Here is a 130,175-nt window from a genome sequence, read left to right on the forward strand (position 1 = left end):
GGACTTCTCTGCGTCTGACAGGCAGGTTGCGGCCCTCTGCCCTGGCCCTCTGGTCGTAGGCTGAGAGTAGTAATGTCACTGGAGACACGGGTAGGTGAAACAGTCTCTGGGAGGCACAGTGGGAAAGTGTCAACACTGATGTCGACAGCGGGGTCGATGGGATCACTCAACTGCACGATGGTAATTAGCAGGAGGCTTCTGGAGATGGTATGCCAGGTGAGAATGGTAACAGGAATAGTTACTCGACTGCAGAGTGGAATGGCAGGAGTCTTCTGGAGATGACAAACCAGGTAGTAACTGTAGATACTGCGAGAGGTACACGGGGAGACCGGATAACCAGGAGCCTTTGGAAACAGCTGAACACAGGAGGTACTGAGGTCAGATGAACACATATTCAAGGCGATGACTGAGAGTTAGAGGCCGGAATATATCCCCCTCCCTGAGTACTGATTGGCTAGCTGCAGCAGCACCAATCAGTACAGGGAAAGAGTGAACATACCTGAGAGGTATGCAGGTGTGTGGGTCAGAGGTTACCCTGGCTAAGCAGCGGGATTGGACCCTCTGGTCAGCTGAGCGCATGTGTCATGGCGGCGCCCATGACGCGCGGAGTCCAGCGTGCCGGCATGTCGATTACACGGGTCAGCACCAGCCAAACATGGGACATCTCGCCAGACACTGACAGCGACCAGAGGCCTTACTCTCAACGCTGACCACCGGGAAGGTAATGGACGTGGTCTCAGACGGGGCTGAGACCCACGGTTTGTGACAAGTGTCAACTTATTTATTCATCACTGAAAGTCCGTCGAGTGCCTTTTTTCCTATCTACATGTTAGTAGATGTCCTCCACTGTCTAGTGCACCATGGCTATCATCAACTACAGCATTCAGAGTGCAACTAAGCTGATCATCCACTCATTGGTCATCTCACGGCTTGACTACTGTAATGCTCTTCTCACCGGCCTTGCTCAATCCCAACTAGCTCCTCTCCAATCTGTCCTCAATGCTGCAGCCAGGCTTATCTTCCTCTCCCGCCGCTCTAATTCTGCTACTCCCCTTCAACAAAATCTGCACTGGCTTCCATTCCCCTACAGAATCCTCTTCAAACACCTCACACTCACATACAGGGCCATCTCTAATTCCATTGCTCCATATATCTCTAACCTCATCTCCATTCATTCACCCTCCCGCCCTCTACGGTCAGCTGACGACTGTCGTCTCTCCTCCACCCTGATCACTGCCTCCCATGCTAGAGTACAGGACTTTGCCCGTGCTGCACCCCTTCAGTGGAACGCACTCCCTCGCTCCATTAGACTCTCCCCGACCTTGCAAAGCTTCAAACGGGCACTGAAAACTCAACTATTCATCAAAGCGTACCCTTCCACTGCATAAACCAGCTGGTTCTCCGACCCCTTGCCTGTTTCCTGTTTACATCCTGCTATCTAACCACCACCCCCTCGCTTGCACCTCTTGTAATCTGTCTGTCTCCCCTTCCTACTAGATTGTAAGCTCCTCCGAGTAGGGCCCTCTTCCCTCCTGTTGTCAAAGCCCACTTCTCTTCACATTTCACTCACAGCTCTCCTTTACTCCAACACTCAGTGACCATCTTCGTCTGCATACTCCTCTCCATCATTGGCCTCAAGCCTCTAGTTGTATGTTGATTGAGTCCTCACTACTTATATCCAAGCTGTAATGTGTATTGATCTGTGGCGCTCTTTATTTTTACTGTATTTTTGTTATTTATTCAATGTTATGCCAAGTTTTGTTTCCCTGTATTGTTCCTTTGTACGGCGCTGCGAAACACTTGTGGCGCCTTATAAATAAAATTATAATAATAATAATAATAATTCTGAGTGCCGATCTCTGGACATTTTATATATATATATATATATATATACTGCCAACGAACCAGCACTCTCCACGAGTAGTACACAAGCTGCGTGCCTATGTCAAAAATCAAATAGACAGGAGGTTTCCCAGCTCCCACCGGACACCGGAAAACAGACACGTCACTGCAGCAATATCTTCAAACGGTGAAGTTTTATTAGCAGGGGCGCTACTAATAAAACTTCACCATTTGAAGATATTGCTGCAGTGACGTGTCAAAAAAAAAAAAAAGATGTAAGGCGCCACTTGTGTCCTGAACTGATGACTGCCCCTTTTATGGGTTGAAATGTAAAAAGTGGCAGTAACATGCAGGTATTCCCTTATTTATCAGGGTGTCAGCTATCCTCTAAGAATTAACACCTTGGTGAGTGGTGTATAATAAAATATTTAGAACAAGGGATAGAGGTTCAGCGACTAAGTATACCTGTGCAAGAAACAGTGCTTTTCTATAAAAAATATTAATTAAAAATGTGCAAATTAGCAATATACAGAAACTTTTGAAAGTACAAACAGTGAAAGTTTTTTACATAGAAAAAAATTGGGAAGGGTAAGAGATAAGACTTAAAAAAATGCTATATAAGGGAAATTGCCATATAAGAAAAACTATTTTATTTTTTAAAATGTTTTCCTTAAAAAAGTGAAAACATAACTTAGCTAGTGGAGGAGTCAGCAGACAGCACCCAACGCGTTTCGTCCTTTAGACTTCATCAAGGGAAGTCTAAAGGACGAAACACGTTGGATACTGCCTGCTGACTCCTCCACTAGCTAAGTTACGTTTTTACCTTTTTAAGGAAAATATAAAAAAAAGCACTGTTTCTTGCACAGGTATACTTAGCCCTTGTTATTTTTATATATATATATATTAGAGATGTGCGGGCTCGGATTTCCCAGATCCGAGCCCACACGAGCGTCACTAATCTGAGCCCGGATCTGATCGGCGTTCAGAGCTTCCCGCCTGACTAGGATCTGGGCGCGCGGGCAAAATGTAATCACCCGGCGCTGGATTCTCGCAAGATCCGGACCGCTATATAAAGAGAGAGCATCCGGCGCCATTTTTCACTCGTGATTTGAGCTGATAGTGGTCTGGTCGCCGCCTGTGGTCAGAAGGTTCCTCCCCTTTATAGAAACATAGAATTTGATGGCAGATAAGTGCCACTTCGCCCATCTAGTCTGCCCCTGTGTGGAATACAGTATTTATATTTAACAGTACAGATGGTCTATAGCAGTGGTCGCCAACCCGTCGCTCGCGAGCTACCAGTAGCTCGCCTGAGCAAAACGGGTGACTCGTTTACTAGTGCCCGCGTGCAGCTTCCAGAAATAGCCATGCAGAGATCCAGCAGCCCATGCCCCCCCTCCGCTGCCGCCAGTGCTGCTCCACCATTCAGTCCGTCATACCGCATCATGATCTGTCCTATGTCGGGTAGCGCTGGCGCCGGGCCGGGGGTCCCTGCGGCGTATGTTAAGTCAGTGGCGGGGTCCCTGCAGCGGATGGGAACTAGTAACTTCCCATCCGCTGCAGGGACCCCGCCACTGACTTAACATACGCCGCAGGGACCCCTGGCCCGCCAGCGCTACCCGACATATGACAGATCATGATGCGGTATGACGGACTGAATGGTGGAGCTGCACTGGCGGCAGCGGAGGGAGGGCATGGGCTGCTGGATCTCTGCATGGCTATTTCTGGAAGCTCCCTCCGAGGAGAAATACGCATGAATAGAGAGCAGGGCGTGGGTTTGGCTGGTGGTAAGTGGTGTCCTCTGTAAAGTCTAATCACAGATCTCATTCTGTGTCGGCATCGCACAGAACCCTGCAGCGTCCATTGTTCTATTAATATGTAATGTGAGATTGGTGCCAGCTTCCCCCCGTGGGTTAGCTTTCACAATAAACCTTTATGATGCCAGCCATGCACAAGCAGTGGTGTACATCTTACACCTGTATTAGGGTATGGTGCCACTGCCTACTGGAGAAGTGAACTTAAGTTGGAGAGAGAACTTCTAAACTTTCATCCCATATGACTAAAATCGAGACCATAAAATTTATACATTATTAATGATAATATTAGTGGACATTTCAGTAAAATATCTTATGTATAAAGTGACATATTTTTTATTTTCTTTATATTTTTTTTACATTTGTCATAGATGGTGTTCTCGTTGGTTTACATCCGTAAGTGCAGCAGTGGGCAGGGGGTCCCTGCGGCGTATGTGAGATCAGCGGCAGGGTCCCTGCGGTGGATGGGAACTGCTAGTTCTCATCCGCCGCAGGGACCCCGACGCTGACTTCACATACGCAACAAAGGACCCCCTGCCCACCAGCGCTACTGTCTGGATCCCCTCATCCCTTCCCTGCACAGGTAGGGGGCGGGGGAAATGATGCCCCTGTCTGAGGGGGGTGGGGTCCCTGGCGCCCACAGACCTTAATCCAGCCCTACAGAGGCGTGTGGGGGAAGATGCAGGCAGTGACCCCTTGGCAATGAGCAAGAACCCCTGGCAATGGACTTAATGCCCCCCTTGGCAATGAGCAATAACACCAGTGTGTCGGGCATTGCGGTGTGGCATAATGCATTCCTCCCAACACAAACAATTTTTGTGTGACATCCCATTTTTGGGGGGACTGTCCTGCGGGGATTAGACACTGTGCAATGGTCTAATCAGGCTGGCAGTGGAGCTGGGGGCAGTTCACACAGCACTGGCCTTGCCCTCACAGCGACAAAACGGTGCCCAAAAAATTTCGGCCTGCGGCTCACGCATATATATTCCTATATCCACTGCCAAAGTTGGAAGGTATGCATTAGGTGTAAGGGGCATTGCAATGTGTGGCATAATGTGTCAGGCTTTACAATGTGCAGCATATTGCGCATGGGCATTACGGTGTGCGACATAGTATCAGGGGAATTGGTAAAATGTTAGTAGCTCTCCGGGAGGTTTTTTTTTTGTCTTTTTCTGTCGCGAGTAGCTCTCGCTCAAATAAGGTTGGAGACCACTGGTCTATAGTATAGGCTGTTCCAAACAATTAAATAACATAAGTGGTCAGGAAAAGGTTAAACATCAGAATAAATACACAATCATAATAGAACAAGTACTGCGCTTTCTAAGCTCACAACCGCCCACTTCATGGTAAGGCTCCTGTCTCTTCCTCCTGGCAGCTACTCTCTAGTCCATTGGGATGTTTGAGGTCTCAGATCCACACATACAGTAAATGTGGCAGCTCTATTGACCATATTATATACCAGTGCTATTGTTTTCATAATTTAAGGCACTTGTTTTTATAATTCCGGGCAACCAGAAACCCACCTGCATTTGCCTATGATTATGAAGACAAATCTTAAAGGGAGACCAATGTACCTGCCTAAAATTCAACCTGTGGTCAGATAACAATGGATAAAAAGTCCCCTATAACCAGTGTTTCCACTCCTCAGACCCCATAATATGACCGGAATGCGGGCAGTCACAATACTTATGCCAGCCTCCTGTCTACGACCAGAAGACTGGCGCCAGAATTCTGACATTAATAAGGATGCAGTTTCTTGAATTGGGATGTGGTTAGCAGAAGATAGAATCCACATTGCTAGCAAACTGAACAAAAGTATGCGGGGAGCAATAGAATTAGACCAGGGAAGAGTGGGGGGGATGGGAGGGCCAAAAGCCATTACAGCACAAATTCTCTGTTGGGGAAATGTTTATTACAGCAACTCAGTTGAATCAAGCACTCAAAGCTGCAAGGTCATCACTACAGTATTCCTTTCTACTAGATGTAACAGTGATGGTGGCCTGTGTGTGGGGATGGTGTCAGCACCAGTGAGGACTCTGAGGAAACATCATTTTCAGCACCAAGGACAACAGCAGTCACCGGAAGTCCGCCATCTTGCTACTCTGCCAGCATGAAGCCACCGGAAGTTGGTTTCCCACTTGACACCTCCCGCGCCAGCCCTCACTCAGCCTTCTGAGTTCTACCCGGCCAATCACAGTCTTCCGCTCACTCCCAGCTCATCCGGGCTCATGGCTGGCGTGCTGACGTCACAGAGTTTATAACTAGGCGTGTCAGGGCCCGTGAGCGGCGACAGTCTGTCACTTCGTACCTGCAGAGAAGATGGCGGTGCGAGTGATGCGCGGAGCGGACACCGGGAACCCCGCAGCGCCGGCCGCCAGGGAGCACGTCCAGGCCGTCAGCAGAGATTACCTGTCGCAGCCCAGGCTCAGTAAGTGTCACCGGGCGGGGTGTGTATGATGATGCGGGCAAAGCCAGGTGTTCCCCCTAGCAGAGCTGTAGAGAGAAGGGGAATAGGGAGGCAGAGCTGGAGGAGGACTAGGAGGGCCCGGCTGTAACCTGCTCCAAGCACTGAAGGGAGGATGCATCACCCAGCATCTGTCTATCTGACTGTCTATCTGACTGTCTATCTGACTGTCTATCTGACTGTCTATCTGACTGTCTGGTAAGTCTATATACGTGTTTGTATATGTATTTGTGTGTATGTATATGTATATACATACACACTATGCATACAATATCTGGCCCTGATTATAGGCCTTATAGGTGAATGCATAACGCACTGTTGCTGAAGGGGGGGCACGTAACAGGCCCAGCGGGTGCCGGACGGGGTCCCGACAATCATTTACCCGACGTAGGGATCCCGACTGTTAAAACACAGACAGATGGGTTCCCGACGGCCACCGGCTATTCTCCCTCATGGGGTTCCACGACCCTCATAGAGCTACTCTCACCACCGTGCCCGCAAGGGGCTTTGTTGCGCTCGCCATGCTGTCTGAGTCCGGCCAGTCGGGATTCCGACGTCTGGCTAATGACGGTCGGGATCCCGACTGTCAGAACCCTATACCACACCACAAATAATGCACAGCATAACACACTCAGATTACCCTGCACTATTTCATCTTTGAAGAGGGTACAGAATGCACACCTATAGCTATACATGCAGAGCGCACACCAGACAGATAGGACATACAGCATTTGCCGACATAAGATCTTACCTGCAGCACCTTAAATAAATTGGGGGCAGCGGGTGTGGTATAGGGTTCCGACGTCAGGATCCCAACTGGCCGGACTCAGACAGCATGGCGTGCGCGTGTATAGATGGGGGGTATATGTGTGTATTTTGTACCCTCTTCAGAGATGAAATAGTGCAGGGTAATCTGAGTGTATTATGCTGTGCATTATTTGTACCTGCACCTGTTGTCCTTTCCATAATCCGGCTGAATATTTGTTTGACAAACCAGGATTCCCCAGTCTCTTGCCTGGCAGATGTACATTACAGTGTTTAGTATTACAACACACAGTATCACCTTTATGTTTATACTGTGTTTAAGTCATGTGTTTTAAGTGCCACCGTTTTATTACTGTGAGTAGTATACACAGAGTGGAGCAGGCTTTATAGCTGGAAACAAGGATACATAATTTATTTGTCTGTAACTGTATATTAGTTGAAACATTCATTGTGTAGCTGGGAACGTCCTTTGCTATACTGTATACAATATAGCATGCAACAGTGTATAGGTAGGTATGTATACTAGGTACAACATGTAGTCTGTAATAGTGTATAGCAAGAAAGTCCTCCCTAGTTATATTATGTAGTAGTGGTAAATTGGGAATGTATGAAGTACAGTAACACTGGAATTCATTCAGGAGTCTTCTTAAGATCATGTGATCAGCTGTGTCACATGTCTTCCTCCTCATGTGACCTGCAGGCTCACCCTTCTGTCTCAATTTCAATGGACAGCTTATTGTGAAATTCTTTATTCTGCGACTGGTTACATTTACAGTGCTATCTGACCTGTCTATTTTTGCTTTTATAATTGTTATATAAATATTTGTGCTCCTAATGTTCGCGATGCAGTAATAGTTCTTTGGCTTTGATTAAAAGCTGCATATGCACTTCCTCCTTTTGATCTGCAATATTTACGTGACCCAGACAACAAATGTTCTGTTTTCCATTTTATCCAGTGAACGCAGAATGAACCTTTGTGTCCTTCTGTATTGCAAGATATAAAATCAGCATAATTTAGACTTACTGTAGTATTTTTTTTTGTATAATGTATTAAAATTAGTTCAGAAAAGGTATTGCTTTAATACAGTGCAGCAAATACAGGTATATATTGAATCATGGGCTAAGGTACCGGTGCAATATGAAATCTGTACAATGTGATTGACCCATCTAGTTTTCGCTATTAGGTTAGTACAGTGTTAATCATATGCATCATGCCAGGTTGACTGGAAAGTGTACCATAGTGAGTGATCATCCTGCGCTGCCGAAAGCCCCATTTTAGTGCAGTTCACATGCCATGAATTCCCCTTCTGGCCATTTCCACAATCGCTGAACACTGCCCAAGTGTATCAGTGTTATCCCAATATCTGCCTTGTGCCACACTTTTTATGTACTTATGGTGTTGCAGAACTCTGTGGCACTATACAAATCCTCTTCCTTTACTACATTGTACGCCAAGTGTGCCATGCCGACCAGACGTTCTGTAGCAACACATTTTAGCTTATTTAGGGAAGAACTGATCACATCTTCCCAGGGGTACGTTATAACGCACCGACAGTCAGGATTCTGATGGTCGTTTCTACGACACCAGAATCCTGACTGTCAGGAACCCGACAGGGGAGCGAGCACATTTAAGATCCTTGTGGTGCTGAGTTGCTCTAGCAACCTATTCTGTTTTCCCTCTATGGGAGTCGTGGACCCCCATGATTGAAAATTTCCTGTGCAAATCGGTATTCCGACAGCAGGGATTCCGATGTCTGAGAAACAACCATCGGAATCCCAACTGTCTGTGAGTCATCCAGCACTTGTTCCCAGACTGTGCAGGGGCATGTTAGTACTCGGAGGGAAACTATGTAGAAGTTTAGCTTTGGCTGAAGTGGATGAGTTAGTGGAAGGTTGGGTTAATGATTAGGAAGAAAGTAGGATGGCAGGGGGGTTTATTTTGATACAGGGTAGTGATGAATGTAAATATGGTGAAAATTCTGATTATAGTAAAACGGTGATTACCGAGAGAAGGTTCTAATGATTTAGCATGTGCTGATAACGAGGATTGTATAGAGCGGTGGTTTCTAACCTCGGCCCTCAAGTACCCCCAACAGTTCAGGTTTTGAGGTCACCCGGCAGGTGCACTCATTATTCACGGACACATTTTAACAGATCCACAGTTGAAGCGAGTTATTTCACCTGTGAATCTATGTGGAGACTTGGAAAACATGAACGTTTGGGGGAACTTGAGGACCGAGGTTGGAAACCACTGGAATAGAGCAAGGTGATGAATAAGGGATGGGGTGAGGCAGTTTGGATAAGATACTGAGGTATGGGGTTAATAGGTTTTATTAATGTGACTATTTGTTGATATGAAAGATGTTTGGCTGGACACATCTGTACTGAATATTGAGGTATTGCCAACTGGTGGCATTCCTGCCATTGTGAAACTATGCATCCCAGAATTACCTAATGGCAAATCTGTGATTTGTAGGGCCACAACAGCGCTTACTGTAGGTGCAGGGCATTGATCCTCAAGGAGGGCATATTTACATTTTTGAAGGGCAAAATTTTCAATATGATGTATCTAGAGTGAGCACTAGCCACAGGTTAGCCAGACCTTGTTTTTATGCTTGTTCTGTACACATTGACCTTCATTCCTAGTGTTCCCTCTAAGCTTCTTTTGCAGGGTGCTGCACCCTGCCTGTTTTTTTAAATCTCAAAATGCACCCTGCCCTTTGTGTGTGGCACTGTGCCCTTACGCTGCCCCCCACGTGCTGACATGCTGCTGAGATCTTCCGTTGTGTGCCATCATGTATAATGGGTATTACGGTATGTGGTAAAATGTGTAATGGTCATTACGACAGAATATCATGGACATAGCAGAGTATGACCATGTTTAATGGGCGTAATCCTAGTGCAGTGTGCAATTTTTTTTTTATGTTTTTAGTTTTTTTCCTAATGTAAATTTCTAATTTAAAATATGCTCTCCCAATTAAAAAAAAGTGTACTGCCCTAAAAAAATCTTAGCGTGAACACGAATTCCCACAGTGGTCGCGCTGCTCGTTGTATCCTTCCTCAGCAACCAAGCACTTCATATATTTAAGATGCAGGTTATGTCTCCTTAATACCAAACAGTTCATGCTGCCTGATGCTAAGCCACAGACTGGGTTGTTCTTGCTTAGTGCCCAACAGCAATGAGGTTGTTGGTCTGCGGGGCAGGGTGCTTGCTTCTGCTCATACTTCATATGAGCAGAATAACACATCCCCCCTCCACAGAAATACCAGTGCCATCCCCTCCCCATGGCTTTTACAGGAAGCAAAAAAAATCCCACAGTTAAGGTGCACATACACTTATACGATATGGACCCTCATCAAGCTGATTGAGTGAAAAGTCCCACATCGTATGTGTTTTACTTTCAGAACCGGTCCCTTGGCTGCCACAAGGATTTAATGGATCCTGTGGCAGTCAGTGGAATTGGATACGATACACTGTATGTGCTCCTTTTGCTTACAACGTATTGTATGCGATCATGCATAGTGGCTCCCTGGTGGGCAGTCAGCGGGTACCGCGTAAAAAGTATGCATTTGATACCATGTAGTAGTATATGGGAATCATACATAGCTATACATCATATTGAAATTTACTATTGAAACACTTTGCACATATAGTAAAAATGACCATAAACTTGTGCCACTTCTCCAAGGGGAAACGTCACATTTGATTCCTGGGAATCTCCTGGGTGGCAGGACCACATACGGTACACTTTATGCAGTCATTTTGCATATTATAAACCATACACAATCCTACCTGTAGCCTGTGCGATCCTCAGGCTCTGATGCGCACGGGACTGCATATCGCACCTGATGCCAATCACATGCACTTTGGGCGCCTTGCATCGCAACTGCAGGAAAAGTGACCAAAGCACATGTGTATCGCCCTAGTATATGAGCACAATAAGCTCTCAGTAAACCTTACCTGCATCACTAAGATAGTAATATCAGTCTCATTGGAGTCACAGGTACCCTTGATGCATCAATCTACTCATCTGCCCATTTTAAAACTGGTGTCCTACTTCACCATCCATGTGGACTAGCAAGGCGTGTCACCTTGCACGAAGCATGGCGAGCGAAGTGGTACAGTTATTGGGGGTCCATGTGTTACTAGAATAAAATTAACACCTCCAAAAAACTTTTAAAAGTCAACCTTTTTATGTGTTGACTATTTGCTTGTTTTGACCTTTTTTCCATGTCGACCTTGTGCAAGTTTAGCTAGACACAGTAAACCATTTCTTCTGTCACCACAATGATCCAATGCGCATGTCTGCTGTGACATTGTCCACTTTGCCATCAGAGGCTTTGTATTGTACATGGATGACCTGCTGTGATAGAGGAAGATTGGTATCTGTGCAGTGCATGTTTGAGGTGGTTACTGGTCACTGTCCCATGACTGGTTTCCTGGAAAATTGAGGATTTCATCTGTGAGTGACACAATGACTATAGAAGAGGAAATGAAATCTCTGCTGGGGAGGAGGGAAGTTGCATCTAGAAGCACACACACATGTCATACTCTGCTGGCTGCTTTCAGGACATAACTATTTTCCAAGTGTCAGACAATTAGGCTACACAAGTTGTGCTGTAACAGCAGCGGGGAACTAATTATGCGATGTGACCGCAGCCGCAACACACAGTATTGTTTAGGAGACTGCGTCACCTGTGGCTGATTCGGAGGCTGACCCCTTATCTTGTCACACTCCCCATTATGGTGTATATGCGACAGACACAAAGCATATATTGGAAAGCAGGTCCAGGTGACTGTTCAGCTATTGTGCAACTAAAAGTTCTTACAGATGCACTCAGTGTTAACAACGGCTAACTTATTTTAATTAACTTTTTTTTTTTTACAAATCACATTTTAACAATCTTTTTTTCTCTTAGCTTGTTACACAGATTTTGATGTCTAGACAAAATAGGAGAGCGCGCAATACAGAATAGGAGAGCGCGCAATACAGAATAGGAGAGCGCGCAATACAGAATAGGAGAGCGCGCAATACAGAATAGGAGAGCGCGCAATACAGAATAGGAGAGCGCGCAATACAGAATAGGAGAGCGCGCAATACAGAATAGCACCCTGTTATGCAGCATCCGAACCAGATACGTGGCCCCACGGCATCTGAATCGTGTTGCTGTGTCTTTCTACTATCTCGGAACAAGGGCCATGCTACTCAATGCAGCATGTCCCCTGCCGCCCATCCCTCTGTCAGCCGATGCCAGTTCCGGTGGCCGCTGAATCGGCCTGTGTGTCCACATCATTAGTTTAGTAATGTATTGGCAGATGCTATGCCAATGTTACTGGCTGAATAACTGATACGGATTGGTTAAATAACATGTTACAATGTTAGCCTAGCTGTTAGGTGGGTGTGACCTGGGGGAGAACGCGGGATTGGTAAGGGTGCCACAGACTGAAACCAATGCAGCCTGGTAATATAGGACCTCACAGCCTGGAACTGTTGACAATCTGTGGTCAAATAATCCCCAACATATAATACTAGCGTGGTTTCATGTAACATTATTTATTGGGAATGATATCAAATGTGGAATTTATATCCATTAGCTGTCCCATAGCAGATGCTTTTTTGGTCACCAATGACTGCACTTTTAGCCAGGGTAGCATGTGTGCTGTTGAATACATTTGGTGAAGAGACAGAAGTACACATTGTTAGACAGGTTTTTATGTAAAGCCTAGGTTTGGATAAAGAGTGTTCCCAATAGTGGTGTGACATTAAAGGGTCAGATGATAGACGTCCCAGCACAGTAGCAGCAGGGAGTGAGGGAACAGTGCACAGGTCACATGTATGAGAGATAGTTGGCACACATCATACCTGACCCTCCGTATCTGCTTCACCTACAGCAACCCCAACTTCTCTAAGAATATTAACGGTTTCTCTGTTTTAAAAGACGCCTCATAGAATTATCCTTATTATGGCACCACGGTGGTTCCTCAGCACCATACAAAGTACATAAACCAATGGGCAAAACAAGGAAGTAGTCACTTACAGTAGAAGGGCATGGTATATAAACATTGCTGCATCTGCAGTAATTACACTGAACTAAGCATCGGTAGCAGAAACCAAGGGTGGGATGCCATTAGAGTATGGAGTTGCGTGAAAATCTCATGAGGGGAGAGGGCCCTGCTCGTGAGAGCTTACATTGAAAGTATGTGACTTTAGGGTATATTCAGTTAATTTCGAAACTGCCGTCTTGCCGAAAAGACTGCAGTTTTCAACATTAATAGGTCGGAATGGGTTACGACCTATTCGGTGTTAGAAAACCAGGTGGATTGACGGAAAAGCTGCTAACCCACCTGCTTTTGACTGAAAGCTTTTGGCCATATTTCCAGCAATCTCAATCCGACATTGAAAGATGGCAGGGAGGATGGCACCGGGTGAGTAGCAGCAGTTTACACTGCGCTGTCCTCCTTTAGCCGCCTCCTGTACTCACCTGGCCGGATGAGAGCAGCTCGTCTGGCCCCGTCCTGGTTCCCCCTGCCTCCGCACTCACCCGGTCCCTTTATTCGGCAGAGTGAGCATCAATCAGCGGCCAAGTCAGACATCCGGATTTGGCCGCTGCATTGAATAATGGACGAGGGATCCATTCCGTCGAAAGAATTTCAGATTGGATCCAGCATCCATTGTATATCGGTACACTGCTGATGAAATGCACTGGCTGCGCAGCTTCCTTTATTAAATTATGTTAACATGCTTTAAAAATTAAAAACAAAGTAGGATAGAAATCATTGTGGCTCCTGATCATTACAGTGTACACACGGTGCGATTTCGCCAGGCGATCGTCTAGAAGTTTATGCAAAATCGCACAGTGTACACACTGTTGGCGATAGTGATGTGCGGCCCCTTGGCATCAATATCGCCCAGCGATATACTGTAGACGATGCAGGCAAGGCAATATTGACTAGCCACCCGTCTGTGTGTATTTGGCCTATGCACACACGTAGCGAGTGAATGCATAGCAAGTAATCCTGAATAAGTCCATTGTTACAGTGGCAGCAGATCATATGTATATAATGATTAGCTGGGAAATTATCTGCCTCCAAAGAAGCAGCAATTATTTCTGGGCATACTCTTCTCGGGATGTCTCCATAGCTGAATATCAGCATTGAAGTCTCTAGTCTGATGCAGGACAATGTAAGTGTTCATTCTAGGTTGTTGCAGCGGTGACCTGCTGTAACAGCAGCGCCAGTCTGTCCCCACTGGCGCTGTCCAATGCGCTTGGAGGAAGCGTGCTGGGCATGCCCTTAACAGATGTCAGTGGGCATCTTAGTGACGTCGTCAGACGCAGGCTGCCGCATACAAAGTGCCCACTTTCGCCCTGCGTCCTGTCCTGATCCTGGTGGCATCACTAAATATTATGTATACACCTGGGTTGCCCAAACTTTGTTCACATGGCACCCTTACAGCCTAGGAAATCCACGATAGAGCACAGGTGGGGTAATCCAAATGAATCCTGGACTGTTAAACTGGGTACAAACTGGATATGAATCAGAATGACATCGAGCATATCACGCTGTGTGTATGCACAATGTGCGGCTGTCCACGGTTGTTGGACATTCCTTCTGCACAGCCTACCGGGGGATAATGCTAGCAACCTAGGTCTGTGCAAATGAAGGACGGTGCAATACATTGCTACATCCTTTATACGTTGTTCTAATGTGTACGCAGGATCTGATATCAGATGAGGACAAATCTCGGTACTTCTTTACTTTCACGGCGCCACTAGATTAGGACAGATAGGATATCGCGGTCATCGCGGGTATTGAATGCACTAAAAAATCGGGTGCGACGCGATGCCCGCGATGCCCGCGATTTCCCATAGGGACCAATGTTAAATTTCTCAATGGACACGATTTTCTGTTCAATGCCTCAATTGACACGATTTTTCCATAGGAAACAATGTTAAATGGCCCACAGAGGCCAAATAGGCACCCTCAAGTTGTTAACGCCACCCCACGATCAACGTCAACCCGAAGCGTGGCGAGCGCAGCGAGCCCGCGAGGGGCGGCGGTACGCGTCCTCCGACCTTTTCATGCCCTACTATCCACTAGGGCGTGGAGTGAGAATAGAATAGTGTGGCGAGCGCAGCGAGCCACCGAGCCCCGCGAGGGGACGCGGATACCTGTGAAGCCCGCGAAGGGACGCGTTTACCTGTGAAGGTATCCGCGTCCCCTCGCGGGGCTCGCTGCGCTCGCCACGCTTCGGGCTCGCTGCGCTCGCCACACTATTCTATTCTCACTCCACGCCCTAGTGGATAGTAGGGCATGAAAAGGTCGGAGGACGCGTACCGCCGCCCCTCGCGGGCTCGCTGCGCTCGCCACACTATTCTATTCTCACTCCACGCCCTAGTGGATAGTAGGGCATGAAAAGGTCGGAGGACGCGTACCGCCGCCCCTCGCGGGCTCGCTGCGCTCGCCACGCTTCGGGTTGACGTTGATCGTGGGGTGGCGTTAACAATTGTGGGGGCCATTTCACACTTGAGGGTGCCTATTTGGCCTCTGTGGGCCATTTAACATTGTTTCCTATGGAAAAATCGTGTCAATTGAGGCATTGAACAGAAAATCGTGTCCATTGAGAAATTTAACATTGGTCCCTATGGGAAATCGCGGGCATCGCGTCGCACCCGATTTTTTAGTGCATTCAATGCCCGCGATGACCGCGATTTCTAGTGGCGCCGTGAAAGTCAAGAAGTACCCAAATCTCTCTATGTACTCGAAACTTTGGAAACAATTGCTGTATTGAAGTATACACCATGATTACCAATAGGTATATATTACTGCCTTTTTTCATTCAAATTGTTGGCAACTTCTACCCTATTTGTTCTTTAGTCATTGTGACGTGAATAAAGTTGAATAAGGGGAATGTGTCTGCATTCTCTCCAGCACTGTTTATATGTGTTTATGATTTTTACTTTAAACGTGTGTTTGTGGGCGATACACTTAGACTTTGCCTGCATGTGTTAAAGAACTAAGCTGGCGATGGGGGTGCACGGAAGCTTGCATTACCAACAATGTGGGGTGTACACACAGAGCAATTTGTGCTTCATTTCTAAGCAATCTAGACAGATCGCTTAGAAAATAGGCAAAAATCGCCCTGTACATCCTATTAATCTTTAGAGCAGCCTGTTAATACATTGAAAATCTAAAACAAGGTGTATGGGAGCCTTGATACTATATAAAAAATCAAGAGAATCGTGAGTTTTACATTGTAACAGTGCCCCATTATATAAAATGTAGATTGGGGTTTAATATGTGTGCACATGTTATTTAAGATTTATAAATAATATGGTAGAACAATACTGCAAGATTGATCCTATTTAATATAAATGAACATGTTTGATTAAACTCTATGTAACTAAACCATGATATGTTTGGATGGATCACCACATTGGTGATTTCCCATTAGGCACACGCCTAGGGGCAGCTCTTGTTTGCAGGTGGCACATGGCTGCTTGTTTCAGTACTGTCAGTCTGCAATTTGCCAGTACGTGTACAGGGGTAAATAGCCACAACTGGAGTGCTGCATTTTGCCTACTCCCACATTATACAAATTATAGCTATGTAACCTTATATATGTATGTACCTTAATAACTCCTCTCTTCTACAGCCATAGAGCCAACCTCCTTAGATTGTTAGGTTTCTGTTATAAAAGTTGTCTGTACATTTTGTTGATACTTTTGGGATATATTTCTCTACAATGCAAATTGTTCGCTTCAGTAGGATTTCCCAATATAATAAAGCTGGCAGAAGCGGTAGTTTTCTGTTTTGTTCCCACGGGTTAGGGGTGTGGTATAGCACCACGATAATCGGTATCCCGATTTGGAATCCCAACTGCCAGAACTCCAAGAGAAGGGAAAGCACATCAAAGTCCAACCAAGCTGCTACACAGGTTCTGATCTCCCTCTGGGGGTCGGATACTTACTGTCGGGCATTTAACAGTTGGGATTCTGATGTCTGTATACGGACTGTCGGGAGATCATCCGGAACCCCAGGCTTTGTGCTTTCTGAAAGTACCTGGGAACCCTCATTATTATCACATTGGCTTCTGTATGTGCAAATCTGATTCACCAGATGGCCACAAACGTGTATGTATGTGTCTGTATGTAATTGCGCTCTGTGATTCTCACATTTGTCCTGAATGCCAAGAACCTACCTGGCTCTGGCCAAATTGGCAGCAGCTGGTCTCAAAGAATATTCCCAACCACTTAGGCAGCTTGAGGTCTGTTTTCTAGAGATAGATGAAGACCGTAGCTCTAATATTACATTCCATGACCTTGTGCTCTTTTTGCCGTCCATGCTGATCTGCTGGCCTTTGTTTTACAGCGTATCGGACAGTGTCCGGAGTCAATGGGCCTCTTGTCATCTTGGACAATGTCAAGGTAATTCATAGATAATAATGCAAGTATTTTTCATAAAACTGCAGAGTGATGTTGGGCCGGTCAGTCTGGAGATTTTCATACACTGCATTCGTATATCAAACCATATGAGGCCTGGGTTTGACTAATGCATGTTTGGTATGAGGACAGAAAGTTACATTGCAGAACATAACCTGTGAACAACAAAAAGAAAGGAGGTTTTGCTGCGATTAATTAATGGTATTACATTTTACAGTATTCAATGCTCCCGATTCACCGTATTTTTTTTCAATTGTTCACTGTTCGCCGAAAACGAACAGTGAATGCCGGCCGGTTCTCTGTTTCATGCTTGCTGCAATTCGCTGGTGTATTTCAATGGGGTTTTCACTGGGATTCGTCGAGAGTGTATTCAATGCTAGGATGGAGAACTGCTTTCTCCATGATTTTCGCCATGATTCACCGTTTTATATTCGACATCTTTTTAAGGTGAACTGGAATGTGATCTTTTTAAAATAAAGGTGTTTTTTTTTGTGTGTCAAAAAATCAGTCATTTTATTCTGTGAAGGGACATGCTAATTGGATTTATGTGCTTGCAGCACATGAATATATATATTTAATTTTTAAAATATATATATTTTTTTTTTATGCATGACGTCAGCATGAGGAGCCGCTCATTAAATATTCACTGCACACTGGTCCCGCTCATTACACATGCGCGAGCGGGACCAGGGCAGTGGCTCCCTCTGTGTCCCATGCCAGCTCTCCTGGGGGGCAGCTTCTGCTGCCTGTGTCCCCAGGAGCCTTCCTTCTCCTCCATAGTGTCCGGCGCAGGCAGAGAGGCTCCCATCTCCCTGCCTTATTGAATACCTGCCATTTTGGGAAGTTTTTGTTTTACAATCTAATAGGTTTAGATAAGCATGCTTTTTTAAAAAGATTTAAACATGACATACAAATAGCATAAAAATAACAATAACATAGGTAAAAAAAGATAATGATTAAAAATGGTGCATAATTGTTTGGTATAGTCACCCTTGACCTCTGATCTTTTAATGTCCAATGGATATCAGTCCTGGTATTGAAAGTCTTTCAAAAGAACGAAGTATAGAATGGTGTATTGCCAAGGTTTTGCTGGTGAGGTAGCTTGCCTCCGGTAAGATGGTACAGCAGTTCGCTGTATGGTGGCAGCAGGCTGGATATACCCATCTTCCTTAACCAGTAGACAGAGGTTGGCTGGATGGTATCCACGATACTATTTCGTCTGCATACATTTTCCCAGGTTGATACGAAAAGTTATTTGTTTTGCAGATTATTGGATCAGAGTCCCTGTGTGGATATATGGGGGTCTGCACCAGTTCACCGACACGTTTTGCTGTATAGCAGACAGCTTTTTCAAGGTGTGTATTCAGGGTTCACTGAATGGGTTTATATACTTTTTTTTTACCTTTTATATACCTAATTACTAAAGGTATATAAACCCATACAGTGAATCCTGAATACACACCTTGAAAATGCTGTTATACAGCGGAACACGTCGGTGAACTGGTGCAGACCGCCATATATACTATGGGATCCTGATCCAATCATCTGCAAAACAAATAACTTTTCATATCAACCTGGTAAAATTTATGCAGACGAAATACAGCAATACCCGCTTTACTCAAGTATAATGGATACCATCCAGCCAGCCTCTGTCTACTGGTTAAGGAAGATGGGTATATCCAGCCTGCTGCCACCATACAGCGAACTACCATCTTACCGGAGGCAAGCTACCTCACCAGCAAAACCTTGGCAATACACCTTTCTATACTTCGTTCTTTTGAAAGACTTTCTTCAATACCAGGACTGATATCCTTCGGACATTAAAAGATCAGAGGTCAAAGGTGACTATACCAAACAATTATGCACCATTTTTAATCATGATCGGTTACCGAAGTTATTATTTTTATGCTATTTGTATGTCATGTTTTAATCTTTTTTAAAAAAGCATGCTTATCTAAACCTATTAGATTATAAAATAATCAAAACTTCCCAAAATGCATTACCATTAATTAAGCGCAGCAAAACCCCTTTCTTTTGTTTGTATATTGTTTAAGGGAGTGACTTCCCTGAAATATTGCTGCTGCTACAGTGTAAATCAGCTGCACTCTATATCAGCGCCCCTTACTCTGATATCTTTATATCATACCTCCGCTACCATAACCTGTGAACCTTTGAAGTGGGGGGACAGAGCCACCTTGATCAAATAGATTTCATTTGTTAATATATTAGCACACAAGTGTCGACCTATTGAGCTGTCGAACTAATGGTGTCGATGTAATGGCTGTCGATGTAAGTGCTGTCTAATATCCGTCCCAGACCCGACCACCCCCTCCCGCGATTCGCTGGACCTCCGCGACCACCCTCTCCCGCGAAACGCGGGACCCCCGCGACCCTCCCGCAAATAGCGGGACCCCAGCGACCCCTCCCTCCCGCGAGCCCCCTCCCGCGATTCGCAGGACCCCTGCATCCTGCCCTCCCGCCATTCGCGGGACCCCTGCGACCCCCCCTCCCGGCATTAAAAGGGCCCCCCGCGACCCCCCCTCCCGCGATTCATGGCACCCCCCCTACTGTGATTTGCGACCCCCCTCCCGCAATTCGCGACGCCCCCTCCCGCGATTCACGGAACCCCCCGTAGCGCCCCCCTCCCGCGATTTGCGGGCCCCCTCGGCACTTCTCGCGATTTGCGACCGCCCCCTAATTCACACATTCGGGGACCCCACCTCCCGCGATTCATGCCCCCCTCACGCAATTCACGGCACCCCCCACACCCCCCTTCCTGCGATTCGCAACCCCTCACGACCCCCCCTCCCGCGATTCACGAAACCCCCCGTAGCGCCCCCCTCCCGCGATTTGCGGGCCCCCTCGGCACCTCTCGCGATTTGCGACCGCCCCGTAATTCACACATTCGGGGACCCCCCCTCCCGCGATTCATGCCCCCCTCACGCAATTCACGGCACCCCCCATACCCCCCTTCCTGCGATTCGGAACCCCCCACGACCCCCCCTCCCGCGATTCATGCCCCCTCCCGCGATTCACGGACCCCCGCACCACCCCCCTGCGCCCACCCTCCCTTGATTCACGCCCCCCTCATGCAATTCACGGCAACCCCCCACACCCCCCCCTCCTGCGATTCGCATCCCCCCACGACCCCCGCCTCCTGCGATTCATGACCCCTCCCGTGATTCACGGACCCCCGCACCACCCCCCCTTGACTCACGGCACCCCACGCGCCCCTCCCGCAATTCACGGACCTCCGCAACCCCCCCTCCCGCAATTCACTAACCCCGACAACCCCCCTCCCGCAATTTGCGGACCCCCCTTCCCACGATTCAAGCCCCCCCGCGCCCCCGCCCACGATTTGCGGACCCCCGCCCCCTCCCGCTAACCGCGGATCCCCACACACCACCCCCCCTCCCGCAATTTGCAGACCCCCCAGACCCCCTTCCGGCAATTCCACCCCCCAGCGGACCACCGCGGCCCCCGCTCCCGCATTTCACGTACCCCCGTGACAATGGGGGATCCTGTGCCATCACAAGCAGGTACCGCTCCTAGGTGGGAAATCCGGCCCTGGCTGCCGCACTGCAGGTTTCCCCACTGCCCTCTGCACCAGCGCCACAAATTTTATCAATGTCTTGCCCACATACCACTATTATACAGCCTCCTGCTCTCATGCACGCTCACTCCCTCTCAGTGGGAGGAGACGCTCACCCACTGCCGGGAGCTGCATACTGTCCCCCACCCTCCTCCAGTTCTAGGGATGCCCATCGATCATCAATGATTTTCAAATAATCGATGGTTTATGGCCGATGTTGAATACTTTTGCCATCAATGTGGGAGGACACTGCCCTGCCTCCTGTTCTCCTGCCCCATAACTTCCGCCAGTGGAGACCCGCTCACCCTGTGTTGCCCACATTCCCCTATCATGCTTTACCGCCCAGCCTCCTGCTCTCATGCACCCTAACTCCCACCCAGTCGGAGGAGACACTGACTCCTGTATTTCTGTGCTGCCACGCTGGACCCTCACCCACTGGCAGAAGCTGCACAGTGTCCACCACCCTCTTTAGTCCCCCGTATGCCCACACACCCCTATCACTACCCAGCTTCCTGCTCTCCTGAACCGTAACTTCCACCACTGGGTAATCGCTGACGCTGTGTTTCCCACATACCCCTATCATGCCTCATATCCCAGCCTCCTGCTCTCATGCACCCTAACTCCCACCCAGTAGGAGGAGACACTGACTCAGGGCCACCGTCCGGTACTCCTGTGCTGCCACGCTGGACCCTCACCCACTGCCAGAAGCTGCAATACAGGGCATCTTTCATACAATTCTAACCATATTTCTCACAATACAAATGTTCACAAATTAAGGGGCGTAGCCCCTTACGCCGGTGTGAAGAGCGCCCGTAGGGCGCGATGAATCACCTAGTCTTAAATATCCTTCAAGGCGGTCATTCCAGTACGCTGGCGATCTTCCTCTCCTCCAACGATCAAAGAGTGGTTCCAAAGAATAGATATGGATATGGAGGATATAGCGCAGTGATGGCTATCCTTGACACTCCAGCTGTTAAACTACACATCCCAGCATGCCCTGCATCAGTTTTAGCATGGCCAAATAGTAAAACTGTAGCAGGGCATGCTGGGATGTGTAGTTCAACCACAGCTGGAGTGCCAAGGTTAGCCATCACTGATATAGTGTCTTTCGCTGCAGATAACTGTGGCTCCTTTAGAGACACTTGGGCAGCATGGTTAACCTTTAAGGAATCCTTGGCATTTGGGGCGATACTGGAGTCTACCTCTCCCCACCATCTTAGTGACACTTCGCTCTAGATACTATATTCATATCTTTTGGTATATACTGTATACACCCAAGGGAAAATATACACGCATTCTCTTATCGTTATATGATTGGATTGTTTTTGATATATATTGCGTCTGACTCTCTACTCCCTAGCCTTTAACCTTCCTCACTATTTCCCCTCCTATCTTTCCATTTCTCTATACCTTTTTTTTTTTTTTTTATCTTTTCCTTTCCCCCTTCTTTCTTTTTTGGTACGATTTATGTTGGATGATATGACATTGTTGATGGTATTATCCTGCTGTACTGCAATTCTGTTCATTATGTCCAAAAACATTTTTTCAATAAACATATTTTGCTCTAAATATCCTCCCTTCAGGTCAGTCACTGGATTATAAAATGTGCTTATATGATTGTCAGCCTTCTGTAGAGCCACATCTATCCCCTTACGTAACATCATTCCCTGGTTTTTCCATTCTCTCATATCTTTCCCATTCAATTGTTTTCTCTGAGCTGTTTCTGTGCTTAGTTCCCCAGGTATTCTGAGATTGTGTACCTGACTCTGCCGGATGGTACAAAGAGGAGCGGGCAAGTGCTAGAGGTCAGCGGGTCAAAGGCCGTTGTACAGGTAACACCATTCTCCTTCATACTGTAGGTGTACCGTGTCTTTGTTAAAGCATTTACAGCGGTGTAATACTCATATTACTTTGAAGGCATGTTACGAGCCTCATTACCAGCAGTGTGGAGTATAGATGCTCCCATGTGTCTCACTAAAGCATTACTCACTTGCAGTGATTGCTGCACTTGTAGTTCCGCAGCAGGGGTCTGCTTATCGCTCGTCCTATGTTGTTCTAGGCTTGAAGAGTACTTGTAGTGGTCTGACTTGTTTCCTTTCCCCCATCTGTGACTCATGGTGTCTACTCCTGTAGGTATTTGAGGGAACATCTGGAATTGATGCCAAAAAAACCTCCTGTGAATTTTCTGGGGATATCCTAAGGACCCCAGTATCTGAAGACATGCTGGGTATGTGCACACTTTGCATTTAGCTAGGTTAAAACTACACTGGAACCTAAACTACATTATTAGTATACATAGAATATGTGCTCAAATTGTACCCGGGATGTTCTAAGTCTGATCTCCATTCTCTCAGGTCGTGTGTTCAACGGCTCAGGGAAGCCCATTGACCGAGGGCCTCATGTGCTGGCTGAGGATTATCTGGACATCATGGGTAAGTAAGAACCTCAACATTTGGCTTTATCCCTGATCCTCTCCGACGATGTCTTTGTGTAATAGTCAGTTTACACATTGCTATGTCTGTTATATTGAGTATTGCATTGTAGAGCCCGGTCATTGTGCATCAGTTTGTTGGTAGGTTTATGTTTTGTACATGGAGGGAATTACTTTTATGCCCTGACTTCATATACTATTCCCACCTGCAGGACAGCCCATTAATCCACAGTGTAGGATCTATCCCGAAGAGATGATCCAGACAGGAATTTCTGCTATCGATGGAATGAACAGTATTGCTCGTGGACAGAAAATCCCCATCTTCTCTGCTGCGGGTCTCCCCCATAATGAGGTGAGTGGAGAGCTCTTCTCCTGCACAGTGGCTACAGTTTTCACCAGGGGTGGCCAAACCGGTCCTCGAGACCTAGTAGTAGTTTGTTTATTTATAAGGCGCCACAAAGTGTCAGCAGCGCCGTACATAGCAAACAAAAAAACAAATTACAAGGTAACGTACAGGGTGTGTTGATAAAATACAGCATAAATAGGGGTATAGCTGGTAGAACTAAAATCAGCATCAGTTCTGAAGTAGGTGTGGAAATTGTCGAGGAGACTGAAGATGAAGTAGAGGAAGGGAAGAACAGGACAGGAGCACAGGTGAGGTAAAGAGGTAGGGTGTGTACGTGAGGAAGGAGGGCCCTACTCATAAGAGTTAACAGACTAAAAGGAGGTGGGTGGATGAATGAAAAACAATAGGATAAGTAGGAACGGATGGCAACAGATGGAGGGGTAGGGTAGGCGGGATAGGAGGAGCGAAAGCAGTTAGGAGGACCTACCAACAGTCCCAGTTTTCAAATCACCGAGCTGGTGCACAGGTGTGGTCATTACTAACGGTCACATTTTCAAACCTGCTGCATCATTCCTACTATAGATCCACAGGTTGTCTGGCATACATGAATTGTTGGTAGATGTTGAGGACCGGTTTGGCCACCCCTGCTCTGCACCTTCTCCCTGGGCTCTCTGCCCCCAGACTACACTACTTTGTGTTTGCACTTTTATCACTAACTAAAATCCTGTTTGTTCCACTGACACCATTGGTTTTCACCTTAGGCTCTATATTCCCCTTCCACTCCTAGCTTTACTAGGGGAATGCGCCATAGGGTCCACATTGAAGGTTGACATACATTAGGTCAACCGCTAAGGTCGAAGGGGCTTAGGTAGACACAAGCATTACGTCGACAATGAAAAGGTCTACATTAGTGTTTCTTATTTTTAGTGTCCCGGATTTTGACACAAGTCTAGGTAACACCGTATCACTGTTCTGCCTCCCCTGCTTGGCACACTGTTATATTCTCCCTCCATCCCTATTCGTGGTTAATAGGGTATGAAAAAATCACCGGTTTTGGACAAAAAAAGTGAAAAACTTATGTCGACATGATTGTGTCGACCTTATCAAGGTCTACCTATTTCATGTGTCGACCTAGCGACCGTATCCCCTTTATTAGCTATGTTGATCTCTATAGTGTATTCACTGTTCTGTCTTGCCAGGTCTTGTATAAATGTCAATGATCATCCTACAAGTACAGTAAATACGTTTATTTGAATGAACTGCTTACAGCAAAGGACCACACAATATAAACGCTCCCTTGTGTGTAGTGGCAACATATAACATTGACCGTATACTATTATGTAAACACTTCTGGAGCTGAGCAGACTTCAGCTGATTTACAATCCAGCGGCTTGGCCTTACCTTTTTAGATTAATTAGATAACAGTGATGTAGCTCATTAGGTGCCAAACACCTGCTTTTAAGTAGGCATTTATACAGCGGTATATAATTGTAAGGGTAATCACTGTAAGTGTTCTCATTTTCATAACTGGCTGTCTGTCCTATCAGATTGCAGCACAGATCTGTCGCCAGGCAGGCCTGGTAAAAAAATCAAAAGACGTTATGGACTACAGTGATCAGAACTTTGCCATTGTGTTCGCTGCCATGGGGGTGAGTATCTGCTTAGAGCAAATAAAGTCTGTGTCCCTCACTACGTTCTTCTATTTTCTATGTACGTCTCTCTTATTCTTCCAAGGTAAACATGGAGACAGCTCGGTTCTTCAAGTCAGATTTCGAAGAGAACGGGTCAATGGACAATGTGTGTCTCTTCCTGAACTTGGCAAACGACCCCACGTAAGTGCGGAACCTTAATTCTGTTAAGTTGGTCTAGGTCAGGCATGTTCAAACTGTGGCCCTCCAGCTGTTGTGAAACTACACATCCCAGCATGCCTTGCCATAGTTTTAGCATTCCCTAGTAGCAAAACTGTTGCAAGGAATGATGGGACTTGTGATTTCAACACTGCTGGATGACTTTTTTTAACATTCTGGATTTAGATTGAGGCTTTTAGTGCATTTTTGGGAAGTGTCAAATCTTGGTGATACGGTTACAGCTGATTGGTGTGTTCTGTGCCGATATTTCCGAACACTCACCTATTCCATGGTGCAGTTACCGACAGCATTGAAGGCTGTCAAATCCGACATTTTTTTAAAGTCTGGTCTATTTAGTCGGAAACTGATTGAATACACGGCAGATTTCTCACCATCTGCAGCCGTTTACGACGATTTATGGACTTTCCAACACTTGACAGTTGATACATTGAATACCGACTCTGTGTACTGGTGGAAACAGTCAGAAATGTCTGGAATTCTGACTGTCGGGACATCCAGACAGTTGGGATACAGGATTGAATACCCTCCTTGATTGCTCCCCAATGTTTGATACATCTCCCCCCCCCCACATTATCTTGTACAGGTAGTGTGCTAATGTGATATGGTTTCTACTTCACCTGTGCTGCTCACTGCTGGTTGATCTATTGTCGCTCACAGAATTGAACGCATCATTACACCACGCCTTGCTCTTACAACCGCTGAGTTCCTGGCCTACCAGTGTGAGAAGCACGTGTTGGTCATCCTCACTGACATGAGTTCCTATGCTGAAGCTCTGAGAGAGGTAACAGCCTTTATAACGTTAATTAAAGAAAGTGCTTATAGGTCATTAATGTAAAGAATAGTGACACAAAGTTGATTTAATAATGTAAAACATTTTGCTACACAAGAATTTTATATATTTCCTAAAAGCAAAATCTGTTGCTCTGTATAACCTGATGATATGCAAATTACAGATGTTACTTCAGTGCTGATTGCTGTGGGACACTGCTCTGGCTCACTTCTCCTCACTTATTACTGCTTCATACATCTACCCCTGAGTTAGCGCATTTCTCTGCTCTTACCCCTGGTTTTGAGTCTCTAGTTGTATCACTCTGGTACTTTCCATTGTAGAAGAGACCGGTGCAATCCAAAATTCATGTCTTCCCCCAAGGGCTGATGGGATGAATGTGATTCCATAACAATATACATTAAGTTTAGCCAACTATCTTCTCGGTGATGGACAGTTCATAGCAGGATCCATTGGTTTTCCTGTGTTCAAATTGTGCTCCTGACTCAGACCTCAGGATGACACTTGTGCTTCTCGCGAGTGGTTCATGGACCAGCTCTGGTACAAGGAACCTATGTAATGTCCTTTATGCCCCCAGGTCTCGGCTGCCAGAGAGGAGGTACCTGGCCGGAGAGGTTTCCCAGGTTACATGTACACTGATCTGGCCACAATTTATGAGCGAGCTGGACGTGTAGAGGGAAGGAACGGCTCAATCACACAGATCCCTATCCTCACCATGCCCAATGACGGTGAGTATGTGTTACCAGAGCATAGCCTCCCATGGGGTGAGAGACTATGGAGGGTGATACAGGCGAATATTATGCTTTGGAGATGTAATTACTAAATGCTTGTGTCTTCCAGACATCACCCATCCCATCCCTGATCTAACAGGGTACATCACAGAGGGACAGATCTATGTAGACAGACAGCTACATAACAGACAGGTGAGTGATGAAGAAGACTCTGTCCAAGAGGACTATGTTCCACTGATGGTCAGTAACGTGCCTGTCCTCCTCAGATCTATCCCCCCATTAATGTGCTGCCCTCACTCTCCCGTCTGATGAAATCCGCCATTGGTGAAGGCATGACCAGGAAGGATCATTCAGATGTGTCCAACCAGCTGGTGAGTCCTCTGTTAGTGTTTAGTATTTCTATGTAGTGTTATGGTGGCCATACACGCGCAGATTTATCTGCAGATCTGGCTGGTTGGAACAAAAACATGGTTATGGATGAGAGCAAATGACAGTTGACCATTTGCTTGGAAATGCTGGGAAACTGACAAACTGTCACTCATCCATAACTATGTTTTTGTTCCAACCAGCCATATCTGAAGATAAATCTTACTAGTGTATGGACACCTTTACTCTCCAGATAATTAACCAGTTTGTTACTTTGTGTTATGAAGTCCCATCATCCGTTATGTAAACTCTTGGCTCTACAACCGATATAATCATTGGCGATGCATGGTAGCGCACTTTGTTAACTATATTGAGCGTACACCCAAGACGAGTCAGTCAACGGGCCCTTCTGAGCGATAGTTTTTATAAACCCATCTCGTGTGTATGGGGCTTTATTCTGAAGGGTTCATGCGAAATGTTTCCAAGAGTGACCCCTGGTGCCCACAAATTTTTGAAACGTTCACTGCAACAAAAAATGGTGGTGTCACAATGTAAAATAGTCTATTCTTTTTCTCTTTTTGAAGAAACAAAATTGTTTAAAGCGAAATCCCTTTAGCGTACACGCCAGGTTTTTTTATGCGTAGCCCGTCCCTGGCAGGCCTGATGGCCCAGTGAGTAAACCAGTCAGAGCCAACTCCATGTTGATCTATTTAAAGCCAAGTCTTATTCTGTGACCTTTCTGATCATAAAATAGTCATGTGTAAGCTCTGTATATAAACTGATACACACTAACTTTGTTCAATGAGCACATGTGTGGCACAATCTCTCGACAAGGCCAGAACTCGTGGTATAAGAAAAAAAAAACCAGGAAAGTTAAGTATTGATGTATGCTAAATTATATTCCCATTGAGGCAGTGGTTCCTAAACAGTGCGCCTTGGCACCCTGGGGTGCCTAGAATACTTGCCGTGGTGCCCTGGGCTGGTGGTCCAGAACCAATTTAAAATATTTATGGAGAATTAAATAGGCCAAACCAGTGTTTGAGGCCTCCAATAATAACATATGTGGGCCTATTAAAAGATAAATACCGCTACGCCTGGCAAACTAAGTCGATCAAATACTTGGGGGTACATGTGACCAGGGACTTCAACATATATACGACTGTAATTTCACACCATTATTAAACTCTTTTGAGAAATTAATTCTAGAATGGTCCATCCATGAGATATCTTGGCTGGGAAGGATTGCTGCCTCTAAGATCTTATTACCTAAGCTCATGTATCTTTTTAGGGCTATCCCTAGACTCCCTCCCAAATCTCTTATAAGTAAATTTAACACATTGTTTTCTAAGTATATTTGGAAGGGCTCTAGGCCCTGAATATCTAGGGGGGTCCTCTCGTTACCTAAGGACTTGGGTGGTGCTGCCTACCGGGATATCGAGAGGCATCATATGGCATGCTTACTCAGCCAGACCAGAGATTGGTTTGAGCCTCACTCCCCTAAGCCTTGGGTGGTGATGGAACGCTCCTTTTCCTCGAAAATTCCCCTTACTGATCTGCTCTGGGTCCCTTCACATGCCTCCCCAACATGGTCTAGTCCTGGTACAGCCATCAGAGCTACCCTATCGGTCTGGTATAGAACTATATCGGATGACGCTTCTGTTTCCCTGCCAGGCCCCGACCTATCGCTAAAGTCTATAGCCGGATTCATACCCAACTTGCAGTTGGACTCTTGGATTGAGGCGGGAATTTCTTCCCTAAGACAGCTGTTCCCCGATGGCACCCTATTACAATTCTCTACTCTACAGGCGCAGTATGGGTTACCCAAACAGGACTTTTATAAATTCCTTCAAGTACAACATTGGTTCTCTAATTGTAAAAAAGACTCAACGGTCCCATCCTTCCCCAAATATCTATTCTCTAACCTAGCTTCTCAGACGCATAGAGGGGGGATATCAAAATGGTATCACTATTTAATAACTAAACTGAAAAAAGGTAAACTGCCGGCACAGTTAAAATGGGAGGCAGATCTCTCCATCACCTTCACTGAAGAGGAATGGGACTCCATTGCCCAATCTGGTTTCAAAATGTCCAAATGTTTACACCATTCTGAGATGTTTTATAAACTGTGCCACAGGGCATACTTCACCCCTCAGCGGCTTCATGGGATCTGGCCGAGCGTCTCCAAGCTCTGCTGGAGAGGTTGTGGAAGTGTTGGTTCAATCTACCACATATTCTGGGAATGTGTGCTGATTCGTCCGCTGTGGTCTGAAGTATTCTCTCTCATTAGTGTCGTCCTGAGAATACGCGTCCCTCCGGACCCGATAGTGGCGTTACTACATCGGAACATATTACTTTCTTTGGGGGATCTATACTTACTCAGGCATATCCTAATTTCCACTAAGGCAGCCATAGGCCAACATTGGAAATCTCCAGTTATACCTTCAATCGCACATATAGCCAATACTACCCATAAACATTTCCTGTTTGAGACAGCTAACGTAAAATACTCGTCTTCAGCCTCGTCGACCCATATCAAATGGCTCAAATGGAGCGAATACAGAGAAACACGGGGCCTACCTCTCTCCCGCAATGAACCCTTAGACTTAGCAGCCCTTTCCTCACCTCCGCATTCCTCGGCTGAATAGTTCCATAGTGAACGCATGAATCCCTTCTGAGATCTATACTGTTCTTATTACAGTGCAGCGCACACTGGGGCCCTACCCCCCATCCCTACCCTCCCCCTCCCTCTTCCTTATTTCCTTCTTCTCATCCCTTCAATAAATATTAGTCTTGCTTACTTAAATTGAGACTTAACTAATTCTCTCATAGATTACTTTGTTAGTGAAAATTGTCCCTTGCTAGGACTACTGTACATGTACAATTAGTTAATTTGCAAAAAATGTTCTTCTTTATTTTGTATTTGTGCAAGACTTAATAAAAAATGTATTATTTAAAAAAAAAAAAACATATGTGGGCAAACAGAAGTGAATCCTGTCCCACACCACATAACCGACCCTAAGGATGACATATAAGCACAATTTACTTATTTTTTATTCTCTAAGTTTCTCAATAAAAAAAAAAACTTTTGGCCTAGCAGTGCTGCAAAGACCGTTCTGATACTTAAGGGCACCTTGATTCAAAAAAGTTCTCTTTCAGTTAATATTTGAGGGCAGCCAATGTTGTCCTACTCTGTGGAGATCTATAGATAAACCTAGTGTATGTATGTGTATAGACATTACTAGTTCTACACTTTGTGTGTATCTACAGATTCCACAAAATAATGTTTTGGTCCCAGCAAGAGACATTACCTAGCAGGCCTAGGTTGATGCCCCCATTGGGAATGACATGTTGGTTACATCACTGGGTTTTGGGTGTAAGAGAGGAGTGTGCTCTTGTTGCTTATAAATCTTCAGTTCTACCTACGGTGGTCACATGACAACTCAATGACACCGTTCCCCATTGTTTCCTATAATGTTCTGTGTCCCGGAGGGGTTATTGGTCATGGTCTGTTTCCCCAGTACGCTTGTTATGCCATCGGGAAGGATGTCCAAGCCATGAAAGCTGTGGTAGGAGAAGAAGCCCTGACCTCTGATGATCTTCTATACTTGGAATTCCTGCAGAAGTTTGAGAAGAATTTTATTGCCCAAGGTGAGCGTAGTCTTAAGTTATGATTATTGTTCATTTATATGGTGCTACAAGGGTTCCGCAGCACCCAACACAGTACAAAAATGAGCCAAAAGGGATTTGACAGTGGAATGCCATGTAGGGAAAAGTTCATGGCATGAAAACATTGTTGCATCACAGTGGACAGTGAATAATTCTGAAACTGAACTGAGGGTTAGATGCCATTATAGAGAGAGTAAGGAGTAGAACATAGTCTAATAGGGACAAGCACATGAGGGGAGAGGGCCCTGCTCATGAGAGCTTACATTCTAAAGGGGAGGAACTCAGGCTGCGAGGCACAGGGCTCATATAGAAAAATATCCCAACTGCAATTTGCTATAAATAAACCAGTTTTAAAATAATATTTATATAATATGTTCCCATACTTTCCAAGGATACAGTCTGATATTGTGCTTCAGTTCACCATTTGCCCACCAGATGGCAAGGTTTTATTGGAGTTTAGAAGGTTGTTTTATTTCAGCACGGAATGGTCATTATGTAAGCTCAGTCTTTGGGGTAAATGCACTGGTAATTATGGCATTTTCTCCAGTTCTTTTTCCCCATATACTAATTAGTCCTTTTAGATCTGTAGTATTACACAGACATGCTTAGGGGAAACAGTTAAACAGGTTTTGCCCCTTCATGACCTGACCAACTAGTTTTGAACGTACTGTTTTTATTTTGCATGGCCAGGCTATATCCTTGGATTAATTATACAATCTTAATTGCCTGAATTTGTTAAATAATTTGCATAAATTAAAAAAATATTTGTCCACAATATTTCCCAATCTGTCAAATATAACGGTTTCAAAGCACAGATAGATCCTTAGGTTAACAGCCCAAAGGCCCATACCCTAAGGCAGCCATGTCCAAACTGTGGCCCTCCAGCTGTTGTGAAACTACAAGTCCCATCATACCCTGCCACAGTTTTGCTATTAGGGAATGCTAATACTATGGCAAGGCATGCTGGGATGTGTAGTTTCACAACAGCTGGAGGGCCACAGTTTGGACATGGCTGCCCTAAGGTATGGGCCTCTTAAGGTAAGTGATTTTGCGCTTAAAGCCACTAATTTTTTCGGTTTGAGCGGCTTTCAGTTCAAAAGCCACCCAGTGCGTCTGCCCCGCCGGAGAGCTATGATGCACGCTCCCGCATCCTCGCCAGCTGCCGCCGCATATCTGCAGGTGTTACCAGCTGAGTGGACCGCGTAAGAATTTCACCCAGTGATTTTTCAGCATCATTGCCGTAAGAGTATGTGAGGACAGGACCAGCAGTGTGCCTAGGATGCCTCTTATAGTATTCTTGGTGCTGCTGGCATCTGTGTGACATCTGTTCTTTTGGATATTTATCAATCATACAAGGTGAATGTGTCCGAAAAAGAATGGGTGATGCGACTGGTATCTGGAGCCACAGGATTGATGAGTTTATTCTATTTTTCTGGAGAAGAGATAAAGCACCATCCAATGAACTGAGGGGTAGATGTATGAAGCGGTGATAAGGGAGGAGAAGTGATTCAAGTGCCTGGTACTTTATCACCTGCCAATCACCTCCTGACTGTCCCTTTTTAAACTCAGCCTGTATCTTAACAGTCAGTTGATTGGCCTGTGATAAAGTACCCGGCACTTTATCTCTTCTCCTCCATTATCTCTGCTTCATACATCTACCCTTGTGTTTGAAAATTACAGTTGGGCGTTGATTGGCTGATGCAGTATCTCCTTCCATTTTATCCCTTCTCCCGGCTCTGCTCTTTTGTATTTGGTTTCCTTCGTTGCTTCTCAGCCATATATAAATATCATAGGAAGATTTATAACACTATGCGCTGCTCGGTGGATGTTAGCCACTGAGTGGCAGTTGCTGACCAAAATGACACTGGACACACTTGTTTGAAGATACAACTTGGAAAGAAAGATATATTTAAAAGAAACCAGCATAAAAACAGGGCTAAAAAAGGGCTGTGTTACCGGCGAATCAGACGCTCGGTAACACAGGTGTCAATCACCGCCGGGCGTCAGGGGGCATGAGGGGGTCATCGGTGACGACGACACCTGCCCCCAAGGCTGTGATTGGCTCGTCGGACCGACGAGCCAATCACAGCCAAGGCGCGCCATTTAAACTAACGGTGACTGGTCTGGAATTGCGTGCAGAGCGGTCACCTGCCACTCTGTCCTGCTATACATACCTGAACTTGCCTTATACTTACCTGATCACCGCTGGTAGCGTGCTGCCAGCAGCTGGATGCTTCCTGGATCTTGTGACTTCCTGTGTGCTGCTGCTGCAGTGTCAGATAGTCAGAGAGATAGTCAGAGAGAGTGCTATATTTTGTGTCTGCTGCACCCCCTTTTGTGCTGATCACTATATCTGAGCTGATCAGCAACTTTTTGGGGGTGCAGAGTTTTTTTTTTTATATATATACACCTGTCAGTTGGGATGCGGTCATTTGGTCTACTGCATTATGGTCGACAGTCATTAGGTCGAATCCATTAGGTCGACATGCTAAAAGGTCGACATGACTCTAGGTCGACATGATTCTAGTTCGAAAGGTCATTAGTTCGACAGGTCATTAGTTCGACAAGGTCATTAGTTCGACATTGTCTATGTCGACATTCACAAGGTCGACATGGAGTTTTTCACTGTTTTTTGAGCCAACATGTGCCGACAGGCGGTATTTCATGCCCTACCATCCACTAGGGCGTGGTGGGAGAATAAAATAGTGTGCCGAGCGTAGTGAGGCACCGTGCCCGACGCATTGCGAGCGCAGCGAGCGATGCGAGGGGATGCAGTGCACTTTAAACTGTGTCCATGTCGACTGTGTTGACATTCAGGTAAAAAAACAGTGAAAAACCCCATGTCGACCTTGTGAATGTCGACATAGACAATGTCGAACTAATGACCTTGTCGAACTAATGACCTGTCGAACTAATGACCTTTCGACCTAGAATCATGTCGACCTTTTCCCATGTCGACCTAGAGTCATGTCGACCTTTTAGCATGTCGACCTAATGGATTCGACCTAATGACTTTCGACCATAATGCAATAGACCAAATGATCCCAACCCTGTCAGTTGCACCAAAGGTTGTGCTGCCTGTGCAACTGACTGCTGCCCCCCCTGCTGCCCCCCCTTTTGTGCTGATTAGTTTAAATTAATTAATCAGCAACTTTTGGGGGGTCCAGGTTTTTTTTTATATATATACCCTGTCAGGTTGCACACAGTTGTGTGCCTGCTGCCCCTCACTGCTAATCAGTGTTGCATCACTGATCTGCAGTTTTTTTTTTTTTTGGAGAGTGCAGTGGGGTTTTGTTTTTACACCCACGTGGGTGTCCTGTGGCCGCTGAGCGCTGATCAGTGACGTACAATCACTGAACAGCATTTTTGGCACAGGGATATAATTTTTTTTCTGCAGTTTTTTTTAATTGTTTTTTTTTTTTGGAGAGTGCTGTGGTATATTTTTTTAAATTGTTTTTACACCCACGTTGCTTTTGTGGGTGTCCTGTGGCTGCTGATCAGTGACGTACATCACTGAACAACATTTTTGGCACAGGGTTGATATAATTTTTTTTCTGCAGTTTTTTTAAATTGTTTTTTTTTTTTGTTTTTACACCCACGTTGCTTTTGTGGGTGTCCTGTTGCCTTTGAGCGCTGTTCAGTGACGGTCGTTACTGACCAACATCTGTGCTCAATTTTTGGCGCAGGACCTTTTTTTTTTTTTTTTTTTAACCCCTTCAATTTTTTTTATTGGGATCAAATTCCTGTATAAAGTATTTTTTTTTTCTGCACTACATTCCACCCGTGTTGAAATAAAGTTTGTACCCCCCCTACACTATACACGTGTTGAAACATTACACTTACAGAAACACAAAAATAAAAATGGCATCCCAAATGTCATCCCAGTCCTCCAGAAGAATGTATTCAGCGGAGGAGGCATATGCCATGCTTTGAAGGATTCGTCTTAAGCTCCTCTTCCTCCTCTGGTGATGAGGGACCCCCTCAAAGACGCCCCCGTAGAGCAGCTGAGACCCCCCCCCAAATGATTGATCCCGTATGGACCCCACCACCAGACAATTTTGAGCCCCAGGTTCCTGAGTTTTTGGCCATCCCAGGAATCCAATTTGATAGTACAGGTCTCAGAGAAATTGACTTTTTAAAAAAAAATTTCTCTGATGATTTTATAAATTTAATGGTGGACCAAAGTAATTTATATGCCCAGCAGTTTATTGCTCAAAACCCCACGTCATCATTTGCTAGGTGGACCCCTGTAGATGCAGTAGAGATGATGACGTTTTGGGGTCTGGTGTTACATATGGGCATAGTAAAAAAGCCAGAAATTAGGCAATATTGGAGTACAGATGTTCTGTACAGCACCCCATTTTACCGTATGGCCATGACTTGGACTCGTTTTGAAGCAATCCTTAAATTTATACATTACACCGATAATGCACAGTGCCCACCCAGAGATGATCCCACCTTTGACCGGCTATTCAAAGTCAGGCCGGTCATTGATCATTTCAGTGCCAAATTTGCAGAGATGTACATCCCTGAAAAATTTATTTGTATCGACGAGTCCCTTATACATTTTAAAGGAAGGGTTAAATTCCGCCAGTACCTTCCCAGTAAGAGGGCAAGGTATGGCATAAAAATGTATAAACTGTGTGAAAGCACCTCAGGGTACACCCACAGGTTTAGGGTTTATGAAGGGAAGGATTCAAGAATTGAACCGCCAGAATGCCCCCCCTCCCTCGTAGGTGTTAGTGGAAAAATTGTCTGGGATTTAGTGCACCCCTTCCTGGATAAAGGTTATCACCTCTATGTTTTGTAGTTTGCAAAATGGGGTCACTTGTGGGGGGGGGTTCCACTGTATTGGTGCTTCGGGGGTCTTGCTAATGCGACATAGCACCCACCAACATTCCACCAGAATCTGAGCTGCAAAATCCAAATATCACTCCTTCCCTTCTGAGTCCTGCCATGCACCCAAATGGTATTTTTTGGTCACATATGAGGCATTGCCGTACTCGGGAGAAATTGGGGCACAGATTTTGGGGTGCTTTGTCTCCTTCATTCCTTGTGAAAATGAAAAATTTTGAGCCAGAACTGTATTTTTGTGTAAAAAATTTAATTTTTCATTTTCACTGCCCAGTTGTATCAAAATTGGTGAAACCCCTGGGGGTTTGAAATGTACACTATACCCCTAGATGAATTCCCTGAGGGGTGTAGTTTGCAAAATGGGGTCACTTGTGGGGGGGTTCCTAACTTTTAGCATCTTATGGTGCCTAGAAACCTACATGGTGCCTAAAAAATAATCTCATAAAAAGGAGGCTCCAAAATCAAGTAGGTGCTCCTTCTATTATGAAGCCTGTGGTTTGGTCAACGTGCACACTAGGGCCACATATAGGATATTTATGAAAACAAAACAATTGGGGGAATCAATTTTTAGTCACATTTCTCTAGTAAAATCTACTGTGTTCCTTAGAAAAATGTATTAAAATTGCAAATCTGCAAAAAAAATTAAATTTTGAAATTTCACCTACACTTTGTTTTAATTCCTGTGAAACACCTAAAGGGTTAACAAACTTCCAAAATGCTGTTTTGAATACTGTGAGGGGTGCAGTTTTTGAAATGGCATCATTTATGGGGGTGTCTCACATACAAGTCCCTCAAAGTCACATCAGAACTGAACTGGTCCCTAAAAAAATCAGTGTTTGAAATTTTCTTGAAAATTTGAGAATTTGCTATTCATATTTTAAGCCTCCTAGTGTCCAAAAAAATTAAAAGGAGGTTGAAATAATGATGGAAACATAAAGTAGACATATGGTCTATGTTATGCCCCTTTCCCACTGCAGCCTTAAAACGGTATTTTGCCGATTTTTGAGGGCAAAATACTGTTTAAGGCTGCAGTGGGAAAGCGCCAGAGTTGAAATACCGTTTAAAGTTAAACGGTATTTCAACCCGTTTTCAGAGCAGGGTTTTGCACGGTAATCTACCGTTTAAGATGCAATGGGAATGCATCTTTAAACGGTAGAGATGATTGCTGATTTTTTTCAGCAATCATCTCCGTGTGTGTACGCTGCCGGGCTGAAAGATTAACCACTTTCAGCCCGGCGGTACGCCCCGCTGCCCCCCCCCTCCCCCTCGCCCCCGTCCTGTTATACCCCTTTTACACGGGTCCCGTGTAAATGGCGGTGTACATGGTCCCGCTGCGGGTGCAGGCACCCGCAGCGGGTCCACAGCGTGCAGCGCTGGGCAAGATGTGTCCAGGTGCTGCGGGAGGAGGGGGGTCCCTGCTGCTGCTGAGGGGAGAGGGGGTACCTGTCAGCCTGACACAGCGCTGCCGCTGCTGTATCTCCCCCCCCCCCCGGCGGCCGCTGCCGCTGCTGTATCTCCCCCCCGGCGGCCGGTCCTTGCGGCGGATGTACAGTCAGTATCGGCGCAGTACTTATTTCCCTTGCGCCAGAGGGACCGCCGACACTGACTGTACATACGCCGCAAGGACCGGCCGCCGGGGGGGAGATACAGCAGCGGCAGCGCCGTGTCAGGCTGACAGGTACCCCCTCTCCCCTCAGCAGCAGCAGGGACCTCCCTCCTCCCGCAGCACATGGGGACAGCTTCCCCCCTCTACCCCCACAGCACCTGGGGACAGCTTCCCCCCTCTACCCCCTCCAAGCTGCCTGTCTATCCTTGTTGATAGATAGATATATATATCTATATATATATATATATATATATATATATATATATATATATATATATATATATATATATAGATATAGATCTATATATATAGATATAGATCTATATATATAGATCTATATATATAGATCTATATATATAGATCTATATATATATATATAGACATAGATCTATAGATCTATAGATATATATATATATATATATATCAACAAGGAAAGACAGGCCTGACCCATTGTCACAGGCACTAAACGTTTTGAAGAGCTAAAACGTTTTACCTGCAATGGGAATGGTACTTAAATGGCATTTGAAACTGTAATCTGCTGCAGTGGGAATGCTAAATACCATTTAAGATTACCTGTAAACTAAAACGGGTCTGCAGTGGGAAAGCAGCATTAGTTATTAACTATTTTGAGTGGTATGATTATTTGTCTCACAAGCAGAAAATTTAACATTTTAAAAATGGCTAAATTTTCCATTTTTTTACAACATTTTGGTATTTTTCACAAAAAAACACAGACTGTATCGACCAAAATTTACCACTAACTTGAAGTACAATGTGTCACGAGAAAACAATCTCAAAATCACTGGGATAAGTAAAAGCAAAAAAAAGTTATACCAACTTAAGTGATACATGTCAGATTTGAAAAAAATGGCTCTGTCAGGAAGGGGTTAAATAGCAAACAGCATGTCCAGTGTATAAACAATTATAATTTCTTATCTGGAAAATTTACAATCTCATACCTGTTAGTATTTTATAATAATTTGCAGGAAATGTGAAAAACATATCAAATTAGTACATTTACAGACCCAAATTTAATTAGTGACAATTAGGGAAGGACATTATAGTAAGGACTAATATAGTAATTATATTAATTAATTAATCAATTAGGGAATGTATAAATATCATATGGTACAGTATACATTGCTGCTGAACCTTCCAAAGCACTGATGATTCCTTCATTGGCTGCTCTATAGTCAGTGACATGTTAGAGAGAGAGCACGAAACACCTGGCTGCTATGTACTAATAAATGAGCAGGAGGAATGGTAAAGCATTATGTGTAGTTAAGGTGGCAGGCGGCGGCATGCACAAGCAAAACGATTGGTTTAATGGACCTATATTGCGCAGTGATGTTACAGAGAATGTTTTAGTTAATCACTTTGTCTGATCGATAAGAACATTCTTATAAGTGTATCACACACACACGCGCGTCCATTTAGTCAGCAGTAATCTACCAGTATGCTGTGCTAACCTCAGTGTGATGTGCTAGGTCAGACAAGCTCACAGATCAGGGAGGCAGACATGTGGGGCTATTGTATGTCCTCAGATGGACATCCTTCACTATCTGGCTGTCTGATGGGCAGTCCTGGGTTTGGCAAATGCCAGGAGAACCTTTCCTTCCCCAATGCATACTGCCACATGTTTGGTGGAGGTGGAATACTTGTCTGGTGCTTTTTATTAGTTTTGTCTGGGCCCTTCGTTCCAGTGAATGGAGATGTTAACACTAAAGCAGGCCTGGCCAACCATTTGGCTCTCCAGCTGTTGTGAAACTACAAGTCCCAGATCATCCTACCACTGGTCAGATGGGTGCTGACTGTATAGATGTCCTTGTCACCTTACGGAGTACTCACTGTATATATGTGTCCTAAGTCTCCTGGTCACCATACTGAGTGCAGAGTGTAGGTCCCTGAGTCTCCTGGTCACCTTACTGAGTGCAGAGTGTAGGTCCCTGAGTCTCCTGGTCACCTTACTGAGTACAGAGTGTAGGTCCCTGAGTCTCCTGGTCACCTTACTGAGTGCAGAGTGTAGGTCCCTGAGTCTCCTGGTCACCTTACTGAGTGCAGAGTGTAGGTCCCTGAGTCTCCTGGTCACCTTACTGAGTGCTGAGTGTAGGTCCCTGAGTCTCCTGGTCACCGTGCTGAGTGTAGGTCCCGGAGTCTCCTGGTCACCTTACTGAGTGCTGGCTTTATAAGGCTGATATGTCTGTTACTCTCCACCCTCCTTTCTTTATAAAGCAAAACAAATGTAATGTAAATGTCCTCTGCACTGGAGATGCTGGGGAACGTTCCTAAGTTTTCATTATTATTTTTTTTTTAATTTCTAATTTGTATCATATATGTACTGTGGTGCTCCCCTACTCTCTCCACTTACCACATTGATTGGGCTCTTTCATACCCTAAAGCGATATAATACAGCTCACGTGGAGTCCAGGTTGTAGTGCAGATTAGCGCAGGGCACACACAGCACTTATACTGTAATTATTTATTTACACTTGTTTATGAATCCCCCCTGAAGGGAGAACCATGGTTTGGGTCTGCGAGTGTAGAGGGAAATACTTAATCATTGGACTGTACTCCGATACATAACCCACCGCACTAAGCCCAGTGGTCAGAAAAGCTGTCAGTCACAGGATGATATATACGTTTTACTATTTGTGTCTTCCCGCTCCTTTTAGTGCTATAGCTGCTTCTAGATGCCTCTAAATTGAGCTGCTCCAAATTGGTTTGTAATAATGTCGGAACATGTCATGGAAATTGTGCCTAAAACCAGCAGCATCTTGATTGTGTGCGTTTCTATTGCACATTACGTGCTACATATGGCCTGTATATTTCAGTTTCGGTAGTGAAGGCGTTAATCAGAGTTTAGTAGAGGGGTAGCTCCGGGTGGTCCTGATCCGTCACCCATTATCACTGCAGCTCCTACTGTTCAGCCCTCCTTTAAATAGCTTGCACAGGACTGTCATGTGGGGGAGGTGTGTGTGTGTGGGTGGCAGTCAGTTGCCTTAGCAACCACTGCCTCGTTAAGGGATAATAGCAGCTTTGGTACACATGGATGGGAGCAACAAGGGCACCAAGGGGGGTCTGACGTGGCCTGGTATTAACCCCTTACAGTCTAAGAGCATAGTATTGATGGCTGGTTTTCAGTCAGAGCATGTGGTTTTTACCTGCTACCACATGGTGGCAGTATATAGCAGCATGACCCAGTTATGCAACTATTTAGTATGTTAGAGGCAGACCTAGAAACATAGAATTTGACGGCAGATAAGAACCATTTGACCCATCTAATCTGCCCCTTTTTTTTACCCTTCAGGTAATCTCCACTGTTTTAAATCCTTATTTCTTTGTAAGGATATTCATATGCCTATCCCAAGCATTTTTAAATTGTTCTACTGTCTTAGCCTCTACCACCTCTGATGGGAGGCTATTCCACTTATCCACTACCCTTTCTGTGAAGTAATTTTTTCTAACATTTCCCCTGAACCTCCCTCCCTCCAGTTTCAGTGCATGTCCTCGTGTTCTATTACTACTTTTCCTTTGAAGAAAATTTCCCTCCTGTACTATGTTAAAACCCTTCATATATTTGTATATATTTGAATATTTCTATCATGTCCCACCTTTCCCTTCTCTGCTTCAAACTATACATGTTAAGATCTTTTAGTCTTTCCTGGTAAGTTTTGTGATGTAGGCCATGCACCATTTTAGTTGCCCTTCTTTGTACACTCTCTAATGTATTTATATCCTTCTGAAGATATGGTCTCCAGAACTGGACACAGTATTCCAGATGAGGCCGTACCAATGACCTATACAGTGGCATTATTACGTCTTTTTTTTTCTGCTACTAATTCCTCTCCCTATGCAACCAAGCATCTGACTAGCCTTCTTCATTGCTTTGCTACATTGCTTTCCTGCCTTTAAGTCATTTGAAATAGTGACATGATTCATATGATCTTTTAAACTGGACATGGGGACACTGATTCACATAATTACCGTAAGTGGGGCTGTAACGATCACTTGCCAGGTAAGGCAGCCATGTGGATAGTTATTTATGTGATTATTCTTTCCTATGCCCCCCGGTAAATTTCTGACACCAGTCTCATTTCCTTAAGGTCCATATGATAACCGGACAGTGTACGAGACGCTGGACATCGGCTGGCAGCTGCTTCGAATCTTCCCCAAGGAGATGCTGAAAAGAATCCCGGCAAGCACCATTGCAGAGTTCTACCCCCGAGATTCCTCAGCCAAGCACTGAGATCCTCCCTTACCCCCCCCTCTGTCATTCTGCAGCCACCCCGTTCCCCTCAGATTATGGGCCCCGGTGATGCAGCACAGCAGAAACTGTTTAATATGTGTAAAGTGGCATTTAACATGAAAATCTATTTTAAAGTGAAATATTTTCCAGGTTAAACATTCGCCCTTCTGTAACTGGGTTTCTGGTTGGATGGAGATGATTATTGGTTCCCCTACACCAGGCTGTTCAATATTGACCATGTGATAACACAGCACTGTGTGTAACCCTTGGTGCAGGTCTGGAATATCGAAAATATATATATTTAACTTTAAGATGTTAGAGTATTTTAAAGGAAAGCCACCCCGGTCATTACCGGAGTCAGACCGAAAGTGGTGACAGACTAGTCCTCTCCCAGGCACGCTTGTGGCATGTATTTATTGTGCAGTCATGTGCACATGGCTTACTGTGTCCGCCTCATGCGGGTTACATGTCTTTACTTAGATGTTACTTCTGACTGGAAGTAAAGATATAAAAGCAGTTCTTATGTTTAGTCTAGGTGTAGGCAACAAACGTGGTTTGGAAATATAAATTAAAGTAAGTTCTGCCAGATGTAGACTATACTGGGTCTTGCAGTGCCACAACCGCTGGATGGGACATCGGTGCACACAGTACATATGTGTTGGTCTATGCATATACTAGTCTGTCCTGGACCTTTAGGTGTAAGACTGAACTTTGGTTCTTCCTGCCTTGTATGGTATTGTTTTCTGCTATCATCTGTCTTTTTCTTCCACCCACCCACATTAATTTATGTTCCATTTCTAAATCCAGCGCTCTCGCCCGCAAATCTCCAGGCTGCAGTTCTCTTACTGTGGGGTTTATTTGGTGTTTGTGAACGTGGTACAATAGTTTGTTCCGTAGTCCATTCCATCTGTCAACGGTGTATACATTTATTGAAGATCTAAATAAATATGTAATGTTACATGGTGTACTTCGCATTGGTGTTTATGTACAATGCAGATAGTGGAGACTTGGCAGCCCTGTGCAGAGTGTACCTGAGGGAAGCCTGAGACTCAGATGAGCCACGGACAAAACGGAAAACTCATTAAGGCTTATATACGTTGACTTCACTGTGTATAAGTGCAGGTTTTCCGCATGTGAGTGGTATGTCTGCATTATGTATAAGTGCAGGTTTTCCGCATGTGAGTGGTATGTCTGCATTGTGTATAAGTGCAGGTTTTCCGCATGTGATGGTATGCCAAAGCTGACAGGTTACTACTGGCAACGTCTCTACTCATCACTGCTTGATACATCAACCCCCATATTTTGTGGCTTTCATTAACACTGCTCAGGTGAGTAAATCTACCAACTGCTCCCACAGGTGCAAATCATCAACACATGACCTGTTGGGGTACTTGTGGGTCGGCACTGCGATCCCATGCTCTCGTGTATGTGTAGAAATCAGCCTGTTCTAATTGCTAAGCACCTAAATGAGGTGACAGTTTAATTAGTAGCAGTTTTTTTTTTTTTTTTTATTTCCTCTTGAAGTTAACAAGCATTTAAATCTTTTAAGAGACTAATTAAGGAAAATGGTCGGAGTGAGACAAATTATCCTGTGGTGAGATGTCAGCAGTTAGCAAGTCGCTGAGCGCAGGAACACCGTACGGCAGATTATGTAATGAAGGAGCGACTCTCAGCAGGGTGAGGCATCAGACTGAGAATCTTCATCTAAGTGCTAATAATAGGTGGGAACTGATGAAAAGTGGTTTGGTGTTTATTGAAAACATGTATCAGTTTATCTGGTCTTTAATGGAAAAAGCTCTAGCACTGGAACACTGTTATACCCCTTTTACACCACCGCAAAAACCCAGGTCAGAGACAGTGTAAAGGGTCACGCAATGTCCCTTTACACGGGAATTCTACCCAGGTACTGACCTGGGTTGAACACGGGCAGGACCTTCGTAGAGGGCAGTGTAAATGGGTATGCCGGGTCATCTGACCCAGCTCCCGTTTACATCAATGGGGGGAGGGGGGTGATCCCAACCTGCGGACCCCAGCGTCTGCAGGTTGAATGAGGGGCACACACAGCCTCCGCTGCTGTCTGCTGTACTCTGCAGACAGCAGTGGAGGAGGTGGTGAATGGATGCCTGTGTGCAGCATCCATTCACCTCCCGGATGAGGGCTAGGGGGGCTGGGGGCAGCCCAGCAGCTTACCTTGGTGCTGGGTTGCCCCCAGCGTGGCGATCGGTGGTCTCATCAGGGGTGATTGCGGTCCCGGCACTTGGAGATGTCACCGCAGTGTAAATGGTGACAATCCCGGATCCGACCTGGCTTGGATCCGTGTTCAAAACGCTGTGTCGAATCCTGTTTTTTTTTTGGTGTAAAAGGAGTATGAGAAGATACCAACACGGGGAATACATATAGATGAACGTCTGTGTAGATTCCGGCTGTCAGAATACTGACACCGGCATCCGAAGGAGGGAAGAATAATAGTGAATACCTGCCTAACCCTTCTTTCCCGCAGGCTAAAGCTGGCCATACACTTATGCGATTTTGCCCGATGTCACCTGATTCCGACGCATTGGGGGGAAAGTGAAAAATCCCATTTGTGTTTTTGATCCAATCCGATGTGTGGTCCCACGTTCATTGGATCAGAGCCCCCAGATTGCAAGTGCTGCACTAGAGATGTATCAGATGCGGCAGGATCCGGCAGCCCTTGCTGGTGTTTTATAGGGTGCACTGTATGCGATCCTGCCGCCCGGGAAGCTACTGGGTGGTTCAAAGGGGATCAGCTGTGACTTCTCCACTCAGATATTTTGCAGCAGAGGGGGGTGGGGGGTGCTTAACCCTCTTCATGGCCTAAAAGTACGCTCTCCCCACTGCAGCATAACCCTAACTTAGCTACACTGCAGCCTAAACCTAACCTTTCTGTCCTGCATCTATATGTAACCCCCATCCTTAGTGCCTAACGCTCTCTGCAGCCTAAACCTAACCTTCCCTTTCAGCCTAACCCTAAGTCCCCCCGATTGTGCCTAACCCTCCCTCTTTGCAGCCTAAGCCTAACCTTTCCTCTCAGCCTAACCCTATGTCCCCCGATAGTGCCTAACCCTCCCTTCATACTTACAATCCGGATGCCGGCGTTGGCATCCTCATCAAGTCTGGATTTTGGTGCTGGTCTTTGGCCACAAGTCAGGATGCCGGTGTCTGTATGCTGACTGCTGGCATCCCATCCAACACGATTGTCACAGCATTCCCGAAGCGAAAACCATGACTGTGGAACTGTTCAGGATAAAAGTCAATATATTTGAAGAGAACTATATACTCTTTAAAAAAAAAAGAAAAAGCACAGTTCGTCCCAAATATGGTTGGCTGCTCAGTTGTTTTATATGTAATGAGGTGGTTGAGAATTATCTAGAAAAGAAACACAAAATCCCCCAGCATGCTGCTGTAACCCAGTGCTCTCCTCTAATTCTAAATGTTGGCATAGAACATGCGCAGGTCTTGAAGCAGAATTTGCTGCTGTTGTGGTTTTGTAGCAAAATAATATAGGATCCACTCTTCAGCGTTAGTTTTTGACTCTTCACGCCTCTATCGGAACATCCATGTATGTTGGGCTGCTGGTCATTGCTGGGGAGGCTTCCAAAGCAAAGTGTAGCTGATAAAAGCATTCCAAAGCTTGGAAGATTGGACAGCATGGCAGCATCCATAGGGTGCTTTTGTGGAATATGCTGCCAGAGGTGGATTTAGACCTCATTTGTCACTAGGCAAGAGCACAGATAGATAGACCATGCAGCATCTTTATAGGACTCCAACATACCAAACTGGGTGTAGCCACACTAAATGCTTAGTCACATCCGTATAGTATGGTGGCTCTGGCAATCTGAACGGCACTGATTGTGAGCTACACTTCCTAGGTCTACCAGAATTGGGTTAGGTATTTTATACACATATACTGTTTTATATTGTCAGGTAGAAGGCAGGTTCAACTAGTGTACTTGATGGCTGCCAGCTGTGTCCTGAGTGAGTTTTTTTTTTTTCCTGGACACTTCAGAACCCAGATGACTGCAGTCATAATAGAACAATGAATTTGTATTGTCCCAGCAAATTGTACAAGAGAATATCCAGGCAGCCATCCAAACACTTGAAGTTTAATATGTGGGTCGCGCTTGCACCATGAAAATGATCTTAAATAATCAGGAAGGTCTTCAATAAAATGGTTCAGGCAAAATATCATAATCTATAATACCTAAGCCACATCTCTGAGATTAATTGTAAGAGAATGGTTGATGGAATCCAGCAGGTAGAAGCAGGTCCGCAAGGAAGCCAGTGCCCTGTATTATTCAGCACATCCAGGACGTGTCTGGAAGAACTCATTAATGCTTAAGAAACCGACACCAATTACTAGGTCTAAAAGTTTACATTTCCTTTTTTCCCCCCTCATTATGCACAGACATGAAAAGGTTTTAGTTGATTTTATTCTCTTTTATCTAGATATCCTTTTGCAGGTCTTCATTAAGGGCCTAATTCAGTTGCCTAAGGATCTGAGGCACAGTACAAAGCAGCAATGTTTGGTACTTTGCGCATACAGCCACAGTCATCGTTGCTGTGGGACTCTTGTGCGATTGGCCTGAACCTGACACCATGCATGTGTGCGTCTAATTCACTCCTGTTGCTCATAGAAATGCATTAAGCGGTCATTTTGCAGTGTGGTGATTCCGCGTTACAGGTGTGAATTTAAAGCGAAAAATGGGCACAAGAGGCCAGATTGCTGCAACGATGAGCGCGGCTACTTCTGTATATCGGACCTGTACTGCACGTATAATGTATGGGTCCGATAGTGTATGGGTCTTACAGTGTTGGATGCACTACGGCTGCAGACAATAGATTGATGGTAGGGGGCAGCGATAGGCTCTGTGTTGGAGGAGGCCAGTCCAAAAGACTTGAGATTTTCTGGCCTGATCAGAGCTGCAGTGGCCGGCTATGGGGTCACAGCTGATCTGATGCATCTGCCAGCAGAGAGTGAAACTACATCTCTTTCTCACACATGCACAAACACAGAAGGTAGCAGACTAGCTTTCGAAGCTTTTGCTTCAAGCGGGCTTACTAGTTACTAATATATGCAGGAGGTGTCTACTTATACTGGTTGATGGCATCTACCATCCTCCTTATGTACGCATCTGGGGATTCTGATGACCGTGGCATGGCATTAGGGTGACCAACTCATCCCTTTAATCCGGGACACATTAATTACACAGGTTCTGTGGCTGGCTTTCACCTGGTTTTAAACTGCCACACCTCAAGACTCCATTTCACCTGGTTTTAAACTGCCACAGAACCTGTGTAATTAATATGTCCCGGATTAAAGAGATGAGTTGGTCACCCTACATGACATGTTCCCACTCCTCTCCGAGGGTAAAACCAAACTAGACCAAGTTTCTCTTTCTTATTTAATGCTGTAAATCTTGGCCCTTTAGAACGAGACATTAACCTTGAACAAGAAAGGCTGGGGAGCCAACAACACTTGGACTGACTCTTGCGCCACATCATGGCACAAAACTACTGTCTTGATTCGAAGATAGGCGGTAGTGCTGCACAGCTGCCATCCCATATGCAGTGGCTATGCGAAAATATGCTAATGACACATCTGCCAGGAATTGTACCCAGAGGTAACCGGGAGTCCTATCACATCTGCTGCTTGTGTCCAAAAAATCTCTGATCCTATTACATTTCACCCACTGGATTTGTTTTCGCTGAATGGCCTCGTACATTCGCACTACGATACGTACACACCCGCAGTCAAGCAATAATCATCCTCCATGCAAAATCGTAGCCATGCAATCAGGTCTGAAAAATCCTCAGTGTCTGGGATACCAGTTGAAGGCTGTGCCACTCCCAATATGGCTGCAACATGTGTATGTTTCAGTTGCCATTGTATGATTGCCATCACTTGTTTTAAACAGGGTAATTAGTAAGAAGTGTTTCTACACAGGTGATGGTAATCCTAAATCAAGAGTTAAGTCCAGAAGCCGAGCATTGTGTCCCTCCTGGAGAAGGTCATGTTGGGAAGTGTGCCATTCCACTGTTACCTCCCACAAGCGCCTGATTGTCAATCAATTGCAAATAAATCCTGACTGCAGCATTGTAAGGCCATCGCGGCAGATGCACAGTAGCAAATAATTCTCCACTGCATCCCACATGGACATTGGTGCCATGGATGCATCTGGGCCCTGTGCTCCCACTTTGCTGATTAGTAGAAAAGCAAGCTCAGCAGAGGCAGCAGGCTAAAGACCTGGAGGGAATATAACAAGATTCCAGTATTCTGTGTCAAATACCAGAGGGCACTGAACTATCTTATCCTGATTACCAGGGAGAACAATAACCCCAGAGGACAACTGAGTCTCGGTTCCTCCTAATGAGAGACCGCGGTTAGCTGACTGAGAGCGGGAACCCTTTAGAGATCTGGTGGATGCGTAATGCACAGGTACCAGGAAAGCATATTGCTGGGAAAGGTGTATTTGCATAAAAGTGTGTTCAATTAGCCCCCACTCTAACCACCCTCTCCTAATAATCAGCTCCGTGAGAATTTCTCTCAAGAACAATTATAGCTCATTAGCATGTTCATCTGTTGTGTGTGGGCTGAGAAAAGCAGAGCACACGGTGTATAGTGAGCAGAGCACTTTACTATGCATGCTGGCACACACGCTGTACATGTCTACGCATGCCTGCAGCTGTGCGCTCCCACTCTACATGTGTACGCACACAGACAGCTCAGGATATGGGCACTGTGCTTGGGAGAAGAGAACTGCCCACTGGGCACTGTGTACAAGTATGGATTGGGTACCCACATGTACCGGTTTATATAGGGTTACCACCTCATCCCTTTAACTCTGGACACATATTAATTACACAGGTTCTGTGGCTGGTTGATTTCAAGACTACATATCACCTGGTCAGCCACAGAACTTGTGTAATTAATATGTGTCCAGAATTCAGAAGGGATGAGGCGGTAACCCTAGTTTTATATAATCTGCTTTTCATTCTGTATTTGCAGAGCGCAATGGCTGGAAGCTGTGCTTACATAACGGCTGCGAAACACGTTCTCCTTTCTGTACACATTTGCCAATAATAAAATCCATTGAGGTGACTGAAGTACAAAGGAAACAACTGTTTGAACATGTGTTAAATGCGTGTTCAGGGGCCACTTCAGTACTCAGTAAAGTCTCCGTACCCCTCCTCGTTTATAATGAAGCTGACATAATGGCAAATTGCATCATTGTACATTTCTTCTTTACATGGCTAAACTGTGGTTTCCGCCTATTATCTCTTATTAATAAGGTACGACAAGGGACTAGTATGATCATAGAAGCATGTTAGAACACCTAAAGTCCCCATACTCCGAGAGGAGAAGTCACCTGCAATCCCCCTGGTGCCGCCTAGTACATTCACGGATGGCAGGATGCAATGCAATATATCGTATGCTGTCCTTTTTGCAAACGATATATCGTATGCAATCCCAGCTAAGCCTGCCCAGCTCGGATCCGATGCAACTCGCAGGCAGTGTTTTGCGGGGCGTCACTGAAAAAATGATTTAGGGGGGGGGGGGTTGTTTCCAGGGACCTGGATTGATCCCAAAATGAAGAGGACAGTAATGTGATGGGGGCGGGGCGGAGTGGCCAGTTATTGGCCTAGGGGCATCCTGAATTTTAAATTGCAGTGTGAACGGAATGTGCACGGAACTGTGCACTACATGCACTTTTGGATGCTATTCATGAGATTGCTCACCACAATCACATGAAAAGAGCCCAAATCGCATGTGAATAGCCTAGTCCAGGGGTAGCCGACTCCGGTCCTCGAGAACTACCAACAGTTCACATTTTCCAGACAACCTAGCTGCTGCACAGGTGCGCTCATTACTCACAGGTAAATTTTAAAAGATCCACAGGTGGAGCTAATTACTTCACTTGTGATTCTGTGAGGAGATCTGGAAAACATTAACTGTTGGTAGCTCTCGAGGACTGGAGTTGGCTACCCCAGGCCTGGTCTATGGGCCACTTTCTCAAATAAAAGGTACTGGCAGTCACCTAACATTAGAAGGTGATACACGATTTACACTGTAGTAGCTGATTTTGTCAGCAGTCGCATTGAACCTGAACAATCCTGAACAATCCAATCAAAGCGAATGCAATCCCAATATAAACAGCCAAACAACGTGTCCCTACTTGGCGACCTGACCACCATAGTCGTAGCAAGAAATTAAATGCATGTAATGTCTTTATGTAATATATGTAATGTCGCCCCCCCCCCCCCCCCCACCCCCTTTTCATCCCTGCTTGATGCTGCACTGTGTAATCCACAAAAAATTCCTAGTGTGCGCAAGCATACATGGTCAATAAAGTTGATTCTATTCTATTCTATTTGTCTCATCTGTCCTAGGATGTTCTTCCAGAACTGTAAAGGCTTTTTTAGATGTTGTTTGGCAAACTCTAATCCAGTGTTTTTGGGGCTCACCAATGGTTTACATCTTGTGGTGAACCCTCTACATTCACTTTTGTGAAGTCTTCTCTTGATTGTTGACTTTGACACATAAACACCTACCTCCGGGAGAGTGTTATTGATCTGGCCAACTGTTGTGAAAGGGTTTTTCTTCACCAGGGAAGTAATTCTGTCATCCACCACAGTTATTTTCCGTGGTCTTCCGGGTCTTTTGGTGTTGCTGAACTCTGTGGTGTTTTCTTTCTTTATAAGAATGTTCCAAACAGTTGATTTGGCCACACCTTATGTTTTTGCTATCTCTCTCTTATAGGTTTGATTTGATTTTTTAGCCTAATGATGGCTTGCTTCACTTTGGATCTCATATTGAGAGTCGACAGCAACAGATTCCAAATGCAAATGTAACACCTGGAACTAACTCGAGACCTTTTACCTGCTTAATTGATGATGAAATAATGAGGGAATAGCCCACACCTGTCCATGAAATAGCTTTGAATCAATTGAGAATTTAGGGAAATTAATGATTGAAACAGGGGGAGATGCAGCGGGTAAGAGGTGGGGTCTGATTACAGTAGGGCAGATGATTTGGCTAGGGAGAGATGTAGCAGGTAAGAGGTGGGGTCTGATTACAGTATGTCAGATGATTTGGACAGGGAGAGATGTAGCAGGTAGGGGGTGGGGACTGATTACAGTAGGACAGATGATTTGGATCGGGAGAGATGTAGCAGGTAGGGGGTGGGGACTGATTACAGTAGGGCGGATGATTTGGATAGGGAGAGATGTAGCAGGTAAGAGGTGGGGTCTGATTACAGTAGGTCAGATGATTTGGACAGGGAGAGATGTAGCAGGTAGGGGGTGGGGACTGATTACAGTAGGGCAGATGATTTGGACAGGGAGAGATGTAGCAGGTAGGGGGTGGGGACTGATTACAGTAGGGCAGATGATTTGGATAGGGAGAGATGTAGGGGGTGGGGACTGATTACAGTAGGGCAGATGATTTGGATAGGGAGAGATGTAGGGGGTGGGGACTGATTACAGTAGGGCAGATGATTTGGATAGGGAGAGATGTAGCAGGTAGGGGTGGGGACTGATTACAGTAGGGCAGATGATTTGGACAGGGAGAGAGGTAGCAGGTGGTGGTGGGGACTGATTACAGTAGGGAAGATGATTTGGATAGGGAGAGATGTAGCGGGTGGGGGGTGGGGACTGATTACAGTAGGGCAGATGATTTGGATAGGGAGAGATGTATCAGGTGGGTGGTGGGGACTGATTACAGTAGGGCAGATGATTTGGATAGGGAGAGATGTAGCAGGTAGGGGGTGGGGACTGATTACAGTAGAGCAGATGATTTGGACAGGGAGAGATGTAGCAGGTAGGGGGTGGGAACTGATTACAGTAGGGCAGATGATTTGGACAGGGAGAGATGTAGCGGGTAGGGGGTGGGGTCCGATTACAGTAGCGATATATCACTCCGCAAGCGTATCGCCTAGTGTCCCATTTTCATCAGCGATACTCACTGATGAAAATGAGACACTCTGCCGGGGGAAGCTGCTGCTCCAGCAATCACTTCAGGACTGGTCACTCAGCGACCATATCCCCGGCGATACATGCTGAAATCTCCCCGCATGAACGGGGCTTTAGGCAAAGCCAGTGCTCGCGTCTGTCAATCAGAAGCACAACTGTCACCACCACATAACTGACAAAACTGGTGTACCTGCCATAGGTGCCTGGGGTCCTACAGTATGCTGAAGGAGCTCAATCTTCCCTGTGTAAGTTACATATGTACATTTATCACCATTATTTGGTATATAGGGGTCCTTACAAACTTTTGCTTTAGGACATATACACATCTAGTTATGCCCCTAACAATGACAGAAATGTACTTGATTTTATATTTTTTCCAAATTTATCAATAAACTTTTATCCTAGTAGTGCCATGAAAATATGCTGATACTCGAGGGTGCGGTGATTCAAGAAAGTTTGGGAATGCTGGAGGGAGTGGTCTGATTGCTGGAGGCAGTGCTCTGATTGCTGCAGGGAGGGAGTGGTCTGATTGCTGATGGGAGTGGTCTGATTGTTGGTGTGGGGTGGTCTGATTGCTGGTGGGAGTGGTCTGATTGCTGTGGGAGTGGTCTGATTGTTGGTGGGAGTGGTCTGATTGCTGGTGGGGGTGGTCTGATTGCTGGTGGGAGTGTTCTGATTGCTGTGGGAGTGGTCTGATTGCAGGAGGGAGTGCTCTGATTGCTGGAGGGAGAGCTTGATTGGTGGCACTCCGCACTCACTCCTGTAGTCAGTAGAGCATTAACAAGCATACAGTTTTAGATCCTAAAACAAGCAGACTAAAAAATAGCTTTTTCCCAAGAGCAGTTGTGGTATAGAATTCTTGTATCTAATATAGCAGGTATTATTAACGTATAGTGGGTGGGAGATAAGTTTTATAAATTGCTGTATATTATATTGTATCTGGCTGATGTTAAAACTGTATTTTGTTGCTATGTTATACATGGTAATAACAATAAAGTGTATCGTATCGTATAGCAACCAATGGGAGGCCAGGCAGAGCAGGCGCATGATGTGTCAGGATTCTTCCACTTCCACACCTCATACAGGTACAACCCTGACATTTTATACAAACCCAACTTATACTTATACTAGGTACAATGGTCCTTTAATTGACATTTATTAAGACAGGAGAAGGTACTCACTGTTCTACATAGCAATGACAATCCAAATTCATAGCAGGTGTATCTGTCTAAAATAACATTTTGCATGATATAATTGAAAATACATAATAGCTCTATATGTGTATATAATACACTGGGACATAATCTGGGAGATTTCTTTATTTAAATAATATAAACATCAAATCTCAAATTGTGTTACCCAGTTAGCAGCTTCCAGGCTGCACCAGACACAAAGAGTTATGGCTTCCCGACCCAAAATATTAAGAAGAGGGTTTGGCGTAACATTTCCACCACCCCACATTCACAAAGGCGTAAATATCACAATAGTCACTGAAGTCCCTCACAGTGCATCCCCTGTAGCTATGAGACACGTTCTGCATGTCCGCCCTGATGCCCAATGCCATTGTCAGCTTGTCTAACCAACTATAAAGTGCTACCTGCTAACTCCGCCCACCAGGATCTGACATCAGAAGAGCAATGTTCCCTTAGCGCCGCCTTTCACCAGATCCAAATTGCTCACCAGTCCCAACCTCTGTGAAAAACCAGCACAGTATTATTCCATTAGCACCACTTTCTTCCATAGGTGGCTCTTCTCTGATCTGACTCTTCCTTCTTCTACCAAAGTCCCGTAGAGGTCTGTTCTGTTGGACCCTGTTGATCACCTACCCTGAAATTTCACTAGGATATCGTTACTCCTACTAATGCACCAAACAACACACAGACTGTGTTCGGCACAAGTTCCACAACACATGGATCAGTTGTGGTGTTGTGGTGTGATATGCACAAAATGATCAGGGAACAAAGAGAACCACATAGGGTGTGTTAAGAAGGGCTCTTTGTACACACACACACACACACACACACACACACACAATATACTGTGTGTGTACTCACATGGCAATATACAACCACTTTGTACAAAGCACACAGCAGACACACATGGTACACACAATGCACTCTCTTGCAGACTCTGCTCTGTGGCCCATACTGTATAATCTTACATGGGGGAGATGTATCAAACCTTCGAGAGAGATAAATTGGAGTAACCAATTGGCGTTTAACTATCATTTTATAGACTCTGCTGGATGAATGACAGAAGCTGGTTGGTTGCTACGGACAGCGCGTCCGTTTGATCTCTTTCGAAGGTTAGATACATCTTCCTCTTGACCTCCATACTGTTTCTTCGATTCACCATTACCCTCTAATAATATAGTTCCATGCTCCATTCATTCTGCCTTACGTACAACAAGACATTCACCCAGACTCATATTTGCCCCTTCATACTCCCTTTCCTACCCCAGTCAAATCTCAGTAGCTAATATATCCTGGAAGGAGAGCTCCATATCAGGCAGAGTCATGATGGGTCCGTCGTCCAGGTCTTCTCCACTCAATGCTCGCAGCCTCTGCTCAAGGGATTGACATCGCTGACACATATGAAGGTAGTTTTGCTGCAGCTGGCGCTGGTAACGGATGACCTTCTCCTTCTCGTCTCGCCATGTTTTCCTCTCCCTCTGGAACACATCTGTCATCTGCTCATTGTTCTGGCGTTCTGCCTCGAGCTCCGTGCGGAGGGTTTCCAGTTCAGCCTCTGATAGTACAGTGTCTTCCCGGTCTCCCCTCTCCGACTCTGCTACACGTAGTCTTTCCTCTGCTTCTCTAGCCCTCTGCTCTTGGGCCTCGGCTCGGCCTTTAGTCTCTCGCAGTTGGGCTTTCAAACTGAGAATCTCACTGGCACGAAGGGAAGACTCCTCCTGGGTTTCCCGTAACTGCTGTCGTAGAGATGCAATCTCACCTGATTTCTGGCATACCTACAGGAAACGGTAAAGAATATAAAATTAGGCCTCCTCTTCTGTTATTCTAATTTTTAAGGGCGCTGATTACGGACAAAGGACTCAGTTACTTGAAGTAGTAACTTGGAGAGAAAATGGTCGCTCAGTGGTCAGCTTACTGCTTCACTACACTTGGGTTCCAGACCCACCATGGCCAAATTTGTGAGACATTTTTATGTTCTCCCCAGTATGTTTGTTCTGGAAATCCAAAAATATACAGATATTTTTTATTACATTCTAATATTAATGAACCTTTGTGTTTATGTGTTAGGGAATATGGGCCCCTGATACGAATGACTGAATATGTGTGCATTATATAAATTACACCCAGGGAGAATCCTAGCGAGGGTATCTAGGTAGAGGTGTGGAATTGTGTTTCCATGATCGCACCATTTATGGTTCTGTACAGCGGGACCAGGCCACAATGACACAATTAAATGTACATCAAATAAGTGGGCGGGACCTGAAAGTCTGTTCTCAGTCCTCCTAATATTCCAGGAAATAGACGTGTATGAATGACACTATCCACTAACTGTAATAATTAAGTTAATTCAGAACTCAGAGCTAATAAAAAAGGAAGGAGTAACTCTAAAGTAGTGGTATTTTCAACTCTCATGGAACATTTACATATTTCACTGTACATTCCTTAAACATTTTCTACACACACAGGTACACTACCTATTTGCTTAAAAGCATAGAAAAAGTAAAGTATAGGGGAGAGATGTACTAAGACTTGAAGAGAGATTATGTTGATAGAAATCCCAACCAATCAGCTCCTATCTGCCATTTTATAGGCTGTGTTTGAAAATGCCAGGTGCTGGTTGGCTGGTACTTCATCTGCCTCCACTTTATATCTCTCCAAGTCTTAGTACGTCATCTGTCCCTATGTGTGCACCTGGAAGTGTGTAGAGCGACCATCCAAGCACAGAGCTGCTGAGACATTGCATGGTCTTTGGTACTGAGGGAGCATGGCCACAGGAGTGTGTAGAATGTAAAATGTGTGTTCTTAATTATTGCCTAAATTTCTTTTATATGGACTCCCCACCCAAAAACGATGCTGCCTCTTTATACTTTACCCATTGTATCTTCACTTTTGCATTGCAATGTATTCCTTTCTTTCCTTAGTGCTCTGGGTTCCAACACCCCCTATATTCTCACCTCCCACTGTGTCTCTTCAAGTGATGGGCTAATGGCAATCTTCTTCTCCTTTTCATACCCTCGTACCTTGCTCTCCATGGATTCCCTCTCCTGTGCCACCTGAATCTGTAGCATGTGCTGGCCCCTCTGTCCTCTTTGTGAACTCTGCCTGGACCTGGATATACCTCTGTGACCTTCATCTGTGCTTTCCATCGGCTCTGCTCTTGCCAAGTCTTCACAAGACGGAGGAGACCGTAGGCCTGGCTTAGTGGGGACACTTATTATTTTATTAGCATTGCCACCATCTGACAAGGACATAGCCCTAAGACTCAGCATGTTGCTTCTGGAACTCTGGGTGATGTTATGGGCACTGCCTCCAAAACGCCCTGTTGGCATTAATAAAGCATCCAGTTGGCATGCAGTGCCCAACTTGCTGGGATGAGTGGGAAGGCTGGACATGGAGTTTCTTCCAGATTCCGACATGCCACCGATGCAGTGGCCTGCCCTGCTCTCTGCCTCCCGTGCACGGTCTGGCCGGTAGTAAAGAGAGAGTTGTGGACCGCTTTCCGCAGCTGGGTAACACGTGACCGCCGAGTTTCTGCGCATTCCAGGCTTCAGGGGGGTTGGGCGCAAAGCATTCATTTCCTGAATGGGGGAAGGTAAAAATGACACATCTTTATATGTTCATGTCTTCTACAAGCACCTGGGGATTAGTCTCATTGGGGAAGATGTATTAAGCCAGGAGAAGAGATAAAATATAAGGTTATAGCACACCAGCCAATAAGCACCTAACTGTCAAGTTACAGTCTAGGTTTGAACAAATGACAGTTAGGAGATGATTGACTTGTGTGTTATCACCTTTGATTTTTTTTGTCTTCTCCAGGCTTAATACATCTGTCCCATTGTCACTGAGGGGTTGTAAGTGCAATTCAATCATTACCATATGACCCTACTTCTTTTGATCAAATCATTATAGAAGAATGCAAAAACTAGCCAAATATATTGGTGTTGGACAAAACTGATACAAATAATGGGCCCGAAAAATAAATAAAACAAAAATAAAAAATAATTCTGACAGAAATCATCTCTTAAAAAACTAACTACTGTAGGGCCAGATGTATCAAGCTTCACAAAGTGATAAAGTGGAGAGTGATAAACAACCAGCCAATCAGCTCCTACCTGACATTTTTCAAACCCAGCCTGTAACATGGCAGGTAGGAGATGATTGGCTGGCTGTTTATCACTCTACATTTTATCACTTTTTGAAGCTTGATACATCTGGCCCTTTGTCTGGGTTCCTTTGTGCATACAGGTAATTTTCATACCACACTTTGCAATAACTATATAATATTACAGCATATGGACACCTTAACAGAAACATTACTGACCAGCCACAGTCACTTTAACTAGAGTTATAGGCCCCGGATAATCTCATCTATGTGAATAAAACATACAGATTATATACCGTGCCAATTTTATGTTAGCTACTGCTCATTGCAAATGTTGGGAGGTGGTCCTTTAGTAGATTTATACCTGTTCTAGAGAACCCCCCCAAAAAATCAAAAGGGTTTATTCGATTAACAGGACAGTGCCTGTCCTTAATGTGCCATTCTGTACCAGCGCAACACCACAGCGTGATAATCATATTCAACAACTTCGGGGTATTCTCCTCTGCATTCCCTAAAATAAATCTCTTTATATATATACTTTACCACTCTTTCAAGATTTGAATAAATCAGGCATGTCAAAATTATGGCCCTCCAGCTGAAACTACAGTTCCCATCATGCATTGCTACAGTTTTGCTATCAGGGAATGCTAAAACTATGGCAAGGCATGCTGGGATGTGTAGTTTCACAACAGCTGGAGGACCACAGTTTGGACATGCCTGGAAATTATATGCTGATTATTACCAATATCTCTACTGAAAGTTCCCTTACACTAGTCTGATTTTGGGGATGATTTCACCAAGAAACTGGCCCAAATCAGATTTGTTTGACAACTCCCTCGGGTCCGATGCGCGGCCCCGTGCGCATCGGACCTGAGCTGGAGGCCTATCTGACCTCAGACACCGCCCCGGCTCCCAGGCAGCTCATGGGGTCAGATGATGCAATTGCATATTCTATAGTTTGATATTTCTGTCCTGTGCATTTACTTGCAGATACAACAGTTAAAACAGTCGCAATAACTTAATCTTACCAGCTCTAGCCGGTTGGGAAAGTGAATCAAGCTGGGTTTGTTGCAGGGCTTGTTTGGTGGAACAGCATACTCCTGGACGGGTTGACTTTCTGGCTCAGGGTTGGTCACTCCTCCATGGTACTCCTGCCTTGGTCGCTCATGTGATTTCTGGCTTACTTTGATGTAGAAGAAGTCTTCGCTACGGCCCATCTTAGATCCCCCTCCCATGTTGTGTCCTGATTCCTGGGAGAAGCCGAATCGGAGAATCCCATCTGAGCAACGACTCAGCTTCTTGAGGTGCGGTGGTTTTCGGCTACGGTGCTGAGATCCTCTTCCATGCTTGCTGCTGAAGCCATGCCCAGAGAGGAGGCTGCCCACACTCCCCATTGTGCCCCCCAGTATGGATAGAGAAGGGGGCCTGGTAAGCAAGGAGCCAAAAAGAAAAAAGAGGGAGTAAAGGTCATATCCAGGGGTCAACCATCCCCTGGTAAAATGATCCTGAGAAAGAGAGAAGAAGTTAGAGTTAAGAAATTGTTTTATGCACAATTCAATACCACATATGCAATGTACTGTGTGTATGTATATATATATATATATTTATTTAAAATAGAAGAAGCAAAGGGCGCCTCGTACCAAAATATAGAGCACTGTGGGCTGGGTACTACAACAAGGTTTAAAACACAATACCAGGCAATCTCCTCCACAAGTCTGGGGCACCGGCTGAGATCGCAAACTCCCACCGCTGCACCTGGACTCGTGGAGGAGATTGCCCGGTATTGTGTTTTAAAATTGTGGTACCCAGCCCAAAGTGCTCTATATTTTGGTACGAGCATTTTATGTTGTGTACGTGGATCATCCTTGTGTGTGCCAAATAAATGTTTTTTATCTGCACTATGAGGCGCCCTTTACTTCTATTTTAAACAGACTTCTTTCCATTCCCTTGGAATTTTGGGATATACGTGCAAAGGAGCAGCAGTCCCAGATTGGACATTTAGTGACTTTGTTTTCCACACCCTGAGCAGGTGTTGGTGAGCTGTACTATATATTCATAGAAACATAGAATTTGACAGCAGATAAGAACCACTTGGCCCATCTAGTCTGCCCCTTTTTTAAACATGTTACCTCAAACCGTATTTGATCCTTATGTTTTGGGATAGGCATATCAATATGCCTATCCCAAGCATGTTTAAATTGTACTACTGTATTTGCCTCTGCCACATCTGATGGGAGGCTATTCCACTTATCTACTACTCTTTCTGTGAAGTAATTCTTCCTCAAATTTCCCCTGAATCTTCCTCCCTCTAGTGTAAGTGCATGTCCCCGTGTTCTGCTGCTCCTCTTCCTGTGAAGAATGTCTCCCACCTGTACCTTGTAAAAACCCTTGATATATTTTAAAGTTTCTATCATGTCCCCCCTTTCCCTTCTCTGCTCTAAAGTATACATATTAAGATCTTTTAGTCTTTCCTGGTACGTTTTGTGATGTAGGCCATGCACCATTTTAGTTGCTCTTCTTTGTACAGTCTCTAATGTATTTATATCCTTCTGGAGATATGGCCTCCAGAACTGAACACAATACTCTTGGTGAGGTCGTACCAATGACCTATACAGTGGCATTATTACTTCTTTCTTTCTACTGCTGATACCTCTCCCTATGCAACCAAGCATCTGACTTGCCTTCTTCATTGCTTTGTTACATTGCCTATCTGCCTTTAAGTCCCCTGAAATAGTGACACCTAGATCCCTCTCTTCCTCAGTAGTTTCCATTATATTGCCATTTATACTATATTTAGTCTTTGGATTTTTGCAACACAAGTGCATGATTTTGCATTTTTTTGGCATTAAATTGTAGTTGCAATGCTCTTGACCATTCCTCTAATCTACCTAGATCATCAATCATTTGTTTTCCATACCTGGTGTGTCTTCCCTGTTGCATACCTTTGTGTCATCTGCAAAAAGGCACATTTTACCCTCAATTCCATTTGCAATATCACCAATAAAGATAAAAAAAAGCACCGGTACAAGTACAGATCCCAGGGGTACCCCACTTGTAACCTTTCCCTTCTTTGACTGTACTGCAACTCTCTGTTTTCTGTCCTGCAACCACGATCTTATCCATTCAACTATCTTAGAATCCATTCTTCAAGTTTGTTTAACAGTCTGTGATGTGGGACAGTGTCAAAAGCCTTACTAAAGTCTAGATAAGCTACATCTACAGCTGCACCTTGATCTATTACTTTAGTCACCCAGTCAAAAAAGTCAATAAGATTTTATTCAGTTTTTGTTTGTGCTTAAAAACCACCTGTCTGCTATCCATATTTATTCATTTATTATAAGTTTCTTATAAAGTGCATACATATTCCGCAGCACTTTACAGAGAATATTTGAACATTCGCATTATATATATATATATATATGATCACCTCTTCACCTCTATGAGATGAATACTTACATTATAACTCCCAGGGGTGTTTGTAAGAGATGAGAGGGGTGAGTTTTGGTCAGTGTGGGGCCCCCTCTCTGGTAGCGGGTAGACACTTTAGTCTCCTGTGCATACGCAGATCTCTGGGAACATAGCGTTTGCGCCTTGTTCCCAGTGAAATGTCTATTGCGCATGAGCAAATTACTGGGAAAATCACTTTGGTGGCCATTTTCCCAGTGATTTATGTTTTCAGCATTATCCTCCGCCATGAGACTCTGGAGCAGTAAGTATAATAATATAGCTCTGAGGTGTGGGCCCCCTGGACCCAGGAACCCATGTGCACCACACCTTGCACCAATTATAGATATGCATATGAATACACCCGGTTCTACAAAGTGTGTAGTAACAGAATGAGTTCTCTGCTTCAGTACTTCTGATTCTGACCTAAGTAAAAACAGTGATCTGTAAGAACAGAGGGCGAAATGCACTAACATCCGCTGCCTCTTACCGCCGGCTACTGCAATGATACTAATCACATATGCTCTAACATATGCGATTAGTATCGCAAAGGGCAGCTCTTGAGATAGAAGCTGCACTTTGGGATGCAGCCAGCAGGGGATGAGCAGGTCCCCACCGGCTCTCCCCCCTCTTGCTGTCTCCGGGTGCTGCTACAGGGCTCTGCCTCCTCCTCCCTGCACCCGGAAGGTGCTAGGGAGGAGGAGGTCACTGGTCTGGGCAGCACAGCAGGAGGCTGCCTGGACACAGGTGAGGGGGGAGCGGCGGGAGTCTGTGCAGGGTGGCGGGGATGCGGTATGAAGCCCATAGGCTTTTATGGGAAACCCGGCGCGCAGGTTTTCCTGCATACCAAAATGCGGTAAAAACAAAGATAATGGGGGTTTTACCGCATTTTTGCTTTAGTGCATCCCACCTAGAGCCAGATTTCGACCTCATGGGGCCCTAGGCAAGACACCAGTTTGGGGACCCTCTCCCTCAAACAATCCGTAGCACTATATTTTTATTTCTGATTGCGAGTGACATCACTAGAGTACCTTGGAGCATGTGCAGGATACAATAAATGGCAAGTTGCATGAACATCAGCATTACCTACAAATATGTATAAGTAAGCTCTAGGGCTTTTGGAAGTAAACTGATGGTCCACATACAGAGGATGAAACCATTTCTTATCCTACCAAAGAACATCGCTTAACAACAGTGTCACTGTTCCCTAGTAAGTCAATAGGCTGCATTCTCAGGATTATTGTACTAGGAGTGTGCTCTCCTAGGGATCCAAGCAGCAAGATCCCTAGTAGAGCACACATCCCCACACCTGAGGGATTTATTCCAAAAATTTATGGTGATTAACCCCAGAAGCCTACGGTTTATGAAAATTAATCTGTGGATCTAATTAACCTGTGGATCTAGTATGGTTGCATTTACCATTGAATATGCTTCCAATTAAATCCTAGGAGAAATTCCACCGCATTTCTATAGATGTTCTTCTAAAGAAAATTATAACTTCATTTTATATTCTTTTATAAATAAGGTTCTATTTTTTGGTCAAAAATTTATTGGGTCTTCACGGATATTTCTATCTGTCCACAATCAAATTTGAACTGACTCTGAAGGGCATTAAATGTTGTATTCTAAATAAAAGATCACAAACCCCTGATGAAGCTTCTTATCGAGAAGAAACGCGTTGGATACTGATCACGGTTTCAAAATAAAATTTTCTTCAAAAGAACTACTTCTAAAGTGTTTTTGATTTTATTATTGATTTTATTATTGTTTTACTGTGTAAATTATATGAACATTACAAGAAAAGGGCGCTGAAGACACTATTGTTTGATATATTGAAGGTGTTTACAGTCCCAGCTAGTAGGGGATTGAGTGTCAACAGCGACCGATATAGATTTTGAATATAATAGCGCAATTTTAGAGATTTTGTGTTGGATATATATATATATATATGTTTGGTGTGCAGGGCAGCACTCTCGGACCTTCAGTAGCTAGAGGTATCAAATAATACGCCTCACAGCCAGGTAGTGATACAACGTTTCGATGTTTAATCATCTTCAGGTACAACCTGACCTGTAGATGGTCACCAATATTTATACAAGTTGCAATCACCTCGTGCTGTGACACTCGGAAAAGTGGTGACGTCATTAGTGGCAGACAGTGCTGCCAGTTAGGACATCAGAATGTAAACAAACATTTACATTCTGACGTCCTAACTGGCAGCACTGTCTGCCACTAATAACGTCACAACTTTTTCGAGTGTCTTAGCATGAGGTGATTGCAACTTGTATAAATATTGGTGACCATCTACAGGTCAGGTTGTACCTGAAGACAAGTGGTAACAGTAATAGTGTATATAGTTGCCAATTATCAAATATTAATATGGATATAGATATAAACAATTAGAGAGCGCCACACAATTGGAACTACCAGTATTTTATTATATTATTATAAAATGTATATTTCACTCTTAAAAAATTACACACAATAAAATACTTTACAGTCAAAGACATCATACAATCAACATTTAATTAATAAATGCACAATTAAGAACCTCGTTAGGTATCTCCTACTAGCATTCAATGAATCCAGCTTCCAAGTAACACAAGCTTAGGGCAAATGTCTCTTAGTGGTAATTCATTGGGGTAGAAGCATCCCATATATGTTTGAGGAGTTTGCCAGAAGTAAATGATTATTGCAAGTTAATGAAAAATAATAATTTACTCATCCAATGTAGAAAGATATATATATAGTCAATTGATGAGATAGAAGCTTATACTTAATTGTTGAAGACCTTGGTTACTACCTTAACGGGTTGCCTTCGTGAAAATAGCAATGTATTCAACAGACCTCCGTTTGGGATCCACACGCAATGAAAGTAAACTGTGATTATGGGGCTCTAGCTCCCTGGCCTGAAGTTGACGTTCCTTATTGGGGCACTTTGAGTGATTAAGCCAGGAGCGAGCCGTCCTCTGTCAGTGGAAGTGCAGTGTGGATAAAGGTGGATGGCTCTAGCTGCCCCCGGTCAAACCGTCGCCTCGTTGGCGGAGAGACCGCTGCTGGATGGTATGGGGAGCGAGCCGTCCACAGGTGAATGAAGATGTAGATACGTAATACGCACTGCACTTTTTCAGCGCCTGCGCCGATTAAGAGTGGGGCTGTATGCAAGTCCGACCACTAAGCAGGCGGTATAAAAGCTTTAGCAGCACCGGAGGGTCCAACCCGGTAGTCCAAGGAAAAGGTTAGCTGGTACAATTTAAGTGCTAGATGGGGGTAGTGAAATATACATTTTATAATAATATAATAAAATATTGGTAGTTCCAATTGTGTGGCGCTCTCTAATTGTGTATATCTATATGTGGCACCCCACTCCAGGTGCCCCTGTGCCCCTTAATGGAACTAGGAATGGTAGCAAGAGCTGCCCAGCAAAACCCCTTCCCTGTGATCAGGGCTGCAAGGGGTTAAACTAACCTGGCCAGCACTAGGACCCCGCTGGCTGCTCTGATCTATGTCCTGCAGAGAGAAGCCTGCCCTGGATGCAGGAAGGAGAGGTGAGAGGTGAGCCAGGCAGCATGACAGGAAGAGAGAAGAAAGCCCTGTGAAGGAGAGCTGCAGCGACCCCAGTGTCAGAGAGAAAAGGAGTGTGCTGCCTAAAGACAGAGGGAACAAGTGCAGCAGTGTGATAACAGGAGTGTGCTGCAGGAGGAGAAAGCACTGAGGCATGTTTGAAAGAAAGCTGAAGAAGGCTGCTGTCCCAACTTAGTGTGAGGAGAAGGAAGAGAGAGAGAGGGAGCACACTGCAGCACCCAGCAGAGGGGCCAGACAGCATGCAGCAGTATAGCCAGCAACACCCAAGGTACTGATTCAGTCCCCCTGTGACCGCCTCTGCACCCTTGTAAGGGGATATCAGGAAATAGAGACACCTCATAGACTCCCACTACAAAAGCTAGTATCTTACTGAGCCCTACAGACAGGACAAGGTCTGCCTAACCCCCGTAAAAGGATATAGAAGCAGGGCAGAAAAGTGCCTGCTAGATTCATCCTGCCCAGGGCAGCTCTATATTGAGGCTACCCATGCAGCCTGTTTTACAGTTACAAACAGGAGGTTACCCCTGAGCCGGGGACCTGCTTATATGTTTGAGGACCTGTCGACGAGTGATTATTGTTCAGAGACAGTGACTGGTTAACCGTTACCACGTATATTGAGTTACCATTAATGTGCATGTATGTTAGCCAGAGAGTCTTATAGTCTTTTCATAGCGTCAGCTGTAACTGTTAAAGTTGATAACAGGATAGAATATTGAAGTGATAATTGTGTTATCTTATGCTTTACTGTGACTACCTGTTTATTGAGTATGTATTATGTCACTTGCAGCCTATTGAAATATTGCAGCAGCCAGTCCGTGTGTTAGTAAATAAATCACTGTCGCAGCTAACAGTAGTAGTATTCCTTTTGTGGGTTCTCCATGGGTTGTGCCACCCCCTGCCACAGGTTCTCGAAGAAGAAGCCGTGAAGATTCCTGAAGCCATCAACTCCAGAGTCAGGTACGCCTTCGCACCACACCGTAACAGGGGCATTGTCACACTTGGCGTCATACCGAACAGGATCGAACATGGAAGTGCATAAAGGCAACCCCACCGCATATGACAAGTCCATCAGTGAAATGTCTGTCGCACTGGATGGAATCATCAAGATGATCGCGGAGATGAGGAAAACCCTAGCTAACCAGAGAATAGAACAGAAGGAAGATGAACATAGAAGATGGCGACGCAAATGTGGCAGAAGGCGCAGACAACAGTGGGATCCCACATGGAGGTCAGAACGACTACCCTCCTACCAAGTCAATGTATGCCCACAGACCGCGAGAAGACACGTAAGAGGAGGTCCACCGGCAGTGTTTCAGAACACGACGAGAGCATCCGGTGTGATACAGTCGAGGGATAGACCGCGAACCGGCCCAAGAAGAATGTCAGGTCATGTCCTGTGGTTCAACGTACCACTCGGGTATGGCTTCATACAACGCACAGATACCTGGTGAAGCGTGTATGTGCATTACACCGCCATTCAGCATGCCAACCCCGAAAACAACTTCCGGAGCCTGAGAAATGACGAAGCCATAGAGTTTGAACTGGCGAACTGGAGGAGAATCACCAAGGCCGCCAACGTGACCGGTCCGAATGGAATCCAGGTGCACAGCAACAGACACACTCCAGAGCAACATTGGCGCTACCTGCACCATAAAGAGCCTCCACAGTACCATCAGCAAGGCTACCAGCACAACAGGAATGGAGAGCAAGCGAGGGAAGTAAATGGTAAGAGTGACCGATTTAACGCCAACCCTCCTCAACCGGAACAGATACCCCACCCACCAGAACCTGATGTCACGAGGCAACGTGAACCGCTGAGAGAAAGCGAGAAACCGTTTGTGCGGAGTGAGGCAGTCCACCAGAACTGGCAAGAAGTGACCAGGCCTCAACTTCCCCCTAAGCCGACGCAGGAGTATGTACCCAGGATGGATAATGCCGACTACCGGGTGGCAAACCTAAGGTCGACAAATGCCAGGGTGATCGACCTGCAGAGAAGCCCTGAGATTGTGGTCCACATGGCTGCGACACAGACAGTGGAGCCATCAGAAGAAGAACGAGCAGAACCAGCTATGCCACCACCTGAACCCAAGGACGAGATAGAAATGCCGAAGAGAGATGAGAAGGCCGAGACCTGTTCCATCAATGGAAAGCCTGTAATGAACAGCGAATATACAACCATATCAGGAGAGGAATTCGCCTTCAGGATCCAGCAGGCGATACTGAGATCTAAGAAGCAAGACCGAGAGGCGAGATGTTCTTAGAGCCGAACGCACACCGTGAGAGAGGGCACCATCCATGGACAACAGTGAAGCACCTGGACCGCAGAGGGATGGGAGTCCTGTGGCGGAGGGATGGTTGACCCAGGGAGCCCACTTTAGATAGCCAGGTGAAAGCAGAAAGGTAGTAATGCGTACTTGTTATTGAATGTATAATTGTACCTGTTTTATTTGACGGTTTAAAATGTTTGTCGTGGACATTGAAAGGACTTTGTGCAGGAGTTAATGTCCCTATTTGGTTGCCTGCAGACAGGCAAATTTCCAGCATGGTGTATGTGGCACCCCACTCCAGGTGCCCCTGTGCCCCTTAAAGGACCTAGGAATGGTAGCAAGAGCTACCCAGTAAAACCCGTTCCCTGTGATCAGGGCTGCAAAGGGTTAAACTAACCTGGCCAGCACTAGGATCCCTGCTGGCTGCTCTGATCTATGTCCTGCAGAGAGAAGCCTGCCCTGGATGCAGGAAGGAGAGGTGAGAGGTCAGCCAGGCAGCATGACAGGAAGAGAGGAGAAAGCCCTGTGAAGTAGAGCTGCAGCAACCCCAGTGTCAGAGAGAAAAGGAGTGTGCTGCCTAAAGACAGAGGGAACAAGTGCAGCAGTGTGATTACAGGAGTGTGCTGCAGGAGGAGGAAGCACTGAGGCATGTGTGAAAGAAAGCTGAAGAAGGCTGCTGTCCCAAGTGTGAGGAGAAGGAAGAGAGAGGGAGCACACTGCAGCACCCAGCAGAGGGGCTAGACAGCATGCAGCAGTATAGCCAGCAACACCCAAGGTACTGATTCAGTCCCCCTGTGACAGCATCTGCACCCTTGTTAAGGGGATATCAGGAAATAGAGACCTTATAGACTCCCACTACAAAGGCTAGCACCCTACTGAGCCATACAGACAGGACAAGGTCTGCCTAACCCCAGTAAAAGGATATAGAAGCAGGGCAGAGAAGTGCCTGCTAGATTCACCCTGTCCAGGACAGCAGGGCCGGCAACAGAAATCTTGGGGCCCCATACACTGATATTTCTGGGGGCCCCCACCCCCTCAAGCACTAGTAGTTGTGTGGAGCAGGGAGGAATGGTGGGCATATTGGTGGCAAGGAGTCCCATATAATTGCTGCCCCCAGCGCAGATAGTCTCACTTCTGAATTGACAACTAATACACATTATGCCACAAATTGTGATGCCTACTACATATTATACCACACACCTTATTGCCCATTAGACAATTGATGTTACGCACCATGGCAACCACCGCACGATGATGATGCTAACCAGGGTTGCATCACCTTTCAAGTGGCGTGAGTTAAGGTGCTTGGTGTTACACGCGTTTCCATAGTAACCGACAGGGTAGGATGACGTCATCAGCGGGCGCATCCACTCTGTACGGATGATGCGGGGGCGGTGTTCTCACTGGTGCTGGTATGATAAAGGTATGTGATTTTCACCCGTGTATTATCCTGATGACGATGTGGTAAAATACATCGAAAACATTTGAACTTCAAATGCATGATTTCCTTCTTTCTTATCCATGTGCGGCCTTTGTGGAGTGTATGTATGTATGTGTATATATATATATATATATATATATATATATATAATGTGTACACACACACACAGACACACGTGTGTGACCAAATTCAGATATTTACTGCCAGTTTGAAGCCATACGTCCTTAGAGACCAATTCAAGTGCAGTATGATAAATCAAAGCATTGACAAGAGACTGCTATCCAGACCTGAGCTAACACTAGACACGGCCCCGAGAAGCAGCAGTAGAGACCCAAAGTGCACCCCACATATAAAGATTTCTCACCTTAGATGCTGATGTTTATAACGAGCACCCACAATGGTCGGGGGACATTCGCCGGGACACGCAACTCTTGGCTGCCGCGCAAACAGCCTGTGGACGGTCCGCCGGGACACGCAGCTTCCGGCCGCTGCTTAGATCCACTGACAGCACTGGCTCATGTCAGTGTGTGTAAGCGCTGGCGGCCGGAAGCTGCGTGTCCCGGCGGACCGTCCACAGGCTGTTTGCGCGGCAGCCAAGAGCTGCGTGTCCCAGCGAATGTCCCCAGGCAGCCCCCATGTACTGCAGGCTCAATTGTCTCAGCGGCACCACGGCCACGCTAACAGTCAGAGGATGAGTGGCCCGGCGGCCAAGCGGGGGTTGAACTTGGGGCCCCTCTGATACTCGGGCCCGTCACAGCTGTACCCTTTGACCCCCCCTGTCGCCGGGCCTGCAGGACAGCTCTATATTGAGGCTACCCATGCAGCCTTTTTTACAGTTACAAACAGGAGGTTACCCCTGAGCCGGGAATCTGCTTGTCCCTCAGTGAGGACTGTTTTTGTAATTCACCCTTCCCTGTGAATCATAAATAAGAGTGCACACTATCATAGGGACATACTCAGGGCTATTTTTCAGCAGGCTCCAGCAGGAACTGAGGCCCTTATTCTAGTTCACTCTTTCTGACAAAATCCTTCTTAGATGGACAAAACCATGTGCACTGCAGGGGGGGGCAGATTTAAAATGTGCAGAGAGAATTCGATTTGGGTGAGTCATTTTGTTTCTGTGCAGGGTAAATACTGACTGCTTTATTTTTACACTGCAATATAGATCTCACTTTGAAGTAAAACCCCACCCAAATCTAATTCTCTCTGCACGATACATCTGCCTCACCTGCAGTGCACATGGTTTTGTCCATCTAAGAAGGATTTTGTCAGAAAGAGTGAACTCAGTTCCTGCTGAAGCCTGCTGAAAAATAGCCATGGACATACCCTTATATGTTTGAAGACCTGTCGACGAGGGACCATTGTTCAGAAACAGTGACTGGTTAACCGTGACCACGTATATTGAGTTACCAGTAATGTTGTAGAAGCGTTTAGATTAGCCACAGAGCCACAGTTTTATAGTCTTTTCATAGAGTCAGTTGTAACTGTTAAAGTTGATGACAGGATAGAATATTGAAGTGATAATTGTGTTATCTTATGCTTTACTGTGACTACCTGTTTATTGAGTATCTACTGTATTATGTCACTTGCAACCTATTGAAATATTGCAGCAGCCAGTCCGTGTGTTAGTAAATAAATCACTGTCGCAGCTAACAGTAGTAGTATTCCTTTTGTGGGTTCTCCGTGGGTTGTGCCACCCCCTGCCACAGGTTCTCGAAGAAGAAGCCGTGAAGATTCCTGAAGCCATCAACTCCAGAGTCAGGTACGCCATCGCACAGCACCGTCACAGGGACATTGTCACATATATCCATATTAATATTTGATAACTGGCAACTATATACACTGATCTATTACCACTTGTTACAATTGGGTAATTTTCCACTGGGAGCAGCCTATAGTATATATTCTGTGTGATCCACAACTGTCTAAATTGGCGGTACATATGTATTATCATGGCGCCCACTAAGCTATTTGCTTAGTGGGCTATTCTGTGTAGGGAAATCGCATCGCATCGCATGGGCCATTGTAAGGGACGTCCGATGCGATCCGATTTTCCTATGTAATGTATTCAGTGGTTATATTGTATAGGGTGTACAATGACATTAGGTATACAGTAATGACATACAATGAGGTTTTAGGCACCCCCCCTCCACTATCCATGCCCTTCGAACCGTGGCGAGCGGCAGCGGAACGCGTCCTCCGACCGTTTCATATCCCTACTATCCAAGTCGGCGTGGAGTTGATTTTAAATAGTGTGGTGAGCGCGTGGGGACACGGAATACATGTAAAGTAATCTGCGTCTGCTCGCCACGCTTCGGGCTCGGTGGCTCGCTGCGCTCGCCACACTATATAGAATCAACTCTATGCCAACGTGGATAGTAGGGGTATGAATAGGTCGGAGGACGCTTTTCGGCGCCGCTCGCTGCGCTCGCCACGCTTCGGGGTGGCTTGGATAGTGGGGGTTGCCTAATGCGGGGTACACACCAGGACGACCCGCTCACGATGCACATCGTGAGCGGGTCGTCAGTGTCTCGTCCGACCCGCTCACGATGACGCGGGGGGGCACGACCCGCTCATGATGTGCACCGTGAGCGGGTCCGATCCGATGGCGACCCGCACCCGGCTATTGAGATCCTACCTGCAGCAGGTAGGATCTCAATAACGACCGACCGACCCGCGGGACCGCGCATCGGATCGGTATCGGTCCACACCAGGTCAGAAAAGGGCCCAATCAGCACACAATCTACATCCAATTGACGCATCGGATCGGTATCGGTCCACACCAGGTCAGAAAAGGGCCCAATCAGCACACAATCTACATCCAATTGTGCGGATCGGGCCCTAGTCGTCCTGGTGTGTACCCAGCATAAAACCTTATTGTATGTCATACAATGATAGAATTGTATAGGGAATGGAATCGTACACCCTATATATGCTGGAGGTGCGATGCAATGCAATGCCCTGCGGCTAAGAGAGCAGTGAATAAATTAAATAGGAAAATTGGATCGGATCGCATCGCACGCCCGTTAAAATGGCCCATGCGATGCGATGCAATTTTCCTACGGTGCCGTACGTAAGAAACTTGGGTGCCGTGATAATACACAAGTACCAAATTGGCTAATTAATATAATATAACATAATTTAATCAAACATATTAATATAAACAATAGAGTATATCCAATAACAGCTTGCGCCCGATTGTGTTCGATTTTTATATGTGTACCTGAAGACGATTAAACATCAAAACGTTATATCACTACCTGGCTGTGAGGCGTATTATTTGATACCTCTAGCTACTGAAGGTCCGAGAGTGCTGCCCCTCACACCAAACATATCTACACCCAGATTTGGAGAGGGCACCCGGCAAGCTGATATTAGCATCCAGAGTTTCCTGAGTGCCGAGCACCCGAGCTATATATATGGCTACCCCTTTATTGATAAAGGGGTAGCCACAGGGGCGGATTTAGGGATGAGGGCGCCCCTAGGCACAACAATAATGTTTACTAAGTAGAACAGTTTATAGGGGCAGTATCTGCATGTCCTATCCATTTACACTCTATTTAAGATGGAATATAGTACAGTACAGTGGATATTTTGCAGTTATTGGTACATTTTGGGCTGACAGTACTATCACAGGCATCCAAGTGCCGCCCCCAAACATGTGCCGCCCCTAGGCCGGTGCCTCACGTGCCTAATGGGAAATTCGGCTCTGGGTAGCCATTGCCTGGACGTTGGACACTTATAAAATCACTATTTATTTGACTGTGGAGTGCCCCTGTTTGATTTCAAGTTAAATATATATATATATATATATATAGTAATCCTGGCGGCGGCACTCAACTATAGAAATGACCACACCGTAGGCAGTGGCTTAAGCCGACGTTTCAAACCCTTCTGGGTTTTTTATCAAGGTGCAAAGAGATAACCACATACAGACAGTACAACACTTAAATACCTTCACAGATCCAGTTCACATCTCCTGCTGCGTCCCTGCCAGGCGCCGAATGGTGACGTCACTGGGTGAGAGCGTCGCTGGAGACGCGAAGGGGAGCCTGTATCACGTGAGAAACACAAAAAGAAAGAATAAACAAACACATGGTAACCATGGTGACAACACCGTGTAAGTGAGAAGATTAAAAACACACATGCAATGGGATACAAATCAAGAGGACCCATATAAGCAATAGGATAACAGGTCATACTGGAATAAGTAGCCGCCGCTACATCTTTGCAAACGCGGGGACATTAAATCATTATAGTGATGCACAAAAAAACATGTTCAAGCATTTTACATTCATAATAGACTAAGGTCATGATATACAGGTTTAGCATAAAAATTTAGCATAATGAGAACAACCATAATAGGTGTCAAAAAGAAAAGTTGACACCAAGTGTCGACAGGTATGGCTCAATGCGATGGAACATACTAAATGGCAAAAATGCAGAATTAGAGGAAGCATGAGAGACCCAGATTTTCATTTAAGCCCTTAGGTGCTAGTGTGTCGAGGAGATAGATCCAACGACATTCTGCCCGCAGTAGCATTAACGATCTGTCGCCGCCTCTTTTTGGTGGCGGAATGTGGTCTATTATGCGGTGACGGAGAGAGGACAATGAATGTCTAGCCTGAGCGAAATGCCTCGCTACTGGCTGTTCACTGGTTCCTGACAATATCGCTGCCTTGATGGCAGAACGATGTGCCGCTGCTCTTTCCTTGAAAGTGCAGTCGGTTTTGCCGACGTAATGTCGTCCGCAGGGGCAACTTATCAAATAGATCACGAAGCGGGTACTACATGAAACACGATGTCTGATGTAGTACCTTTTACCAGAGAACGGGTGGCAAAATGAGTTACCCACTGTCATAAAACTGCAGGTGGTGCAGCCGCAGCACCTGTAACACCCAAGTTTGGGGGTCCCCAGGAATGTGGTGTTAGGCAAGGGGAAAGTCACATCATTTTTCACCAATAAATCTCGTAAGTTGCGGCCCCTGGAGTAGGCACACATTACAGTTTTGTCTTGCATGGAATGTAAAGATTTATCGGTGGTAATGATTGGCCAGTGCTTTTTGACACTTTGTCTGATGGGAATACTTTTTTGATGAAAGGTGTTGACCCATATTAATTTATTTGCTGTTTTATCAACCACTGGAATGGGATTTTGATTGTGGTTGGGTTTGGGTAGGGCCAAAATCATGGATTTGGTTTGTTCCAATTCACTGGATGGATAACCTCTTTCGAGGAATTTAGAGCACATTGTGTCTAAGGATGTAACCAGGGTGTCATGATCACTCGTGATTCTATGCACTCTCAGCATCTGGGACCTCGGTAGGCCCTTCTTGAGTGGTAACGGGTGGCAACTAGATGCTAGAAGCATATTGTTGCGGTCCGTGGGTTTGGAATACAATGAAGTCACGAATCTGGAATCTGAAATTTGAATATTCACGTCCAGGAATTGAACCTGTGTGGGATGAATCACATATGTAAATTTGACAGGAGAGTTCGATTGATTATGTTCCAATATGAGATTCCTAAGGTTTTGAGCATCGCCCACCCACCCGATCAAGAGGTCATCAATATATCTTGTAAACAAGAAAATTGAGCCTCTTGTAATTGGGTTGTCAAAAAAAAGTTTTTTCTCAATAATGAACATGAATGCATTTGCTAGCGACGGGGCCACTGAGGACCCCATCGCACACCCTTGTAACTGCAAATAATATTTGCCGTTGAATAGAAAAAAATTCCTTTTGAGGGTAAGGTGCAGCAACTGTAGAAAAAATTGGATGTCAGGGCCAGAGTAATGAACGTTGTCTGTGATGAGGTTTTGTACCGCTGCTATTCCAGCATCATGCGGGATGCAGGTATATAAGCTTGTCACATCGACCGTGCTTAGTATACCGTTGGGGGGAATCTCAGTCACAGATGTGAGTTTCGCTAGCAGCGTGTTTGTATCTTTAAGATACGTTGGTTCAGCTTGGACACAGGGTTGTAAAAAAAAGTCTAAATAAATTGAAATTTTCTGATACAGTGAGCCACGGGCCGATATAATTGGACGGCCGGGGGGACTGGTGGGATGTTTATGTATTTTGGGTAATGAATAAAGTAATGGAGTGATGGGATAATGAGTAATCAGCGCATCTCTGGTGGAAGGAGTAATAGTGGATTCAGTGCATGCTAAACATAACAATTTGTCCAATTCCGATTTATACTGTACAGAAGGGTCTTTGGCAAGTAAAGCATATGTCTCAGAGTCACTGAGTTGGCGGTTAAGTTCGGAGACATAGTCACCTGTATTTTGGATAACTATGCCGCCGCCTTTGTCGACCGGGCGAATGACGACAGTAGGGTCGTCACTTAAACTTTTGACAGCTTTCCACTCTTGAGCGCTGAAATTAGAATGTCCAACATAGGGTGTAGACAAGGCCCGGTTGATATCATGTTCCAAAAGTCTCGAAAAAGTCCTGATGGAAGGATTAATGGATACCGGGTCGAATTTCGACTTTGGTTTAAGGATGGCAGGAAAATTCAAAGCTGATGGTGGTAACAGTTCTTGTTTTTTATCCTGAAAGAATTCATTGCGCTTTAATTGGCGAAGTAATTTCAGTTGCTCAGCTTTGATAAGTAGAGGGTCAGGTTTATTAGACGGTACAAAGTTCAAGCCTTTAGACAGTACAGCCATTTCTATGTCACTCAAGGGGCGAGAGGATAGGTTAAAGACTACGGTCTTTGACGAGAGGGTTGATAACGGGTTTTGACCCCTCGCTCTCTGGTTCTGCTTCCCCCTCCTCGTGTATTTCCTCTGGGGTGGCCGTTATCGAGGAAGTAACAAGGGAGTTAAATGACGTACGGGCTAAAATATTGACCTTTGAACAACTACATAAAGCTGCATTGTCTGCCGACACAACAACCAATTGGCTGGAAAAACTTTCAGTCCAAGTAGACAAATATAAAAGGGAGCTTGTGGCATACAAGAAAAACAAAAAAGACCGTGTTAACCTTGATTATCAGAAACATGCTGTCTACCCATGGTTAACTGGGGGTGACCACACTAGTACCCGCAATTACAGACGACGTCCGCGTACTCGATTTAATCGTACAGGTTTGGACACAGAATCGTCGGGGGCAGAAGCTTCTTCAGCTAGCGAGAGAGAAATAGAACAAGGCTCTACACAGAGACCCCCTTTAGGGACCCAACATCGGGAGCCGTTAAACCCCAGAGGAAATACACGAGGAGGGGGAAGCAGAACCAGAGAGCGAGGGGTCAAAACCCGTTATCAACCCTCTCGTCAAAGACCGTAGTCTTTAACCTATCCTCTCGCCCCTTGAGTGACATAGAAATGGCTGTACTGTCTAAAGGCTTGAACTTTGTACCGTCTAATAAACCTGACCCTCTACTTATCAAAGCTGAGCAACAGAAATTACTTCGCCAATTAAAGCGCAATGAATTCTTTCAGGATAAAAAACAAGAACTGTTACCACCATCAGCTTTGAATTTTCCTGCCATCCTTAAACCAAAGTCGAAATTCGACCCGGTATCCATTAATCCTTCCATCAGGACTTTTTCGAGACTTTTGGAACATGATATCAACCGGGCCTTGTCTACACCCTATGTTGGACATTCTAATTTCAGCGCTCAAGAGTGGAAAGCTGTCAAAAGTTTAAGTGACGACCCTACTGTCGTCATTCGCCCGGCCGACAAAGGCGGCGGCATAGTTATCCAAAATACAGGTGACTATGTCTCCGAACTTAACCGCCAACTCAGTGACTCTGAGACATATGCTTTACTTGCCAAAGACCCTTCTGTACAGTATAAATCGGAATTGGACAAATTGTTATGTTTAGCATGCACTGAATCCACTATTACTCCTTCCACCAGAGATGCGCTGATTACTCATTATCCCATCACTCCATTACTTTATTCATTACCCAAAATACATAAACATCCCACCAGTCCCCCCGGCCGTCCAATTATATCGGCCCGTGGCTCACTGTATCAGAAAATTTCAATTTATTTAGACTTTTTTTTACAACCCTGTGTCCAAGCTGAACCAACGTATCTTAAAGATACAAACACGCTGCTAGCGAAACTCACATCTGTGACTGAGATTCCCCCCAACGGTATACTAAGCACGGTCGATGTGACAAGCTTATATACCTGCATCCCGCATGATGCTGGAATAGCAGCGGTACAAAACCTCATCACAGACAACGTTCATTACTCTGGCCCTGACATCCAATTTTTTCTACAGTTGCTGCACCTTACCCTCAAAAGGAATTTTTTTCTATTCAACGGCAAATATTATTTGCAGTTACAAGGGTGTGCGATGGGGTCCTCAGTGGCCCCGTCGCTAGCAAATGCATTCATGTTCATTATTGAGAAAAAACTTTTTTTTGACAACCCAATTACAAGAGGCTCAATTTTCTTGTTTACAAGATATATTGATGACCTCTTGATCTGGTGGGTGGGCGATGCTCAAAACCTTAGGAATCTCATATTGGAACATAATCAATCGAACTCTCCTGTCAAATTTACATATGTGATTCATCCCACACAGGTTCAATTCCTGGACGTGAATATTCAAATTTCAGATTCCAGATTCGTGACTTCATTGTATTCCAAACCCACGGACCGCAACAATATGCTTCTAGCATCTAGTTGCCACCCGTTACCACTCAAGAAGGGCCTACCGAGGTCCCAGATGCTGAGAGTGCATAGAATCACGAGTGATCATGACACCCTGGTTACATCCTTAGACACAATGTGCTCTAAATTCCTCGAAAGAGGTTATCCATCCAGTGAATTGGAACAAACCAAATCCATGATTTTGGCCCTACCCAAACCCAACCACAATCAAAATCCCATTCCAGTGGTTGATAAAACAGCAAATAAATTAATATGGGTCAACACCTTTCATCAAAAAAGTATTCCCATCAGACAAAGTGTCAAAAAGCACTGGCCAATCATTACCACCGATAAATCTTTACATTCCATGCAAGACAAAACTGTAATGTGTGCCTACTCCAGGGGCCGCAACTTACGAGATTTATTGGTGAAAAATGATGTGACTTTCCCCTTGCCTAACACCACATTCCTGGGGACCCCCAAACTTGGGTGTTACAGGTGCTGCGGCTGCACCACCTGCAGTTTTATGACAGTGGGTAACTCATTTTGCCACCCGTTCTCTGGTAAAAGGTACTACATCAGACATCGTGTTTCATGTAGTACCCGCTTCGTGATCTATTTGATAAGTTGCCCCTGCGGACGACATTACGTCGGCAAAACCGACTGCACTTTCAAGGAAAGAGCAGCGGCACATCGTTCTGCCATCAAGGCAGCGATATTGTCAGGAACCAGTGAACAGCCAGTAGCGAGGCATTTCGCTCAGGCTAGACATTCATTGTCCTCTCTCCGTCACCGCATAATAGACCACATTCCGCCACCAAAAAGAGGCGGCGACAGATCGTTAATGCTACTGCGGGCAGAATGTCGTTGGATCTATCTCCTCGACACACTAGCACCTAAGGGCTTAAATGAAAATCTGGGTCTCTCATGCTTCCTCTAATTCTGCATTTTTGCCATTTAGTATGTTCCATCGCATTGAGCCATACCTGTCGACACTTGGTGTCAACTTTTCTTTTTGACACCTATTATGGTTGTTCTCATTATGCTAAATTTTTATGCTAAACCTGTATATCATGACCTTAGTCTATTATGAATGTAAAATGCTTGAACATGTTTTTTTGTGCATCACTATAATGATTTAATGTCCCCGCGTTTGCAAAGATGTAGCGGCGGCTACTTATTCCAGTATGACCTGTTATCCTATTGCTTATATGGGTCCTCTTGATTTGTATCCCATTGCATGTGTGTTTTTAATCTTCTCACTTACACGGTGTTGTCACCATGGTTACCATGTGTTTGTTTATTCTTTCTTTTTGTGTTTCTCACGTGATACAGGCTCCCCTTCGCGTCTCCAGCGACGCTCTCACCCAGTGACGTCACCATTCGGCGCCTGGCCGGGACGCAGCAGGAGATGTGAACTGGATCTGTGAAGGTATTTAAGTGTTGTACTGTCTGTATGTGGTTATCTCTTTGCACCTTGATAAAAAACCCAGAAGGGTTTGAAACGTCGGCTTAAGCCACTGCCTACGGTGTGGTTATTTCTATAGTTGAGTGCCGCCGCCAGGATTACTACATTTGTAGGTGAACCCTACTATCGGAAGGCACCAGCGTTATTCATATATCTCATCTATACCTTGTGGTTGCCTCAGGAGTGCCTCCTCTGTGTACTTTATATATATATATATATATATATATATATATATATATATATATACCAAGGTCAAGGTTTTCAAGATATAATTTTATTTGCATCATACAGACATACCATCCGACGTAACGACACGTTTCGGTCTACACAAGACCATCATCAGGAATTATACAGCAGTGGGCAAATATCCAACAGATAGGCAACCTGAGATCCATCTCTGGGGAGGGACACAACTATACTGCCTCACCTGGTCAGCCTATATACCACTGGACTGGAAGTGACATCACTGCCTGTCCGCATCCCACCTCTCACCAAAAGCAATAGTTCTGGAATACCTACAATCCTATAACTACATGATGCTGGTATTAACAACTCATAGAAGTTAGCACAGTAGCGCGCCTGCCACAGCACAGCTTAAACAATTAAAAATCGCATCTACCGCCCGGCCAGAAGCGCTTCTTGTGTTCCACTGGCCGGGGTGGAAGTGACGCGTGCGTTCCATCTGTCCGGAAAACGACGACAGACTATTTGCCACGTCTGGGGATAACTGGCTGAGAGTTCACTGGGTGGAAGCGCATCATGCGTTCCACCAGTTGTATTGTGCGTTCCACAGACCCGGAACCAGATATAAAACCTAAATAGTAATGTATTTAATGGCTGGCAATAATATAAATATGACTGTATATTAAGTGTGTAGACATAATTCTTGGTACTTGTTTCCTAGCACGGCGCCCATCTCGTTGATTGTATGCCTTAACTTTAAGGCACTTAAGGCATACAATCAACGCGATGGACCCGATTTTGTGTCAATCACCAGCTAATTTGCCAGTGAAAGACAAAATCGGGTTGATCGCGTCCATCGCGGCCCCTAATAAGGGAATGGGACAAATTCAGCCCACTATGAGCGGGTGTGAATCGGCCACTCTGGTTCATGATACACCTGTGCTTTTGTACAAATACAGTAATAAAACTTTTCAGATTCCCGAATAGGCTTTTGTTATTATTATTATTGTTATATTATAATATGATACATTATGTATGAAGCTGCATATTGTGCGCATCATACTGGAGGTACACAAATGTATATAATGACACAAAAAATTTGCCGTACTATGGAAAAGTACCGCATCACGTTCAAGTATAAATCATATATTAACATGTCACAGTTACATGAGATGCGGAATATACTGATCTGGTAATATGCAAGACACAACATGATAAGGCAGGCATTTGTATCATATAATAATAATATCCTGCAAACCAGCACAATGCAATAGTTTGTCAATCACAAAGGCCACAGTAAAAATACACACACTGTACGCTGTGTTCCAAGCTGCGCACTCTCAGTTTCCGTGGCAACAGGAAGTCTGACGCCATCTGAAAAGAGCAGGACAATAGATGCTGCTGAAAAGCAGGGAAAGGGTTAAACGGCAGGAGGTGTCATGGAATTATCAGCACCGACAATGACAAGTTTGGGGGATATGCCGCCATGGGACTATATAGAAGCATGATTCATCCAGCAGATTTACAGATATTGGAGTATGTGGTTCTTCAACTACAAGCCTCAGCATGCCAAGCCATGCTAGGATTTTAAACTCCAAAATTTAGATGGGATACGGTCATTGGCCACGGCCAAGTAGGTCGACAAGCATTAGGTTGACATGCAGATAGGTCAACATGAGTTTAGGTCGACTTGAGTTTAGGTCAACATGAGTTTGGGTCAACATGCAGTAAGGTCGACAAGACTTTAGGTCGACAGGGTCATTAGGTCGACATGGGCTTTTTTTCACCGTTTTTTTTTGAGCCGACATGTGCCGACAGGTGGTATTTCATGCCCTACCATCCACTAGGGTGTGAATAAAATAATGTGCCCGAAGCATGGCGAGCGGATATGGTGGTACTTTTTGGTGTCCATGTCGACACAACATGTGCCGGCAGGCGATAATTCATGCCCTACCATCCACTAGGACATAAGGGTAAAAGAAAAAAAACATATATAAAAAAAAAGTTGACTTTTTCACTGTCGACCATACCCATGTTGACCTAATGACCCTGTCGACCTAACCCATGTCGACCTAGACTCACCTAGACCTTCCTATGGTATACTGGGTATGATTCAGAATTAGACATAGGGATGCCAATCCCGGGGCATTTTCTCTAACCCGGGATTCGGGATTTAAAAATGATCAATCCTGGGATCCCTGGATTGGCTTCCCTAATTTAAAAAAACGTCCACCCTGCACATTTACTCACATGGGTGGGCGGGGGCGGTGTGGCTGGAAGCAGCAGAGTGGGGGTGCATCGGCGTGGCTGGGGGGATGAGCAGCGTGACCTAGTGACAGCACGGATGGTGTAATGGTTAGCATTACTGCCTCACAGCACTGAGGACATGGGTTCGATACCCACAATGGCCCTAACTGTGAGGAGTTTGTATATTCTCCCCGTGTTTTCGTGGGTTTACTCCGGGTGCTCCGGTTTCCTCCCTCAATCCAAAAAAAATACAGGTAGGTCAATTGGCTTCCAACAAAATTAACCCTAGAATGTCTGTGTGTGCGTGTATATGTGGTAGGGAATATAGATTGTAAGCTCCACTGGTGCAGGGACTGATGTGAATGTTCAACTATACTCTACCAAAGTGCTGCAGAATATGTGTAAGCTATATAAGAAACTGTTAAAAATAAAAAATATATAATAGGTACTAGGGCTATATCCAAACATCCCAATCATAACTGCAATGTCCCAATTAGCCGGTCAGTTGATAGGTATGTCCATGTTGATGCTGCTCAGTCTAGCCACCAGAGCCTGCCACTGGTGTGCATTATAAAGATAAGGTCCAGAGGTCTCTATGCATAGTGCTTGTCATTGCTAAGCAGGCCCATTGAATGTGGCCACACCCCCTCAGTGACTCCCACATGCCAGCTCCACCTAGGTAATGAGTCTCCTGTCCCACTTAACATACTTACATTGGCCCTTATTCTGGTTGGTGCGGCCGGAGCCGCACACGGTGCTCCGGCCGCACAAACCAAACCCCGCCCACGAGACGGATCGCCACGGCCGTCCGTACACGGACGGCTGGCGATCCGCATAAAAATGGTGGAGGCGTACGCCTCCACCATGGTGGGAGCTGCCCCCTGCATTCGATGGTCGTCGACCATCGAAGGCAGGTCCGCACGCCCCAGCAGCTCCCGCAAGCTGAGACCACACGGACAATCGTCCGTGTGATAGCTTGTATGGGGGCTGAGAGCTGACATCCGGCGACGTCAGCTTTCCGCCCCCATGAGTTGCGTCATACCCTCATTACCATGCATACGCCCCGCGTTTGCATGGGAACGCCCATGAAACGCGGGGCGTACACATAGGGAAATGAGGGTATGAAGCCCCTCACGCCCCTATACGCCCCCTTTGCGGCGGACGAAATACGTCTGCGGCGAAGGGGGCTGCACATGCGCAGATTGACCTCTGCGCATGTGCAGAATAAAAACATCGGCGGTACGGCCGCACGCGGGCCGTACCGTCCGAATCAGAATAAGGGCCATTGTTTGGACGTTACCTTTCAAATAGTGCAAAGACCAAATGGAAGGTTAATTCATACTTGCTGACCTTTTGATCTTCTCCCGAGGAGATCCCTAGATTTTCTTTGGTACTTGTTTCCTATCTGGGCGCCCAGGTTTTCTACGTACGGCACCGTAATGAAATCGGATCGCATCGCATCGGATTCGGTACTCGATGATGTACGATGGCATACCATTCTATCCGATCCGATCCGATTTCATTTTAAATCAATGTTAAATGGTCCCTGAGACCCGATTTTACATTGATTTCAATGTAATAACCCCGCAAACCCACGATTTGTATAGGAAACCCCCACAGATGGTTTAAAATGCGCCTCCATTGTTAACGCCACCCCAGTATTGACGTCAACCCGAAGCGTGGCGAGCGGCGGCGGTACGCGTCCTCCGACTTTTTCATACCCCCACTATCCACGTCGGCGTGGAGTTGAGAATAGAATAGTGTGGCGAGCGCAGCAAGCCACCGAGCCCGAAGCGTGGCGAGCGCACGCGGATACCTGTAAAGCCCGCGAGGGGACACGGATACCTGTGAAGTATCCGCGTCCCCTCGCGGGGCTCGCTGCGCTCGCCACGCTTCGGGCTCGGTGGCTCGCTGCGCTCGCCACACTATTCTATTCTCAACTTCACGCCGACGTGGATAGTGGGGGTATGAAAAAGTCGGAGGACGCGTACCGCCGCCCCTCCCGGGGCTCGCTGCGCTCGCCACGCTTCGGGTTGACGGCAATACTGTGTTTCTGTGCAGATGTGACAAGGGGAGGGCTTTGAAGGGTTAATAAATACAGTAGTGTTACAGATGGCCCATCCTATGGGCCAACCATAAAAGCGGGAACGAAATCGGATCGGATCGCATCGCTTTGTTCAATATCGTGTATGTGCATTTGTGGTATCCGATGCGATGCGATCCGATTTTGATACGGAGAATAGCATGGTGCGCAATTAACTTAGCGGGCGCCCAGATAGGAAACAAGTACCTTTTCTTTTCACTGAAACGATTTGGCCTCAAAACACCCGATTTATATACAATCTTGACCGATTTTATGTAAATTGGACATGTTTTGGGCAATTTCCGATCCAAATCAGATCCTACAGTATGTGCGGCCCCGCGGGTCATTTGGTCATTTCTCAGATCCCACCTGCTGCAGGTAGGATTTGGAAACGACCCCTTCAACTGAGTACCGATCGTGATCGGATCGGGAGCAGATCGTATGGAAATCGAGTGCTTCAACAGATCGCGAGACAATCGTACGCTCCTGATCTCAATTGTTCTGGTGTGTACCAGGCATTAAGGCCCCCATACACCAGAAAGATATTGTACCCAATCTTACAATCTCAACTGGTTGTCTGACGGATTGTATGCAGATTGTGTGCACACAATCGTGCAATACGTGGTCCCGCGGGTTGGAGGTTTGGTCCTCTGATCAGATGTGCTGCATCAGTTGATCAGTTGGGATTGAGAGCTGATTGCATGTGCTTTTAAGCACAGGCAATCGGTTGTTTGACTGATCACACAACGGTGTATTTTGAGTGGCAGTTTTCAGGCAGTTTAGGTGCATACAATCGATTGTGAGACGACCGGTCATATGCAGCAGCTGGATTGTACGATGGATTGTGTTTCCAAAAAAAACCAAGGACTCAGTGCCGGGGAGTTGAAGGAAAAGTTGGACACAATCTGATGTATGGCCACCTTTAGACTGTGACATTACAATGCAAGGGGTGGAGCCTAATAATTCACAGATACCACCCGATTACCAGTCAACTGCACCTCTCCTGTGCCTACCTCCCCTGCTGAGTACCATCACACTGTTTCTTTGTTGGCGATAGTGGGAGAAATAAAAGAATACTTTATTAATTATTTCAATAAAGCAATATTCTAATACCATTTAAAAAAAAAATTGTATTACTTATTTTATCATGCTGTGTATAGTCTTTATTTTGGTGAATCCGGATGCCCAATCCTAAGATCTCTGGTGATAATAGATTTTCTATCGGTTAATAAGAAACAATAAATCGAGCCCCGCACATTGGAGCTGTACAAATCAGATGATAACAGTTTACCACCCTGAAATGAATAAATGACAGAACATTTGGTGAGAGACGCTAAAAATAAACCTCCCTTGTTTGTCAGCACAGATATGCTCAGATATGACGTACTGCACATGCTTCCTGTATGCCAGACCTTCAGAAGGTTCTAGATCCTGTTCTGTAATATGGCCATTATTTAAATGCATAATGATGCTTTGTAGACATTCATAGACAATGGACCCGATTCAGATGTTGTTGGAGTTGCAATTGCTGCTTAAATAGAAGCAGCAATAGCAGCATGGATCCAATACTGAATCATCTACAACACAATAGGCTGGCTGCGTAACACATGGGGTCACACCAGCAGGCCACTGCAGGAGCTTCCAAGAGGCCAGGAAATCTCCATCCATGCCACCCCCCCTCACGCAACAGCGGCAACATGCCTCCATTTTGAGAAATGGAGGTCATTGCCAACCTCTCCCCACCCTCCACTTACGTTATGCTTTGTTCCTGCTTCCTAGTTCATGGGTTCTGTACACACACACACACACACACACACACACACACGGGTCCTGCATAAAGTTCCACACATAGCTACTTTGTGGCAAAGGGCAACACTCTTTGAACCAGCCCCAATGTGTAAAGATGATCAATACTGTCTTACAGTGGTCTGTCTCCAAAGTTAACAAATTAGCATGAAGCCTAGATAGACTGAAACAGGGGTCCTCAAACTATTTTCTCTGGGACCCTATTAGACAATAGAAATAATTACAGGACCCCAGCAAGTTACGGCAGAAGGTCATCACATCACATGTGTGGTCAGCAGACAGCACATACATGGCAGCATTGTGGAGGCACAAAATGATGGGAGGAGTCTGACATAACAGACAATTCAACAGATTTTTCAGACTCCTTGAATCACTGACTGAGATTAGAAAAGTCATCAGCCTGATGGTCAGCAACATGGAGTCGCGACCCCATGCTGAGAAGGTCAGAAACCACTTTGGGGTCAGGACCCACAGTTTGAGAAGCGCTGGACTAAAAGATTGGAGTAAAATTCTAGCAAGGTGACTAGGGATGGCCATCTGGGGTTAACTTTGATGGTATACATAAATAATTCTTGGGGGAACCATCAATGTTTTCATCTCTGCTTTATTATTTACTGAGCTGTGGGCCAATCAGAGCTTTGATGCAGGGAGCATGGGGGGGAGCAGAGCATGGCAACAAGTGGAATAAAAATCTGCCCTTGGCACTATTGATGGTGGACAAGTACTGAAAATCCACCATAGATGGTAAAATCATCTAGTATTGGGACTAAGTCAACATTGATTGCTAATTTGAGAATTTGCAAATCAAGCGATTATTGAATGACTGCGCGTGCGTACTGTTCTCAAATCACGTACAAGGGGAATTATCCACTGAGAATGCAGTCGGATAACAATCGCAATGTACCCGCAGTTTAACTGACAGGAAGCCGGCGTTTGGGGGGCAGAAAGAGATGTTTTTTTCGGTGTCAGGAAAAAACACAGGCATGCCCAGGCATTTTTAGGGTGGATCTCAGACTCCAGCATTGATCACTTTTTGCAGCCTGCCTCATTCACAGATTATTGGCAGCCTCAAATCTACTCACAATAGCTCTGAAGGCAAAGATTGTTCGATGTTCCTGGGATTTGCATATGGATCTGCGATGCATTTTTTCTGTCTGTCTGGGCGGCAAATTACTGCTCGCAGTGAACTGAAACGATCCATGCTGAATTAAGCCCTTAATAGCTGATCATGGCCAACCGTAAAGCTTAAATATTTTGAGCTTAATGGCAATATTTTACTTCAGTGGTGTTCCAAGTGAACCGCACATCAGGAAGTGGAAGACGCCAATGTCTGCTGTTCGCCCAAAAAACTTATTACAAATACATAAGAAAAAAAAGTAGCAATTTGAAATAAAGAAGGCAAGCTTTCATATTTGATTGCAATGCTTCCTAAATCCAGTCTTGGTGGCACACTAACTGCATGTTACCCATAGTTCTATGCGTTACTGACTGTCACACGATTTTTTTGATATTTGCATGTACAGTAGTTTCAAATAGGTACTTGTGTAATAGCACGGCGCCCGTTAGCGTAGCGGCCCTGTCAGAATCAGCGTAGTGTTGCGCGGCCAGCGTAGTTAGCGTAGTCAGTCCGAAGTAGCGTAGTGTTCCCGCTAGCGTAGTCAGCGTCCCTGTCAGAAGTAGCATAGTGTTCCCACAGCCAGTGTAGTCAGCGCCCCTGTAAGATATGTGTTCCTGAAACATCCCCACTAACCACGCCAGCCCGAAGCGTGGTGAGCGCAGCAAGCCCCGCGCGGGGACACATTGCACGTCCCCCCGACCTGTTCATTCCCCCACTATCCACGTCGGTGTGGAGTTGATTTTATAAAGTACCCGAAGCGTGGCGAGCCCCGCAAGGGTACGCAGAATCCATGTAAAGTAATCCGCGTCCCCACGTAGCCTACGCTGAAAACGTAGCGTAACCGGGCACTGTGCTATTACACCAGTTCCTTCAATTATTTTCATTTGTGACTTCATTAGGAAACTTGGAAAACATGCCCTGTTAATGTGTCTCCAGGACTGGTTTGGAGAAGCATTAGGTAACGGTAACATTTTTAGGATGCAAATGCGAACTCTAAACCGCAATCTTATTTGGTGGCCATACCGATGGAGCCCCTGTCATCTTTGCCTGGCGCCCGCCAGAAAGTTACCTCTGGTGAGCGCCGGTGGACAGGGACTCCATTGAACTGAGGCGCGCGTGCGTATCATGCGCGTCCCAGTCTCTCAGCGGCTGGGCAGCGGCACCCTGCCCGACTCCATTTCAGGGAGATGGGGGGGTCGGGCGGAGAGGGGGACCATCGGTGGCAGTGGGGGAGGTGGCGGACGTTGGCGGGGAGCTCCATTGCCGTGGGGCGCATGAGCGTCTCGGACACGCGCACCCCCTGGCGGGAGCTGGCGGCTGGCAGGGGCTTGCGATAGTTTCGCCAGACCCTGCCTGAATGAGACAGGCTGTATCTGTACATTAGAATGAATTGGAATCTTTAGAGCTGGCCGTACACTAGAACGATATCTGTCCGATCTGCATGATTTCAGCAGGTCATGCAATCTATTGTGTGCACATCAGGAGGTATATTGGTATGATTCGCAGTCCCGCGGGTCGGGAGGTCAATCCTCAGATCACACGTATTACACATTTGATCTGCCGGGTTTTGCTTGTGGTCGTAAGCAGATCATATGTGCTTTTAAAGCACATGCGATCTCTCGTTGGATCGCTCTTATGACCTGCATATGATCAGGTCGTATGGAGGTCGTTCTGGTGTATAGCCAGCTTAAGATTGCTGACAAAATTTCCCTTGAACTCCCCGGCATCTTCCCAGACACACGGTAGAACTTGTGTGTGTGTGGTTTCACATAAGATCTATCGTAAGATCAACTCCCAGCATACTGGTTGTTAGCAGCATCTCTAGATCATGAATGCAGCACATAAGATCCACCTTACAACTCGTGGGCCTGCACATTGGATTGTGGGCTTCATTCTAGTTGGTTCGCCCCGCTGCAAATTCACAATGGGGACCAATGTAGAAGATCTGCGCATAAGCGTATATGCACAAGTGCAGGTCTTCTCTGCGGGTACTCTCGGAGACTTACATAGTCTCCAGGGCACTCGAAGCGGGGTGGGCGCACAGGAGGCAGGCACTATGCGTATGCGAATGCCCAGTGTTTCCTGGGCGTACCCACAAAAAACGCTGGGCATCTCCAAGCCAAAAGGGGTGGCTACAGGGCTTCTGTAGGTGGTCAGCTGATGTCACCGGATGTCAGCTGTCCACCCAGTTCACAGAGCATGGCACCGCTAATCTGAGTCACCAGAGACTGACTTAGATTAGCGAGCGCTTTAAAAATCGTTAGATGGTCGATGATTTTGGGCACCCACGCAAGGCTGCTAATGTTTATGCAAATCATCCATTCACAGGCCTGTGGGGAAATATGCCAATATCAAGGGGTGAGCGTTTGGGCGAACGGTGGGCAGCACTACAAGGCTCACAAAGCATCAAAATCACCTTACTTGCAAGCCAACCAGAATGAAGGCCTGTAATCCTACCACAGAACCTCATGATGGGCACAGAAACGCACACAATGCATCGCATGAGCCATCAAAATCGGCCCTGAAATTGTTGTAATGTATGGCCAGCATGAGACACAGCAGTCCAACTGAAACCAAATGCATACCTCCCAACTGTCCCGATTCCGTCGGGACAGTCCCGATTTTCGGGTCCTGTCCCGACGTCCCACCCGCGGCAGGCATTGTCCCGCTGCGGGGGGTGGCAGTTGGGAGACCCCCCAATGTAGTAGAATAGACGCTGTGCGCATGCGCACAGCGTCTATTCTCGTATGAAAATGAGGTCGCGGCTAATTAGCATAAGCCGCGCCCTCATTTTCATACGCCACGCCCCCTTTTCGGGCGCTCGCGCGGCTTCGCCGCGCGAGTGTCCCTATTTCTTCACATGAAAAGTTGGGAGGTATGCAAATGGGGCCAAAATCATGACCATACCGCAGACAAGTTTACCACAAAAGTAATGGACTAATATAGCTGAACTTCAAAGTCAGGGTCAGATCAGCTCTCCATGCCGTCATGTGCCAGCTATGAACCCGAAATGTCATTGTCACACCTACAGGATGGGGCCACCAGTACCAGGAAGCAGTGCACTCCCCAGAGCATCCAAGGCACATTCCCGGGCCAGACAGTAGGTGCTACTACATCCCAGCGCCCTGCAATCCAGATGCAGGTGCCAAAGGAGAGCAGAAGGGCCACCTAGTTTACAACACTGCCCTAGTTGTGGCCCTTTTCTTAAAGCGGCAATAACATAAAAGGCAAAAACACTTTGGCATTGCCTTTTAAATGATTTCTGCTTTAAAAATATGGACTAAATGAACAATTCAAATCTGTACCTGCATGTCGCAGGGTATTACATAATAGGGTTACTGTGAACAGAAGGGTTGAAGAGAGAACAAGAATCCCAGAGACAGGCTAGGCAGCCCTCCACCAGGCAGGCAGAGAGCTCCCACACACTCCTCCGTTCAACCCTTAGAAAATCTCCTTGTCCCTGATTTTTAAACTGTATAGTCTTAGAGGTAACTGTTCCTCCCACGCACACTCTGTGCTGTATGAGTCAGGCTGGAGCAAGCATCAGGGACTGGAGCCATTTACCCAGATCATGTCAAATCCTGACAGCATCCTATGGCAACAGACCCACACGTTTAAAAGAACACCCCAACATTTAGGAGTTCATCAGCTGCTTACTATATCAAGCCCAATAAATTAATTATAGCAAACACAGGCATGAACATACAGTGTCATTGGGAATTAAATGGAAAGGTTGCTGAACAAGAAAGGGAAATCATTTTAGCACAGTAATTAAAAAAAAAAAACACTAGCAATAATGACGCTTTAATCTAGTAACAGAACCGGTCATGTCCGTAACCCTGAAACCCCAACCACAGGAAACTCTGGACAACAGAAATAGATACTGTACATTAAAAAACAGATTAAAATCCACAAATGATAGCATGCTGGGTTGGGTTCTATTGCAGGAGGTTCTAGAAGCGGGTTGGGATCGTTTGGTCTACAAGCATTAGGTCAACATAGTTCTAGGTCGACATGGGTCAAGGTCGACATGGTTCTAAGTCGACATGCCTTTAGGTCGACGGGATATTAGGTCGACACACGCATTAGGTCGACATGGTCTAGGTTGACAGACAAAAGGTCGACATGTTTTTTTTACCCGAATTTCGACAAAGTCGACATGGACACAGTTTGAAGTTCACCGCATCCCCTCACATCGCTCGCAATGCTTAAGGCACTATTTTATTCTCCCACCACGCTTTACTGGATGGTAGGACATGAAATACCACCTCTCGGCACATGTCTGCTCAAAAAACAGTGAAAAGACCCATGTCGACCTTTTGACTGTCGACCTAGACCATGTCGACCTAATGCTTGTGTCGACCTAATGACCTGTCAACATAAAGCCATGTTGACCTATCTCTATTTAGACCTAATAGTGTCAACCCAATGCTTGGCGACCAACATACTGTACACCAAATGACCGTATCCCCTAGAAACCTGGAGACAAAATACTGATATATATAATTATTCTCTAGCAGTAATCTTGAAACTTTAAAATAAATGCATTTATAATAATAATAATAATCATAATAATAATGATATATTTTTAAATGTTTTCTCGCTATCAAAGCCCCTTTTTTTATACCATTTCAAAAATACAGTACCAGTTAAATGTTGCTGATAATTGTAAGAACAAATTGGTCCCAGTTATAACATTGACCCCCAGACACCAGTTGCCATAGATGCTGACCACACGACCAATCACATTTTAACTACTCTCATGACAGATACAAGCTGCACATTATCTCTCCTGCTACAGATTAGAAAGGATGACTCTCATAATTCTCCCCCTGTGAGACACACATTACAGTAACACCTCACCTCTCCCTCTACGAGACCACACAACATTGCTGATGCTGCCTGATTCCGAAGCTCCTCAGTACATCACTTCATTAATCCCTCCTTACCTGTAACCTGCAGACCATCCCTCCATTAACCCCTCCGCCTGTGTAGCCTTAACTCTTTCAGAGCTGAAGAACAGGCTAGAGCTTGGCTGTAAATGGGTCTGAAAATGCTGGTTTACATTCTCTACCATTTACTGTATATACTTTATGCTCCATTTTATGTTCCACTATTACTAGAAGAGAGCTACTCCACAAACATACACAGCATCACTCCACTGACGTTGTCTATAACAGAGCATTGCTCCATTAACCATTCGCCCAATACCTGCAGGGCATTACTCCAGTTAAGCAAAAATAGAGACGCACAGGTAGCATTCTGCATTGCTACAATTGGGGTAACCATGGATGCAGAGCATTTATACTACCACAGCATTGATCTAATATATATATATATATATATATATATGTAAATATATATATATATATATATATATGCAAAATGTAACTGTTTAGGACCAACAAAGTGATCTGCAGAGCATGACGCCATGATCATCTTGACAAACATTTCTCCATTGCCTTCTATTAACAACAACCTACAGAGCATAATTCCATTAAGACACACGATAGGACAGAGTGTCAGTCTCTGCCCCCTGTTCTATGTCCAAAGACTAGCTGTTATACACTTATTTCTGCCCCACCTGTACTAACAGATACCTTCAAATCAGGATTCTGCAAGGCACTAGTTGTGGAACTACAAGTCACAGCATGCACTGCCAGTCATATGTTGTCGTTCCGCAGCAACTGTAAATTCACAGATTGCCTACTCCTGTTCTAAATACATGCAGAGCATTGCTCCAATAACCTACAGTACTGTATGTCCACTTGCACCGGCACCTGTGTGCAAAGCATTAATGCTGCCTACCTGCAGAATGTTGCTCTTTTGCCCATGCCACCGCTGCCACCGCTCTATTTCTTTAAAAGTATCTCCCCCCTCCTCTTATACTTTAGACATGCAGAACATTAATAAACCCCCCCCCTTATCTGTGCAGAACATCAACTTCCCAATGATCAGTCTCAGTGCCTCAGGTTTTACCTAACAGACACTACTTAAAAGTATTGTCAGTTAGGTTTTATGTACAGTACAGCCAACTGAAGGTTCCACTCCTGAAATGTTTGTTCTCTTTCATCTGTCACTGAGGATCTTCTCCCTAGTTATGGAGAGCACTGCTGCACTGAGGATCTTCTCCCCAGTTATGGAGAGCACTGCTGCACTGAGGACCTTCTCCAAAGTTGTGGAGAGCACTGCTGCACTGAGGACCTTCTCCCCAGTTATGGGGAGCACTGCTGCACCGAGGACCTTCTCCCCAGCTATGGGGCGCACTGCTGCACCGAGGACCTTCTCCCCAGCTATGGGGCGCACTGCTGCACCGAGGACCTTCTCCCCAGCTATGGGGAGCACTGCTGCACTGAGGACCTTCTCCGCAGCTATGGAAAGCATTTATAGCTGCACAGCACCACTTTCTGTTCTTGCTAAATCACCATTGCAAAATACCACATGCAGCCTTTTGCCCATTATAACTGACAGCATTTATCCTGAGAACCCCAACTGCCCCCCCCCCCCCCCCCCCTCTGTGCAGAACAAGCTCCTATTACCCTCTTCACTTACCTGATCCCATTTATAGCTGCCGGTCAGGGGCCAGACCTGTAGCTCAGAGGATGCGATTATCCACTAACAGTATAGTCTGGTAGCCAAATTGGCAAGCAATGAGGGGCTGGAAGAGGATCCAATCTTCCCTCTGATTGGGCACAGAAAAGGCAGTATTTACATAAAGCCCATCTGACTCCCACACACTTCTAGCTTTTCTCTCCTCCCTCACACACTCAGCAATAGATCACATTTCTCACGTTATTCCGCTTACTTCCAGCACTCACTTAAGAATTCATTTGTTTTACAGTCAATCAGAATTTCATTTCTTACAAACTCATTTTATCCTGCACTTATCCCCCAGTCTGTTCCGCTCTCCTCCCTGAAGCACTAGCAATAACAGTTAATAAGGTGACAGATATATCTGCAGCTGCAAATTCAGGCTTATTTGCAAAGAGAGGAATAATGCTAATTTGCCATAAACTCACAAATGTAATAATGATAATAGTCTTAAATCAAACTGTTAGAAAGTCTATGGAGAATTATATACCAGTGATCTGCACAAGTAGAGGCAGCCTATAAACTTACTACACAATAGCTACATCAATGAGAAGCCAGTGTACACACACACACACCATAGCTGCCTACCCTCCTGCATTCTGCAGGAGACTCCCTGAAATAACAGCAATCTCCCTCTCTCCCTTGTTAGTCTACCAATCTCCCTCATTTCTCCTTGCCCACATTATTTAGCTGTTAAATTTACATTGAATCATCAGTACCATTTCCCAGCACTTTACCAAGTATAGTATATCTTACTAACTGCTTTGGGGCTCATCTACATTTGGATATAAGTAATTTAAAAATATTCCTCTCAGATGAAGCAGTACACACCCACGCTTCTAGGTGCCACGTTCACAATCTATTTTCACAACCTCTCCATATATGGATCTAGACACGCCCTTTGGGAGGAGCATGACACACCCCCTCAATGGGGCACTGTGCAAAATTCTACTTCCAACTATAATCTCCCTGAAACTAGTTTTCAAAAGTAGGCAAGTATGACTCACACTCAAACTCCGCACCTTACTATATCTACCTGGTAATCCCCATCTCACATTCTGTATTTGTAATGATGTTCTACTCATAGTCTCTTCCATCCCTCTTATGCTGCACACCTTCATATCTCGCTTCTGTGTTCTCACTCACTACCATACTCTGCAGCTTCCGCCTTCTTCTCTTCCATCACACCCACCTTGCAAGCTCCATGTTCTTCCTTACTCTCAGGCTAAACACCATCATAACTCTACTCCATGTTCTCGCCCTTCACTACTAAGATGATGCCACGTTGCAAGCTCTGCTCCATGTTCATCTTCCTTACTCTCAGGTTGCCACCATGATAACTGTACTCCATCTTCTCTCCCATCACACCTATGATGTCCACCTTGCTTTGCTCTAGGTTCTTCTTCATTATTCTCATGCTGCCACCATCATAACTCTACTCCATGTTCTCCTCCTTCACTACTATGATGATGTCCAGTGTGTAAGCTCTGCTATATGTTCTTCTTCATTATTCTCATGCTTCACACCATCATAACTCTACTCCATGTTCCTTGACTACTATGATGATGTCCACGTTGCAAGCTCTACTCCATGTTCCTTGACTACTATGATGATGTCCACGTTGCAAGCTCTGCTCCATGTTCGTGTTTCTTCTCTCAGGCTGTACACATCATCCCTGTTGTTAAATCCCATTATTCTGTAAACCAATGGACAATAAGACAGTTTCGCAGTTATCGCAATGTTTCACCGAACTGTTACCCTTTATTCCTAACTATGGACGTACCTAAGTATAGCGCGACATATCGTACCTTATCCGTGTTTATAGTTATGCCCTAATGGCGGTATCTTAGCAACAACAATGCTGCTATGGGCAACCAATCAGATCCTGTCTACTATCTTCTAGAGGGTAATAAATAAATAAGAAGTAGATTCTGATTAGTTGCCCATAGCAACATCCCATGTGAAGTAGAATACACATCTTAGTAAATTTCCCCCATAGTCCCTAGTGGACACAAAGGGATGACAAAGTATAATATTACAAGATACACATTACAGACACAATCTTACAATATCAACTACCAAGGGAAAACAAAAGTAAGTACAATCTTCTATAATACAACCACACCCATACAAAGCGCAACAGTTACCGTCTTCACTCGCAGCACCTTCCTGGACCAGGAAACTGTATTCAGAGATTTGAGCACAGTGTACTGAGTTCCTGGCCCAGAGATCAACTATTTATAGGGAATAGACAATAGGGTCCTGAAGGTCTTCCATTGGTCAATGGGTCAGTTTTCACCTCTTCTGATTGGCACAGTAAAGCTGGGCCTTTGTTCTAGGTTTGTCATCATGTCCTGGGGCTCCCGCTGTGCAACTGGTTCAAACTGGCCACAATATGTCCCCTTTCCTTGTGGCAATACATATATGTTTCATATCTGTGGTCCATAACTTGTAACCGGTATATGCTGCTGTCTAAAATCAAACACCGGAGCGCTGCGAGTGAGACGCTAATCATACAGATACCAAACAGGATTGGGAAGAATGTGTTTTAACAGTAAACTATGTGTAGTGCTAGTATAAGCTAAATGATTATATTTTATTATTTGTGGATGTGAGTATAAACTATGTGTATCAATATGACTGCAATTACCAATCGCATATTCTCCTGCTCTCCTCCGTATGCCCTTTGCATAAATATGTGACTGTAAATGGCGGCCATGATATTCTAACGCAGTCTAAATGCAGTTCTACTTTGACACTGTACTCCATGTTCTCTTCCATCACTCCTATGATGTCCACCTTGCAAGTTCTGCTCCATCTTCTTCCTTACTCTCAGGCTGCACACCATCATTACTCTACTCCTTGTTCTCCTCTATCCCTCACAGGCTGCAAACCCTACTTGTTCTGCTCCATATTCTTTCCCCATGCTGCACACCATCCTACCTCTTCTCCATGCCCCCACATGCTGAACACCTTCCCAGCTCTCCTCCACATTCTTACACCTCCCTCTTATAATACTGTCATGCCTTCATAACTCTGTTCTAGGTCCTGCAGCATAGCCTGCAGATTATGTACCGTGTAACCACGTCTTGTGTTCTCCTCTAACAACCAGAAACTAATAATCTGTAAGCCCACTGTATAATATCTTCCTATACCCAGTACTGGGGTTTGTGCATATACACAAGTGCTTTAGAGACAAAGCTTAACTGAGTGTGCCACACTTGCCTACTTTCTTGCAAGTTCCTGGGGACCCACGTTTTATAGGGGCGGTCCCCCGCACGCACTCATGGAAGTGTGTGAAGATCTATTGCATCCTATCTGCATCCTAGTAAAGTGGTCAGGATAAGGAGATTTTACAAGGAATGGCCCCGCCTTGTCCTCATGAAGCCACGAATCAAAACATTTAGGGGAAGAATCTAGTGATTGAAAGCACAGCCCCCTCACCCAACGACGATGCAAGCATCAATTCCACTTCCATAGAGGAGGCTGTAAAGATAGGCAACTATGAGAGCATTAGATCTAAGGTGGGACCGGTCTGAGAAGCAGCTGTTGAGTGGGGAGTGTTAAGCATGTCATTTTGATAATACAACCACTATTATACATGCAGATGTCATCAGTCTTCAGCTGCTGATAAACTTACATAAAAAAAGAAGGTAGCTACAGTAGTGGTGGGTATCCTATCCAGACTCATCTCTGATATACTGTTGAAAAGGAATACATAGGGATGACTGCGGTCAGGATGCTGACAGTCAGAATACAGATGAGAGGATAGTGAAGGAGGGAATCACAACAGGGGTCAGGTAAATATACTTACCCTCCCGCTGCCCCCCCCCCCCCAACCTTCTTTGGCAGTAGCTGAACCTAAACCCTCCCCGATTCTAACCGCTAGTGCCTAACCCCCGGCAAACCACTGCCTAAGCATAACCTCCTCACTCATTCCTGAGTGTCAGAATGGTATGAACACATAGCCAGTCCATGGACTTCCTTTTTAATATCTGCAATATCAGGGTAGGTCTACTAGGAATGTCAAACATTCCCTATTTTGAGTAGGAGTTCAGAGAATTATCCAGTGGAGACATCTCCTCTCAAGTAGACCTTCTCTGAGACAGAATCTTCAGATAAAGGGTCACAGATACGATGCCTTTCCGGAGTCTGCTGGAAGTCTCCACCCAGCATCACAGTGACACCTCCCATCACTCCATCATTGCCCATAATGTCTTTCATAGGTTTTCACACCCTTAAATCTAGATTTGCCACTTTTGGGATTGATTAGGACAAAATCCTGAGTAAAGCGTAGGTACTTGTGTGGGAAACCTTTGTAAGCCAAAACCAAGTTGGGTCTAAGACAGGGGTGTCCAAACTTTTTGTGACGAGGGCCATATTTGGTGAAGTGGAAAGGTGTGGGGGCCGACCATTCAGCCTGACATTCTTTGAATCCTTAATCACGTCAGAATGGTCCCCCACTCTGCCCCCATTCACTCTATGTCCCCCAGCCTGCAGCTTCACTGTATTTCCCCCAGCCTGCCCCATTCACTGTATGTCCCCATTCACTGTATGTTCCCCACTCTGCACCCATTCACTCTGTCCTCCAGCCTGCCCCCTTCTCTTAATGTCCATCAGTGCCTCCATTCATTGCATGTCCCCAAACCCGACCCTCCTTCACTGTATGACTCCCATTCACTGTATTACCCCCATTCACTATGTACCCCACTCTGCCACCATTCACTGTATGTCCCCCAGCCTGCTCCCTCTTCTCTGAATGGCCATCACTGCCTCCATTCACTGTATGTCCCCCAGCCTGACCCTCCTTCACTGTATGTTTCCCAGCCCCTTGTGTGAGCCAGATGCTTGGGCTCCCGCTGCTGCCCTCCTCTGCATGCTATGGGAACAAGCTTCCACCTTGCTGCCCCTCTCCCCAAACACTGCTGTCACTGTAATTGTGGAGTAGGGTGATATACAATTGCAGCAGCAGGGGTAGGACACCAAACACATCTGACTATGGCGGCCGGCACCTCCTCACTGCAGCAGACAGCAAGGTAGAGGCATGCTCGTCGGGGCCCCACCTTTAGTGTCCTGTGCTGTGCTTCCCACATCTGATGCTCTGCCCGCTTCCAGCTGGAGGCTGCGGGCCGCTTGAAATGACAGTACGGGCCGCAACTGGCCCCCGGGCCTGACTTTGGACATGCCTGGTCTAAGAGATATTGGGGTATCTGAGAAATCATATTTTACACTTTTTCATCCCATATATATATATATATATATATATATATATATATATATATATATTAGCGAGATTTGTTCGGCACTCTGGATGACAAAGTGAACATGCATGCTCTATGCACAGCACTATATGCACGTCCTGATGAAAAGGTCCGTCGGGACCCTGAAACGTTGACAATGACACTGTTTTTTCACCAATAATACAATATTGATTTATTTGAAAATCCGTGAGTGCCGCCTAATTCCTGGGAGCCCTGCCATAAGCTCACAGGTACCCCATATATATATATATATATATATATATATATATTTATATATATATATATATATATATATATATTTATATATATATATATATATATATATATATATATATATATGTATATATATATATATATATAGCAGAGTGATCCGGTAAACGGAGGGGGTGGAGCGGCACTCAGATGGACTTAAATCTCACAGAATACAGCAACAACGTGCGATCAACGTTTCGGTTTATTTAACCTTTGTCAAGATCGTTCAAATAATGAAAACACATACCTTTTATGCCAAACACCATGTGTAACCCTGCGTCTCCCTCTTCCGGGTCCATCGACGTCACCAGCCGGCGACGCACGCTGCGGGGTGCACGTGATGACACTCACCGCTGTGCTGATGCACAGACCGGGACTTCCGGGGTCAGGAGACAGGTTGCCTAGCAACCAAACTACAACAAAAAATGAAAAAATGTATAAATACTAACATTTAAAAAGCACATAAAAATCCAATAACCAGTGCATGGAACCTGCGCTGCGGGACAGAACTAAAGTAGTCTATATGGCCAAATAGAAAAAATACACAAAATGCGGTGGCCACATAACGTGAGGAGCGCAACGGAGCACCACTGATCAAAAGTAATTCAGTGTGCTTTAATGCAGCAGCATATCACTGTCAGTGGTACCCAGTGTCTAATAACTGTGCACTGAGACTGTCCACTAAGACAAAAGGAGAAGCAGGCAAAAAACTATAATCTGCTGGATAAAGCAAAAACCGTGTCAACACGACACGTGATGTGCCTAACTGGCAGTAATGTAGTAAACAGTGTATAATAAACATGAACAAAGGGCATAAATACTCAAAAAATTAAAAATAAACAAAAATAAGCAAATGGAGATATATATAGAACAAGAAAAAAAGGACCGACATACGGAACCTCAGTAGAACGGATACAATACAATCAATCAATGAGCATGAATAACAGACATGATCACAAAAAACACGAAAGGGGTAAGTTCTCGTTAAGGCCCTCTGGAGCTACGGTTCTCAACTTAAAGATCCACCTAGATTCGTGTTGTAAAAGGGTTTTGGGCCTATTGCCTCCTCTGATTTTTTTGGGCACCTGTTCGATGATTTTGTACCGTAATGTAGATAAGCCGTGGCCACATTCACGAAAGTGGCGTGCCACCGGCTGTTCGGTATCGATTTTTTTACCACTTAGTGATTGGCGTATCGAGGAGCGATGCATCGCCATCCTCTCCTTGAACTGCCTTGTGGTCTTACCGATGTAGTATAGACCACAAGGACAGCGAAGGAAATAGATGACGTGCGTCGAAGTACAGGTCACAACCTGCCTGATGGGAATTTTAATACCCGAATGTGGGTGGTTGAACGTCTCGCCCACTTCCATGAAGCTGCAGCAGGTGCAGCCTGTGCACCTGTAGCAGCCTGGCTTTTTCGTAAGGAAATTGCTTGGCGGGGGTGCTTTGTAGGCGGAAATATCATTATGCACAAGCCAATCCTTGAGGTTATGGGTACGAGCATAGCTGGGCATAATGCTATATTCGCCAAGGCCTCTAATGTCCCTATCTGAGGTTACTATGGGCCAAAAGGATTTGATCTTGGTGTTGATATCTTGACTACCCGAGTGAAACCTCTGAACGAAGGGAAGTTTTTTGCCCGTGCTGGTTTGTCTACCCTTGGGTTTGAGGGCCTGTTCTCTGGGTACAGATAACGCTTTGTTTTTAGCCAATAAAAGATCATCCAGATGATATCCACGAACCTGAAATTGGTCGATCATAAGATCAATCTCTCTTTCAGTATTCAAGATGTCATCCGAAATCCTATGAACCCTTAAGAATTGGGAATAAGGCAACCCTTTTTTGGTGGAAACCGGGTGAGAGCTTTGGTAGTGTAGAATCGTGTTGCGATCCGTTTCTTTCTTGTATAAGCTGGTATGTATGCGATTCTCTTTAAGGGAAACACACACATCCAGGTAGTTGACACTAGTCATGCTCATGCAATATGTAAACCTTATCGGAGTGTCCGAGAGGTTAACCTTTTCCATGAGGTCTCGAAATTCAGTCTCGCTGCCCACCCAGATGAGCAGCAAATCATCTATATAGCGGATGAAGAATGGGATCTTGGTGGCGACATCCGGGTCCGACAAAAACATTGCATGTTCCACATCAAACATGAACGTGTTCGCGAACGCCGGCGCCACACAAGATCCCATTGCACACCCTTGCAATTGAATGTACCATTTGCTATCAAAAAGAAAATAATTCCTTTTAAGTGTGAGTTCTAGCAACTGTATAAAGAACTCAATCTTAGGCCCCTTGTACAGAGGATGGCTCGTCAGCAATCTATGTGCCGCCTGCACACCAGCATCATGAGGGATGCTGGTGTACAGGCTGACCACATCCAGAGTGCACAACCAGCAATCATCAGGTAAGACAGGTAACTGTTGGAGTTTGGTAATCAGGGTGGTCGTGTCCTTGAGATAGGTTGCCTGAGACTGCACAACTGGCTGGAAAAATGAATCAAGATACTTGGAGATCATATAATAAATAGAATCCCTGGCTGCTATAATTGGCCGCCCCGGGGGCTGGACAGGGTCCTTGTGCAGCTTCGGCAAGGTGTATAACACCGGGGCCACTGGATTTTCCTGGAACAAAGCTCTACGGGTGCTGTCCGAGATAATATCAAGGCTAACGGCCTGTCTGAGTAGAGTGTCCAATTCCATGTTGAATTTGGCAGTCGGATCTTCCGGGAGACGTCTGTAGACAGTTGAATCATCCAGCTGGCGGTAAATCTCTGAGCGATATTGCTCAATGTCCTGTATAACTATACCGCCCCCCTTGTCGGCGGGGCGTATTGTTATGGATTGATCCTCACTAAGATTCTTCAACACTTGCATATCATCTTTGTTGAAGTTGCTGCGTTTAGTAGGTGGGGAAGTAGCATTCCCTTGTTGTTCCACCATTCGCAAAAAGCATTTAAGAGAAATGTTATTGTTGGGAGGATCAAAAGTAGACTGTGGTCGAAATGGATTGTATAATTCATCCGTAGTAGTCAGGTTGCTATTGGCAACAGCAAAATGTTCCTTGAGGCGTAGGTTACGGCCCAGTCTGTAGGTATCTACCTTCCACTGAAATTTATCAAGTGGGCACGAGGGCACAAATGATAGGCCCTTGCTGAGGATGGTCATCTCAGCCTCAGACAATGTCCGTTTAGAGAGATTAAATATTATTTCGTTTTTTTGCCCCTGGCTCTGCCTCTGCCAGAGCCTGCGGTTTTGGCCGCCTCTGCGTGTCTGTCTTTGGCACCTGGTACCCGCTGTGCACGGGTTCGTACCCCTAAAGGGGGTTTACCACTGGAAGATGGACGATTGGAGTCAGCGTCGCTGGGAGAGGAATATCCCCCGCTGGAGGTTTCGGTGTCCCCGGTGACGCGTTGTGCTCGGCGTCTGTAGGGTTTTCTCCTACCTTCTGGGTTGAATACCCAGGGGTACACCCTGTTCTCGGCGTAGTCTCTCTGCACCGTATGAAGTTTGTCTCGTTTAAAGTTAATGAGATCTTTCTTATAGGTTTCAATGTCCAAGGTTAGCTTATCCAGCCACTTATTGTCAGTGTCTGACCTCAAAGCCTCAAGGTGTGCGAGTTCAAAGCTGGCACGCTTCTCTTTCAGAGAGGAGAGTTCACGTGTTGACTCCTCTATTACAAGCAGTATAAGATCCAAACTGCACTTGTTTAGAATCGCCACCCACTTTCGGCAAAAGTCCTGGTTGAACTTGCCGATCGTGGGGGTATTCCGTACTCTAAAACCTCTGGGAATGAGGCCACTGCGGTGGTACTCAGAGAGTGTCGCCCCGTGCATATAAAAGTCAAATTCTTTTTTGTGCAGACGTATTAACTGTGCATAAAGTTGTTCATTAGATTCAGATACACCACTGATTAACGGATTGCCCTTGTAGCGAATACTGTCAGCATCCGTCTCAGAGAAACTCAAGATTTCTCTGATAGGCAGAGTAATGCTTTTGAAGCCAGTGATAGGTTCCATGAGGGGAAACAAAAAATGATAAAATCCAGGCGTGTGGAAACCACACTGACACACCAATGACAGAGGGTATAATAGCTGTGGTAGACCAGCACAGGCTGTAAGCGAATGCTGGCAGGGTGCCTTGGTCCAGACCTGTCCGGTAAAGCAGCAATGGCGAAACCACAAACAGGAGTCAGATATAGGGCGATGACCCGGCACTCCAACAATGAAGCAGTAGTGGCCCTGGTGCCTTCTCTGTAGCCTGGACGGCTACTCAATAGCAGAGTGATCCGGTAAACGGAGGGGGTGGAGCGGCACTCAGATGGAATTAAATCTTACAGAATACAGCAACAACGTGCGATCAACGTTTCGGTTTATTTAACCTTTGTCAAGATCGTTCAAATAATGAAAACACATACCTTTTATGCCAAACACCGTGTGTAACCCTGCGTCTCCCTCTTCCGGGTCCATCGACGTCACCAGCCGGCGACACACGCTGCGGGGTGCACGTGATGACACTCACCGCTGTGCTGATGCACAGACCGGGACTTCCGGGGTCAGGAGACAGGTTGCCTAGCAACCAAACTACAACAAAAAATGAAAAAATGTATAAATACAAACATTTAAAAAGCACATAAAAATCCAATAACCAGTGCATGGAACCTGCGCTGCGGGACAGAACTAAAGTAGTCTATATGGCCAAATAGAAAAAATACACAAAATGCGGTGGCCACATAACGTGAGGAGCGCAACGGAGCACCACTGATCAAAAGTAATTCTGTGTGCTTTAATGCAGCAGCATATCACTGTCAGTGGTACCCAGTGTCTAATAACTGTGCACTGAGACTGTCCACTAAGACAAAAGGAGAAGCAGGCAAAAAACTATAATCTGCTGGATAAAGCAAAAACCGTGTCAACACGACACGTGATGTGCCTAACTGGCAGTAATGTAGTAAACAGTGTATAATAAACATGAACAAAGCGCATAAATACTCAAAAAATAAAAAATAAACAAAAATAAGCAAATGGAGATATATATAGAACAAGAAAAAAAGGACCGACATACGGAACCTCAGTAGAACGGATACAATACAATCAATCAATGAGCATGAATAACAGACATGATCACAAAAAACACGAAAGGGGTAAGTTCTCGTTAAGGCCCTCTGGAGCTACGGTTCTCAACTTAAAGATCCACCTAGATTCGTGTTGTAAAAGGGTTTTGGGCCTATTGCCTCCTCTGATTTTTTTGGGCACCTGTTCGATGATTTTGTACCGTAATGTAGATAAGCCGTGGCCACATTCACGAAAGTGGCGTGCCACCGGCTGTTCGGTATCGATTTTTTTACCACTTAGTGATTGGCGTATCGAGGAGCGATGCATCGCCATCCTCTCCTTGAACTGCCTTGTGGTCTTACCGATGTAGTATAGACCACAAGGACAGCGAAGGAAATAGACGACGTGCGTCGAAGTACAGGTCACAACCTGCCTGATGGGAATTTTAATACCCGAATGTGGGTGGTTGAACGTCTCGCTCACTTCCATGAAGCTGCAGCAGGTGCAGCCTGTGCACCTGTAGCAGCCTGGCTTTTTCGTAAGGAAATTGCTTGGCGGGGGTGCTTTGTAGGCGGAAATATCATTATGCACAAGCCAATCCTTGAGGTTATGGGTACGAGCATAGCTGGGCATAATGCTATATTCGCCAAGGCCTCTAATGTCCCTATCAGAGGTTACTATGGGCCAAAAGGATTTGATCTTGGTGTTGATATCTTGACTACCCGAGTGAAACCTCTGAACGAAGGGAAGTTTTTTGCCCGTGCTGGTTTGTCTACCCTTGGGTTTGAGGGCCTGTTCTCTGGGTACAGATAACGCTTTGTTTTTAGCCAATAAAAGATCATCCAGATGATATCCACGAACCCGAAATTGGTCGATCATAAGATCAATCTCTCTTTCAGTATTCAAGATGTCATCCGAAATCCTATGAACCCTTAAGAATTGGGAATAAGGCAACCCTTTTTTGGTGGAAACCGGGTGAGAGCTCTGGTAGTGTAGAATCGTGTTGCGATCCGTTTCTTTCTTGTATAAGCTGGTATGTATGCGATTCTCTTTAAGGGAAACACACACATCCAGGTAGTTGACACTAGTCATGCTCATGCAATATGTAAACCTTATCGGAGTGTCCGAGAGGTTAACCTTTTCCATGAGGTCTCGAAATTCAGTCTCGCTGCCCACCCAGATGAGCAGCAAATCATCTATATAGCGGATGAAGAATGGTATCTTGGTGGCGACATCCGGGTCCGACAAAAACATTGCATGTTCCACATCAAACATGAACGTGTTCGCGAACGCCGGCGCCACACAAGATCCCATTGCACACCCTTGCAATTGAATGTACCATTTGCTATCAAAAAGAAAATAATTCCTTTTAAGTGTGAGTTCTAGCAACTGTATAAAGAACTCAATCTTAGGCCCCTTGTACAGAGGATGGCTCGTCAGCAATCTATGTGCCGCCTGCACACCAGCATCATGAGGGATGCTGGTGTACAGGCTGACCACATCCAGAGTGCACAACCAGCAATCATCAGGTAAGACAGGTAACTGTTGGAGTTTGGTAATCAGGGTGGTCGTGTCCTTGAGGTAGGTTGCCTGAGACTGCACAACTGGCTGGAAAAATGAAGCCTTTTACAACACGAATCTAGGTGGATCTTTAAGTTGAGAACCGTAGCTCCAGAGGGCCTTAACGAGAACTTACCCCTTTCGTGTTTTTTGTGATCATGTCTGTTATTCATGCTCATTGATTGATTGTATTGTATCCGTTCTACTGAGGTTCCGTATGTCGGTCCTTTTTTTCTTGTTCTATATATATCTCCATTTGCTTATTTTTGTTTATTTTTTATTTTTTGAGTATTTATGCCCTTTGTTCATGTTTATTATACACTGTTTACTACATTACTGCCAGTTAGGCACATCACGTGTCGTGTTGACACGGTTTTTGCTTTATCCAGCAGATTATAGTTTTTTGCCTGCTTCTCCTTTTGTCTTAGTGGACAGTCTCAGTGCACAGTTATTAGACACTGGGTACCACTGACAGTGATATGCTGCTGCATTAAAGCACACAGAATTACTTTTGATCAGTGGTGCTCCGTTGCGCTCCTCACGTTATGTGGCCACCGCATTTTGTGTATTTTTTCTATTTGGCCATATAGACTACTTTAGTTCTGTCCCGCAGCGCAGGTTCCATGCACTGGTTATTGGATTTTTATGTGCTTTTTAAATGTTTGTATTTATACATTTTTTCATTTTTTGTTGTAGTTTGGTTGCTAGGCAACCTGTCTCCTGACCCCGGAAGTCCCGGTCTGTGCATCAGCACAGCGGTGAGTGTCATCACGTGCACCCCACAGCGTGCGTCGCCGGCTGGTGACGTTGATGGACCCGGAAGAGGGAGACGCAGGGTTACACACGGTGTTTGGCATAAAAGGTATGTGTTTTCATTATTTGAACGATCTTGACAAAGGTTAAATAAACCGAAACGTTGATCGCACGTTGTTGCTGTATTCTGTGAGATTTAAGTCCATCTGAGTGCCGCTCCACCCCCTCCGTTTACCGGATCACTCTGCTATTGAGTAGCCGTCCAGGCTACAGAGAAGGCACCAGGGCCACTACTGCTTCATTGTTGGAGTGCCGGGTCATCGCCCTATATATATATATATATATATATATATATATATATAAATCCAGCAGAGGGATGTCACTCGAATATGATAACAAACAACAAGAGGCAAGAGTTTGGTCAACGTTTCAGGGGGCTTCCCCTTTTATCAAGACCTTGAGACAGGTCTTGATAAAAGGGGAAGCCCCCTGAAACGTTGACCAAACTCTTGCCTCTTGTTGTTTGTTATCATATTCGAGTGACATCCCTCTGCTGGATTTATATGTATTATTTCTTTGGATGCGCACCGAAGCAAGTTGCCCTTTATTACAGAGTGCCGGACACTTTTGGACATATATATATATATATATATATATATATATATATATATATATATATATACCATATATTGAATTGAAAGTGACCCTGTTTGATTATACTTTCTGATGATCCTACATACTGTAGATAGCATAGATGCTAAGAATAATTTAAACCTTGCAACAAACATGTATTTTATAGGTAAAGTAAATTGATAGAAACACGGGCATAATTCCATGTGATGTACGCCTGGCGCACCCCATGCTTATATTCTACACAACTGCCTTCTTGGGTCCATCCAACTCTTTTTTCATTACAGTTTCTTCCATCCTAATCCATAATTAATTTTCTTTTTCTGTTTGTTTCTTTGTTTCTTTCTCTTTTTCCTCTTTCTTTCTTTCTTTTCTTACTTTCGCTTTCCTTCTTTTTTCCTCTTTCTTTCTTCTTATTTCTATGTGCTTCTCGCCTCCTACTCATCACTGTGCTACATTACTCTTTCCTTGTTTTCTACCTCCCCCTCCTTATCTATGGCACAGAAAATGGTACAGAACTGTCTAAATCAAGACACACGCTCACACATGGCACTCACATTTCAGAGAGATTGTGAAAGTAACACCTACAGTGTGAGTGCAGATATGTATTGGCTACATTTGAGAGGTGTCCCTTAAAAATGACTAAAGCTGGGTACACACCTAGTCACAGTTACCAATCATCCAATTGATGTGCTGCACCTGACGCCACAACTATGCAGGCATTTAAATGTGCCGCCATGCCTGATGTCACAGACATACAGCTGTTATCGGGTAGCACACAGACATTCACACAATCGCACAACTTTACATGACTTTTTAGCAGAACAGTGGTAGATAAATCTGTCAATGAGACGCCTACAGAGCTGCTACTGAGACAGAGGCCGCCTGTCACTAGTCAGTGCCACAGTTAGCTGTCACTGAAAGACAGAGCAGGAGAAAACACATGTGATCATGGGAAACAGAATGAAGATAGATGTCACAGACGGAACATTGCCTAGGGTTACCACCTGTCCGGGATTACTCCACACAGTCCGGGAAATGAGGGGTAGATTTATTAAGCTTGGTTAAGTGACAAGGTGTCTGGTTTTTATCACCGGCCAATCAGCTCCTACTCCATTTTTCAAACCAAGCCTATAACTTCACAGTTAGGAGCTGATTGGCCAGTGATAAAAACAGACACTTTATCACTTCACCAAGCTTAATATTTCTGCCCCTCAGTGCGGTGTCCGAAGTCCGATGTTGCTCATCACTCAGCCTCGGTGGTAGCGCTGATGGTGATGATGCGTACGGGTTGGACTTGCCCGGCGCTGCACTGCTGCTGCTGTGCAATGCGTATCCGACATTCACTGTTCATGATCAGCGCCTGTGTAACGTAAAGCAGGCATGGTCCGGCTGGCGCATGCGCAGAGGGCCCTCACGGAAGCTGGGGCTGCAGCCTGCACCCAGCGTAATTTACAAGGCACTGACAGTCACTGTTGACCGCTCACAAAGGTGTGCTGCTGCCCTGCATCTCTCCATCCAGCCATCCAGCCCCAATGTGCCTCCGCTGCCCCCCGGCCATGCCCCATAAAGTCAGTATATTTAATGTTAAAGTAAGTGGCATGTATTTTTGATTGTCTCTGTGGCAAGAAGCAGACAGACAGTGCAATGCAGTGCTGTGTGGGGGCCCCCCTTCCTGTGGCAGTGGCCACTTCCCCTTGGCAATGAGCATGCAACCCCTGGCATAGAGCATGCAACCCCTGGCCTCAAGCAAGAAACCTGTAGCAACGAGCATGTAGGTAAGCAGCACTTATGTGGCCTAATGTGTAGTAGGCATTACGGTGTGTGGTATAATTACTTTGGTACAACGTGTAATGGACATTATGGCACGTGGTATATGTATGTATTGGGTGTGTGACGTGTAATAGGTTTTACGGTGTACATTTCTGGCGCACCCCTATGGCACGCACTGTCCCTATTTTTAGTTTGACTCCTACACTTTAAAAAAATTGTAGAGCCCTGGCATTACATGTAATGGGCATCATGGCATGTGGCGTAACATTTAATGGGCATCTCGGTGTGTGGCATATCTTGTAATGGGAATCTTGGTGTGTGGCATAATGTGCAATGAGCATCTTGGTGTGTGGCATAAAGGGTCATAGGCATTACAGTGCGTGGCGTAACGTGTAATGGGCATTATGTGTGTGACGTAACTTGTAAGTGGCATTATGGCATGCAAAATCAAAAATAGAATTGAAGGAAAGGTTAAAAAAAAAACATAATGATATCCCACAAAGACAGACACACAGACTCACACAAACTGACTCACGCAGGCACGTACACACACACACACACACACACACACACAGTGCCACTGAGGGACATGTATATATTGTTTAGGTATTATTGACACACAGATAGTTGCAGTGTATACACACACAAGCATGCACACACACACACACACCCCTCTCTACCTATGCCCAAGATATATAATAGCTGCAATGCACAGAGCCCAGCTATATGTCTCGCTGCTCCCACAATGCACTGCTTCAATTTCATCTTCTGCACAATTAGATGTGAAGATGAATCATTAGATATAATAATTAGCAGTAATGACTGTTATGCAATCAGAGCTCCCAACCCCCCTCCCCCAAGAAATATTTAAATATATACAAGCATCCATGTCTGCTATTCCTGTACACAGCTTCGCTGTACTGTATGGTAAAATGGTTTATAATTGTATTTTCAATTCTATGTGGTGAATTTGTGTGCAGTGGAGTAACTGCAAATCCCCCCCCCTGCCCCGCCCCCTCCCCCCGAGAACTTTCTACATGAATTACACTTTTTACCTACATGCTCGTTGCCAGGGGTTTCATGCACATTGCCAGTTATTTCTTGCTCATTGTCAGGGGTTTCGTGCTCGTTGCCAGGGGTTACTTGCTCATTACCAGGAGTTTTATTCTTCGCTGCCAGGAGTTTCTTGCTCATTGCCAAAGGTTATATGCTTGTTGCCAGGGGTTCCTGGCTTGTTGTCGGAAGTTTATCGCTCATTGCCAGGGATTACATGCTCATTGCTAGGGGTTTCTTGTTCCTTGCCAGGGGTATCCTGCTCATTGCCAGGGGTATCCTGCTCATTGCCAGGGGTTTCTTACTTGTTGTCAGGGGTTTCTAGCACTTTGCAGGGCCCCACCAAAAGATTTGATGATCATTCTACTGAATGTAGGGCACGAGTATTCTATGTAGTTGTAGGGCATGAGTCTTTTATGTAGATGTAGTGCATGAGTATTATACTGTATGTAGATGTAGGGCAGGAGTATTCTATGTGAATGTAGTGCATGAGTATTTTATGTATATGTAGGGCATAAGTTTTCTTTGTAGATGTAGGGCATGAGTATTTTATGTAGATGTAGTGAATGAGTATTCTATGTAGATGTAGGGCATGAGTCTTTTATGTAGATGTAGGGCATGGGTATTCTATATAGATGTAGTGCATGAGTATACTATGTGGAAGTAGTGCATTTTATATAGATGTACTAGGTGATTCATCGCACCCTACGGGCGCTCTTCACACCGTCGTAAGGGGCTGCGCCCCCTTAATTTGTGAACGTTTGTATATGAGAAATATGGTTAGAATTGTATGAAAGATGCCCTGTATTGCAACTTGGGTGTCCGCGAATCGCGGGAGGGGGGGTTGCGGGGGGTGCCGCGAATTGCAGGAGGGGGCGTCGCAGGGGGTGCCGCAAATTGCGGGAGGCTGGGGTTGCGGGGGGTGGGGGGGTCTTTTCTGCGAATCGCAGGAGGGGAGGGGTTGCAGAGAATCGCGGGAGGGGGAGGTGGCAGGGGGGGTGGGTTGCCGCAAATTGCGGGAGGGGGGGTTGCGGCGAATCGTGGGAGGGGGGGTCGCGAGGGGTGTGCTGCGAATCGCGGGAGGGGGGTCACGGGGTGGGGTGCCGAGAATCGCGGGAGGGAGGGTCGCGGGGGTGTGTGTGTGTGTGCCGTTAATCGCGGGAGTGGGGGTTGCGGGTGTGATGCGAATCGCCACAAGAAAAAATCAACACAGAAAAGTCAACACATATAAATTTGACATAAGTGTGGCACTTCATTGGTATCCATGTCGATACATGAGAATGAATATGAAAACATTCAAAAAATGAAAAATAAATCTTCAAAAACTCATGTCAACCTTTTTCATTGTCGACCATAGCCATGTCAGTGTTTTGCATGTGCCTTTTAATCCTGGGGCTGCTTCGAATTGCGCGCCGGGGGGTGCCGCGAATCGCGTGAGGGGGGTCGCGGGGGCTGGGGTGCCGCGAATTGCGGGAGGGGGGGTCACGGGGGGTGGGTGCCGCCAATCGCGGGAGGGCGGGGTTCCGGTGGGGGGTTGCCGCGAGTATTCTATGTCGATGTAGTGCATGAGTATTCTATGTAGATGTAGTGCATGAGTATTCTATGTAGATGTAGTGCATGAGTATACTATGTAGATGTAGTGCATGAATATTCTATGTAGATGTAGTGCATGAGTATTCTATGTAGATGTACATCCATGGCCAAAAGTGTTGAGAATGACACAAATATTAATTTTCACAGTATGCTGCCTCAGTTTGTATTATGTTAATTTGCATATACTGCAGAATGATATGTAGAGTGATCAGATGAATTGCAAAGTCCCTCTTTCCGAGCTTACCGAGTCTACTAGAATCACCCCCTTGGGGCCTAATTCAAACAGGATGTGGGCAATAGGTCAACAGTAATTAGGGTCCACTTTTGACCGACAGTCAAAGGGTCAACACAGTTTTTTCAGACTTACCGATCCACGTAAACATAGAGGGAAAATATAAATATGTACCGTGCACATGCGCGGCTGTCCAATAATCAATTTTGTTGCCATGCATTCAGGCCTGAATCCGGCCTATAGTCAAGATCGCAAGTTCTTACAAGTGGGGTACCCCAGGGATCTGTACTTGGGCCGGTGCTTTTTAATATCTTTATTGGTAAAATTTCAAATGGAATTGAGGGTAAAATGTGCCTTTTTGCAGATGACACAAAGGTGCAACAGGGTAGACACACCAGGAGGGGTAAATCAAATGATTGATGATCTACAGTAGGTAGATTAGAGGAATGGTCAAGAGCATGGCAACTACAGTTTAATGCCAAAAAAATGCAAAATCATGCACTTGGGTTGCAAAAATCCAAAGACTAAATATAGTATAAATGGCACTATAATGGAAACTACTGAGGAAGAGAGGGATCTAGATTGCATAGGGAGAGGTATCAGCAGTAGAAAGAAAGAAGTAATAATGCCACTGTATAGGTCATTGGTACGACCTCACCTAGAGTACTGTGTTCAGTTCTGGAGGCCATATCTCCAGAAGGATATAAATACATTAGAGACTGTACAAAGAAGGGCAACTAAAATGGTGCATGGCCTACATCACAAAATGTACCAGGAAAGACTAAAAGATCTTAATATGTATACTTTAGAGCAGAGAAGGGAAAGGGGGGGCATGATAGAAAATTTCAAATATATCAAGGGTTGTAACAAGGTACAGGTGGGAGACATTCTTCACAGGAAGAGGAGCAACAGAACACGAGGACATGCACTGAAACTAGAGGGAGGGAGATTCAGGGGAAATTTGAGGAAGAATTACTTCACAGAAAGAGTAGTAGATAAGTGGAATAGCCTCCCATCAGAGGTGGTAGATGCAAATTTAAACATGCTTGGGATAGGCATATTGACAGTGGCGTAACTATAGCACCGCAGCCCCCGCCACCGCGCGCGCGGGGGGGGGGGGGCGCTGTGCATATGGGGGCACCGGGGGCTGCGGTGTTATAGTTACACCTCCCCCCAATCCCCCGCAGGCTTACCTTTCGCGCTGGTCCCGGCGGCTCCGTTCTTCTGCTGAGGACCACCACAAAATGGCCGCCCCCATACAGCAGACAGAAACTGTCTGCTGTATGGGGGCGGCCATTTTGTGGTGGTCCTCAGCAGAAGAACGGAGCCACCGGGACCAGCGCGAAAGTTAAGGCTGCGGGGGATTGGGGGGGTTTGCATGGGCGGCGGGGGGCACCCCCCCCCTAACGCCCAAAACTTAGTTACGCCGCTGCATATTGATATCATTACAAAAAAATAAGGATCAAATATTGTTTGAGGTAACATGTTTAAAAAAGGGGCAGACTAGATGGGCCAAGTGGTTCTTATCTGCCGTCAAATTCTATGTTTCTATGTATTTTGTCTCTGTCTCTCTCTCTTCATAAGGCTCCACACACAAAGTTTTTCTGCATTAGAAAGTACAGGTAGGACTGGTTTGTCTCCACACTTCCTCCTCTGCCTTTGCCCTCTGCCTGTGTACAGATCAAAAACAGTCAATAGGGATGTACAGATGCCCATATACGTTACAATTATTGTATACAATATCGCATCTCATCGCATTGCATAGGTTTTGTTTTTATACTAGATCTAATCTCGTCTCATCTCACCTCATTGCATTGCAAAACCTATGCAATGTGATGAGATGCGATATTGTATACAATATTGTATACAATAATTGTAACATGTATGGGCAACTTTACACTTGATGCAATAAACGCGGGCCTTCTCAGACCTGACCGCTAATGTGAGAATTCGCAGTGGGCTGCGAGGAGAAAGTCACCCCCCAGACAGGAAAGAGAAAATGACCCTTGCGAAATTGCAAGAGAATTGGGAATGGATCACTAATCGAAATCCACTTATGAATCCATATGCAATTCTCGAAACATCAGACAGTTCTTGTCATTTGTACAATTGTGAATACTGTAGGTCTGAGGCTTGCACTACTCTGCGACTGAAAAAGGGTGGTAGTGTGAGGTCACAGTCCCTGCTCCAAAGTGCCTGGGCACGTCTGCATTTTTCCGACACCCCCAGAAAAATGCAGATTTCCGCCACCAGACACCTGCACAATAGAAACTGGATCCCTATTGTTGACATGATAAGAGCTTAGGCACTGTAATGTGGCACTTAGAAATCTGTACTGAGCATGGACGGATTAAGCCTTCGGGAGTCCCAGGGCACTTTAGACATGACACTGGTCATGTGGCAAACTGCCCGGGAGAATATTACACTGTCAAAACACAGAGTAATGGCAGTATAAACTTGGTCAATGGGTAACTGATGGGGCTCAACACTGCCTCTGATTAAAACCCTCCCATGACGAAGCCGCTGCTGCTGATGTCCTTCATGGGTCTGAGAAGTATATGATGAGCTCCACCAAGCAGAGTTCAGCACAAGCCTCTCAGCCTCTGACCTCTAGTGCAGTCCCATGGGTCTCAAGGTCAACTCCCAGTAATGCACTTGTGCAGTCAGTGTGCCTTGGCTCCCAATGCTCAGCACCATTAATCATTGTCACATTGATTCGCAGATAGGTGAAGCTGCAGCACTACCCCACTACCATGCACAAAACCTTTAGCTAAATTTTTTTATATGTTTTAAAAAACAACAACATGCCAACCACAGGGGGGCCTTAGATAGAGGGGGCCCAGCGGTACTGACCCCCTGTGCCCCCCCCCCCCCCTCTTCTTTTTTTTTTTGGAGCTGTCGCTCAACTTGCTAGCCATCGCTGGCTTTGCACATATGTGCACAGCATACCATGCGCTTGTGCGGTTGTTCGATAATTGGACGAGCTGTGAATTCGCAGCCCATCTGATCAGGTCTGAATCGGGCCCATAGAAGGCTCCGTGCATTGTAATTGAGATAGTGATGAATTAAATATGGTACATAACCAGTTCACAGGATGAAAACTAAACGGCTCGTTTCCAGCTCCCTAAATACCTCTATATAGAAAGCTACGGCTGTGCAGTGACTAGAGGTTTCAAAGGAAGTTCAGTGATTAGTTATCTTTTGTAATTAAATGGCTTACGGGGATGCTGGGGCCAATCAGTTCCCACAGGCTCAGGGTACTCATGCTATTATGCTATTCCTGGGAATAAAGCATAAAGCCAGTGGAATCATGACGCATAGTACAAAACAAACATTCACTATAGAGAACAATTACAATGTAGCACATACACTAGGGGAAACGTGACTTGGCACGTTCCCATTGCCCTAACCTTATAAAGTAGAATGGAGGCCATCATATAGGGACTGTAGGTGTTAATTGGTGGAACCTGAAGTAAATTAGAACAGAAGCATTCGGCTGTGATTCACCTTCAGGATTCTAGCAGAGTTATTCTATAATGTGTCAGCTCACATATTATTGTCATACTGTCTCCCAGCAGGGATTTATCTGATCAGACTACAGAAAGGGAAATGTCACCTATAATTTAAACAGTTATGGTGCCTACACACGGAGCGATTTCAAGGCTCCTTCTAAGCGTTCTACCTAGGGGGGCGATTGTGGTTCACATGGAGTGAACCGAATTTGGCCTCTGCCCCGTTGGTCAGGATTTGCTGCGCATGTGCAAACCACAGCTGCGTACGGCCATAGCGACTTGCTCACTCGCCGGGCAGTTTGCAGAGGGGAGGGACTGATGGGGGTGGACGGAAGTGGTGGCGGCGCTGGGCCATGGGAACGCCCAGTGTTTCTTGGGCGTCCTCATGAAAACGTTTGTTGTTCCCATGGGTACGAGGGCAGTCCGATGACATCATGATAGCCATGAGGTCAGCCGCCTGCCCTGTCTCCGTCCCGGTGGTCGCAAATATAAGTAATTTGAGAGTGACATATTTGCGAAGGCCGGACAAATCATTCACTGGTCTCCTGCTGCAGGCACATGCAAGGGGATGCGTACGGCGGTGGGGGGTATTGACCTGGGTGGCATCACTGGGACTCGGCTTACCGCAGCTTACCGAGTCAATTAGAGTGATCACCTAGATTGCTTAGAAAATGCCCCTACATCGCTAAGTGTGTAGGGGCATAGTGATAGTGATGTGCGGCCCCGCGCCTCGCTATCAATCTGCTGATTATTATCCAGCATTCTGGATAAATCTAGTAATACATACCGTGTGCATACGTGGTTGTTTGATTATCGTGAATTTGCAGCCCATCCGAATGGGTCTGAATCGGGCTCTATGTGTAAGTGGCATTAAAATGCCATGGGGTAGGGGGGGCGTAAAATGTACAATTATGCCATTGCGTGTACAACGTTACCTGGAAGTGCTGAGAAACTCCTAGCAACAAGTATGTAGAAGCCTTACTGTGGGGCATCGTTTGTAAGGGGCATTTATGTGTGTGGGACATAAAATAGTGTCAGTGTCATAACTGTGTGTGGTATAATATGTACTAGGCATTATGGTAAGTGGCATAAAATGAAATAAGCATTACGATGTGTGGCATAATGTGTGTTGGGCATTACAGTGTGTGTGGCATAAAGTGAAATAAGTATTATGGTGTGTGGCATAAGGTGTAATGGACATTACAGTGTGTGGCACAATGTGTAACAGGCATTACAGTTTGTGGCATCACAATTTGTTCGGCATAATGTGTAAGGAGCATAATTTTAAGAAGGAAAAATCGCCATTCAGTGACAGCCTGCAGGAGATTGCAGCACCTGCAAGAACAGTACAATTTGCCCTGTCATCAACTGAAGCAAGAGGTGGTAATAAGGTGGAACTCCACCCTTATTACCATGGAGGAACAACAAAAAAGCTATCCATAGCTATATAACAAGCCATGACATTGAGAGGAGGGGGAATGTACCTTAGCCCAACGCAGTGGAGAGTACTTTTCATCTTGTGCAAGGTGCTCAAACCCTTCAAAGTAGCCACCTTTGAAGTGAGTACTTCCATTGCTACCATGAGTCAGGAGATTGCCCTATTTAAGCTTTTGGAAAATCAGCTGGAGAAATTGAAGGAGGAGTTTAAACAAAGCAAATCCTCAAAGTATGCCGGCCTTGTAGATCAAGTCCTTAATTTGCTTTGCCAGGATCCAAGGGTTGCCAATATCTTAAAATTGGATAATTAGAACCGTGCCTGATCCTAGGTTAAAGTTATATGCTGTGTCTTTTTTTCTAACTGACCCAAATCTTAAGAGATGCAAAGTGCTCCTGGTGTAAAATTTGGTAGCTCAAGTGAAACGTGGCACTACAACATTGCCTTGAGTTTCTTCGTCAGCAGCCAGTAAAAAACTCAGCTTTCCAAAAAGATCCAGTGCCAATACAGTTAAGTCACAACATTTTGACATCTGGGTATAAAAGAATTGACAATAATTAGTGACACCTCTACCGTAACTCCATCTAATAGGGTCAACATCTAAAGAATGGTCGAGGACTATTTTCAAGACACCGTAATAGGAATGTCAGACAATCCCTTCCAGTACTGGAAGGAAAAAAAGGCAATTTAGATGCCCTTGTATAAACAGGCTTTGCATTACTTAAGCTGCCCACCCTCCAGTGTGTACTCAGAGAGAGTGTTAAGCACAGCTCGGAACCTTGTGAGTGAATGGCGTAGGAGGCTACTTCCTCAAAATGTGGAAAAGATGATGTTCAACAAAATGAACTGGACATTCTACAAGCAAGACCTTTCCCGGCAATGACGTCACAGTAGACATAAATTCATTTTGTGTGAGGATGTACACAGTGATGAGGGTGAGGATGAGGATGGCAATCGGGATTGAATAGGGTACTTGTGTATTTTGGCGGCGCCCATCGCATCGCATACCATAAGGCATACGATGGTATGCGATGCGACGCGATATCGCGCGATGCTGTACAATGTCATACAATTTTAAAATTGTATGACATTGTACATGGCATACAATGCCATACAATGCGATGCAACGCGATTAAACATTGTATAAGCACCCTAATGGGTGCTTACAATGTGAAATGCACCCCCCCCCGCCTCCCCCCCTCACTATAAACGTGAACCCGAAGCGTGGCGAGCACAGCGAGCCCGCGAGGGGTGGCGGTACGCGTCCTCCGACCTTTTCATACCCCCACTATCCACGTCGGCGTGGAGTTGAGAATAGAAAGTGTGGCGAGCGCAGCGAGCCACCGAGCCCGAAGCGTGGCGAGCGCAGCGATACCTGTGAAGCCCGCGAGGGGACTCCGATACCTGTGAAGGTATCCGCGTCCCCTAGCGGGGCTCGCTGCGCTCGCCACGCTTCGGGCTCGGTGGCTCGCTGCGCTCGCCACACTTTCTATTCTCAACTCCACGCCGACGTGGATAGTGGGGGCATGAAAAGGTCGGAGGACGCGTACCGCCGCCCCTCGCGGGCTCGCTGCTCTCGCCACGCTTCAGGTTCACGTTTATAGTGTGGGGGTGGCATGGGGGTGCATTTCACATTGTAAGCACCCATTAGGGTGCTTAAAAGCACCCTTTATGGTGCTTATACGATCTTTCATCGCATAGGGGGCAAAAATTGCGTCGCATTGCATGCCATGCGATGCGACGCGATATAAACATCCCGCGATGCACATCGGGGGCGCCGCTATAATACACAAGTACCTTGAATAGAAAGTAAATTGCATTGTGTGTACATTACTTAACAATGGGCTGTTGAGCAGGTGCAACTTCACTCTTAGTGTCGGCAGGATTCAAAATCATCAATCATTTATGGCCGATGTTGAATACTTTTGCCATCGATGGGGGAGAACCAGATGGTTTCCCTCCATCGGTGGCACAGCAAAACCGATGTTACAGTATGCTTTTGTTTTTATTTCAAAGTGTCGGGATATGGAGCATAGCTCGGCCCCGGGACACCCACAAAGCCCCGCCCCTGGGTTTAGATTGGCCAAAGGCCAATTAGTCAAACACATTGGATGACCATCGATAGGCAAAATATCGATGGTCATCCATTGCGTAGTTTAACACTATCGATGGCCAGTTGCACTATTGCCATGGGAATGGTAACGATGGCCATCCCTACAGAGAAAGTCATCGATTCTTGCAAACTACTTTATCTTGCTGGTTTCAGTGCTAACAGTGGGTAACAGTGACTGCCAGCACTTAATCTGCATTTCCTCACCCACCGGGTGAATTACCTACGGTACTGACGCTCAGACCCACAAAATGTGTCATTTTTGTTGCTATGGTGACTGGTATTTTATTATAATACCTTGTATTTGGCAGCAGCGACACTTGCAGCAGTTTCTCCCAATATATTATGTAGTAAAGCATGAAAAATCAAGAATACATAGACTATATTCAGAATCAGAATTATATATCCAAGATTAAAGGTTAGTCTTAAAATGAACCACCCATTGCAAAGTATTTGCATATCTGTCACAGGAGCGGAGGCGGTGACTTTCTGGGCTGAACCACAATTTTCATGAGTAACAATATGTCTGCCTCCAATGTTTAGCTCACAGATACATTTAACAGCACCTACAGTTTTTGCATTTTGAGGGACAGGTGGACTCAAGGCCCCAGTACTGTAACTGCTCCCAGGTGTAGTAGGTGTAGCTCTGCTGCTGGACTGCCTGCATCCATACACTGGATTTGCCTTCCATCATCAGCAGGCGTTAGCACCAGCTCTATACTAGGTGCAAATCAGAGGTGGAACTACCTTTGGTGCAGCAGGATCTGCGCACTGGGGCCCCTGAGGCTGGTGGGCCCACTGTTGCCCCTGTCACCCTCCTCCTGTCACCCACAGCTTTCCCCTGCCACATTTCCCTGTCCCTGCCTAGGGATGGCAATCGTTGCCATAGCCATCGATGGTTGACATCAATGACAATAGTGCAACTGCCTATTGATAGTGGCATGCTATGCAAAGGATGGCCATCGATGTTTTTACCTATCAATGGTCATCCATTTTCTTTGCCAATCAAAACATGATGTGTGGCTTTATGGGTGGCAGGAGCAGAGCTATGCTCTGTGTCCCGGCCCCTTGGGTAAAACAGGTAAAAAAAAAATCCTATTTGTTTATGCTTGACACATGAAACCATCTGGTTGTCCCCATCGATGGCAAAACTATTCTACATAGACTTTAATCCATCAATGATTTAGTATAATCGATAGTCGATGTCCATCAATGCCTCACCCTGTCACCCCCCTTCCCCAACCATCAACTGCTTTGTTGAGTATTACAAGTTTGGAGCAATTGATCTGTCTGAAAACATAGGAAGCGGGTGTAGTACAGGGGTCCGACAGTCGGGATCCCGACAGTCATTAGCCCGACGTCGGGATCCCGACTGGCGGGACCCAGACAGCATGGTGAGCGCAAGTAAGCCCCTTGCGGGCATGGTGGCTCGCTACGCGAGTGGCTCGCTACGCTACGCGAGCCACCTATTCTATTCTCCCTCAATGGGGTCGTGGACCCACACAAGGGAAAATAGCCGGTGGCCGTCGGGAACCCGGCTGTCGGTGTTTTGACAGTCGGGATCCCGACGTCGGGTAAATGCCTTTCGGGGTCCCGACTGTTGGGACCCCATCCGGGCACCCATAGGAAGCTACCCTTCTGCATAGATTCTGCACTGCAATCCCCCCCTCCCCTTGCCAGGGCCACCAGGGGGGTCTATGGCGACAAGTGTCCTGGGCCCGGCCGCTCCGACAAGAGGAGAGGGCCCGCAGCACCCCCCTGCTTCCTCACTACACAGCCGATGCCACAGCCGGGCCCTAACCTCTGGCAGGCGGCCTCCGATCCCCATCGGCGGGCCGCGCTTTATCTGCAGCCCGCCGCACAGCACATCAGCCATCCTGGCCGCGCCTGCCACCCGCTTCCCGCTGCCTGCCTCAGATGTTAAAGCAAGCAGTGCAGTGGGCAGCAGGACAGCCAGGAGCCCCCACAGGAAGCCCCCACAATTGCGACGTGACGTGATGACGTCACGCCGATCGAGGACGAGGAGCCGGAGGACACCAGCCAGCCGAGGACACCCGCCCCTATATCAAAGACCCGGGATACCCGGAGGCGCTGCACAGGGGAGCCAGCAACACAGGTGAGGTGAGGGAGCCTGCTATTACCAGCTGTGCTATAAATATATAAATATATATATATATAGAGAGAGAGAGAGAGAGAGAGAGAGAGCACAAGCAAGGAATTTTTTTATTGTTTGATTTTTCTTTCATTTTTTGGGGGGGGGAGGGGGAGGGGGGGGGGGGGCGCTGTCTATATGGGCCGTCCCGGGCCCCACAACATCTAGTGGCAGCCCTGCCCCTTGCAACTCATTCTCAAACAAGACTTTGCATTTGAATGTGGCCCTGTGGGTCTGGCAGTAATTTGCCACCCTCAGAGTTCAATCTCACCCCAGACGTGTATTTTTGAACACAGCCCCTATTAGGCTGTGAACAAGATTCGGTACTTGTGTATTATCACGGCGCCCACGATGTGCCTTGTAGGGCATCTTATCGCATCGCATGCCATATAGCGGCATGCGATGCGATGGTATCCGATTTTTCATTGTACAAGCAACCCGGTGAGTCCTTACAATGTTAAATGCCCCCTCCCCATTGTCAACGCCACCCCCAGTATCAACGCCAACCCAAAGCGTGGCGAGCGCAGCGGTACGTGTCCTCCAACCTTTTCATACCCCCACTATCAACGTCGGCGTCGAGTTGATTTTAGATAGTGTGACGAGCGCAGCGAGCCACGGAGCCCGAAGCTCCGAAGGCGAGGGGACGCGGAATACATTTAAAGTAATACTCGTCCCCTTGCGGGGCTCGCTGTGCTCGCCACGCTTCGAGCTCGGTGGTTCGCTTTGCTTGCCACACTATCTAAAATCAAATCCACGCCGACGTGCATAATGGGGGTATGAAAAGGTCGGAGGACGCCTACCACCGCCCCTCGCATTGGCGTTGACAATGGGGGGCATTGATACTGGGGGTGGCATTGACAATGGGGGGGCATTTAACATTGTAAGGACCCATCAGGGTGCTTGTACAATGAAAAATTGGATGCCATCGCATGCCATTGGATGGCATACGATGCGATATTTTATTGTACAATATCGTGTCGCATCGCATTGCATACCATTGTATACCATATTTAGTGGTATGGTATACGATGCGATGGGCGCCGTGATAATACACAAGTACCCAAGATTCTGCTGGTACAGCAGCACCATGACCGCGGCATATAACCACACTTATTTGAACCTGTGATGAGCATGCAAGTGATTGGATTGAGCCCAGCGAGTGTGAGAGAGAGAGAGGAGTTACTGAAGTGATAAAAAGACAAAATCAGGCAACGCCAGGCATAATAGTACTTAATTAATATATAAAGTTAGAATGATAAATTAAAAAAATAAAAACAGTAGATTGTAGCAAAGGGTAGGTGGCCCTACCAAACAATCGGAAATCAAAAACAATATTCCAGTGTGACTCCACTAGGGCTCCCTGACACTTGGTCCTCTACGTGTAAACAGTCTCTCTGCCCCTATTCCAGCTTTGTGACCTATTCTATATATTTCTTACATAATGTAATTTCATTAGTTCTAAATTATGTGGCAGGAGACCCACTGGTGAAGACTATTGCATATACAGTACATACAGCATTATTAGCTCCTCTGCCTTTTCCAAGAACCTCACCCCAAACCCTCCCAGGTGGTGCATCCCCAGACATTTACCTTTCCGCTTTGTCTTGGAGCTCAAATTTTTGTTTTGCTTTTATCTCAAAAGTTTGGTTCATCTGGATCGGAAAAGCTATTTCTACACTTCAGGAGCTGCTGGCTCACCACATACCCATCCAATTGCCTGGGAATAACTGCAAAACAAGTGCCGCATGCCTTGACAGAGCCGTAACGAGACATTTTGGTGTCAGAAACAGCATTGGCACCTCCACCCCCTCCCCATGTTTTAAATAGGGACAAAATGTAATCAGAATAATGTTGTCTTATTACACATTTTACCACACAGCAGTAGTGCCCCATAAACACATTATACCACATAGTAGAGCCCCTTATTCACATTATCCTACACAGTAGTACCCTTTATCCACCTTATGCAACACTGTAGTAGTGCCCCTTATTACACATTATATCACACAGTAGTAGTGTCCCTTATAATACACTATGCCACACAGTAGTATATAACCTTATACACATTATGTTACACAGTATTGGAGCCCCTTATAACTCAATATGCCACACAGTAGTGCCCCTAGTTCATTTTATGTCTCACTGTAGTAGTGCCTTTTATAACATATTATGCCAAACATTCTAGCCACTTGTTCACATTGTGCCACACAGTAGTACTCTTTATTCACATTATGCCACACTGTAGTGCCCCTAATTCACATTATGCCACACTTTAGTAATGCCCCTTAAAATGCATAATGGCAAACAGTAGTGTTCCTTGTAACTACACATTATACCACACAGTAATGCCCCCTGGAAATAGCTGCCCTATTATTATTATTATTATTATTATTATTTGCATACAATTGGCTTCCAAGCTTTAGCATACCTATTTGTTCAACCCCTCTGACTTTAATGCCTCTCAAGACTGTTTCTCACATCTTAGATGCAGAAATCACACGGGCCAGTTAATATGTCAGTGAATGACCCTGATACACTGCTGTCTGTATTCAAGCTACCTGGAAGTAGAGGAAGTGGGCACGCTGCTATAGTTCTAATATACATTGCAGTGCTACAGTACTAATACACTGTACATTGCAGTGGGTGCCTGGCAATTACATACCTCCCAACTTCCGACCGGAGGAAATAGGGACACTCGCGCGGCGAAGCCGCGCGAGCGCCCGAAAAGGGGGCGGGGCGTATGCAAATGAGGGTGCGGCTTATGCTAATTAGCAGTGACCTCATTTTCATACGAGAATAGACGCTGTGCGCATGCGCACAGCGTCTATTCTACTAGATTGGGGGGTCTCCCAACTGCCACCCCCCGCAGCGGGACAATGCCTGCCGCGGGTGGGACCTCGGGACAGGACCCGAAAATCGGGACAGTTCCGACGGAATCGTGACAGTTGGGAGGTATGCAATTATAAATTGTGGTGTGGTCCGCTGTGATGTCGCAGGGGGTTCTGCGTCCTAGTTGCGGCCCTGTGCTTTAGGGCATACTTCCCAAGTTTGCTGGGCCAGTGCACATATGGGGGAGAGTATTACCAATCAGAACTGTTGTCCTAATTCCATGTGTCCTGCTAACTGGCGCCAATTTAAACATTCTGTTTAAAGGAGGTGCAGCATTCTGAAGCGATGTGATTATGACATCTGTTTATGTCGCATACTCAGTGCTTTTAATAGGAAATTACAAGCCACATTCCAAGAATATTAATTGAGCCCAGAAAATGGCTGCCTTCACGCAATTGGTTCACAGTATGGGCTATTGGCAAAGCATATTATTTTGATAGAAAATTACAGGTGCCGTGTGGGCACAGGTAATACATGTTAACAAGTTCCTCAGAAGTTTGTGTATGCCTGTACAGCAGTAGGTAACCACCTGAACAAGGCCATGGACACTGAGAGGTAAATGCAGATTGCTGTAGGTATGAGTGGGCTGCTCTAGAATACTTGCAGCATTCAGGAACATTGTAAAGTTGAATCCCAAGTTCTCTTTGTGCCTTGAGCTGGAAACATAATGCATGAGCTTTCTGCTTCACTACCAGGAGGGAGCCCTCTGGCCCTGTAAGTTCCTGCGAGTTCCATATTTAGTTCATTGCCACAGGTCATTCCTTATCCCAGCCAGGTATGTTACAATGCTCAGTCGGCTCCAATACAGCTACAGTGCATCCGTTTTATTTCTGTGACAATGTATTAGCTTCTTGCTGCCATCTAAAGGGCATTACTGGTAACACAATCACTTATTGCATTTCTTTCCCTCTCTCCATCCTTACAAAGGACCTTATTCTGGTCCACCCGCAAAGCTGCGAATTGGATTAAACGTCACCCGCATTACAGGCCTCCTCCCCCCCTCACACGCCAAATATCCCTGCACGCAAGCCAATGGTTGTTTTGCATATACATCCATTTGCAGGCTTGCGTGCGGGGACAAAATCATTCGATGGTCGACGACAATGGAATGATTTTGCAAGAGCTCGCACACCTAAGACACCTCAGCGGTGTCTTAGGTCTGTGGGCACCCTGCACGGGAAGTGGGCAGGCAGCTGCAGGGCCGGCGCCACCACTAGGCAAATCTAGGCATTTGCCTAGGGCGCCAGCCACTGGAGGGCGGCACTTCGCCCCTCGCCTCTCGCATGGAGGCTGCAGGGGTGTCCGTGCCGGGTACCTGCGGCGCTGTGTGATCTGGGGTCTCACTGCAGGGACCCCGCCGCCAGATCACACAGCGCCGCTGGTACCCCCCCCCCCCCGTAGGCACCGGGGCGCCCCACCCCCCCTCGCCTGGGGCGCTCCGGTGCCTTGCACCGGCCCTGGGCAGCTGACATCACATGCCCGCCCCCACACCCACATCATGGGTGCCCTTACATGGGAACACCCAGCGTTTTCATGGGAACGCCCATGTAACGCTGGGCGTTCCCATGGGCGTGACCTCTTGCCGCCGCCCCATGCCAGCGAGACGCAATGCTGATGTTACCGGAATTGTGGGGGCAGGGCTACTATGACGCCATTCATTGAGTCATTTGCCCTCAGACAGCCGTGGACAGTCTGGCAGCTTGGAGCAGATAAGAGGCCTTCTCCAGGATACTTTCCCACTATTGTGGGCAGCCAGTAGTGGCACCTTATTTTTGGGACCACATGGCTGTTTGTAGAAAGCAGGCAGGGCTGTAGAAAGGATTCCTGGGCCCCAGTATTAAGGGGGCGTGGCCTAATACAAAACAAATGTACAAAATAGTGTGGTAAATACTGGAACTGACCCTAGGCTTGGAATGCATTCCCCTAGACATCTGCTTAGTTTGTGTATGCCTAAAACCAGTACGGCATATGTATGTGCAGGGCATAAAGTGGTTATGCAGAGGTGGGGGAACTCATTTCTCTATGCCACCTAATTACACCCCCCATTAGGCAGAGTCAAGGCAATTGGTAGGGTTTTTGGCATCCGACTGCAGACTAGAATGCATTTCTGTGAGAATTATTGTACAGGGCCAATGTAGAGATTAAAATGTTCAACCAAACCATCAGAGGTGGTGGAACTCAGTTCCACCCCGTTCCCCCTCACTTTAACCTCTGTGTATGTGTATCTGTGACTGTTTGTGTTACTGTATGTATTTTATTTATTTATTAACAGTTTCTTATATAGCGCACATATATTACGCAGCGCTTTACAGAGCATAGTTATGAGCAAAAACACATAACAAATTACAGTACAAGACAGTTTAGGACAAGTACATGGTTAATACGGTTAGTTGCATATAGGGACAGGACACTGAAGCAATTATCAGGGTGGCAGTGGTTTATATATTCTATGAAAGGCACATGAGGAGAGAGGGCCCTGCTCGTGAGAGCTTACATTCTAAAGGGGAGGGTTTTGAACATCTGATGCTTTTCATTTAAAGAACAGTCTGCATTGTGAATTGTTTTGTTACTTGGAGCCTGCAACTTCCCCCCTCCACTAATTAGCCTGTTGAGCAATTTGTGTAAACACCAGCCCCTCCCCCTGTACCAGCTGACCCAAACTTTCCTTTAAAATTGGAAATATTTGGAAGCCTGCTCAAAGGCTTTGCCTGCCATCTTAGCCTGCATCGTAAGCATGGCAACTGAAGCATGAGTTTGACTGTAGAGAAGTTTTAAAACCATCTCATCTCCTATTTTTCAGGTACATGAATCCCACTTTGAACATCTGATGCTTTTCATTTAAAGAACAGTCTGCATTGTGAATTGTTTTGTTACTTGGAGCCTGCAACTTCCCCCCTCCACTAATTAGCCTGTTGAGCAATTTGTGCAAACACCAGCCCCTCCCCCTGTACCAGCTGACCCAAACTTTCCTTTCAAATTGGAAATATTTGGAAGCCTGCTCAAAGGCTTTGCCTGCCATCTTAGCCTGCATCGTAAGCATGGCAACTGAAGCATGAGTTTGACTGGATTTTGGACTGGATTTGGACTTACACCCGCACATGGCATCAATTTATTTTTCACCAATTACCATCTCTCTCAGCCTCTAAGCTGATGAAAGCTTTGCATTACTTTCTTTGTTTTCTGTTTCTTTACAATAATTTGTACTATATAACTCCGTAACCACTGTTTGCAAAGCCTGTATGCTGTACTATCACTAGGTGCACACCCTGCTAGCAACAAGCTGGCAGGGTGTGCCAGCTTTGGAAGAAAAGTGCTACAACCAGTCGAACTCATGCTTCAGTAGCCATGCTAAATAAAAAATAATATTATTACTGCTGCCTTTGAGCAGCATGATCAAGATGGCGCCGCTGATGGCTGCCTAGGAGCTGTGCAGCTCAGCCAAATATGTTCCCTGTGTGATAACTGTACTGTCTCTCTGCTTGTATTGTTACCTAACTGGCTGTTTCGGCGACCAGTGGTGCCGCTGATGGCTGCCTAGGCACTGTTCAGCTTGGCGGGTATGTGATAACTGTACTGTCTCTGCTTAATGTTACCTTCCTGGCTGTTGCAGCGACCAGTGGCGCCGCTGATGGCTGCCTAGGCGCTGTGCAGCTCGGTTGGTATGTGTTCCCCACATGTAATGTCTTAACGTAATGTATGTAATGCCTTAACCCCCCCCCCCCCCAAATCCACAAAAAATTCCTAGTGTGCGCAAGCATACATGGCCAATAAAGTTGATTCTATTCTATTCTATTCTAGACAGACAGACAGGGGTGACACAGAAGGGCAAGAAGTGGGCATAAACAGAAGCCTAGGATGAGAGATGGTTGGGTTTTATGCAGGAGGGTGGGAAGAGGTCAGCTTAGTCTTTGATATTTTAAGTCTAAAAAAGCGCTGGCTCATCCAAGAGTAGACAGCAGAGAGACAATTGGAGATACTGTATTAGTGAGGATGGAGGGAGAGAGATCAGGAAAGGATCGGTAGATTTTAGTATTATCAGCATAGAGGTGATAGTGGAAGTTAAGTGAGCAAATAAGTTCACCCAGAGTGGACGTGTAGAGATAGAGAAGAAGAAGGGCAAGAATAAAATTTTGGGGGACACCTACTATCAATGGAAGAGCAGGAGTGGTGAAGTCATTAGAGGTGCAGCTGGTCATTTTCAAAACAGACAGTGTATATACAAACATAAAGAGTGATATGTGACTACATAGCTCCCAACTTTCAAATAGACAAAGGAGGGACCCTAGCATGGACATAAATTTGGGGGTGTGACCTGGCGACAAGGGGGTGTGGCCTATACAATATTGTCATTCCCACGAGGCCACACCCTGTTTTGCTGCTGTGGGGGCATGGCCAGAGGCTATGTGAGCTGCTAGCCATACCCCCAGCCCCTCTGGCTGTGGGAATAGATGCTGTGCGCATGCGCACCTCCTCTATTCACAGATGACAGGCACTGCCGGCCATGGGCGGGACACGGGAGCATCCTCAAAAAATGGGATGTTCCTGTGAAAATCGGGACGGTTGGGAGGTATGTGACTAGTTTTTTAAGGACTGTCCCACATCCCCCCCTGCCTGCCCCTGCTCTGCTCAGTGAAACAGAGGGGCTGAGGGCATGGCCAGCAGCTCATACAAAATCTGATTGGTTGCTATAGGCAATATCCCATCTCCAATAGATCTTGCATCTTATGCGCCCCTAGTGTGGATTATTAAGTCGACAGTGTCTAGGTCGACAGTCAATAGGTCGACCACTATTGGTCGACAGGTGAAAGGTTGACACATGAAAAGGGCCGACATGCACAAGGTTGAACAAAAAGTTGACACAAGCAAAAGATTGACAAGGAAATGGTCAATGCAGGAAAATGTCGACACAAGTCTTTCTCAGGCTTTTTTTGGTGTCTATGTTGACATATATGGACATGGACCCCCAATAAGTGTAACGCGTCCCTTTGCATGGCTCCCCGTTGCTGCCTCACTATGCACATGGTTATATTCTCCCTATATGCCGACATGGATGTCGAAGTAAGAATTAAAAATATTGTCATGTGTCAACCAGTGTCATGTCGACCTGGTTGACACATGACGACCTAATGCATGCCGACCTTGCCCAGAGCTGCTGAGCAGCGCAGTAGTAGATGCTGTGCATATGCCCACAGCGTCTATTCCCAGAGACACAAACAGACTGGAGGCATGGCCAGCAGCTCAGAGCACAAAGGTGAAAATGGGGACATAACCTCACGGGAGTGCAGCAATTGTAGGCCCCGCCCCCAGAACATGAGTCCCCGACCCCACATCCCACTTCCTTGGACTCTGAAGTTGGGAGGTAAGGTATCACCCTATTCATCACGATTTGATGGGAAAGTTCAAGTTAAAGTGGATAAAATGGGAGAAAAAAAAGCCTCATTTGATAAGCGTGTCCCAAAAACCCTTTTTGGTTCTTCCTTGCCGTCACTCTTGTGAACCAACCCCTTTCAGATTGCATGCTGAACTTTATTTGGGAGCACCACCAACCAGACACTGTGAACCATTCTGTATATACGGTAAAAACGTTGGTATAACAATTTTAGAGTACTTATTGAATTATTACCTAATTTTCTTTGGCCAGTGCCAACCTCCACCCATATTGTACTGTACACCTGTGTGTCTGATACCCCTTTCACACCAGCCTACATTCCTGGTTTGGGCCTGGGAACAAGCCGCGACTAGCGCTGGTGTGAAAGGTTCCTGGGCCAAAATACTGGGACCAATGTCCCGGGATTCCAACCCTGCTAGCTAGCAGGGTTGCTCCCAGGACCAAGCCGTTGTGAAAGGTACTTACCCGACTTCCTGTCCTGGCCACGGTGCTGGAAGAGAGCACCGCATGCTCTCTGCCACTGGGGAAGCTGCCGGTCTCTGCCTCGCTGTTGATGGTCTGCTGCTGCGCGACGCTTGGGGGACTGCTGGGGATTTGGGGACACAGAGCTGCAGGGTGCCCCCCCTCCCGCCTGCTGTTGCCGTTGCTGGGGTGACTGCTGGGGACCTGGGGACACAGAGCTGTCGGGTTCCCCTCACGTCAGAAAAGGAAGGGACTAGGCTGGTGTGAAAGGGGTTAACCCGGGAATGTCCCTGCATGATCCCAAATAAGCAGAGCCGGATTAACAATGGGGCTGATGGAGCTACAGCTCCAGGCCCACTCTCTAAATAGGCCCATTTTATAGCTGAGGGTCAGGGCTTTCCAACAAGCCTGGCCCCGCGTTGCTAGCCCCCCGGGAACCGGAGATACCGCCAGGCAAAGCTGGAACGTTTTCCCCATAGGATAACATGAGACCTGCTAATTCCGACCCCCACCTGGTTCCAACGGCATCACAGAAGCTCGAGGTTGATCTCAGTCTAACTCAAATTGCTGGGCCTTCAATCTGATACCAGGCTGGTCCATATGGGTTCATTGGTTCTAGAGATATTGCGGGTAAACCGATTTTTTCATGTTTGAAATGTAATTTCATGGCTGTTCATGTTGTTTGAGGACAGATTTCTCTGCAACCAAATGGCCCAGATTCACAGGACCAAAATCATTTGAAAATCATTCGAAGCCCACATGTAAATGGGTCAGTTGGTTCCGAAGATAATGCAGGTTAACTACCCCTAAAGTTTAAAGGGGGGGGGGGGGGGTAGTTTTCTCTCCTCATCCCAGAAAATGCAGGAACTAGGCTGGTGTAATAGGGGGCAGCCCGGGTAAATCCCTGCATTTTCTGGTGTGAAAGGGGTATTATTTCAAATAGCCGGGACCTGCATTGCTCTGAATACAGCAGGGCAGCCCCCTGCTCTCTGCCCGGCTGTCAATGGCTGTCATTTCTGCCTGGCGGCGGCTGTCCCCCAGTTACCGCAAGCATGTATTCCCCCTTGGCAATGAGCATGCAATCCCACATTGCAATGAGCATGTAACCCCTGGCAATGAGCATATAGGTAAGCAGCACTTATGTAGCATAATTTTTAATAGGCATTATGGTGTTTGGCTTAACATGTAATGGGCATTATGGTGTAATTTTTAATGCGCACCTTTGGCGTGCAATGCCCGTTTATGAAGCATATTGTGCATTATTGCTTAATCTGTTTGGTAGTGTGTATTTTGGCTCAATCCATGTGGCAAAATTTTGCCTTAATCTGTGTGGCATAACGTGAATTTTGGCTCAGTCTGTGTGATTTTTTGCTCATTCCATGTGGCATAATGTTTAAGAGGCAAGTACAATATAAAGGGGTTACTCTTTTGTTGCATGATTTGTATAAGGGGTATATGGGGTCCGGTATGATATGCTGGTGGTCGGAATCCTGGCGGTCAAAATACCGATGCCGGAATCCCGACCTCCGCAATGCCGACAAGGGGGCTGTGGATCGCTCCTCCTTGCGGGGGACACTCATAAAGGGACAAAGTGCATTGCAGTGGTCGGGATTCTGGCATCTGTATTTTGACCGCTGGGATTCCGACCACCGGCATGTTGACCGCATCCTGGTATATGGTGTGGTAAACTTAGATGACCACATAAAAGGTGCTGAAATGTTGTCTATCAAGTTTTGTCTTTCAGTATTCTTTTTATGACTGGAGTGCCGCCTCAACCCGCAAGTATTTTAGGATTTTAGGACATCGGCATCCTGCGGGTGCACCTTTTGGAGGGCACCCGCCAATATATCTTCCTACATTTTTCCTATGCCAGCCTCCTGCTTTTTCCAGGCATATATAATTAGTTGAAAGTATTTACACAAATAGAGACCCATGAGCAGACCGCCCAACCAGAACACTGGTCACGCCCCCCACATTATCAAGTGCTGGCCACAACCCCTATTATTGCGCATAATAGGCCCTTGATAATTTTCAGCTCCAGGCCCATTTAGACCTTAATCTGGCTCTGCAAATAAGTCCCTGCATTTTCTGGTGTGAAAAGGGTATGA

General features: G+C 45.8%; 2 protein-coding genes across 5 annotated transcripts; one reads left to right on the plus strand and one right to left on the minus strand.

Annotated features, from left to right (window-relative positions):
* Positions 1–5,907: 5,907 nt before the first annotated feature.
* Positions 5,908–42,776, plus strand: ATP6V1B2 (ATPase H+ transporting V1 subunit B2). The gene is made up of 14 exons (XM_083184799.1): positions 5,908–6,081; positions 17,255–17,310; positions 22,651–22,749; positions 23,051–23,144; positions 23,272–23,349; positions 23,561–23,700; positions 25,242–25,343; positions 25,429–25,526; positions 26,220–26,343; positions 26,927–27,077; positions 27,190–27,272; positions 27,347–27,451; positions 30,965–31,094; positions 41,676–42,776. Exons 1-14 carry the CDS (start codon positions 5,973–5,975, stop codon positions 41,816–41,818), a joined length of 1,512 nt encoding a protein of 503 aa, XP_083040925.1. The 5' UTR covers positions 5,908–5,972; the 3' UTR covers positions 41,819–42,776.
* Positions 42,777–52,930: 10,154 nt separating this feature from the next.
* LZTS1 (leucine zipper tumor suppressor 1) lies at positions 52,931–92,069 on the minus strand. Of its 4 annotated transcripts, none has more exons than XM_083184802.1 (4): positions 91,914–92,069; positions 58,132–58,608; positions 55,956–56,579; positions 52,931–54,776 (listed from the first exon to the last, which is right to left on the minus strand). In XM_083184802.1, the coding sequence occupies exons 2-4, from the start codon at positions 58,495–58,497 to the stop codon at positions 54,270–54,272; spliced, it is 1,497 nt and encodes a 498-aa protein (XP_083040928.1). In that variant the 5' UTR covers positions 58,498–58,608; positions 91,914–92,069; the 3' UTR covers positions 52,931–54,269. The 4 variants fall into 4 exon arrangements, with proteins under 4 accessions (XP_083040928.1, XP_083040929.1, XP_083040927.1 ...); XM_083184803.1 differs by lacking the exon at positions 91,914–92,069 and adding an exon at positions 91,170–91,192; XM_083184801.1 differs by lacking the exon at positions 91,914–92,069 and adding an exon at positions 90,225–90,281 and having other exon boundaries at positions 56,022–56,579.
* Between the last annotated feature and the right edge of the window lie 38,106 nt (positions 92,070–130,175).

This window comes from Crinia signifera, chromosome 4, assembly GCF_055691185.1.
Source record: "Crinia signifera chromosome 4, ASM5569118v1, whole genome shotgun sequence".
In the NCBI taxonomy this organism is placed as follows: domain Eukaryota; kingdom Metazoa; phylum Chordata; class Amphibia; order Anura; family Myobatrachidae; genus Crinia; species Crinia signifera.

Excerpts from the sequence above, each read along its gene's own strand:
- ATP6V1B2 (XM_083184799.1), top strand. The coding sequence starts at position 5,973 with ATGGCGGTGCGAGTGATGCGCGGAGCGGACACCGGGAACCCCGCAGCG. Across the intron at positions 17,311-22,650 it reads TCATCTTGGACAATGTCAAG|TTCCCCAGGTATTCTGAGAT; the intron begins GTAATTCATAGA and ends TTCTGTGCTTAG. Across the intron at positions 26,344-26,926 it reads ATGCTGAAGCTCTGAGAGAG|GTCTCGGCTGCCAGAGAGGA; the intron begins GTAACAGCCTTT and ends TTATGCCCCCAG.
- LZTS1 (XM_083184800.1), bottom strand. The coding sequence starts at position 90,251 with ATGTTGTGTGGTCTCGTAGAGGGAGAG. Across the intron at positions 56,580-58,131 it reads TTCCCAACCGGCTAGAGCTG|GAAATGAATGCTTTGCGCCC; the intron begins GTAAGATTAAGT and ends TCCCCCATTCAG. Across the intron at positions 54,777-55,955 it reads TTGAAGAGACACAGTGGGAG|GTATGCCAGAAATCAGGTGA; the intron begins GTGAGAATATAG and ends CGTTTCCTGTAG.